The 144,179-nt window shown below is 40.3% G+C and overlaps 8 protein-coding genes and 1 pseudogene across 24 annotated transcripts; all 9 read left to right on the top strand.

Annotated features, from left to right (window-relative positions):
• Positions 1 to 7,193: 7,193 nt before the first annotated feature.
• hoxc12aa (homeobox protein HoxC12aa) lies at positions 7,194 to 9,192 on the top strand. The gene is made up of 2 exons (NM_001141907.1): positions 7,194 to 7,881; positions 8,851 to 9,192. Exons 1-2 carry the CDS (start codon positions 7,266 to 7,268, stop codon positions 9,087 to 9,089), a joined length of 855 nt encoding a protein of 284 aa, NP_001135379.1. The 5' UTR covers positions 7,194 to 7,265; the 3' UTR covers positions 9,090 to 9,192.
• Positions 9,193 to 23,482: 14,290 nt separating this feature from the next.
• On the top strand, positions 23,483 to 25,894 carry hoxc11aa (homeobox protein HoxC11aa). Its single transcript, NM_001139525.1, has 2 exons — positions 23,483 to 24,273; positions 25,612 to 25,894. Exons 1-2 carry the CDS (start codon positions 23,583 to 23,585, stop codon positions 25,842 to 25,844), a joined length of 924 nt encoding a protein of 307 aa, NP_001132997.1. The 5' UTR covers positions 23,483 to 23,582; the 3' UTR covers positions 25,845 to 25,894.
• Positions 25,895 to 37,110: 11,216 nt separating this feature from the next.
• Positions 37,111 to 125,248, top strand: hoxc10aa (homeobox protein HoxC10aa). Of its 15 annotated transcripts, none has more exons than XM_014135580.3 (6): positions 37,255 to 38,027; positions 40,184 to 41,576; positions 72,668 to 72,799; positions 89,540 to 89,588; positions 119,712 to 119,857; positions 120,078 to 120,214. In XM_014135580.3, exons 1-2 carry the CDS (start codon positions 37,271 to 37,273, stop codon positions 40,459 to 40,461), a joined length of 1,035 nt encoding a protein of 344 aa, XP_013991055.1. In that variant the 5' UTR covers positions 37,255 to 37,270; the 3' UTR covers positions 40,462 to 41,576; positions 72,668 to 72,799; positions 89,540 to 89,588; positions 119,712 to 119,857; positions 120,078 to 120,214. The 15 variants fall into 15 exon arrangements, with proteins under 15 accessions (NP_001135136.1, XP_013991055.1, XP_013991054.1 ...); XM_045692204.2 differs by lacking the exons at positions 37,255 to 38,027; positions 40,184 to 41,576 and adding exons at positions 112,754 to 112,822; positions 121,870 to 125,248 and having other exon boundaries at positions 72,288 to 72,799; positions 120,035 to 120,399; XM_014135579.3 differs by having other exon boundaries at positions 119,712 to 120,177.
• On the top strand, positions 49,738 to 52,009 carry hoxc9aa (homeobox protein HoxC9aa; the record flags this gene model as incomplete). Its single annotated transcript, NM_001139526.1, is given in 2 exon segments — positions 49,738 to 50,475; positions 51,559 to 52,009. Coding segments are annotated over 2 exon segments (789 nt in total). The 5' UTR covers positions 49,738 to 49,934.
• Positions 56,407 to 60,178, top strand: hoxc8aa (homeobox protein HoxC8aa). Of its 2 annotated transcripts, none has more exons than XM_014135538.3 (2): positions 56,407 to 57,167; positions 58,504 to 60,178. In XM_014135538.3, exons 1-2 carry the CDS (start codon positions 56,738 to 56,740, stop codon positions 58,824 to 58,826), a joined length of 753 nt encoding a protein of 250 aa, XP_013991013.1. In that variant the 5' UTR covers positions 56,407 to 56,737; the 3' UTR covers positions 58,827 to 60,178.
• Positions 79,359 to 80,538, top strand: hoxc6aa (homeobox protein HoxC6aa; the record flags this gene model as incomplete). Its single annotated transcript, NM_001139528.1, is given in 2 exon segments — positions 79,359 to 79,767; positions 80,259 to 80,538. Coding segments are annotated over 2 exon segments (689 nt in total), but the record flags the coding sequence as incomplete, so codon positions are not given.
• hoxc5aa (homeobox protein HoxC5aa) lies at positions 82,485 to 84,287 on the top strand. Its single transcript, NM_001139529.1, has 2 exons — positions 82,485 to 83,058; positions 84,046 to 84,287. Exons 1-2 carry the CDS (start codon positions 82,563 to 82,565, stop codon positions 84,261 to 84,263), a joined length of 714 nt encoding a protein of 237 aa, NP_001133001.1. The 5' UTR covers positions 82,485 to 82,562; the 3' UTR covers positions 84,264 to 84,287.
• On the top strand, positions 94,243 to 96,140 carry hoxc4aa (homeobox protein HoxC4aa). Its single transcript, NM_001139530.1, is given in 2 exon segments — positions 94,243 to 94,754; positions 95,305 to 96,140. Coding segments are annotated over 2 exon segments (810 nt in total). The 5' UTR covers positions 94,243 to 94,312; the 3' UTR covers positions 95,673 to 96,140.
• A 6,805-nt stretch (positions 125,249 to 132,053) lies between the features above and the next one.
• On the top strand, positions 132,054 to 137,246 carry LOC106567302 (homeobox protein Hox-C1a-like; annotated as a pseudogene). Its single transcript, XR_014379940.1, has 3 exons — positions 132,054 to 132,095; positions 132,261 to 132,836; positions 136,102 to 137,246. The product of XR_014379940.1 is annotated as a homeobox protein Hox-C1a-like (transcript).
• The last annotated feature ends 6,933 nt before the right edge of the window (positions 137,247 to 144,179 follow it).

Below are 144,179 nucleotides of genomic sequence, written 5' to 3'. Positions count from 1 at the left end.
GTGTTTTACCAATTTCATATCTATATACTGTATTCTAGTCAAGGCCATCCTATTCAACTGTTGCTGTACATATAGTATTCTATCCACGTATTCTTCAGATATACTACATATTCTATCCACATACTGTCCATAATATCTATACATCCCATCTTCCTAATATTTCTATATTTCTAGTCAAGGCCATCCTATTCAACTATTGCAGTACATATACTATTCTATCCTACATATTCTTCAGATATACTACATATTCTAACCACACACTGTCCATAATGTATATACATCCCATCTTCCTAATATTTCTATATTTCTTAATTCCATTCTTTTACTTTTAGATGTGTGCGTATTGTTAGATATTACTGAGCTGTTGGAGCTAGGAACACAAGCATTACGCTACCACCGCAACAACATCTGCTAAATATGTGTATGCGACCAATAACATTTCAATTGATTTGTTGAAGGACACACACTCACGCAAACACGCACGCAAACACGCACACACACACACACACACAGAATGAGAGAGCGACAGAGACAGGGAGACAGAGAGAGCGAGAGAGAGAGAGAATCTAATTAAAAACACTCGTCCTATTTCTCTGTTATTTGAAACATAACGCGTACGCGCGGGACTACCGTGGCCATATGCATCACTGATCAACCTGATAATGCTTCGAAACTGTATGAAACAAATACAAAACATATAGATTCCCTTTTTTTACTTTTTGGGCTGTGGCTCCTATGGTATTGTAATATACCTGGCCTGGACCTGGCGGTATTCGGACGTCTTTACCCTTGACCGTGACTATGCAGCCAGTCACTTTGACCTTGACATGAGATCAGCGCGTGAATACTGAACAGGGGGCTGGGGGGCGCGTCGCAAGGAAGGCCTGCAGTTTGTTTGCAGGCAAACAAGGTGTTATTTTCCCTGTCTAGACAGCTAGACTTAATGACGTGCCATAAATACGTAAAAAAGGGGAAATGCACCGATATCCTACTGATCCATCTCTGACTGCTGACCAACTGTGAGTGAGCTCTGTCGTTAACATCTGGGTTTCTGTGTCTTCTTTTCTGTTTTTACAGAGCATGCCTTTCTCTCAAAGTGGGTTCGTCTCTCCCCTATCTCGCACTATCAGCCCCCGCTACTCAAAACCAACCACCAATGGTTTCATTCACTCATCATGAGGTGTGTGTGTGTGTGTTTTTTTTTTTGACCACGAAGGACAGGTAGAACGTTGACGTCTCCGAACACCGACACCACCTATCTGACTGCAGCGAGCAGTTCGAGCAGCCATGTTGTGTCCTGAGCTCGAGGCACGGCTCACCTCACACTCAGAGGAAATTATGTGGCGAAAGTGAGACGTCGCCCCACAGTATAATCATTAAAGGTAATGGCCATTTTCCTTAATATATTTATGCATATTTGGTCAAATGACAGCATATTTTAGCCAACTGATGTCTGTTCTTTTATTGTGCTAGAAAGTTCAACTTTGTTTGGTTCAGCTGCTATGGGCCCTTAACAAATATATGGTTTTGAGTTCATGTGTAATAACAATGTCTATTTTGAACAACTTTGGAAATGTAACGCTTAGTAGGCCTATCAAAGCAGAATCTATTTTTGCTTTTGGTAATGACGGGTTTGCATTGTTATGTTCGGAAATTCAGCAGTATTTGAGGGTTTAAGGGTTTTGAACATGAAAATGAATTGGCTCTCTCCGGAAATGTTTTTGGTAAAATAAATGACGATAATACATGAATAGAGTTGATCGTAGGATCATTTAGCAATTGGTCATCTCTAATAAAACATTTACAAAAGATAGTTGTAACCTCATGATTTCGCTCTGCATCCATTATTTGATTACGTGAGAAGTCGTCACGTTTGGACGAGCAAATCACAGGGCTTTATTTAAGCATGTTAATATGAGGCCTTTCTATCCTCCCCTCACATCTTGCAGCTGCACCATATACACTATAAGTAAATGGACAATTGGAATCATGACAAATCCAGAACAATCCTTCAGATGTTCACGTGATTGAATCCAGGATATTATATAAGTCCATTTAATTGTTACTTCACGCTCAAGCTGCAATATCCGAATATAACGTTGATAATTATGAAAACGGAATCATATTTATGATGTTACAAGCTTAGATATTGCGTGTTGGGTTAGACAATTTACTGAAAATATAGCTAATGAAATCATGCAGGAGGGTGTCGACATTCTTGAATCATTCACTCTCAGGCTTAAATTCTTTGATTTACATTTTTATTCACCGGATATTGTGAATCATTTGTGGCATTCTATCTAATTGATCTATCTAATTTCAGTAAATGGTGTTTCATCCAATCAAATCGAAAACACAAGAAAACCTTTCTCCAAAATGAAATGTTATTATTTGTCCATTGAAAATAGCACACACTTCCTTTAGAACATCACCATTAGCCAAACAATTATACTTTGATATTTACAATTTATATTAAATGGTTGACTAATGTTTAAGCCTAGTCTGGTTAAATATTAAATAGGGCTAGAGTGGTTAGCTCTGTCGTTGTTTTCAGGCCCAGGCCCAACCAAATAAAAGGCTCTGGCCCCAACCACCATGTTGCTGAGCAGCGTTCTAGAGGGCAAAGGCAGATCATTGAGAAGGGGGCTGATAACCTCTGGTGGTGGCAAGTTGAAAATATCCGGAAGTAGAAACGGGACCTAGATTTATTTCTGCATTCATCCAGTCAGTCACATACATCTAACGATGCTGCATATTGCATCTTGCAATTATGATTATTATTAGGCTATTAACACTTAATCCAATTACCATCAATATATAGTAATATTACATTCATGCTGCTTTATTATCACAAAAATACTTGTATTTTTATAATTGTTGGTGTGTTTTTGTTGTTATATTTCTTTTATTATTGTTTTATGTTATTATTGTTGGTGATGTTTTAATTGTGTTGTTGTTATCATATATAAATATATCATACACATATAAATATATACGCATATTGGTGTTTCGTTGTGGCGTTGGTAGGCCTATTTGTGTAGCCTGTTAGTAGTAGTTACTCAATGAGATTGTATGAATTTGCTCAGTAGAAATTAATTTTTCTGCTTATGAGTCCAAATGGATTTAAGGTACATTTCTTAAATCCCAACATAACGAAGATGCCCCATAGGGTTTTTGAGAGTTTTAGCGACTTTTCCTCTCACAGCTATTAGAGAATATTTTCTAAATGATTCAGATGCATGGTTTATGTTGTGTTAGTTTTGATATTGCGTTATTGGGTTATTCTTATTTGTATAGCTACGCTATAAATTATGTCGATGGCAGATTTCTTTTAACCTATTTTGTTACTATTTGCTGTTCCAACGGTTTGGGAATAATATATTTGTACAATATGGCTATGCGTTAAATGCCTCAGTTTGTCAAATGATTTAAAATATATAGATTGTGATCGATTTGTTACCACTCAATTTATTGATCAATTCTCTCAGCTGTTTTGAAGTCATTTCATCATTGCTTGGTGGAACCACACACACGCACATACACACATACAAGCCTATCTGTGTCTTGAACAATACCCGTCATTACGTATAGGATTACATTGGCCGAATTGTTCTGTAACTTTATAATTTCGTCCATTCTAATTCACAGGCAACACAAATGTTATATGTCGCCATGATCTTTAGAAAAAAAGAATGTACGCCTGCTTGACGGTCGTTGACGGTCAAGTTCAAAGCGTGTGCGTTAATCCTTAGGCTGCTTTTTAAATTCCGACTATTGTAACACAAGCCGCTTTATTATACCTGTAGCCTACATACCTTTAGAAATATTTATTGATATGAAATCGTAATTATAAATTATGTTTAATAGAACAACATTTTATAACAGAGGCCTATTTTCACAGTAACCTAAGGATTTTGGAGAATTGGATCTTGCATATGAGTTCACAATTTTAGTCCGAATTAAATACACTCAAAAATCTTAAAGTTCTTCCCGCGTTGTTCAAAGGGAGGTCTTCTTAGAGGGAATAAAAAATAAAAAAAAGATTCACTGCAAGGCCATAACCGTGGCAACCTGTCGGTACAAAATCTAAGAGAGAAAAAAAGACCTTTGTTTACCCTATTGCCCTGTCTGGACAGGCCGAGAGATTCCAAGACAGCAATTCCAAATCCGGAGACTCCAGACAGTGCACTAGACAGTGACCTTGAACTGACAAGCACTACTTCCTAACCTCCGTTTTTGTTTTGTAAAATAAGATATCAAAACGACTTATTTTCTCGGAACGACAGTTGAGAGCTGCTCACAGTTGAATGCAGAAATCGTTTGGTAGGCTAGTGTGAATATGATATCGGCTTGTTGGAGAGCTGGTGTGGATCGAAGGCGTGGTGGTATTGGAGGGTCTGGTTTGCAGTCTGCCGTAATGACGCTGCGGCCTCTATTCTCTCTCTGAGGTAAAGTGAAACCATTATATAATGCAGATTATTTTAAAAGATATATAGATATTTAAAGCTATACTTTGCAATTGGTCGTGGACTTATCATGACATTGTTGCTGACGTGTTCTCGTCTTGTAATTTAGGAAGAAACTTTTCCTGGAAGAGATTCATTCCTATCTTATTATTAATAAAGTTGTGAACTTAACCGACACCAAGAGATGTCCAATAACGCCCAGACAGACGTGTGTTTCTCATAACATATAACCTGTATGTGTTCGCGATGTGCACTCGATGTTGTACTGCGTTGCGAGGCTTACTAACTGTTACAGGGGCGCGTAATGATTGGAGATGCAATTCTGAAAGTGCACGAGATGAGATTAAACCTCGAATAGCTCTAGGGAGAGTCTCCAATTCGATATGTATATTTCTCGTTCTATTTCGGATCTGAGGCTCACTGGCTTCAGATTCTCTATGAAATCTGTCACTGCTGACGCTGGATCAAGTAACGTCTGGGTTGCATCAAGTAATGGCTTGAGTGGCAAATTGTGCTGCGGCAATGTAGTATGTAACGCTAATTAGACTAGTATTCTCAGATAACACTCCCTTGGCAGGTTTGTAGCGCATGTCTATGCAGGAAGACTCAACATGCAAGTACAAAATGCCTCACACGTAACATTTAAATCTATTAAATGTTATATAACTACAATGATGTTGTCAATAGGCCTTTGTTTTGTATCATTTAGCCGTAACAATATTGTTATATAGTTAGGCTATGTTATAACGCATAGGCTAATATGAACATAATTTAATGTTCAAATTGATTTAGACAAAGAATGATAGATTCGCGCTATAGCAGACCATTAGTATTACTATTAGTATTATATAGGCTTACAAATAGGATGGCAATATATAAATTCATTTGTTGGTCTTGCCCCGGTGGAAAATAGATAGGTTAAGCATGACGTAACTCTGGAAGAATTGAAATGAGTGTCCGGATAACTAAGATTAGAGGGATTTAAGTAGTCTAAGTAGTATTTCCAGATCACTCCAATGCAATTGATGAACTGATCTATGGACCAGAGGGGAGGAGAAGAAAGAAAGAATATGGTATCACACCATCCATAGGCATATTAGAAAGACGGTATATGCTGAACGATCTGACAGTCTTACCCCCCACCTGAACTTATTGGCTGCATGCCTTATTCATAGGAGGCGGTTTTTTTATGTGATTAGATTGTTTTCTGAGATGGAGCATTTATTTTTCCTGTGGTATTATATAAGAAAGTATTTTCCCCCAAAATATTGCTCTCTAGGCTGTTAATTATATTAACCTTTTACTGCAGTGGGCAAAAATCAGGGTCACAGAGTGTTTTTTGATTGTTTTAAACACATCTACTTTGAAACAAAAGTGTACACCTCACACACATGGTTATGGGCTTATAAAAAATACACCTGTAATGTCAGATATAGAGTTGAAATGAATTCAGTTTTGTGTTAGCATCCTGAAATATGAAGACTGAAATATAAGAAAACTGTTTGACATAGAAACACCGGATTTAGTAATAGTAATAACTTTCCACCCACGAGGCCACTAGGCTACAGGCTATGTTGTGCAACCTGGATTTGGGGGTAGACATAACATAGTAAATGTACATCCGGGATACAATTAGTATGATATCTTATGTTTTGTATGGTATGTATTAATTTGTGGATGTCCATCATCCATTTTGTATGATATGTTACGAATTGCAATTTGTTCAACATGTTAAGAATTTTCAAAACGTATGATATGTTACAAATTCCAATTTGTGTGGCTAACATTAGCTAGGTGGCTAGGGTTAGGGGATAAGGTTAAGGTTAAGGTTAGGGTTAGGTTATAAGTTTGCGTTATACACCCATCCTCCACTCTGACCAACCACCCTACTTTTGTTTTTGTTAAATAGCCTTCTACTATGTTACGTCCAGTATATGAGACCAGGCTGTGTTGTGATGCATAGTAGATACCTACAGAGCATCTTCAGAATCACAAATCAACTAATTAATGGAATATGGTTCATACTCTCCGCTGATTGAATCACTTAAGTGCCCTCTGCTACCTTGTAAAGTTAATATAAAAGAACTGTGAGAGGCATAACAATCCCCATCGAGTCTGCCTGCGAACGTTTATAGGGGGTATCTGTTAAAGTTGTTCATGTGAGAATATTATGTGAAATATATGCTCTTAAAGTAACCTTATTGAATATCGTCTGATTTTAACAGAGCCAATGGTTTCAACCCGCTGACCCCGATACTGTAAATATGAGTAGAGCGCAGCAATGAACATCAGTCTTTTCTTAAAACAAGCTTGTAAAAGAGGGACATCACAGCTTTATATGACATTGAATTCAACCGTAATTTGCTTGAAAACAAGATGTCCTATGCACCCTCTCCTTCTTGGAAAATAAATAGTGTTCATAAGTGATACTATTTGAAAACATTTGCCAGCTAATAAAGATATTAAACGAGACTAGGGACAGTTTCACATATTTGTACAGTATAGCATACAAACTGAGAAGTAGGTTTGGACTCTGCTGGCTTATAGAGAATAAAAAATAGATTCTACATATTTAATAAAATATTTATAGCACTTTAAAAAAAACATATAAACCCACATAATACAGAAGTTAATGTTTTGTTTTGTCTGAGATGGACCAAGTGGGTGGTACCCTGGTGTAGAATAAATTAGCCCTCAGACCACGTGACTTGGGGTTGACCAATCAATTGCACCCCCAGGTTTAACTACGTTAAATGTCAGATTGCAATAAACTAGAAGCTGTTGGTCGGGCCCGCGGAAATGGGCGAGCATAATCTTCTTAATCCCGGGTTTGTGGGACCTTTGGTAAACATCCACACTGGAGACACTTTTTACTTTCCGAATTTCAGAGCCTCGGGGGGACAACTGGCGGGGCTACCGTCTCTCCCCTACCCGAGAAGGGACAATGTTTGCTCCCTCCCGTGGAACCCATCGGAGCCGTGCAATGGATACTCTCAATCCTACTTTAGCAGCCCCGTATCTATTAACCCTTCTTTCAACCGGTCGTGTGAAATTACTCGACCGGAGGAGGGTAAATGTTATTATAGCAACGGCAGCGCAAGCAACAGAGAGAGCTGTTCTGGTGGTGGCGGGAGCAGCCTAAAACGAGAGGATAGGGCGAGGGACATATCATCATCCATAACATCTGATCACGGTATGCACACTGGCATGGGCAGCAACAACAGTGGTGCCTTTTCCAAGTATGATTACGGGACCGAGCAACTCACTCAAGACCCGCAGTCCTGCCTATCTCTGGAATCCGATTCCAACTCCTCGCTTCTAAACGAGGGCAGCAAACCGTCCTCCAGCGACCCTCAGACCCTGGTGTCACCGGGAAACCACACCGTCCACTCGGGCAACATAACTGCTGGCGGAGGTGGGTCCCATTTTCATTCATCCAGACACTGTTATATGATATTAGAAATCCCAAAGAGGCTTGCTTATTATAAAATGACTCGTACTAGTTCAGCATAGCCAGGGATATGTTGTAGACTAGGGATTCGTAATCATGATACTCATCACATTGTTTTGATTTTTGCCTGCAGGCGACTTGATTTGCGTGTTGGACAAACACTTCTAGGGATTAGGGGTTGCCATACAATGTTCCATCATTCTTCAAGTGTTTGTGTACTGTTACTGATAGAACCAACCAGAAGGCTATATATATATATTTAGACTGCAGACCATTTTAGTCCACTGTCTTAGGTCTTACTGTCCTGTCTCAAGAGTCAGAGACCCCCAAAAAATCGGAATAACCTTATCGATGTGAATGTATCAATCCGGGTCTATTTGGATCATACAGCTTGTTAGAACATGTCTATTACGCACAGATTACGCACACAAATGAGTGCAGTGATTTAAAGAGGTAATGCGCTGTGGATGACTGCATCGAATAGAGAGGGCTTTCGTTTTAATGACTCGTAAACTGAATGAATATCTGTCGCTGTGTACAATAAGGAGTCGTTTAATATGCCTGGAAACTGGTAAATAAGTAGGGGTATTTGCAAGGAAAGATTTAGGCCTAATTATCACGTTAATGTAGCTTTAACTGCGTCAGTAAAACTTCATGTGACACAAACTACTGTAAGTTAGTGGTCCCTTTGACTTGATGTATAAACACGACAAGATGGACACAGAGAATTCCAGCTGCTGCTTCTGAGCAAACATGCCCCATGTCATTGAATGAGATTCAGACGTAGACTGCAGACCAAAACAAGTCAAGTGTAACACAACAGGTTGTGTGTATGTGCACAGCACAGGAAGTCACATTGTAAGGAGAGTATAGCCTCCCCTTGGAGGTGACCGTGAGCTTAGTTTGTAGACCTAACTGTTGTGCCCCCTCCAGGTGCCCCGTGGTATCCGATGCACAGCCGGACCCGAAAGAAACGCAAGCCCTACTCCAAGCTCCAACTGGCCGAACTGGAGGGCGAGTTCATGCTGAATGAATTCATCACCAGACAGCGGCGGAGGGAGCTGTCTGACCGCCTCAACCTCAGCGACCAACAGGTTAAAATCTGGTTCCAGAACCGGCGTATGAAGAAGAAGAGACTGATGATGAGGGAGCAAGCTTTGTCCTTCTTTTAGAATTAGCAGAGATGCAGCAGCATACGGAGAATCGATTGATAGGCAGTATTTCTCCTGTCTGCAATTGCTATAAATGCATGCAAGCGCCTAGCCTACTCTCACTCCATCTCTATCACACAGGAGGTACAAAAGGACCAGGAAGGTATTTGAGGTGTAGGCCCCAAAGAAAACGACCAAGTGATACTGCTGCCATAACTTAGAATCTCTGCAGAGTTATGCCAGATAGTATTTCCTGTATAGTGTTATGGTAAATCACTTATACAGACGTTTATAAACTTGTGAGATGATATTCTTGCGTCCCCCGCCGGATAGGCCTAAAGGATGGAATTAGTGCATGGTGTCCTAGACTCTGGTAAGTTCCCAAGCCCTTAAAAATGAATAATTGATTCTGATAAATTACTTACAACCGCATAATACTCCTTATTAGTCATATGGCCAGTGAATATGAATTTGAAAGCTAAATGAACTAAAGGAAAAGCAATGTAGCCTAATAAGCAAATGAAGCCAGAGTGAGAGATTAACCCGTAATTAGGCCAATTCTCCAATGTAGACCAAACTAAATCATCTTTAGGCGCATTCATTGTCACTTACAGTGTAGATTGGTTAAGATGGAGGACATTTCCAGTTGTTTAATATCTCCCAAAGTTCATTTGTAAGCGATGCGAAACACAATACCCTTATCTACTTTTCGTAGTCTCCGCCAAGTGTTTGGGCACGTTCACTGTCACGGGGTCAGACTCCAAGACCCACATCAGAGGATCTTAGAGATAGCTAAAACTCCAAATCCATACCAGCCTCTTTATGAATGCAGCACATTGAACTATTATTTGCCATGAATTCGTTCATGTGCTGACAACTTTTTCTAGATAGTTTAACTTTTTTTTTTATCGCCTTTCTCCTCATCTCCCAAACTGAGCCAACCGCCTCTCATAACTTTGGTGTTCACTCTTAGAAAAAAAGGATCCAAAAGGGTTATTCGGCTGTCCCCCATAGCATAGGGGACTGGAAAAGTCTCAACGGATATGTGGGACGTCCCAACTCTGACGTCACCCCATTGAAGTTGAAATTTAAAACGGTTAAGGTAGTATTTAAGGTTAGGGTTAGGTAAGAGTTATGATTGAGGTAAGGGTAAGGGTTAACCTTTTACTGCAGTGGGCTAACACAGTGTTTCGTGGTAGTCTTAAACAAATCTACTTTGAAACAAAAGTATGCACATGGTTATTTTGTGTTCTTAAAATGTAAACTTAATTTAAACTGGGCAGTTCAGTTAAGAGCTAATTCTTATTTACAATAACGGCCTACACCGGTCAAACCCGGTTGTGATACAGCCTAGATTCGAACCAGGGTGTCTGTAGTAACGCCTCGAGCACTGAGATGCAGTGCCTTAGAGACCGCTGCGCCACTCGGGAGCCCAATGGGCTTACAAAAAATAAGACACGTGTACCATGTCAGATAAAGAGTTGAAATGTATTACATTTTGGGTTTCCTAATATTACACTTTATATAAATCACAGAAGGCTGAAATATAACAAAACCGTTTGACGTAGAAACACCGGATTTTGGGCGTTTTTTTTATGAATAAGGCTAATTAATTATGAACTTATTAAAAATAAGAATAACATTCCACCCATGAGGCTACTCGGTCATTTGACTGCAGGGAAGCTTATGGTTAGGGTTTAGGGTAGGATTCCATGTAGAAGCATCTGTGGAATGAAACCCAGATGGAATTGAAAGTGTTGTACTTGGAACCAAAATGGGGTTTTCAAAGGGTTCTCCTATGGGGACAGGCGAATAACCTTTTTACCTTCTAGACAGCACCTTTTTGCTAAGAGTGTTCGATCAGAACAGACGAGCTTGCTGTTTAAGCGAGGTTTTGTGCTGGCTGCTATCAAAGAAAGATAGTTCTCATAGCTGTGCTGAAAATGATTATTAAATTAGTATTCCACAAGACAGTTGATGGATTTCCTTATGGCAATAACAAACTGAGGTGCATGTGTTCTACGTATAAATGCAAATCCCATATACACTCAATAAGCGTGTTGTACCTGATAACGGTTACTGCTAGAAAAGTGCACATTTGAAATAGGCATAATTGAAAGTAGATATAAACTTGAGTGAAAAATAAGCATTGTGGAAAGAATTATCGTATTATAAACATACATGAGATACACAATCTAAACGCAGTGTGTTCTCCTTTAACATCTGAACAGCACACTGTATTATATTGAATGTATATGGATTAAAACCTACAAATGGCACTGAAAGATACTTGCAGCATGTTAGTGATTATGTGAAATATAACAAATGATTAATAGATAAAAGATTTCTCTGGCCCTATGAACTTTCAAAGTAGAAACGACTGAAAGAGTTAAAGAAATGTCGTTGCATTTTAAGGCAAGTAAGTATGAAACCTTTATTATGAAAGTATTTATGCTTATTATGATTCTATTATTATTATAGTATTGGTCGGAGTTGCTGACTATTATTTGTACTGTGTTTGCTATTCGCTATGTTCTATGTCTCTTACCTCATAACGTGTATCAAATTGTAAAAGTATGGAAATGATGTGATATGATGCTATTTACATCCTATTTGAGGATACCGTATCTCAATGTAATAGTGTCTTATGTTAACGTTCCGTTATTTCGTCCTGTAGAATTCAATCTCGCGTTCCATTTTTTTGCGGTTGTAAGGGCATATGAAATGACGTGGTAATATGAAATGATATGCTATGGTACTATTTACATGCTATTTCAGGATACCCTCTCCTCAGTCTAATAGTGTTTTATGTTGTTGTTCTCTTGTACAATATCGCATTCCCTTATTTGCGCTTGTGAGGGCTGCTTAAAAACCTTTTATTGTATACAAGTAATAATGACATGTATGTATCTATGTATGAGTAAGGTTTCTAATAAACAGAATCTTTAAAAAATATAATTGGTCTTACCATCATCATTATGCTGTGATTTTAAATACTGTATTATGATGTAATGGTACAACAATTGAGTCACATTTGAGCATTACGCACGGATATTGCGTTGAATACACGAAATATGTCTACGATATACCTTTACTTTATTTCCCTTTTTCTTCTAAAAGAAACATTCTGAAGACCAGTAAGTTGAATATAGCTCACTCATCTAAATATTAGGCTATAAACAAACCTTGCAGTACAAAAGCCAGGTTGTCAATGTAGCTGAAACGCTAAACAGTGACTCGAACACACAATTGCCCTTTAAATCAGTCATAGGCTTACATTCCAGTTCTAATATCCTGAAACTAATGCTTGGCTGAGTATTTTGATTGTAGTTAACCTACATGCTGTTTCAACAAACGTACGATTACTGTGGTCCGCAAAACCATTATTTAGGTCAAATTCATGGGGTATGGACAAGTGGCCTAAATAGCCCTCTTACTTGGGATTTTAAAACAATACGAGCACTCGCTATATGGAAAAGACAGCTAAAAAGAAAAAATGGAGTTCGCATTGTAAATATCAACCAAATAACTCTCAAACATTATCTTTGCAAATAAAAACCTATTGGGAATTAAGGCCTTGTCACATTAAATTGTCGGCTTGTGTTTTTTCTGAGTTGAGATCAGTTGTTGGCATTTCAGTGAACTGTAGCAGACCGGCTCCAGCGACCGACTCGTGGCACCAGCCAAGCGGTCTGAGTTAGTCCCTGTATGATCAAAACACATCCATCATACGCTGCTGCCACTTATGCCTTTTTCCAATAGCTTACTAGCCTGTGTTGAACTAAGTATTTCACCAATAACTTGTGCGTAAACATGCATTCGTTGAGAATTTGGAAGACCGCACATTTGAATCATCATCACAATGATGTGTTACTAGAAAACGTCGCCATATTCACTATCCCTTTCAGCTTCATTTCTTTTTTCTGTCATACTCTTCTTGTGATTTTGCCCTTTCAACTAACCTACTATCCAATGTGTGTATTTATAGTTTCTGCGGTCAAGATATTGAGAGGTGCGTTAAGTCATCAATGGAGAGATGCATTGCAACATAATGCCTTTACCACACGCTCCAGCACCAGTGGCGGTTCTAGACCATTTCAACTGGGGGGGCCAAGCTGGGGCCAGTTGTACTGTTACAGGGGCCAGTTACATTAGACGTTATTGTTGACATATCTTTTTCTTCACTGCATTGCAGGCATTAGCAGGCAAAAGACCATGTTCATAATCATCATCGTTGCCACTGACTAATAACGGATGTAAAAAAAAGAACGATAGCAAAAATCAGTTATGTAAAAATTATTTCATACTCCACATTTAGGGGGGCCACAAGGGGGTCCAAAATTGTTGTCACAGGGGCACTGGTCACAGCCCCCCCCCCCCCCCCCCCCCCCCCCACCAGAACCGCTAGTGTCCAGCACCAGCCTCTGGACTTGCTTATAGATAAAGTGAAAAAAGGAAAAGAGAGAGAGAGAGAGAGAGAGAGAAAGAGAGCATATATTGGGTAATACTGTCGCAACTAGCAATCATCTGAATAATTGTTCAGATTATACAAGTTTTCTAATATTTAATACAAAATAACGTAAGTTTAAATGTATTCAACCTAATACATTATGGAGAAGGCATGGTGGAAATATATGCATTTTCATGCACAAGGCAAAGCAATACAGTGCTCCTGATTTGTGGTTGCACATGCAGTCTATAATAATCGAAACATTTTAGATTATAGAAGTGAATGCATGCACATTTATGAAATGTCTTATCGATTCGGGTTACATTTTGTGTTTGTACTCATTGGAGTTCAATATCAAGCGCCTTTGCGCAGAGATCACGCAGATAATATTCATACAGTTTCAATGTTGAACACTTCTTTGATGTGTTACAATATATAATATATTGTATTACTAATAATATTAGTAGTGTTACTGGACCAATATTAGCCTAGTACTGCATAGCATTTTTAATACGAATGATATAAGTATTTTGTATGTTATGTAATATATACATATTGTCAGGATATTGTGTAGAATATGCCCTCATTTCAAAACAATTGTTAGATATTTGTATCTTAGCAAATAGAGTTCATAATCAATCAATCACATCAGACCTCAGCCTTTTATTTTCTCTCCGTGTTATTTTCCCTTTTCCACAACACATATTCGACGTTGGGTTAGGTTATAGGCCCTCTAGTACATTGCGTAATGGCTACTTCTAGTGTTATAAACGTGCTTTTACGCATATGCCTTCACATGCAATGAAAGCCAAGAAAGGTTTATTGTGCCGAGCCAAGTAAGCGTTGCGATGAAAAAGAGGCACTCTTGAGGATTATAGAGCCTTCAAAATATTATGGTTATGTCACCGAAGGACCAATTTCTAAAAGCACATTTAGTAGTTCTTCGTGTGGGCCTACTTTAGATATGTTGGCTGCATGCGCAGCGATCTTAACAATGGCCTTGTTTAATGCTCCTGGGCGCTTTTGACTTTGAGACTGTCTAAATCTGTTTATGGTGGCTTGACTCCCTTCCCGGCCCGTCTCAAAGGTCAGTGAGCTGCACCCGTGCATGCCCTTCACAGAGAACTTCACCACAGATAACCATGTGGTCTAGTAGTCCCCCGGCCCGTCCACCTTTCTCTCAGTCTCTCTCATACCGTTTATGGCACCGAGCTTGTTAGAGAGATGGAAATGTGGGAGAAATGGGCACTAGTATTTCCATGCACCCAACTGTGTGTGTGTGTGTGTGTGTGTGTGTGCGCGCGCATGAGTGTACTAAAACTAAAAGTATATGTTACGTTGTTGATTGGTGAAAAGAGACGGCTCCGTCAGTGTGTATAACGACCATAGTAGTGTGAACATCTTTATCCTAATTCTAATTCTAATTATAGCCTAATAGTAATGAACTAATAAGAATAGCCTAATACTTATGCTACCAATGCAAATATGCCACTACTAGGCCTGCTAATAATCATACTAATAATAGTAACATCATTTATAGAAGTAATTGTCACAAAATAAAAACATTTCAGGACGAATCCGAGGACGTAGGCCAATTTGTTATTTGTCTAAAAATACGCAGGCACAACCTTTTTAGAGGCCTATGCACAGTTGTGGGCAGTGTTCTTTAGCTTCTCAGCCCCTCTCCCCTCACTGATACGTGTGGGCGAGAGCAGTGCACACATTGAAGGTCAAGTTAGCATGCACCTTATATGGATCCCTAGAGCACTAACAGACTGACTGACTGACTTACTGGGTGCAATAGAAAACTGTGAATTGTCTCAGACTGGGAAGACAACAAAAACAACCGTCTAGCTAGTTTCCTGTCTTGTCTTTTGTTGTACTTGCCATTGGTAAAATGCATTGAACACCATGGACAATTTGCTTACTTCGAGCTCTTCTGAACTTCTTTCAGATATTCCCTGTTAGCCTTGTAGTTGTGCAGCAGAAATTGATACAGAATGATTCAGTGCTTAATTTGTGACTCTGGTATATACAGACGATGCGTTGTCTTATATGTGAGACGATAAAGTAATGAAATAGGACTTACACTACACTACTTCAGTGAAAATACAGTATAGGCCTACTTTACAAAATAATCTTAAACCTTTCATTCGAGCACCAGGCATATGTTGCTTGAATGTTATTTAAGTGTTATTTAAGTCAATATGCCTAGGTATGCACTTTAGTGCTGCAAGCCTAGCTCATATCTGCGTTGTGCGTTGTTCAGTGCTCAGTGTTTAGAGTTCAATGCTCCGTTGCCTTTTGTTTCTAAAGAAAGGCGGGGCTTGGATACCCGGGCACAGACCTAGTTAGCTCATTGATCAACAGCCGCGACCTCCTTCATTTGCTAAATTAAATAATTTAGCATGCCAAAGTTACATTTGATATATGCGTCGCACAACATAAAGATAAACACATATATTGAAATCTTCGATCTTTGCCATTGTGTCTGAACTCTTACTGCATGGGAAATGACGTTGATGAAACTAGTTTTGACTTGAAAGGTTTAGGTGAAAAACTCGGAAAGGGAAAGCCATATGGCAAATGAGATCCATCGTTATTAACAAATACATAATAAAAGAGGTTTGCTATGCTAATTCATCGTTTGAAACAATAGCACAACAATAAAGTAAAAAAATCAAAGTAGGCCTAAAAGACCTAAGTCAAATGTAATTATAGCAAGAAGTTGATGGAAAAACAGGCCTACACTGGCTACATGAAATAGTTTCATTTGAATGCGTTTTAGTATCGATTAGACCTGCAGAAATGAACCTCTTTGGTTGCTGTTGTTTCTTTGCTGTAATGTATTTCATTTCAGACATACATCTAAGGTTATTTAGACCTGTTTGTTTGGTGAACATTGATGTTCTTGTGCAATATACACTATATATACAAAAAGTACGAAGAGCTCATTGACTTTCAACGTGGCACGGCCATAGGATACCACCTTTCCAACAAGTCAATTCGTCATATTTCTGCCCTGCTAGAGCTGCCCCGGTCAACTGTAAGTGATGTTATTGTGAAGTGGAAACGTCAGGAACTGCTAAGCCTTGAAGTGGTAGGTCACACAAGCTCACAGAATGGGACCACCAAGTGTTCAAGTGCGTAGCGTGTAAAATAGTCTGTCCTCGGTTGCAACACTCACTACCGAGATCCAAACTGCCTCTGGAAGCAACGTCAGCACAATAACTGTTCGTTGGGAGCTTCATGAAATGGGTTTCCATGGCTGAGCAGCCGCACACAAGCCTAAGATCACCATGCTCAATGCCAAGCTTTGGCTGGAGAGGTGTAAAGCTTGCCGCCATTGGACTCTGGAGCAGTGGAGACGCGTTATCTGGAGTGATGAATCACCTTTCACCATCTGGCAGTACAACGGGCAAATTTAGGTTCTGCGGATGCCAGGAGAATTCTACCTGCCCGAATGCATAGTGCCAACTGTAAGTTTGGTGGAGGAGAAATAATGGTGTTGGGGCTGTTCAGGCTAGGGATATCTTACCTCTACAGCATACAAAGACATTCTAGACGATTCTGTTTCAGCATGACAATACCCCCATGCACAAAGCAAAGTCCATACTGAAATGGTTTGTCGAGATTGGTGTGGAAGAACTTAACTGGCCTGCACAGAGCTCTGACCTCAACTCCGTCGAACACCTTTGGGATGAATTGGAACCTCGACTGCGAGCCATGCCTAATAGCCCAACATCAGTGCCCGACCTCAGCAATGCACGTGTAGCTGAATCGAAGCAACTCCCAGCAGCAATTTTCCAACATCTAGTGGAAAGCCTTCCCAGAAGAGTGGAGGCTGTTATAGCAGCAAAGGGGGGACCAACTCCATATTAATGCCCATGATTTTGGAATGAAATATTCGACGAGCAGGTGCCTACATACTTTTGGTCATGTACTGTATTAATCGGTACACATTTTGCAATAAGATTTTATTATTTATCCATAATTAAGCCTCAATCTTAAGATTTATGCAAAATAAAGCCTCAATCACAGGATACTTGTTGTTTATAATATAGCCTACAAACTAGTCAAAATGTTTATTTCAGTGTGAATGATTTATGTATTTAGAACTTCTGAAAAATACTGATTTTAAAAACATGCTAAATTAAAAAAACACCTTTCGACAAAGCCGTTTGTGGGAAGGAATGATTTGTTTAAATGTAGGTGTAAAATAATAGGTGAAGGTTTTATAACAGTTTACAAACAGTTATAAAACAGTTTCTAAGTATAGTCTGTTATTTGGTTTCATAATGAACAATAGTATAGTTAGCCCTGCTATTGTTGCTTTTTTTATTGAATTTTAATGAATGTTCAAAAATAGTCCAAACCTTAGTTGGTTTTGTTTTGGGGGTTGCCGACTGCACTGTGCCGCGCTGCAGTAAAAACAAGTTCACCATAATATTTACCATGAGCAGAAAAATACATCACTGGATAAAGGATGGCCACCTGTGGTCACAAAATAACCAGCCAATATGTGTGAAATAATTTGACACTTTCACAGAATTGATTAAGATATTTTATTGAGCCCACTAATGTAAAATACTTTTGTCAAACCCACCAAAATGATTGTGCGTAAAATATTACTTTGTGCGAAAAAATAATGCAAAGCTATTTAAATATCCAAGCAAAGGAAATAATTTAACTTACATTTATAAATTCTATCTTTGTGATGAGAGGACTAATCAACGGCCTATTGTTTATCAATCTTTGTGCTCCTAAATTCCAGAAATAGACTCTGGGGAGTCCGTTTAACAGCGTTTATATCATCTGATCTTGTAACCTATACTGGTTCTCGGTGCAGATGCTTTCACGCTAGGTACGTTCACTGAGACCTCAGTAAAAACAAGGGCCTTTCTTGTTGTGCTTGAAACTGTTAGCAGCTTATACAACCACGTTTAACAGCCCGACTTACATCCAATTAAATGTATCTAGGCCATTGGGGGACAGTAACATGATTACACACGCTTCGAACATTTAGCCCTGGTTCAGACCGTTTTAATATGAGGCGGGCCAGGCAGGCCGCGCGCGCCTCTCAACAGGAAAACGTTGCCTTCCTTCCGTCTTGGTGCTTAGTGACAAGACAATGTCTGCGTCTGGGAGACGGTGCATCTGTTTTTTTTTCTTCTTCCGTTTGAAATAACACAGGAGCAAAAATATGGATGATGAAAATATTCACAGCATTGTCTGTCCCCGAATAGCAAAGGAATAGGGTTGTTTTTGAATTACTGTGGCATTTGGACCTGGCATTTTGGAAATAAATCGACTTAATTTTTCTAGATTTTTATTTGTTTAAATGTATTTGGGTAGGCCTACATATTCCAACTCAGTCTCACAATTCTAAATCAACTAACATGGTAGCTTAATTACATTTGAAACTATTTGTACCATTAAGATAACATTGTGCCCTAAGAGTAGTAACACCAATGATGGTACCACCGGTGAGACATTTTATGTACATTTGGATTTTTTGAAATGGAGGCCACAAATTCTCAAATCTAAGGTACTCAGCCCTTTAAAAATAATTTACTACAGTGGTATGATTAATAATTTTGCTCACAAAGTTATTTCCTTTCATTCAAATTGACTAACACCAACTGAGACTTTGGATTTAGACACAAAATGATCAATGGAATCGCCAAATGTATAACATATTAAAAGGGCGTGATTAGCTACTAATTATATAAAGTAGGCCACTCCCCGATAACAGTTGGCCACTGGAGAGAATGCTCAAGGTCCGTGTATATCTTTCCTTGTATATCTTATCTTATATCAGTGATGTTCTAACTGAGTAACACATTATAGGTCTACTGGTTTTATTGATCTATATAATATATGAAATACTTTTGTTCAATGTCTAGCATTCAAAATAATATATAGATATCGCTAAATCTCTAAAAACATGTCACTACACCTCTACACATCACCAGCGGGACTGGCTAATTTGCTAGCCCCCAGTACTTTCTACAATGCATACAAATACATGCTTTGCAGTAGAAAGGAGTTGTTATTAAATAACAGTTCAATAAAACGGAACATGTATTAATTGTCACGTTTTTGTGCTTTTAAAGGGTTTTTACATGGTGCCAAAGTCAAGGTACAGCATTTACCACCGCAATTCAAGAATGACTCAATAGGAATAGCCCATAATGCTATACGCTTCAAGCCCAACCAAACAACAGCCATGCTATTGATTTAGGCTAAACAAACACGACTTGCGAATACAGCAACTTTATTTTTGTGAAGATAGTTCTCGCTCTTCTAAGCAACAGGCTGCACTTGTATTTAGACAATACATTGTAATTACTGTGCGAGGTAGCAATACATTGCTTAGATTCCTCAGACACAGTCGTAAAGCATGTGCTCTCCTGACAGTGATGTTTAAGCAGAGAATGGCACATATTTACAACACCTCTTTCTTCCAGGAAACTCGCAGGACTCGAAAAGGTCTGCGTGGCTATTACAGTAAAGGCTCTAGCAGTATTTTTGAACATTTTGTAATCGTACTCGCAGCATAGTAGACATACTCGGCAGGGGCTTTGGTTAGTCAAAAACATTTATGAAGGAACCCCTTCTTATTTAGAGAAATGGCGCACCAGCCATCCGACTCCAGGGTCCTACTGCGGGTGGTATTTTATAGGCTAACTGTGACTTGAACTTAAATCCAAGAAGAATAAACACATGGTAAACCTTATCCCCTGAATTATGGCCTTAGACCGCCATAAGACATGACTAGGATAGTTTGAGGCCTTTGAAGGAGGATTACGCACGACTTTATTGCTCCTTGCAAGCTTGTGTCCAGATTTGAAAACGGAAGTGTTGTGCGTATGTCCTTTATGTAATACCCCAGGCAACGTTTTGGCATCTCCTTTTGTGATTGCACACCACTGGTATATACCTGATCCTGCGATTGGGCCCTTCAGTACAAGCCTAACTTGAACAATTCTCAGAATCCTCCTTGCATTCCAGCGCAGAAACATGCTCTCTGCGCTGGAGAACGTCTGACAAGGTTATGGATAATTAGCCTAGGTTATTATGTAACCTACGTTGGTTGTTGTTGTCTTGCTGCAGATGATCATGCATTCTATAAAGGAACAAATACTTTGTTGTGTGTTAAGGCTTCGTTTACAGTAAATGTTATTGCCTTTGGAGAATCGGCGCCATTTGGAAGCCATTCTCGAAATTACTCAACAGTAGGCCTACAACAGCAGTACAGTTTCTGCAACCAGTGAATACGAAGAGTTTATTATTACATTTCGGAATGGTTTACTTTCTGGAATGCGAAACCCCTTGAGCAAAAACGTTCACCATTTTCTATTACAATGTAAGGCACTGAGCCCAAACCTGTGGGAGACGACGACACACTGCGCAGTATAGCCTGACTAACTTATGGTAGCTAACATTTTTCCAGCATCAGCTATTTTGTAAAATAATGTTAACTTATTTTACCTGTCCCTTGTGCTGTGACGTGGAATTCTCCATTTGTGTTTTCATAATTCAAAACCACAGTCGGCCTATGTCTGCATGGTTACATGCGTGGGTAGAACTTATCAGAGTGTATACTAATTTGAAACTCCTTTTTCCATCTTACTTTAATGTGTTCTGTAGAACAAAGGGATTTAGCTTTTTCTTACAGCCATTCTGCGTTTTATGGTTAGACGCGTAGAGGATTTTAGTGGTCAAATTCAAGTGCTGTGTCTTGGCAGCTGTCTGCTTTCTTTGTACTTGGATGCGGGCATCGTGTACGTCAACTTTGTATCCGCTGAAAGGGGACTGTAAACAAACGAATTCCATTGCCATATACCTCTCTCCAAAATACATACATCTACTCATGATAGTCCTCTTTTTAGATGATTTACCCCCAAACAATTGTGCTTTTAGGCGACAAAGTGGGCCGTCAAGTTAACATACAGAATTCCATAATCTTAATACCATGATAATCTTAAACGTTTAAACTATTGGAACCATAGCGTTTGTGTTATGCAATTCTGTAATTTGCATACGGGTTAAACTTCAGAAGAAGAAAAAATATTTTGGAACATAGGAAGCTATTGATAGTCTCATGAGATTTATCAATACAATGATCCTGCTTTGTGTTGACGATTGGCGACTGTAGTTCACGTGATTCTGTATACGACTGTGAAAGTTCACCACATAAGAGGAAGAGCGCACAAGGGTATTTTAAATGTGTGTATATATCAATTTATTACAGGATTGAAATATCATTCCTCTAGTTGATCACATGGCCTAATCTACTTTAGAGCTTTGTGATGAGGACTTCAGCCGTGAGATATATTTGTTCAACTGAAATGTCGTTGAAATTCCTTGAATGAAGGCGATAACTAATCTAGCCTATCTTGCCTGGGAGCACTCAGGCATATTAAAACAAATCAATAATGGTAGCCCAGAGTTGTCTTTTTCTTTCGTAAAGCAATGTGTATTTAATCGGGCAACTAGTCCTAAAGATAGACTGTAGTCCTAAAGACAGAGATATAGTACCGGATTTCTTATTGCTATACAGCTGTCAGTGAAGGTATTCTATGACAAATCGATTAATTTGCGGCCCAGTGAGACAGTAGAGACTAAGCAGAAATAGCCCCTCTTGTACTTCAAAACAAAACAAATGGCCTCCCAGAGACGATTTGGGCGCGTTAAGCTTTAATATAGCCACTCTCGTGAAGACTATCTCGATTCAAAATTACGATGACTTGATATGTTATAGTTTGCAGTTGGTGGATTAGAGTTGTTTTGACAGCCTTCGTCGTCAAAGGTTAAACTTAGCTGGTTTTCTTCTCTCCTCCATGTTCAGCCTGGACACTTGGTCTTGACTTTCTCGGCTGTTCTCTTCAGGCCCTATCATGATCCAAGAGAAATGGATTGAATTAAGAAAATGAGTGATTTGGTCAAACTAACGGAGTAGGCTCCCTCCCCTAAACGTTGTGCTCTGCATCCTTGTTCATTCTCATTTAGTTCACAGTGATGTTGAAACTATAGGCAAAACATGTAGGCTTCCGTTAAGGCCATGCCTTGATCAAATAAAATCCGAGATAGAACTTAAATAGAAAAATGTCCCTGAAACACGGGAATGTAGCCAAATAACCTATGTATTCAAAAAAGCTTATTTTGAATAGTTACTTTTTGTGGGGTTTGTCATTAGAGGGAAATGTTAGTCTGTTGGTGGCTGTTTCAACATGTAAACGTAGGCTATTACAGTGGTTTAGATTAAAAATGCCCAGGTTTCAAAATTGTAACATCTCAAGCAAGGCAACATCTAGTCATTGATTCACGACGGACATTTAGACTACCTACAAATAGCATAAAGCCTGCTAGACTGTATGAGAGTGAAAACACACTTTTCAAAACAGCAGCGCTTCGAGTGTGGTCTTGAAATCTTGGTCTCATTATAAAGCATAGATCTGCCTTAACCTCGCAGTGATTGCGGTTCACTTTGTCAGTAAGGCTGGTAGTGGTTAGTCATACATTACAATGTGTGAGAGTAAAGTGTCTATATTCTGCTGTATACCAGTATAGGCTATTGTACAATATGCTAATGTATTAATGTAGTAGCTATACTATAGTGGTAGTTATAATAATACTAATCATCATAATCATAGTAGGCCTAATAGTGAAGTCTTACCTGTAGAATTCAACAGCATGTTTAGTCTGCTATATCAAATACTAAACCTGTGCTAGCCTAGCCCACTCCCATACATAAATAGCCTCCTAAAGATTATCTTTATAATTGCCATAACCTATGTAAACAAACTGGAATCTGTTACTGGTTTTCTTACTGCTCCTGCGGTGTTTTGAAAATGAATAGTTTGAACCTCCTAGATCGTGCCTAAGTGAACCACTCCTACACATCCAACTGTTCCACGTTGATATATGACAATATCTACTTTCGATCACGTGTCTCCGGGCGACTTAGACGGATTGCGCGTCATCTCGCCTTCCTAAATTTCCCACTTCTACAGCTCGAATCCAAAACATCTATCTATCGTACGGAGTACGGGGGAAAGATGTTTAACTCGGTGAATCTGGGAAACTTCTGCTCCCAGACGCGCAAAGACCGGACATCCGAGTTTGGGGACAGAACGGGCTGCGCCTCGAACATCTACCTCCCCAGCTGCACCTACTACGTTCCCGAATTTTCTGCCGTCTCTTCGTTTCTTCCACAGGCCTCGTCGCGGCAGATAACCTACCCATATTCCACAAATCTGTCTCAAGTGCAGCCGGTACGGGAAGTTTCCTATGGATTGGACCCTTCTAGTAAATGGCACCATAGAAGCAATTATGCATCATGCTACTCTGGAGAGGATCTGGTGCACAGGGACTGTCTTCCGCAATCCACCATGACAGAAATGCTTATGAAAACGAACGAGAATGTGTACAGCCACCATAACCACCATCCCAGCTCCAACCATCCCTCCACAGGGTTCTACCCCGGAGTGGGGAAAAACAGCGTCCTCCCTCAAGGTTTCGACCGCTTTTTTGAGACCGCATACTGCGGCACGGACAATCAGTCAGCAGATACTTGTTTACAAAAGATCGAGGCTAGAAAGCTGGAAACAAAGTTCCAGCAGCCAGCGGCTCTACCGGCCGTCCCAGACCAAGACAAGGACACAGAGGATGAGGAGGAACATACAAATTCGGGCTCGTGTTCTTCTTCAGCCACCAAGGACCGCAGCGCCAGCAAGAACAGCCACTCGAGTAGGTACCGAAGCTGTAAATGGGGAAAGGGACTAGCCCGGTGTTTTTTGTCGGTCAGATTTTATGTGGAGTTTTATAAGCATTCAAAGGATTTTATTATAACCTACAAAGCTCTTTCTTCCAATGAGAAGACTTTTTACGATGGGAAAGTGCTTTGAAAAAAAAGGATGTTATACACAGACGCTTCTATCGTGGAGTCTGTGAAATTTTAAGAGCGCGCTATTGTGACAAAAGCTAACTTTGATCATGAACTTGCATTGGGCATTTTAAGGGATTTTCGCGTTGGGCTGTCGTGAGTAAAAACCAATTGGGCAGAACATTGCTTTTGGCGTCCTGTGAATTTTATTTTAGCAGCTTGCACGCAAACTATAACACTAAAGGACATGCTGTGAGATTATTAGCCTTGTACACTTAGAGGCAGGCTCCATAAGTATCCATATATCTGTATTTATCTGGGCAAATGTCGAAGATAGCAATAGCATTGTGTTGTGGTGTGGTGGTTTCCTTGCAACGAAAGAGAAAAGGATACAAGTGTAATCAGTCGTAGAGACTCCAGTGTGAGTTTGTGTCCATGTCTGGATTCAAGCATTGAACTGCAGTATTGAACCAAACACATTCTGTCCAAGTGAGACACATTTCCATTCGGTTAGCCCTGGGATATTTATGCCTGAATCCGCAGTGATTGATACACACACACACACACACACACACACACACACACACAATCTCTAACTCACACACACAGGCCCACTGGCGTCTCTTTGTGTAGCCAAATGTAGCCCAATCAGGAAATAACTGCAGAGATGTTTTTTTGTCGTTGTACTTTATCTTTTTCAAGAGGTTTTGACCACCACTGTGATGTAGTGTGTCTCAGATCCGAAAGACATTTTAGCTTTACGAGAGGACTCGATTATAAACATATGCATTTCACACAGCTAAGAAGGAGTGTGGGAATTGATAGCTAAGTTCCATGGGAATGTAACGCAAACTGTAGCCGTATACATTTTGTTATTGTATATGTGTGTGAGACAAACACATACTTGGAGGCTGTAAATTGATATGAGTTGCTCTTCAAGCGCTTGTGATAATGTAACAGTCTTTATGGCGGATGTCTCTGATGTGTTAGGTGCAGTGTTGGATGTTGACAGAATTGGTATAATCAAATTGATGCTTCTCGAAATTCCTGAATAGTGTATTCACATAGAGAGGCTATATACTTTGTGTTGATGTGAATATGTGTGAGCGGCTACTTTAACTTCATGTGAATATCTGTGCGTAAATGGAAAACAATCCCATTGAACTTTCACTGATCATGTCCTTTCTGATTGATTTCCCCAGGTACACCTCGCACAAGGAAGAAGAGGTGTCCATACTCCAAATTTCAGATCCGAGAATTGGAGCGGGAGTTCTTCTTTAACGTTTACATCAACAAAGAGAAACGGATGCAGCTTTCCCGGATGCTGAACCTCACCGACCGACAGGTTAAAATCTGGTTTCAGAATAGAAGAATGAAAGAAAAGAAATTAAGCAGAGATCGTTTGCAATACTTTTCTGGAAACCCCCTGTTGTGAGCATGTGGAGTGTAAAAGCATAACGATTATAGTCAAAGGTCAATGATACACTTTTCTCAGTGAATTCTTATCACCAGTAATAAACAAATTTCAAGTTACTTCAAAAAGACAGATCAGCAGCAATGTTGAGCAACTAAATGTTACGATGAGGTTATTTCAATTTCTAACATTTGGGGTTGCTGTATGTATGCGTAATAAGGCACCATTTTCCTGTAGCCTTCGTTCGCAGGATACTTTCTAGTTCATATATACAGGTGATTATATAGACTGATCATTTATATGCTGCTGTCGAGTTCATATGGTTTCCGTGTATTTACCACGAATCATAATTGTGTTTATTCCATTGTGCATTTCACAATTATTATTTGTTGAATAGTATTAAATGTTACAACACAATTCGGAAGCCATGATAGGCCTATATTGGACATTTAAACTTTCCCTTTCCTCTGGTCGGTGTATTTGTAGCCTACCATGATTCTGTTTTCGACCAGAATATTCGACACAAAATAATACATTTACAGGTGTCAATTTTGCCATCGAGAACTGTGACGTGTACAATCTGTAATAATGTTTTCCTTGTACAGACTATGCAACTATGTGCATTCGTGACTGTAAATATGATTTTGTTTTTAATTTCGCTCCCCCTTTCCCTGCTGCTATTTTCTTTACACCGCCCAAGCTGTGTACTTTCAAAGCTTTAATGTTAACAATCCTTTAAATTATTTGCTTTATGCTTGGTGCTTCTTTATGAAAGAGGAGGAAAATATGGCGTTGGGCCTGTGTATCATTAATATAAAGGTACCTATGAAATAAACAGGCGTATAGACTAAACTAACAGACTGGTGGATTTTTGTCATAGATGTTATTATTGACCATGGTTATGCCTCTATGAATGTCGTTTTCAAGCCGATTGATTGAGAGTGGTAGGCAATGATTAAAAAATATTGGCAAAATAATCCAACTGCATTTTTGCCTTAGATTTTCTTTTGGACCATTGTTCGGTCTTTCTGATGGTTATTTTCAAGGGATTTGAGTGGGGTTGGCAGCCTAAATGTTTGTGTTACTGTTTTGATAAAACCAAGTTCGAAGCATGTGGAGAGATTGCGAGTCATGCGTTATTAGTTGGGTATTTATGGATAGTAATTGCATCCAATGCCAACTTAGTTTTAAGCCACACTATTTTAATGTAGGAACAGGCCTTCTCTTTTACGCAAACACATTTTCAGACGAAAACATTGTTGAGGGAGTGTGTGTGTGTGGGCTGTTGAGCGGTACATTTATACAACGCTTACATGCTTAGTGGATATAACTCTAGGAGTGCATATTTAGCTTTTGCAAGCACAAACAGAAGTACACGGAAACGACAACACAGAAACTATGCTACACCTCAGAATCACAGAGAAAGAAAGAGGAACGGGATCCTTCTTTAGTGCCCACTAAATGGAATCGCCACTCTTGCAGTCCAGACAGTGTCATAAAGACAGAGGCACTAAATGGCTATTTTTTTCTCTTAATTGCACCGTCTGTTCGGAGGGAATGGCGTTCACTTCCGAAGTAAATACTAAACAAGTAAGACTGGCTGTCCAAACAAAAAAAACTTAGCAACTAGACTGTTCAACGTGAACTCGGGCCGGTGCTGTGCACAACGTCAATCCCCCTACAACTGCACAACACACACACCACACACACACACACACACACACACACCACACACACACACACACACACACACACACACACACACACACACACACACACACACCACACACCCACACACACACACACACCCCCCCCCCCCATTTCTGAGAAAAACGGACCCCTAAAATTAGATCGTGGAACTCTAGGTCAGTCAAGTTATCCATTGACATTACCTAAACTATGTCTTTACTAATTGTTGACTACATTGGCCAGGTGGTAGGTGTGTGTGCACATCTATAAATATAGAGAACATTACTGGGGTGTGTCTGTTGGACAGATTTTACCGAGTGAGTGTATGAGTGTGTGGGTAGCCTACGTGCGTGCGCCCGCGTGCACACAGAGCATATGTGCATGGAATATTGCACGTGTGTGTATTAACTACAATTTATAATTAAAAGTAGTCTTTGAACTTCAATAATGTCAAGGCCTTCACCTTTAACCCGCTGCAATAAAGTGGAATCAAGGAGCCCCTTTTGCCCGGAAATGTGTGCAGGAGAGGAATCGACCAATGAGGAGTGAGTGGGAACAGAAAAAGGAATGTGTAGAGTCCAACTTTGACCCCTCCCATTAAACTACAGCAGGTAACTTTGCCAGCTTTAGTGCGCCCAGTAAATACACTTTATTATCCCAGTAAAATGTATACATTTTCACGCATGATACGTTTTATAACATGTTGGCATGAGCTTTAACATGTACTTATATTTTCACAGTTTCTTGTGGAAATGAATGTAGATAATGCCTTTGGGTTACATTCTTTAAAAAGGATGCAGAATTATATTATATTCTGTTATGTTCTATTCGATTCTCTCTCTATTTGTGTGTGTGCGCGTGTGTGTGTGTGTGTGTGTTTATTCTCTGCTACTCACTACAATCCCTTTAGACCGAAGCTGAAGGCGGAAGAGGGGGGTGTTAGTTGTGACAGGGGGGAGGAGGAGGAGGGAGATGCTCGCAGGCAGAGATCAAGGCTGGATTACTTTTCCTGTCACACCCACCAACCTTGGCCCTGGGACGATGACGTAGATCATTTGTTGGATATCTCTGCCACACCTCGTCACCAATCTCTGAGGCTCGAGGCTCCTCAAACTCCTGCCTGTCAACCACAGGGGGCCAGGATTCACCCCGGGTTGTGCCGTCGGAGGGCAATGTTTTGTTTCCTTTCCCTTCAATAGGCTTTATAAAATTATAGGACAATGCATGGAAACATCATGTTCTTCTTTTAATGGATGATTTTATTCATTTGTCACTACAGTGTAGATGTGGTGTTCGAGATTGAATGACATTTTATTTTGTTTTGGTTGTGTTATAGTTGTAATATGGTAGTCTTGATTTATCCTGAGAGATGAGAGAGGATACAATGCAGCCGGCGGTTGGTTCAGTCGAGCTGATCCCATTGCGCACTTGGCTGTTGGGAAGGAAAATGGCGGGTGTCACAGGCGAATGCAATCGGACGGCCTGAAGAATAACATTTCGTGATAGCCGATGCATGGCGATTCATTAAGGTTGAAAAGGAACTAACACAAAGCCTAGCGAGCTCTTTGTTTAACCTTTTCAATGTGATAAGAAATGTAGCTAGCGCTTATTTCAATTGATAGTACGGCAGCGCTAAAATAATTATTCTGTAGGCCTGTGTATTTTGACTCCATGTATATGCTCTAACTTGATGTTGTTGTTATGGTTTGTGTGTTTGGTGAGTACCGAGGCCTATTTCATTTCGTTGATGTTTTGAGCATTCCTGTATTTTGTCCTAGCATGTTTTCGGTTGGGATATTGTGAAGGATACATTGGGAAAAGTGTCTAAATTACGCGTCGTTGTAATTCAAGATGTATTGCTTGAAATGACGTTTGTGCTTAACACTTTGATCACACCGACCTACATCTACATTACTCAGGAGCCTTGTCTTGATGGTTACTTTATGTATGATGCTGTTGTTTCCCACAGTAGATTATTATATACATGTGTTCGTGGTTGATAATAGGATCAGAATTTGAAAGCTCAAGCCCGCGCTACCAAGTTCATTTTGAATAGAGATTAGCCTGTTACTATAGGCCTCGTTCTTGAGAATAATTCTGCAGTGAGTTTTTAGGTGAAGGGGGAAAACGAGCAATTATCCTCTGGCATAAACAAATGAAAGGGTGGTTGCAATCAGAAATAGATCACATCAAAAATGAAATAATGCCAGCACTAATTTGGATAGAAATGGCATCTTAAGCTTTGTTTTGCAATGAGTTCTTGCCATAATGATTTCCAATGTATGCGCATTGTACAGGTGGCTTACCCTAGATGTGATGAAAGCTGAAAGCTGTCGATATACTTCGACGAAACTAACCTGCGGTCCTTTGTGTGGTCGTCACCAATTTAATACCTATGTGTGCTTTCAGATTACCACTTCTCTGATTTATATTTGTCTTTAAGACGCGACATGCCTCAGCCATAAATTCCCACTTGCACAGGGGGTGGACATCTGCTTGCAAGGAGCTCAACCTCGTTACATCAAATTGGGAAGCTATTTCATGGTGGCCTGCAATAGACAAACTAGTTTTGGCTTCCCTCCGTCTCCGTAAACGCAACATGACAAGAGGATGGGCGGCATACGCGTAATGTCTATCTTGTCTATGTTATCGCTACTCCGCACGATGGTAAATATATTCGATTTGAAGCAAAAAACTGTATGGTAGACTGAATAAAGTTTAAAGACGTAAAGCATACATGTGTCTGTGCTTATTTCACACTAAACACAAATCAACAGCTATTTAGGCAATAAAACGAATGGAAAGGACTTAAGGAATATTTTATTTTACCCATGAGCAAATAAAACCTTTCCTATTCGCGCGCGTAAAACATCAGTATGTGCACAAAAGAACATTCAAAAGAACAAAATACACTAAAGAACATTCACACCTGGGCATTAATCGTTGTTGAACAAATATTCCCGTTTATTTCACTGACAAATACACATAATAGGCACACCAATCGACACACATCAGCCCCCCAAACACACATAGCCCTCCCATTAAAAACAAGGGCAAATACACAGGTGTAGTGATTCACATGTAGTAAACAATATTTAGATCATGATAATTATTCAGGTCACGTGTTATTATTGGGCTTATCGCCTTTTAAATGGAGGTAAACTGAACAAAGACATTGTTTACTGGCCAATTACTATTTTGTGAGAAATTGTACTTGAAGTCGGCCTACCGTTCCCATTATTATGATATGCAATGACCCATGTTGAAGACGAGTTAGGTTATAACGGGTTATAACTTATCTATTGAAACCACGAATGACCCGTCAAAGGTATCTGTGTCTCCGGGAACGGTGTAATGGGTTTTGTCTTCAGTATAGGTCAATACCACAATTACTCCTTATTTACATTTAGATACTATCAACCATTCATAAGCGGGCGAACATACACACACACACACACACACACACACACACACAGAGAGAGAGATAGATAAAGATAATGTGCACACACACGCAGTCTGCATTTTCACTCAAGGTTATGACATGGGTATTAGCATACACATTATCTGAAGATCTCGAATTCAGGATGCTGGTTTAATTTGCCAACTTAATAGCCTTCTAAAGGTATCGTTACAGCAGCATTTAACTTTATCTCTATCACAAAACACAACCCATTGGAGAATACTTTTTCATTTTCTAAAATATAAGTGAATGCCATAACCCAGGTTCCATAATATAATAAATGCCATTTATCAAACGCGAAAGCTATTTTTTTAAGTATAGGTAGTTGCAAACGCCGTGCTCTACCAACTGAGCAACAACAACTTCCATGTTTGTCAGTCTGAAAACAGGAATACATTTCATAATAGAAATGGTAAAATACTAAACATTATATCCCTTTTATTGCATCCATGGTTGGTACAATTAACCTATCAAGTCTCCGCACTGAATTTACTCTACACATTTAATATTGCTCTGTAGTAGGTTGCGTATGTGTGGGTGAAGTACCGAACGACATCAACCCACAAAAAATCTAACTTGAGCAAGCGTTTGTTAGATAATGTTAACATATTCTGAGACATAATGAATAGGTAGGTATAGGTTTAACAAATGTGTCCTCAAATTGATTGATTAGCTTTAGAATGAAAGACTGGATTATATTTCTAACAGGAGGATGAAATGATGGACAGGCGAGGAAACCAATCAAAACAGTCATTACATTACCCCTGCTTTTAGTGGTTGGAAGAAAAATCACTGCATTCTCCAAAGCCAATGTAGCCTAATGTACCTACTTGAAATAAGCTACAGCATTTAGCAAAAATTCAATAATTTAAGTGAAAATGGCCTTGACCTCACACCATTCAATATGCATCAACATTAATCATTTCAATGAATTGCTCTTAGGCTCTTAGCTAGACTATTTGCTCAGAAATGAATCAAAGGGTCTCCGTCTAATTGTCAATTGTCTAATTGTCAATATGCAAAACCTTTTTGTTTTTTACCTTTTGCTTACACTGTTAAAAAAAATTATTGATAGAACCAAAAATGTTCTTCCTAATATTGAGAATATTCAGCCAATTCACCCTCTGAATGGCACACAAACAAGATCCATGTTTCAATGTTTCAATTCTTTAACCTGTCTCCTCCCCTTCATCTACACTTATTGAAGTGGATTTAACAAGTGACATCAATAAGGGATCATAGTTTCATCTGTATTCACCTGGTCAGTCTGCCATGGAAAGAGCAGGTGTTCTTAATGTTTTGTACACTCAGTGTAGAACCAAAATTGGTTCCATGTAGAACCTGATTTTGGTTCAGTGAAGAAGAACCCCTGGGGTTCTGGTCAAGGAACCCTACAAAATGGTTATATATAGAACCTTTATGTGTGCCATATATAAAGCAAGGAATATAACCAATTTTGGTTCTATCCAGAACCTTTTTTTCTAAGAGTGTATGCAACTCAAATTGCTCTGATATTGTTTGAATTCGACTCAAGGAACAGAATGTGTAGGTACCTGTGATTGTTTTCAATTCAAATTGTCAAAAATAAACAAAAATAGCTTCTATCAAAGAGCAATTTCTCAAGCAAGAATTTTGCTTCAACTGTCTGGCAGTGGTCTGAGTTGGGAGGGGAAAAGTGAAGAAAAAATAAAAGTGAAAACTCTCTTTCTTATTGGTTTATTGACTAATTACCGCCTGGTGATGTCACCTGGCATGCCGAAACTCCATCCCACCAAAACAGGCAGAAATTTCCAGCGGTATTTTCAAACAGCTCTTACACTTAAAGGGCATGTCACACTCTAAAAATTCTGGATTGTTTGGATGACCCATTTGCCGGGTTGAAGGCATTTAGTCACTTAGCTGGGTTCTTTTCTTTATTAAGAGCAACGTTGGGTTGTTGATACTGGGTTATTGAGGTTGGGTTTTTGAGATATGACCCAGTGAGTGGGTTAAATTCTCCCACCAAAACCAGAAGATAAAGTGTTCCCGGCAAGCTTGTGAATGAGGACTGTTGCATCTGTAACAAGTCTACTGTTGCAGCCGGCACTGAGTGGAATTACTTTTCTATGGACAAAAGGAGCAAGCTGTTGTGGCTGACCGAAAAATGTTAGTAAAAAGCTAACATTAGTAATTATCCATTCAGGTTAAATAGACCTAGCTATCATAATTACATTCTGTATTATCTCAGTCATTGACACTTTTAGATAATGTTAGCTAGCAAACAACCCCATGCATGCTAGCCCGAGCCCACTAACAAGCTATTTTCCTGTACTCTGTGCGGAAGCAAATGTAAGGTTTTTATTTAAGTTTGGCTAGCTATGTCAGTGCCTGTAGAACGCTTGTCTTCTGTAGGCCTACTGTGTGGTGCATTGTTCCACGTCAGGTAGTTAGCTAGCTTAAACTAGGTTTCTCTCTCTGTTTGGCTAGCTAGAACAGCTAGCTATATATTTTACTTAGCTAGGCCTATTCCGTGTTGCTGAGTTAATTTAACATGGTTGGTAGCTAGTTGGCAAGCTTATAACTCGTGCTTTTATGGTGGTTCAGTTAGGCTTTTTTTGTATGGCTTTTAGCCTAAGTCTTTCTATGAGTTAGCTTGCTGGTTTCAGTCTGGACGCACACAGTTATTTTAGGTAGCTATACCTAGCTAGCTACATATTGAAATGAAAAGAGTGTCTCAATTGTTCATCGAAGTTTAGTCTATCCATTTTGACTCTCCACTTAAATGTTGGTATGTCTTTGTCCAACCGATAGGCTACTAAAGGCCTTGAGAGTGCTTCTCCCACCATCAGTGTACCCAGTGCAGGTAGCTAGCTACATACTGAAATGAAATGTTCCTCCACCTTTAACCATTTTGACTGTCCCCTAAAACCTTGTTATGTGTTTGTTCCCCAGCTACTACAGAAGACATGGTCCTAAATGGGTTTCTCCCAACACCAATGTCAAAAGATAGAAAGAAGACTGCCTGCACAAGCACTGATGAGGCCCGAAACTCATATTGTAAGTATGTGGAATGTGGAATATTGAATACTATTTAATATGTAAACCACGCACAAAGTTTCTGGACTGGACTCAATGCAGATGAACCTCCTGCACACAGCAATAGACTGTAAATGAGTATAGCATGTTCTGAATAATAGGAAGGGCCACCATCTGTGTGTATTTGTGTGTGTGTGTGTGTGTGTGTTGGCTTGTGCAAAGTGTCATGTGTGTCTTATTCTTCAACATTTTATAATCATGTTCTCTAATCTCCCGGTTGGAACCAATATGACTGAATATCTCCACCAGGCGACCAAAAGAACAAGCGACCCGAACCCTTTGTTCTGAGTCACGGGGACAATCGCCTCTACTCCCTGGCATTCACCATCATGAATGGGGCAGGTTCTGGATCAGAAGACATTATGTTTCCTTGTTGTTGTTTTACAAAAATTCCCTTGAAAATGTATACCTTGGGGGAGTAGAGGGTAAAGTTGTTACTTTTCTTCAGGCCCATTCCTCCGCTTAAATTGGAAGGGCTGCTGTGATTTTCAAATGATGGATTGTGCTTCTAAAATGTTGGTTTATTTGTGTGTTCCTTATTTGTTGTTTATCTTTTGCATGACTTCATTTTGTAGCTGAAATGAATAGGTGAGAATACAGATGTTGTATTCTATCTACGACTTGTCATGACTGGCCCTATGTCATTTTAACAATTATAATTAGAGGTATTCATACTTTTAGAAAATGAGCTGATTCTGTAATAGAGAGAAGGTAGAAAAATAATCTAGAAATAAAGTAAGAATTAATCCACTGCTTGGTAAAAATACATGAAAAACGATAACCCAGCAAAAGACTAAAAAGCAGCCCACTGCTGGGTCAAAATAACAACATTTTTGTCAAGTAACCCTAATGTGTTGGGTCATTCACATAACCCAACAGTGCTGGGTCAGAATAACCCAGTGCTATAGTGACCCAGTGCTGGGTTACAGCATTTTTTTAGAGTGCATGATTTTCACAACGTCACAGTATTATTTCAACCTCATAGTGTGAAAATATATGTAAAACACAGAATCACGTTTTTGACTCCACTGGACCTTTAAACAACCTCAAAGTTCATGGAAATGTGTCCTTCTCTGTCCAAATTCAAGTGAGCTAGTAACCACTCGTACATTTTTGCATCCGTTTGAAATAGACCTACAAGTCGTGCAAGTCTGAGAATAATGATTTGTCATGTCTCGTGGTGAAATTGTATAAATAAAGAGGCTGGATTGCCCCTTTGATTTTAAAGCAGCATAGCCAAAACACTGAAATAACAACACGCGCCATGAGGGGCCCTGCTTTGTTTTGGCACTAGGCCCTAGTTTCTCAACCTGGTAGACTACTGGTTGTAGATGAACTTGTATTACCTTAGTAATTGTAATATCAAACGTGTTGACCACATAAATATTCGAGTAGAAAAATAATACACCTACGCCTTATTGATAGCCATTTTCATAGGACTTCCGCAGGAAAAACTATGCGCGTCTTTTGATATTGTGGTGTTGACTCAAAATATGGAAACAGAATAATGTAGCAACATGTTAAACCCTCTTGCATCCATACCTTTTTTTGACTCGTGGCTCTTACATTTTAACCTCAAAACAAGATGCGAATAGGCCTGCAAAAAAATATGAATTGAAAAAAGAAATGTTCTGTTTTTTTGGACTATCAATCTCAGAAAGTGTGCTGGAAAACAAGATCATCATTATGCAACGATTTACATGCTAGAATGTTATTGTCATGGGGAAACTATAACAAAATATATTTTTGCAAGGGTTTTAAAAATGTCTTACTCAATGCTTCAATTAGTAAGAATGTAAATACGCACACAGAAATGTCTGCTTCATTTGTTAGTGACATGGAATTATCTACATTGAATTACACACGATATTTGTCAGAAAATTGGGAATAATTGTATCTTCAATAACAACTTACACGAGGCGTAGGCCCCTGTATATTATTCTCCCTCAAGTTGAAGTCACGCCTGCATTGATATGAATGAAATAACATATTACGCACGAATTACGCACCAGTTGGAATGGGAAAAAAGGTCCCAATCCTTCTTATAATTTTGAACGTAAAGAGAAAGGTATGTTTTTCACCAACCATTCTGTATTGGCCCATGATAACAAAAAAAAAGTATGATATTGAATGAAATTGTATGAAATGTATGCATTCACTACTGTAAGTCGCTCTGGATAAGAGCGTCTGCTAAATGACGTAAATGTAAATGTAAAGTTGTAGATGCATCTTAGAAACCCTATTCAATTTAATCTTTTAACTTTTGGTGATTGTTTTTTGTAACTAGGTCTAATATATATATATATATATATATATATATATATATTTATATATCCTGAAACGATCTGCTCACATCAACACTGGTGGAACTTAAAAACATAACACTGAGTAGCCTATAGGCCTTTATACAGTAAAACATATCAAATTAACTATATACTGTGTTACTAGAATATACATAAAATGCGTAAAATGCTCTAGAAAAACAAATAATTGAAGTAAAACACACTTTGGCATACTCAAATTGGTTAACCATTTAAATAGATTTTAGTCAAGCAAATGTTCTTATGCAACTGCTGGTGCCACAACAGCTACAGTGATTTGACAGAGGCCTGTAGGTTGGTCTAAGGCAAATAGTCTAAAGTTTGACCTTTTATGAAAATCAGTTTGAAAACAAACGTGGCCTAACCGAGAGTGGTGCTGATATATTCTATGCGTCCATTGGTTTATTCCTGAATCTATTGACGAATACCTAGAAGTGGCTTTCCAAGTGGCATCGAGCGAGTTCCAGAAAGAATCATATTTATCGAACTATTTGCGCTGTCTTTTTTTAATGTTAGCCTGTCTTAACAATGATTTTTTTTTAACTAGATTTCATTTCGGTTACTCAAGTAACTGATTGTAAAATATTTATATACCCCTTTGTTCACTCCTCCCATGGCTGTCTTTACACAAAGCTCTCCGCTAGAGAGCGCCCTTGCACCGTCTAAAAGCCCCTTTGCTTACCAACTTGACCACGCTGACGTCACCTCAGCCTGGCGCCTCAAGGCCACTTCCACACCGCTATTGGTCTGAAAATCACATGACATGGAGCTCCAAGAATCCATAATTATGTTGCTGATATTTTTGGCCCCCAAAATATGTCAGCTTCCAACTGTTCTTATTCTCCTCCAGAAAACCTTTACTACAGCAACAGAAACTGAAAAAAAAAACAACAATACAAATAATGTCATGCCAGGATAACATGGCTGCCGGTCATTTCCTTATGGATTCTTTGATGGGAGGATCATCTTCCTATAGAGGCGAAGGCTACTCCAACAGCAACCCTGGAATGTACATCCACCCGGCTGCATCTGAGTATGGATGCTCAATGATGAGACATTTTGGAGTAGTTGGATCGTCCCTCTCCAAAAAAGACGAGGTTCCTCTGAGCAGCCACCCTCTCGGCTCCTACCAAGATGCGCCTTACCTGTCATCCCAACTGGGCACATGGACCTCGGCTTCCAAAACGAACAGGGACGAGCAACCTGTTGCCCAATCCAGTTTACAACCATGTTCGTTTCCAACCGATAACGTCAAAGAGGAGGCGTTCTGTTGTCTGTATCAGGGTGACAGTAGCAGCAGGGCTAATAAGGAGACTACAGAGTCGGCTACTTACATCCGGCTTGGGAACAATAGTAGCAGCCAGACCGACCAAACCGCTGCCTCGGCGGCGTCCGAATGTTATGGAGGAGAGAAACAGGTATACCCCAGAGTGAGCAGGGGACAGCGAGAAGAGCAGGTCGGGACAGGCTTTGCTTCTTTGGACCAGGTGACGACATCTGTTGAATCACCCAGAGAATCAACGGTTAAAATGAGCAAATCTACCCAGGAGAGAGTCAGCGAGGAAATGCGCAACGAAGAGGCAAAACAGGGAAACAGCATGAAAGAGGAAAGTGCAAAGACTGACAGTTGTTCTGATAACTCCGACAGCGAATTGAAAGGTAACCCAAAAAGCCCCCCCCCTTCTTCTCTCCTGTCTCTCTCTCGCTCACACACACACACACACACACACACACACATACTTAAAAACGTACCATAAAACAGTTGTGAGATACAATGTGGCAATTCTAAAAATGGTGTACTAAAAATGGTCTCCTCTGCATGCATGAGCTAAGCTTCAGTGGGCGTTTTGATATTCTGCAATTGTGTATGCTATATCTACTGTACACTATTAGAAAGAAAGGTTCTGGATAAAAAAAGGGTTTTATGCTTGTTTCATATATGGCACCCCTTAAGGTTCTATATAGAACCGTAATTGGTTCCATATAGAACCCTATATCGAACCCAAGGAATCTATATGGAACCAATTTTGATTCAGTGAAGAAGAACCCCTGGGGTTCTGATCAAAGCACCCTACAAAAGGGTTCTATACAGAACCTTAAGGGGTGCCATATATGAAGCAAGCAATAGAATCCTTTTTGGTTCCACCCAGAACATTTGGAGACATTCTGAACAAGCATTTAATGGTGTAGCCTAGCTAGGATTACTGTGGCGTCGGCATTTCTCACCTTTCTATTAATGTGAGAATGTGAGATGAGCCATTATCATGGAAATAAACACGTTCACACACACTCATAACGCATAACGCGCGTGCAGATCAAACAGATTGACCAGACAAACACACACACACACACACACACACACACAGACACTACATAGGACATTTCAAATGTATAAAGAAGGCCTAACCGTTTGCAACAACTTAATTTGACTCACCTAAACGGTGTAATTATATACGTTAGGCTATATCAAGCAGAATACAGTTTAGGCTATACATCACGTCTTAATTTCGATAATGCCAGTGTTCTGGTAAAACAGTGTACGATAGACGCAGTCTGAAATAGCGTCCACCGGAACTGTCTTTCCTTGAATATTAAACTATTATATCTCGTTTTATTTACATGAAAATCATCTTGCATATAAAATATATTTTCTTAATTATACTAACAATGGGGTTTGGCTAGCTTAAACGTCCTGCTAGTTATTATGCTGCCGTTTGATTTTTCTTGTAATAGAGGATAACGGGTGGATAACCCACCGTTTTTCCCCGGGACAATGTTGTGTGTGTAACCGATGTGAAATGGCTAGTGAAATGGCTATCCAAAATGATTAAAAGGAAAGGTAAAGGGTGAATACATATATTATTAACGAATCATCAACGTGATATTGTTGTGAATATTATTATTGTTATTATTATTAATACTACTAATAATACATTGCTTGGTTACGTTGTGTATTTGTATTAGCTATGGAATTCAGTTTAGTGGAGTTCAAGTTTGCCAAAAAATGTATTTCTATTTGGGCCAACGTGCATGAAAGGTATGTTTTATTTATGCTGCTGCAAAATGTTAAACTATCCCTCGTTTGTCTTATAAAACCGTTAGTCAGTCCAGTCTCGGCTACATATTTTGGGGTAGAGCTATATTTGTATGCGTCACACAAAATACTACTTTCAACCGCCACAATGTAGCCGCCTAACATTTCATATTTGGCCAGCCTTTGGGAAGAAAATAAAACCACCGAAAATCGAGAGATGACACTATTATATTCTGCTCAATGTTGAATTCATCAATCGTTTCAAAATGTTGGGAAATATTTACGCCTAAGAAAATCGAAGCTGGGAACTAACCATGCATGTTATCCGTGTACCCTTGAATATACGTAATCAAGTACGGGCTATGCAGCTATTTCCAATCTCTCTCCAGTTTCCATGTAGGGTAGCCTCAAACCACGATAAGGCTATAATGGCTGTGTTTGGTGCTATAGGACTGTAATACAAGTGGGTCGGATGTAGAATTGCTGCCAAACGAATAGGCCTATACACTATGTTTCATCATTCATCAAGTCTTTTTTTTGTTGCATCTTCGTTCAAAGCGTTCGAAGAAAGTCGACAAAGATAGATGATTTTTGAACCCATGTATTTATAGAGCGCGTGGACATTTGATTCAAGATCAGGAACTTGAATGTCCAGACATTGCGGTGCGGCAGTGCAGAGCTGACGCAGACCAATTGCAACGCAAAAGGCCTGATATAGACTGCCTTGAACATGGAAGTAGTCCTTCAGTATGCTCACCTTTTCCATGTTTTATGTCTACAGATGATTTTACACTGGAAAATGCTCCAGGAAACTGGTTAAAAGCCAAAAGTGGACGGAAGAAGAGATGCCCGTACACAAAGCATCAGACGCTCGAGCTGGAAAAGGAATTCTTGTATAACATGTACCTGTCTCGCGAGCGCCGCCTGGAGATCAGTAAGAGTATCGATCTGACCGATAGACAGGTCAAGATCTGGTTCCAGAACCGAAGGATGAAACTCAAGAAACTCAATAAGGAATGTCGTGGCCGGGATCATATGGCAGTCCACAACTTCACTTAAAATTATATTATCTATAAAACCATTCCATATACACCCAAACACACACACACACACACACACACACACACACACACACACACACACACACACACACACACACACACACACACACACACACACACACACACACACACACACACACACACACACACACACACACACACACATACACACACACACGGAGTGTGCCTTCATACAAGGACAATACTTCAACGATGCCCAAGAGTACATTACTTTATCAAGGAGGGACTTGGTTTCGGGTCAGCAGTTGAGTTTGCCTTTCAACACATGCACATTGAATAGAGGTGCCGTTGCCCTGCCATATAGAGCAACATATAACTGCTGGAACTGCTGGAATGAAAACAGACTTTGTTTGTTTTGGAATGTTCCCTCATTCCGTTGCTTCATCTTGTTGTCTTTAGTTTAGTTGTTTTTGCTATGTAGGCTATGATAGGCTATTCGCACTGTTTGCATGCACATTGTTGCTTGCGTCATATAAGACCCATTGACGATTCCTAAAGGAAAACCTGTCCGATAGAATAAAGGAGGGGATTTGAAATGAAATATATAACATATAGCTTGTCCTTCCCCTTATTATCATGTTAGCACTCTGAGAAAGGAAAAGACAGAGGGAAAGAGAGATAGAGAGAGGCTGCAGATGAGAGTGAGAAGATCATGGCCGTTTTAATAGAAGAGATTGGTTTAAATATTATCCAGGTGACCACAGTAAGTCAAGGTCATAAAATTATTATGTCAGGACCGTCTCGTGGTAGAAGCATGAGCTCGGGGTGGATTTTATGATCTGCAAATCTAATGTGCTAGCTGGCTGCTGCAGTAAAGATGCATCGTTTAAACGCGTGTGGAGGATAGGGCTAGGCTAGTCTACACAGTGGAGAGTGTCTGCTATGTACTGGATTCACCAACGCGCTCGACGGGCTCCCTCTGCTATGTAGCCTGCCGCCTACTTATTTGACAATACAAGGACTGTTATCTCGTCAAGAAACGAAAGGGATCGATGATAAACAACAATAACAGAAACATCAAGGACAGCGTGAATAAATAAGGACCACCACGACAGAGTGTCTCCGGGGAAATTCAAGGTAGGACACAAATAGGTACGTATTATTAACTCAGCTGTGATTTTGAGATGTCACGCCTGTCTGCCGGTTGGTCTGCCAGTGGAGCTTGTTTGACAGCGCTCTCGAGCATGCGAGATGGGACGGGGTTGTCTTGATTAAACCCATTGTTTTGACGTTCTTCTTTTGGTAAAATTTCGAGCATTTTTAACCAGACATTGGTTTTGTTATTGCTGTGTTGATATCGATGATGTATACTATGTCTAAATAGTTTTCCCTTTATTAGTTGGGCATTTTCAGACACCGTTTGTTATTATTTTGCGGTTTAACAGTAAGCTATTTCAATGTCCTAATTTGCTGTTGATTCTCAATGTTGTACACAATTAGCCTATTTAGGATAACAGTGACAATAATATAATACATTCGGATGAACGGTTCCTATTTGTTTCATTATGCTGGTAATATAGCTATGTTATGGTTGACAGACAATAAAATCCTTACCTGGCTTTGAGTGTTTTGCTGTTTGTTTGTCTCCCTTCCCGATGGAACACCCCATCTTGCGCAGCTGAAGCGTGGTTTAGGTAGTTTCATGTTGTTGGGATTCGCTTCCTGGCTCCGCAACAAGAAACTGCCTTGATTACGTCAGTTCGTCTTCATCAAGGGCGACACTTTCCGTTCAATTACACCCTAGACTCTGACTGAAGTCCTCGCAAATGGCATTGTAAATGAACTGGAGCTGTAATAGCCGGGACGGAGACTTTTTCTCCCCGGCTCTCATGTTTGTGACGGGCTGTAAAACGTACTTTAGATTCTCATAGAGAGAATGGGTTGTAAACAACATGGGGTAGACGTTAGACCTCTTTCGTTGTCTTTTCATTTTCTTACTGGTTTCTTCTTAGGTTTCCCTGATGATGGTTTTGTTTGGGTTTAATTTTTTTCCATCATAATATGATGAGCATATCCTTTACATATGAAGAGTGAATCGAGCTGTAGGCCAGTTATAGCAACATTGCCACATATTAATTGAATGTATATCCCCTCAAATGTGTACAATGTTATTGGCCTTATAGTCGATATAAAATGTGGAAATAATGTATTTTGTCGTCATGTAGGCTATTCAACCCTCTTCTGTATAGAAGTTGAACACAGACCAGTATTTCTCGGATTGTGGCACGTGTGCGATTGGGCTCACTGAACGGACCTTGAATATCCCTCTAGTTTTGCTGACCTATAATGCATTTGCAACCTCTTCGGACCAAGGGGAAATGACTCCATCGTCAAATTATATTTCAGATGACACTTTTGATTGTTTGCGTTTCCTTAACTTTCTCAAATTATAACTATCTGATCCATGAAACTAGGTCAACCTCGGTCCACATGACCCAAATGACAAGACGTGGCCGAGGAAAATCTTATAATATTTATAATACACGACACAATTCTTTCACGTTTGGTCAACAACGTTTTTTAATATGGCACAGTCAAAGTCCCCTCTCTTCCATTGGAGGGCATGTGTTTATATTTACTCGCCATTTTGCCCTGTTGTTATATCAACCCCCTCCTCACAACACTCAGTGCATCGAACAGAGACAGTCTGGAATCCAAAGTCATTTTCATTCAGTTCAGTGAATAGATGTCTCGCTCTGGAATGCACCACTGACAAATAATTTACAGCACTCGAATTGACACCCAGAGGAAACACTCATTGCTTGCACGCTGAGACTGTGCGAATTCGTACTAGTGCACAATTACGCACAGCAATTACGCACGAACACGTAAACAGGTATTTTTAATAAAGGTTCACATTACTTGGATAATTTTGCCTCTTTTGTAGACAGGTTATTATTTATTGTGTTATCTAATAGGAATTGTCATTGCAAATGGTATGTTGTCATAAAGTGAAGAATTGCATTTGAACAACGGAATTTGACCATCTTAAAACAGATGAAGAAAAAAAGAAGGGAATGGTTAAGCTATTGGATGAATTTGTCACTATAACGCAAGGCTTCACAGTCCAGTATCTGTATGTCTGAAGTGTAACTGAGCGGCTTTATTATCTTCATAAAGGCGAACTCATTGTCACCAACATCCGGGTGTTTAAGTATATGTATAATGCAGGCTAATATAAATAAGGCTGGTTCATCATGAAACTGTGTCGCGAGACCGCGCGTAGACTACACCCATGTTCCATCCCTGGCTAGCGTTGATTACTGTGTCATGGTGAAACAAAATGTGTGCATGATTACTGCTGTATCTAAACAGGCCTTCCCGGAGGTATCTGATACCGGATGCGAGCATTTGCAGAGGGCCTATATTATGACACAAAAAATCAAATAAAATGTTATTGGTCGAGTCCACATATTTTACAGATATTATCCCAGGTGCAGCAAAAGGATAGTTTCTAGCTCCAACAGCGCAGTAATACATAACAATAGAAAACAACACACACACAAATCCCCTCAAAATGTAAAGAAAGAAATGAAGAAATATCAGAACGAGCAATGTCAGAGTCCGGAATATATATATAGATACACTATATGAATAGAAAAGGTGTGTACAGCAATAGTTATATAAGATGAGCCTTGACTAGAATACAGGGTATACATATGAAGTGGGTAAAACAGTATATCAACATAAATGGTGCAGCACAGTTGCAAGTATACTAGTTGTGCCATTGGCAGTTATTCATTTTCTGAATTGTCGTAAAGCATCAGCGTTATGAGGAGTTAATACACTATATAGGCACTCTAGATCTTCATTAGGCCTACGCTGTAACGAAAACGGTCATTTGTATTATCAACAGTAAAAAAAATATATATATTTACTGTAGCATACTCTAAATGACGGTGCATTGTGGGAAAATTGCTGTATTTCATATGGTACTGTAATTCTAGCCCACAGAATACAGGACCATACCATATCGTTGCAGCGCAAAAAACTTTTTGACCACTAGTTGGTGCATGGTGTTGTTGTTTCTGGATCATTAACATATTTTGAGGCGTGCCTTGTAAGACGCTAGCTATATTTGTTAAAACCCTTAGTGAGAATGCGGTATCAATTTAACTCCTATGTGGTTGTAGTGTCCCATTATTTTAAATGTATAGGGGACAGATTGGAGAGGCAGCTAGTGTTAAATCTTAAATGGTCAGCCAACCTGCTTACACCAATCCCTTGTAATTACAGTAAAATACTGTGAATTTCAATTAATTTCATCCATTCATTCATTTATTCATTCAGATTATGGAAGCATTTACTTTTTTAAGGTATAATACATTACATTATAGGGTATTGTACTGTGTGTCATTACAGAGTACTTGATTTGATACCGTATTTATATTACAGTAGGTGTACTGTAATATTAAATATATAATTTACAGCCACCAAGCTGCCTGTAAATTACGTTCAGATTCATGGTAACCCCTCTACAGGTATGGCAGTATCAAAAGAGGTGTTTCATTTGAATATGCATGAATCGAAACCCCTTCCATAAACTACAAACAGGCACATTTGATTACTTCAGAAAAAATTATATTCATAATATATCGAACATCACAAAAATCTATAATAATGAACTCCACAATGCTTGTCTTTAAAATGCATTTCAAAAGAAGCTATCTAGACCCATAAGCAACCAGTAGCCTATACATACCTCTCCATGTATTAGTTTGTTCTTTTTGTATTTTTTTAGCATTTAGTCTATTTTTATGTGATCTGACACAGAGAGGGAAATTTGCCCAACGAAGCACTTGGCTGTTCTACAAGTGGTCTGGGTTTCTCGTTAATTAATGATTGAAGTGCTGCGCTGTAACGCTTTATAAACCTTTAGTCATATAAACGGTTTCAGTAAAAGCTCCTAAACTCACTACGGATCATATGATGGACTTAACGAGCATACTGCTACGAAGCTTTTGGGGAGCTCATAGGCCTACCTCATCCTTAATTTGCCTACATTAGCTGTTGCCTGAACCATATAGATAGCTACCTACTAGCGATTTTTTTTTTTAAAGATTTGCGTTTCTGTTATTTAGCAGAATACCAATATATTGTTCCCTGAATAGTTTCCAAATTTGCATCGATTTTAACCTGGACTGTATAGGCTAATTAATTTGACGATTCAAATTAGGATTGGACTGTACAACAGAAAAAATATCCCTTGTTCAAATATGCATCATATATCAAAACAAGTATTTACTTGAAGTTCCTTCATGTAGGAGTGCACCTAAATACACTGATCACTAGTTTGTAATGCGATATTTGCATAATTCGTTCGGGAATAATGTTAATTGTTATGGGAGGTGAGTGCAACTTTAAGTTAAAACGTCCGTCTATCTAGAATTGACATGTTGAATGTAAATATTATGATTTAATATTAAAATTCTAGCTTGCACGTTTACTATTCTCCGGATATGTATATTATTTTAACTCCACACATTTGCACCATAGTTTCCAACAATGACCTTGATCCATATAATCTTACATAAGATGTTTAAAAATGGACGAATTATTTAGGAGTATATCGAATTCGATTTCAAATTAAACATGCTTCTGCTACGTTTGGCTTCGGATTATTTTGATAAACATTCATACATCAGTACTCAATGTTAGGCCTACAGCGAGTCTTCCACTAACATTGCTGACATCTACTTTTTTTTTGCTATTTCCCTTGGTATTTATTTGAAACTATATCATGAAGTTACGATCTTTATTATGTAGTATAGCTAGTATGTTTTTGGGCATACTAACCTATGTTTTGGACATACATGTTTAAACATTACCTTCGGACAAGATATTGATTGTCTGAAACAAGCATGTGCAAATCTGCATTTCTAATATCCAGCTCTTGTAGCCTTTCTGAATGAAGAATTGAATCTCACTGCTAACAATATATTGCAGTCTGACCCCTCCACTGAGAGGAGAGAATCTTCGGACGCCATTGTTGTCTACAGTGACAGTCTGCGCCCTTTCATCTCCTGCAGTCTTCTCCTTATAACCATGTTTGGTCAGTGAATTCCTCTGCCATTGCTCTAGCGAGACAAATATCAAACCAGCAGTTGACAATCAGTGTGTAAATGCACCATCTTAGAGCATTTCCTTATATTGCATCCCAATACCGAGAGACATTATTAAAACGACTGGAATTTGATAGAATAACGTTGTTAGAGACATTTTACGTCTAACCCCACCCTAAAGTAGGATAGACATGACATTTTCAGAAAATGCGTCAAATCAGTTAGACTCTCTTGTGATTGTCGTCCGTGCACAGGTTGAATTAAACGTTTTACCAAACCTAAGAACCAGATCAAATGATAATCAAACGAATGAGTGACAATGATCAAGGTTCATGGTGAAGGGCGGAAGAGTGCATTTGGGTTGCACAACATACTCACAATAAAAGCACTGTGGTAAAATATACAGTAGAAACGTAATCATTTAAATGGATCAACATTATAGGCTCTTTAAATAGGAGTTAGGTTAGACTATGTCAGTAGGTCTACCTAATACATAGGCTACACATGGTGTCATAACAATAGCTTTCGTGATATGGCTAACACGCCAACATACTACTGAAATGTTCAGAGGTTTGGAATCACGGTCAGGAGCAAAAACGTAAATAACCAACCACAAGTTAATATGAGAAACCAGGATACATAAATGTGATATTTCCTTTTTTATTATCAATAATCAACAGCACAATAAATAAATCCAAAGAATACAGCAGAATAATAACAAAATAGGAGTTTAAACATGCACACATTAGTCAACAATTACATAATAGTGATATTTGTCTCCTGATGTAAACACATTTGTTATTAAATAATGCATTTCCGTTCAATCAGCAATACCAGTAGTAATATTTGTAGATGAATTTCATATCTGTGGGGGAAACAATACTAAACAAGACTCAAGCTACTCTGTCTTAGACATAAGTGCATATATTAATTACATTCATGTAATTTCTACTAATGAAATTGTGAAGGACTAAACAATAGCCTATACCTTTTTCCTATATTTTGACCATAATAAAGGCTATACATGAGGAAGACGTTTGGTCAAAACGCGTTGCAGTATGCTGAGCTGCTCCTACCTGTGTATATGTTTGTCCATATTATTGTGAATAGTTCCCTATAGTTTCTCTGCATCATACTGGCCTGCCTTTTTTACTTTTCTGGTCACTTATAAAGTCGCCATATTGCCGCATGGGTAAAGTTATAAAGCGTGTATTACGCATTGGTTTGAAATACAGTATTACAGATAGATATGTGTGTGTCTGACTTTTAATGACAGATCACGTTGTCTATAATAGTTATATTTAGTATTTAATTGGTTTGATATCAAGGGAAACCCCTAGGGGTAAAATAGGCTGGTGCCCTCATTGGGTCTGAACTGTAACTGCGTATCTATGGGAAAATAGCCAACGTTCGCGAGCACAAGGTTTATCCTATTTTATTGGAGAAAAATACATTCTATTTGACTGTCTTGATATTCAGTTGCATCGTATTGATAAGAATATATGGATAACAGTTTTGATTAATCTTAACAATATTTTAAACATTAGTTATAACACAACCTTAAAATGCTTTTGCCCAACTTTGCAAGTCAAACAACGCCCTTCGTCCCCACCATCCATAGTTATCTTTTACTACACAATCACTATAATTTAAACCTGCTACAAGTTCCAGACTTATTAGGTGTTTACACTACCGTATAAGGCCATGTTTTCATTGCAGGAAGTTCAAGTAATGCAATGAAATTAGATAAAGAAATGATATGTCTAAGTTTCCGTTCCATGATTCAGTTTAACGCAAAAACGAATGACCTCCCTTGATATTTTAGGTCACCAACGCAATGACTTCGAGACACCACACTACCAGCACTTAAATTACAAAACAAGACACGGTCGAAGATGCCACCTTTAACTATTCAATAATAAGATTTGAGATAATAGGCTATGTCTATTTTTATTTCTGACAACAACATTGTGGATTAGCGGCCTGTCTTCAATTCGTATTGGACAATAAAAGCTCAAATGTAATATTTTGAATATGAAAGTATGTGATCTTCCCATAGCATGCACTCGACGAACCATCGTCGTTAAATGTGCTTGTGGGGTCAATAATTGCAGCAAATCTGAATCAGCCTTATATAGAGACATACAGATAGGCCTGGCTGAGATGAGAAGTACACGTTCTGAAATGCACATTTTGTAGGCTATTGTTAGCCGCAGAATATACACAGACTTCTGCTCTATAGGCATACATGACAACAAAAGGCTTATGCTGGGATCAGAGATCAGCTAATACCATATTAGTCTTACAAAAGAAGAACGTTTATTCGTCTTGCTTCACGCCTTCATCTCTAGCCTGATTATTCCTTGAACCAATGCCTCCTCTCCTCTGCAGCATATAGTCCCCCAGTCCAGGTCGTTGCTGTCCGTCCTCAACGGTCCAGTTTGATGGGACTTGTCCCACATGGACAGTGTTGCTTTTATGTTAAGATAGGAACTCGACTGCAGTTTTATTAACGACAAGTTTATGAACAATCAAATGGTCCTCGTAAAAATTTATTGAAGGACATAAAAACATGCACGGCCGGCCACTTGCCGAATATACCGCTGTAGTGTGCAAAGTTTCAACCATCGTAGTAGTTTCAAGCATCCTCCTTATATCTAAAGCATACGAACTCAATTTTGGGAAAACATATCCCCATAATGCCAATTTGTAGTCCGTGCAAACTGTTTTCTTGTTCATATATAACATGGCCTAAATTACAAAATCGTAGACTATCCAATATTATCCACGCGGTTCATTGGAATATAAAAAAAGTAGAGTAACTATCTTTTCCCGATAAAAAAAGGAATACCGTTATACAATGAACAACGCAAAAGAATAAAACGCCTTATGTGTTAGAGAGCGAGTTTAATGATCTATTTTACTACTTAATTATGTCTATACGCGCATAAAACTGGACTACAGAGATTACGCACACTAGACAGAGATTGATTACATCAACAAATAGTGCCTGCGATTTCAAACCTAGCCAACCTTTGTCTGTTTTACGATATATTTGACTATTTTTACTGATATTTTATCAACGTCAGGATAGAATACTGTTGAATTTACCTCTAATGCATCCAGGGGAAAACAATATGATATGATATGAGGAATATGATTCTATAAGACAATATATTGTGTAATGCTATGATAACTCGCGCATTGATCCACTGTGCAATTTTTGTGTGGCAAAATATAATCACGTGTTGCTAAGGCAGCCAATTGCAGCTGGGGAAGCTTTGAGAAATAATTACCTGCGTTGATTGTTCTATGGGTAGATAAAAAAAAAAGTACACACACTCCATATAATAATCGGATGCATGTACAAGAGAACGGAACCATCGACATGTCGACCACGGGTCCCATAAGTAATTATTATGTGGATTCCTTGATACACCATGAAAGCGATGATGTTCTTGCGGCTCGATTCTCGGCTCCTGTTTCGCACTCCACCGGCCCTCGTCCAACGTCCCTTATACCGGAGTGTGGTGACTATCCGTCCTGCAGCTTTTCCCCGAAACCACCCGTGTTTACTACCTCTTGGGCCCCTGTTCACTCCCAGTCCTCAGTGGTTTACCACCCATACAGCCACCAACCTCATTTAGGAACGGACTCAAGGTATGTGCGGTCATGGCTAGAGCCGATCTCGGGGACTATGTCCTTCCCTGGCTACCCAGCCAACGGCAGACACTATGGGCTGAAGCCCGACGCCTTCCAGGAGCATCGAGCCGGTGACTGCCTCGCCTCCAACGGACGCAACTACACGGATTATCTCTACTGCACCTCCGCTGACATTCGAGAAAAGAACCAAACGAACATCCCTTCTCCCGAGACCGAGCTTTTGGCTTCCGGAAAGCATAAAGACGAGAAGCCAGAATTAGACCCAAGTAAGTTCAAGCCCCTTGTTTTACAACCGGGAATGGGGGGAGGGGGGGGGGGGGGGGGTGTTTGGATGAGATTCTGTCTGTGTTAATTGCATTTGGTTTAGAGCTGGTCTATATTGTCTCTTTCCCATAATATGCTCTTTCATTCATCTTTTCTTTCCTCGACTGAATCTTCTCTACTATGGAGCTACGTTGAGGAATTATAAAGAGACAAACGCTAGTAGGATTGGGCTATAAAACGACGAGCAGGTTATAAAATGGGTCTCAAAAAACAAGTCTGATACAGCCAATGTGGACGTTGTGAATTTATAGGGACACTGAATGTAAAATGCTCGCGTCTAAAGCAAATAGGTAACCTATTTTATGTGCCAAGTACTTCAACTTTGATCATAATTTTAATCTATTTTGGTGGTCACCATGGTTTATGCTAGTATTTTATGTTATGCTAGTATAAATCTCCATAAATTAAAAAAATACACTAACTTGAATTAACTTTTAATGATAATCTCAATGGGATATTATGTTGCTATATCAAGCGTCAAGTATATCCAGTAAAAGTGGATATTCTCAGAAGAAACACCAAAGAGAAACCATGATAAATAACTATCATTGCAACACGGGAACAAGTGGTGTAGCCTATGTGTTGGCTTTATGTTGTCTGTTGTCATAGGCTAAACGTTTTCCAGTTCAAGCCAAATTCAGGTATAACGCCAAAACAACTTGAGGAATGTTAGCAACATATTCGAGGGACTTTCACTACTGACTTGTAAAGGCTTGAACCACAGGCCGTTTTATGGGCCTATAAAGTGAATAAGCCCATTGAGTATTTTACGACGGCATTTCTCAGAAGTCCAAGAAAGGGAAAAGCTGGAAGAGCATCACTAAATGTTGTAGATAGGCCTAAATTTGACGTTTGTTGCCAACAGCATTACATTTGCTGATACATACAACTACTTTATCTGGAGATACACTCGTTTTGTACTGGAGACCCACAGGACAAGGCTATAGTCTAGGGCCATTGTATGATTGTTGTTTCCTTTGTCATTGCTTCAAGTTTATTGCTGACTGATAATGTGTTATTTGCAGATAACCCAGTGGCAAATTGGATTCACGCGCGTTCTACAAGGAAGAAGAGGTGCCCTTATTCAAAATACCAGACTCTCGAACTTGAAAAGGAGTTTTTGTTCAATATGTACCTTACCAGAGACCGTCGATACGAGGTGGCAAGAGTCCTCAACCTCACTGAGAGGCAGGTCAAAATATGGTTCCAGAATCGGCGGATGAAGATGAAGAAAATGAACAAGGAAAAAACCGACGCCAACAAAGAGCCATAATAAAGGAATGGTTACAAAAACGGCAATATACAAAAACAAGCATCAAACAACAGTAAAATAACCACTATTGCCATGGACAACAACAAAGATAAACCAAAATACATTATGCTCACTTCTTAATGTTGGATTTTGGGTTGGATTTAGTTTTTGCATTAACCCCACCTTCCATGTTTGTTGCTAAATATTTTTTGTTTTATACCTTCTCCTTTCTTTGTCCAGTTTTAAACGAACCCCATTCTATGAAAATAAAACATTCTGCACTTACTTTGAAGATACATGTATGTGTTTCTTTGTATACGGGACATTTTAATTCATGATATTTTGGACAAATTAAAAACTGCCCCGAAGTAGGCCTATAAGAAAGAGAATACTTGAATAATTTTAATTTCTTCACTCCATAATTTATGATGTCCCTGTGAATGTTTCTTGCTATGGGTGTACTAGCACATTTTATACAGAAAGAGAACATTTGCCGTCTTAACAAAATGTCTGTCTTGCGTCTATGTGGTAACGTAACCGTTTGGTCTACCTATTTGTGCATTTCATATTCAGTTGATTGTATAGGCACGTTTCATTCATTACATATGTGAAGATATAGGCCTACTCAAATATAAACATTATCACGAGGCTCTTGTGTTTTCCGTGTTTCTTTTCAGACCTGTCTCCAAGTAAAACAAACGTAACTATGCATGCGATCTTACTACCAATTTAGATCCATATGTAGAACAACATATTGGAACTTAAAGCGCACATTTGTGGCGCGTCAAATGGCCAATGCATCGACTAATGATGTCAACACAAAGGCAACACAAACCGTATTTGTGTTAATCAGGAGAGAAATACCTGTCAGAAATGAACCAGCCCAATTTCCCTGCACGTTGGGTGGAATATTGGAAGCAGATGGAACGTTTCCTAAAGCTCTTTCTAGTATTTGCAAGCAAATCAGAATCTTTAGACTACCACTCTTTAGTGTGGGTTCTTTATTCTCTCTCGAATAGATTGGTGTAAGTTCGCCGACACGTCAAAGTTGTTACTAAATATGATTTCACAAAACGTTTGTTTTATATTGTGTTGTTTTGATACAAATTATATTTGAACGCATCAATTTAAGGTTACCACTTGGTATGCACAGGCCACCACATCTGTCCACAAAGTACCACAGCGAGTTCGCATTGCACTGCGTAAACATCAAAGACACAGCCTATAAATCAAAATGTAGTAGTAAAATGTGTTATAGAACAAATAGGAAACAGTCATTACTCATATTTTGGAAAAGAAATAGACATTTATTTCGTGACAAAAACCGCAGAAGACAACTTAATATAAAAAATTGGCCAATGTGCCTGTGTCGTCACTGTCCTAGCCATATGTGTCACGTGTAATCATTTATTTTCCTAAGCAAAAATACTAGCAGCTGCTTATGAAGATATTATTATATTTCGAACCTTTAACCATGCTTTGAGGCTCATTTGCGTGTGCGTGAAGCTAAGGAAAAAGTAGTTAGGCTAGCAGGAATTCTGAATAAATCTTGTAGCAAACGCTATAGGCATAGTTTAAACCAACTTCCTCATTAGCGAGAGAGTAATTATAATTAATGAATTGTAAGAAACATATTTCGATCCATTCGTCTTGTTTGAAAGGTAACGAAATTAAAGTTTCCTAATGTAAAAATAAATTCACGTCTGGCATTTGTTTCCTGGGTTATTGGCCTAAATTGCCTTTTTGTGATGTTGAACAATATGGACAGGATGTTGTAATTTCAAAGCCCAATCCAGTGTATTTCCGCACAGGACAAAAACGCTGAGTTTACAGCCCAGTTGGAGCTCGGTTGTTTGTCTCAAATGCAGACGAACAAAGCAAACCCGACTAACTGGCTAGACGTCTGGGCTAAATTACTTTATGGTTTTAATGGTGGGACTGTGGGTGATGGTGGACTCGTTCAAAGGGGACTTGCTACAGCTAGTTTGACTGTTGGGCCCACCGCAAACAAGCCTGCTGCCTTCCCCCTGGGCAGGTCTCTCTGAGCACGGGAGAGTGGGCTATATGACCGCAAGAAGACAGAAAAGCCTGTTCGTTATCTTAAAACAATCAATATGAAGAGAATGTGAAAAAGTATTCTGAGTGTGTCTACTTAAAAGCAAACGCAAAAATATTGTAGGCCCTACAAGGATATAGTTTATTTGACAGATCGTAAAATACATTTTCAACACATATTTGTGCTCCTATGTTGATTATGTATACGACTGCATATATTTCTCCCTCATGTAAGATACGTCGATTTGATGATAGCATGCGTGGTGTAGATGAATGTTGGTGATCGAACTCAACACTAGATGACACTGTTGACCGACTGTACTGCTTTGTGCTGCTGTGCAGTGGCCTTGCATGGTGCAAAAAAACAGGGAGTAGGCTAGGCCTATGTCTATAGGTCTACTGATGAAATAAATGCAGCTTTCGTCATTCATCACGTTTTTTAATAAAAAGGGTTGAACGATGTGATATAATTGACTGTCTCACTTGTGTAGGGATGGGTACAGAAGGCATAGATTATGATTTCGTTTAACCTTTTATGCGCTTGTGGGGAGCCTATTGTACGCTATTTGTAGGATGGGTCAAACCAAAAATAACCCACATTTCCTATTCACACATGTTATGACCTTTAACATTAGTAGAACATACAAGCCTGATATTTGTAGTTGACTAGAGTTGGTTTGTATACATGTTAATGAAATATCATTCATTATGCGTGGTTATAAACTCATCAAGCTTTATGAATAGGAGCTAACATTAGCCTAATCGATTAGGTTGGTTCTGCATATTTGCATCAACATTGAAGGCCAATTAACATTTGGACAAACATTTCAAAAACATAACATTTTTCACCTTAAGCGCAATTGAAATCACTTCCTAGGCACGGTTTTTATGGCGGTTGTGTAGTCTAGTTTTTCTCTGGAGAGGCGTGGACCTTGTATCAGCCACCACATACTTAAGAGAATAGCAGACATTTCCGTATAAAAACAATGTAGGCCTATCAGAAAACATCTTCAAACAAGTCAAATGAACAAACGGAGAAAGGATTTACTTCTACAATTGATTGACAAATAACACTAAAGGTTTGAATAAGCATTACCCCTAATAGTGATCTAACACTAATACCAGATCCTAATAAAAACGTATGATAATAATAATATGCTAATAGTTATTATGATAATAATGTTGTTAACAGTATTTATAGGCCTACATCAGAAGCATAGTATTATAGTCTAATAGTAGCCTGTCAAAGTGATGTTTTTTAGTCCCTTTCAGTGCTTTTGTTGTTGAAACAGCAATCAGCATATTTATAGACTGTTACAAGTCTGTAAATGTTCTCTGTGGGCCTTTCATATTTTACGATGACGTGTAAAAATCGTCAGTAACACCACAAAACCAACACGAGCGCGCATTCAGGGAGAGGCCCCCATGCTACAACGAAGCTATACACAACTGAAAGAAACACCGAGCCATCGATATCTCCGCTGAAATAATGAGACATCTAATGTAGTCTAATGTAACATTTTATTAACTGAACGTGGCAGATGTACTACTTTTGCTCATAGGTTAACAGGGTCAGTCGAGTGAATCGGGTATACAGGCCTCGTTTACGTTTGCTCATGCCGGGGTTTCATGGCCTTCTACAGTTTAAGTGCGCAAGGGACTGGTAAAGCGCTTATAGTTAGTAGGCTGCATAGCTCAAGTATGATAAACTAAGCGCTAATGTTGAGCGACAAGGGTTAGACATTTGAATGGGTTTGGGATTTTGTTAAAGATGCCATTATCATTATTAGTTCCATGATCATTATTAAAGCCTTACACATGCGTAGTTATATGTGCTAGGCCTGGCCTACTCGTTTATAGTTATATAGGCCTTTATTTTTTGTTACCCTGTCATAAATAGCAGGCAGTATAGGGGGATCTCAAGCAGTGCTATTGTGTATTTATGGTAGGCTAAGCTAACAGCTAACAGCATCCCTTTTAAACCATTATTTGATATAAGGAATGGTTCTCAAACTATATACACGAGGTTACATATGAGGACTTTAAGAACAAAGCCTTTTTTAATGTATTTGTCATATAGCTTTACAGGGGTGGACTGGACCAAATTTCGGCCCTAGCATTTCTATCAAACCGGCCCATTTCTATCAAATCACGTTGAAGCCCATGTCCTATTTTTTTCTACCAGGCCCCCACACTGGCCATATTATTTTCCTTGAGGCCCCCATTATTAGCCAGATAATACAAAAAAATCCAAGTTAGACAGGCCCACTGGGCAAAATATGGTCCAGCCCATCTGGCATTTGCCTGAAATGCCAGATGGCCTCTCCGCTCCAGTAGCTCTATGTGTCATAGTAATTTGGCCACAAAGATAACTTGAGAGTTTTCACATGGTGATCATAGGCATCATATTGAGCTCCTTTTTCTTGTTGTAGTAGAATCTATCATGGTGTATGTACACGCTGACCGCTTGGGTAAAAGATGAGTTGGGGGGGGGGGGGGGGGGGTTGTTGGGAGGGAGGATTAGGGTGGGGGTGGTTGGGTGGGTGGGGAGCTAAAAAAAAAAAAAAAAAGGAAAAAAAAGAGAAGCGCTTGTGACTGTGTCGGCGGAGCAAGCCAGCTATAACCTTAACACATTTCCAAAGCACACGCCATGAGCCGGATTTGAGGCTGAAAAAAGGAAAACTACTGAAGATAGTGAGAAAAACTCGATGAGAAGAGTGTTGGAGCGCGAGAGAGCTGCCTGAGACTGTCTGTCCAAACGGGCAGCGTTTCTCCATCTAGTTCCGGTTTGTCTGTGTTCTGTGTGCGACTGGGAACCTAAACAAAAGGCTGCCACAATCCAAAACGGGGATATTCTACAACGAAGAAACCTTGCCTTGTTTAATGCAAACTAAACAATGAGCTCATATTTTGTTAACCCTCTTTTCTCCAAATACAAAGGAGGCGAATCACTGGAGCCAACTTACTACGACTGCAGATTCCCACAAAGCGTTGCCCGCAGCCACACGCTGGTCTACGGACCCGGGGCAGCTGCATCGGGCTTTCAGCACCCTTCCCATCATGACTTTTTTCACCATGGGACCACGGGGATCTCCAATCCTGGATACCAACAGAACCCCTGCGCGCTGGCTTGCCATGGAGACGCAACGAAATTTTATGGATATGAAGCTCTTCCGAGGCAACCGCTTTATGGTACCCAGCAAGAGGCAAGCCTCGCGCAATACCCAGACTCTAAATCCTCTAACGGCTCTAACCCCGGAGAAGGACAAGGCCACTTAAATCAGAACTCGTCTCCTAGTATTATGTTTCCTTGGATGAGACCTCACGGTTAGAATTATTTTGTGTACTTTATTTCCCATATATGCGAGTAACTATGTGTGTTTGTGCGCAGTGTGTGTTTGTGTGCGTGCTTGTGCGTGTGCCTGCGTGCGTAAAAGCAAAAGAAATAATAAGGAATGGAGAATGTAGCCCTTTATTTATTGCGTTTTAGTGCAGCAGAATATACAGGTCAATTGACTACATAGCCATCGCGAGTATATACTATAAACATTGGTTTTGCAATCTCATATCTTATATAAGGTAGCCTGTAATATTAACGTATAAGCTTCTAACAAACAACTATAGTTATCATGTAATAATAACCCCCCCCCCCCCCCCCCCCCAAAAAAAAAAAAAAGTTGTCTCACTTGACAGAGGTATTGGTGATAAAGATAATGTTTTTTCTGGAGAATATCTGTAATGACAAAAAGACAGAAATCCGGCTGAATAAAACAGTTATTTGAAGAACCTGAAGTACAACTTGTCCCCATCCCCTGCCATCCTAAATTAAATAGAAACCTACTAAACGGAGTGCCCAAACATTGTATGACCAAATTGTTACTGTAACAATAAACGATTTGTAATGCAAATATCCTACTTTGCTTCTAAACGTCACTATTCATCATGCTATTCATCTCTTCACATGTCCTTGCCCTAAACCAAGCTAAAAAGATAATGTAGGGTGTGATAGAATTGATCATTTAACACTTCATGGACTATCGTTTCAAATGTTTTTAGTGTTATCTTAGACAAATATTTTAGGCCTAAAGATACTTCCTCCGCAATCTGCAGAAGAACGTGTATCTATTGTGTGTCTGTGTGTGTGTGTGTGTGTGTGTGTGTGTGTGTGCGTGTGTGTGTGCGTGCGCGAAAGACAGTGTGTGTGTGTGTGTGCGAAAGAGAGAGAGAGAGTGTGTGTGTGTGTGTGTGTGTGTGTGTGTGTGTGTGTGTGTGTGTGTGTGTGTGTGTGTGTGTGTGTGTGTGTGTGTGTGTGTGTGTGTGTGTGTGTGTGTGTGTGTGTGTGTGTGGTTGTGAGTGTGTGAATGTGTGTGGTTGTGTGAGTGTGTGTAGTGCAGTTACCAGTTACATAATGAAAAAGTAAACGTTACTAAACAGATAATATTTCATTTATACTATAAAATAGTAGACATATGGGAATATACTACATTTAGTTGTTTTTCCATTGATTTTAAAATATTAATGCCGCCATCAAATTAACTCAGGAAAGTCCAGTCTGTGTTTTTCATTCAGATGATCAAATTACTGTAGTCCCAGTATTAATATGTTAAAGACAATATCTAAGACATATGAGCTAACCTTGCTTACTATTTCATTTAAGCACCAGGGAGGCGGAATGGAAGGCAAACCTACAGTCGTTACCAAACTCTGGAACTGGAGAAGGAGTTTCTCTTCAATCCGTACCTGACACGCAAGCGGCGGATCGAGGTGTCCCATGCCCTGAGTCTCACCGAGAGGCAGGTCAAGATATGGTTTCAAAATCGGCGAATGAAGTGGAAAAAAGAAAACAACAAAGACAAGTTTCCGGGCCAGAGAGGAGAGGCCGATGCCGAGGCTGAGGCTGAGGAGGAGGGCAACGAGGACGGTGAAGGGGAAGAGGGGGAAGAGAAAGAAGCGGAAGAGAAAGAGAAAGAGGAGACCAAGGAGTGATTTTATGGTCTTTTTATGGTTATATGGCAGAAAATGGGAAAAAAGAGGAACCATATAGACGATGAAAGGAGAGAAGGAGGCAGAGAGCGTCAACTTTATGGCCACTGTTTTATTAGTCAACAAGGGAAAGGGAAAAAAGATCCCACAGATATTGCTGACATACTTATGTATGTATTTCTCCCTGTTCACGATGCGTTATATGGATGCAAATTAGTTATTTTGTCGTTTTTTACTTTTCCTTACAACATTTACATTCGGAAAAATTGCATTTAGAATTTATACGTGATCTCTGTATGGGTTAAGTTTAAATGCATGTTTAATGGAGTAGGCTATAGGCCACTTTAGATAAAATCTGATTTTTTTTATCAAATACATTATGTAATCTCCTAACAAAAGCATAGCCAAACAAATACACATAGGCAGACAGGGCAAGGTCCAACAAAACTTAACCAATGCCAACTAATCCTGTAAATAGAATTCAAATTCACAATGCACAAATAGTTGCCATTTAAAATCGTAATCAAAATGTAACTAAACAATATGTTTAATGTTCAATGTCATGGCAGCAGTGTGACTTCCGAGGAAATAACATTGACTTGCAGGCCCATATGTAAAACACGTTTTATTGATCGTTTCATTTTTTTTGTATTATACTTCATTGTCATTTGTGGTGAATAGCCAAGACAAGGATATTTAGCTCTTACTTCAGATATGATTTTGGTAGGATTACCAGGGACATGCAATCGTTTTAAATCCTTAATGAAGATGCTACCTAAACCTGGGGAAATTGCAATAGAGATTTCTAAATAGAGATTTCATATGATATTGTTTTTATAGTGTTATATTAACGTTATATTATTAAGTTATGTATTATTTACCCAATATATACCTATGCTTGTTTAAGACAATTTGTGAGTCTTAGGAAGACAAAGTTAGCTCAAAGCCAAGTAACCGATTTGGCAAGATTGTACCAGGGCACTACCTACTAAAACAGAACTTTGCCTTTTACTGAATTTGCATTCCATAATAACGGCACTGCTATGTTTAGACTAAAACCTATATTTCCCCCAACAACTAAAACTGCCTATAGAAAACGGACATGACTGTGTATGATAATAATACCTGCTACAATTAGCCTACAAGGATTTTAAAAAGTAAGGAGTGTTATTTTAATGTGCTGGTGATATTAGCGTAGTTTTTTTGCACTGAATATAACTTAATGTACGTCTTGTTATATTATTGATGTGAACAGTATGCTCGTTTGCTGGTGTTTCTCACGCGAAAGACGGAATTGTGTATCTCCGCCATTGTTGTTAACGTAAAAATACGAATAAACAAGATGGCTCACCATCGTTCCTTTTCTTTTATGGAAGTAAGAACTTGTTAACTGAATGACTGAATGACTGAGCATGTCTAGGCTACTGTTTCTATGCTGTATGTCTACGCTACAGGGAGCTACCCACCATGTACATACGGTATCTATGCCCTACAAAAGCATTTTAGATAAATGACACACGATCGATTGTTAGAGTGCCGATAGCCATTAGACGTTAGATCTGATGCAACTATTGACAGTCATGGTAACATTTGACTTGAAGTTGCACTTGCAGCCTCGAATATTATTCCATCGTGTGCCTCGTCGATGACCAGAAGCTTCTCGGTGTCACAGGGCGACTGCAGAAGTTAGGCTATATGGAATGCAATAGGATACCACGCGTAACTTCTTTCACAGTGTAATGGTGGAAACAGACAAGTCTGCACCCCATTAGTCACTGATATAATTACAACGTTGTTACATATAGTTACAATGTTATCACCACAGCAATTGAAATGATCAGTTACTATGCCGTTTGTGGCTACTCAATGTGACCCAAGTAGTACAATGGTTTGATAGATTCTCAAAATGATTTAGAAATATGTCACTCATATTACAAATTGTTTTGAGAGATAGTTCTCCAGTACCATGTACAATCAGATGTGTTGTTTTATAGGTCTGTTGGAAACAGTCAACAATCTCAAACAATTGTCTAATGTTATTGATATCAGTTGAAGCTGTATCAATGAGTATCTATGTCCTGTTCAAAAGCAATCATACTATCTAATGACAAGTTGACATTTAGTCTTTGACGTGACCTTATATAAAGTACATCCCTGAAATTAATTATGAGGCACAATACTAGCTTTTTTTAGGATAAGGAGAGCCTCACGTATGATTTATATTAATTATAGTATTGAGTAAATGGTGAAGTTGGCTTCAGGGGGGGATTATAATGGACAAAGGTATGGGCCTGTTTCCCTGCACACCCTCTCTTCCCAGCCATGTTGCAGCTGCAGCAGAACATGTCATATAGTGGTTGACCATTAGGCGGTGCAAGCCAGTAGTTTGGCCAATGATGCCTATTTGTCTATGTTAATACATAACTTAAAAGAAAAGAAGAACACTTATGCTCACTGCACTTACTGAGGTTAAATATCATCTACGGCCTCAAAGCCTTCATCAGAGCTTTCAAATAGATAAACATTAGATACATTTACACATTCCTACATACACTATGTATACAAAAGTATGTGGACACCCCTTCAAATTAGCGGATTCGACTATTTCAGCCACACATGTTGCTGACAGGTGCCTAAAATCGAGTGCACCGCCATGCAATCTCCATAGACAAACATTGGCAGTAGAATGGCCTTACTGAAGAGCTCAGTGACTTTCAACATGGCCCTGTCATAGGATGCCACCTTTCCAACAAGTCAGTTCGTCAAATTCCTGCCCTACTAGAGCTGTCCGGGTCAACTGTAAGTGCAGTTATTGTGAAGTGGAAACGTCTAGCAGCAACAACAGCTCAGCCGCGAAGTGGTAGGCCACACAAGCTCACGGAACGGGACCACCGAGTGCTGAAACGCGTAGCTCGTAAAAATCGTCTGTTCTTGTTTGCAACACTCACTACCGAGTTCCAAACTGCCTCTGGAAGCAACGTCAGTACAAGAACTGTTAGTCAGGAGCTTCACGAAATGGGTTTCCATGGCCGAGCAGCTGCACACAAGCCTAAGATCACCATGTGCAATGCCAAGCATCGGCAGTAGTGGTGTAAAGCTCGCCACCATTAGACTCTGGAGCAGTGGAAACGTGTTCTCTGGAGTGATGAATCCAGTGGCGGTCGGTGCCATTTAAGATGAGGGAGGACATTTTTTTTTCATGAGCATGGCTGTATTTCTATTATAGCATATTGGATGACCTTCATTCATATTGCATTCACCCAGTTCAATGTTACATAGATAGATTTAGGCTACTACATAATACATATGTTTTCCATATTCCCATCATGAGGTTGCTACAACCTAGCCTATGATTGAAAGTTTACAGCACAGGTCGAGAGAAACATTTGAGGTGACACATGGACAGACAGTGACACATTTTTCAACAGAATCGGCGGAATTAATACTCCCCTGATCATTCGTAGATGCAGTTGACTTTCATAGCAGCCACGTTGTATTCCTTCTCGCATCTATGCACTCTCACCTTCTCACCTTTTCCCTTTGCTTGTGGAATTTCATTCACAACACATCAGCTGTATGTAACCAGGTGAATAAACTTTTCCAATCCAAACCATATCATAACCGCTACACACAGCCTATATCGTTGTCAACATATTAGCTGAAGTAACGTCATAGTCAACATAGCTAATAGAACTAACATTCAGAAATGTTACAGTGTATAGTCAGTAAGCAGTTTAGCAGTTACACCAGTGGCACTGGTGGCAATAAATTAGAAAACCAAAAGCTTAACTTGAAGAGTTTTGTGTGTTGTGTTGGATTGTCATAGCCAGCTAGCTAACATAGATCCCTCTGTTTGAGCAGGGTGTTTGAGTAGGCTAAAGTAGCTAGCTGCATTTGCTAGCTAAGTAAGTGAAACTGAAATTGAAAATATTAACAAAATCTCTTGCTTCTCCTTCATTTTTGAAGAAATTAATTTGTTCAAAACTGATAAACTATTTTCTTTCTCTCTCTTTGAGACAACTACTCACCACATTTAATGCACTGCAGTTCTAGCTACCTTTGATTTGGTGGGGAACATGTCAGTTCATGCTGCAAGATCTCTGATAGGTTGGAGGACATCCTCCAGAAGTTGTCATAATTACTGTGTAAGTCTATGGAAGGGGGTGAGAACCATGAGCCTACTAGTTTTGGTATTAAAGTCAATGTATCCAGAGGAGGACGGAAGCCAGCTGTCCTTCGGCTACACCATGGTGCTACCCTACAGAGTGCTTTTGAGGCTGAAGTAGACCTTAGTTGCAAAACAGTGTGTTTTAATCAATTATTTGGTGAATATATTTACTATTTGTTATTTAGTATTATCATGTGAATATATTTAGTATTTGTTTTATCTAAAAAGGATAACCTTTTAAATGTTGACAATTTTATAAAAAAATCACTGAGGAGTCACACTTCACTCACAAATCTGGGTTTGGCGGATGCCAGGAGAATGCTTCCTGCCCCAATGCATAGTGCCAACTGTAAAGTTTGGTGGAGGAGGAAAAATGGTCTGGGGCTGTTTTTCATGGTTCGGACTAGGCCCCTTAGTTCCAGTGAAGGTAAACGTTATACGCTACAGCATACCATGACATTCTAGATGATTCTGTACTTTCAACTTTGTGGCAACAGTTTGGGGAAGGCCCTTTCATGTTTCAGCATGACAATGCCCCCGTGCACAAAGCGATGTCCATACAGAAATTGTTTGTTGAGATCGGTGTGGAAAAACTTGACTGGCCTGTACAGAGCCTTGACCTCAACCCCATCAAACACCTTTGGGATGAATTGGAACACCAACTGGGAGTCAGGACTTATCGCCCAGCATCAGTGCCCGATCTCACTAATGCTCTTGTGGCTGAATGAAAGCAAGTCCATGCAGCAATGTTCCAATATCTAGTGGAAATTCTTCCCAGAAGAGTGGAGGCTGTAATAGCAGCAAAGGAGGGACCAATTCCATATCGGAATGAAATGTTCTACGAGCAGGTGTCCACGTACTTTAGTCATGTAGTGTAAATACATTCAGAAACAGGTTTTTAGACATTTTTGCTCATTTATAAAAAATACAAAAACTGAAATATCATATTTACATAAGTATTCAGACCCTTTACTCAGTACTTTGTTGAAGCACCTTTGGCAGCCTCGAGTTTATAGTCTCGAGTTTATAGTCTCTTGCTTGGCACAACTGTATTTTGGGAGTTTCTCCCATTGTTCTCTGCAGACCCTCTCAAGCTCTGTCAGGTTGGATGGGAGCGTTGCTGCACAGCTATTTTCAGGTCTCTCCAGAGATGTTTGATCGGGTTCAAGTCCAGGCTCTAGCTGGGCTACTCAAGGACATTCAGAGACTTGTCCTGAAGCCACTCCTGCACTGTCTTGGCTGTGTGCTTAGGGTCATTGTCCTGTTGGAAGTTGAACATTTCCCCCATAGTCTGAGGTACTGAGCGCTCTGGAGCAGGTTTTCATCAAGGATCTCTCTGTACTTTGCTCCGTTCATCTTTCCCTTGAGCACTGTCAGAGTGACCATTGGGTTCTTGGTCACCTCCCTGACCAAGACTAAGCTAAGGACCCTGGGACTAAACACCTCCCTATGCAACTGGATCCTGGACTTCCTGAAGGGCCGCCCCCTGGTGGTAAGGGTAGGTAACAACACATTCACCACACTGATCCTCAAAACGGGGCCCCTCAGGGGTGCGTGCTCAGTCCCCTCCTGTACTCCCTGTTCACTCATGATTGCATAGCTAGGCACGTCTTCAACATCATCATTAAGTTTTCTGATGACACAACAGTGGTAGGCCTGATCACCGACAATGATGAGACAGCCTATATTGAGGAGGTCAAAGACCTGGCCGTGTGGTGCCAGGACAACAACCTCTCCCTCAATGTGATCAAGACAAAGGAGATGATTGTGGACTACAGGAAAAGGAGGACCGAGCACGCCCCCATTCTCATCGACGTGGCTGTAGTGGAGCAGGTTGTGAGCTACAAGTTCCATGGTGTCCACATCAACAACAAACTATCATGGTTCAAGCACACCAAGACAATTGTGAAGAGGGCACAACAAAACCTATTACCCCTCAGGAGACTGAAAAGATTTGGCATGGGTCCTCAGATCTTCAAAAAGTTCTACAGCTGCTCCATCGAGAGCATCCGGACTGGATGCATCACTGTCTCTCAAACATCTCAAGGATGATCAATGGAAACAAGATGCACCTGAGCTCAATTTCGAGTGGCATAGCAAAGGGTCTGAATACTTATGTAAATGTGATATTTCATGTTAAATACATTTGCAAAAATGTCTAAAAACCTGTTTTTGCTTTTTCATTATGGTGTATTGTGTGCAGATTGCTGAGGAATTGTTTTAATTTAATCAACTTTAGAATATGGTAGTAATGTAACAAAATGTGGAAAAAGGAATGTGGTCTGAATACTTTCCGAAGGCACTGTACATAAACAAACAATCGAGTTGCAGGAGATGTATCGCCACTCACTACCTTCAGAAGAGGTCAGGTTTACAGACTGCTTCTCACCTTATGGTTATACAGACTGGTTTCGTAGAGACAGCAGTGACTTACTTCAGATTTATGTGTGACCACGTGTGGAACATTGGAATTTAGATGTTAACTCCATAACTTGAATATGGAGTTCAGCCAAACCACAGTCTTCTGCGTTTGGACCATTGGGTTATGGACAGGGGTGAACTGGCCTTCTGGCATTTCAGGCAAATGCCATATGGGCTGGTCCATTTTTAGCCCAGTGGGCCTGTCAAACTTTATTTGCTCTGTTCCCATCCCCCCTCAGACACAGACACAAGCACACTACAAATTGGGAAGAGCACATGGTCAGCCGCAGTGTAGCATGCCAGGAGCTAGGTAGGCCCAGGACTCAAACCTTTGGGCTACCAGCATTGTGTATGCATGGGGTGAATGGGTCGTATAACCTCAGCAAAAAAAGAAACGTCCTCTCACTGTCAACTGCGTTTATTTTCAGCAAACTTAACATGTGTAAATATTTGTATGAACATAACAAGATTCAACAACTGAGACATAAACTGAACAAGTTCCACAGACATGTGACTAACAGAAATGGAATAATGTGTCCCTAAACAACGGGGGGTCAAAATCAAAAGTAACAGTCAGTATCTGGTGTGGCCAGCTGCATTAAGTACTGCAGTGCATCTCCTCCTCATGGACTGCACCAGATTTGCCAGTTCTTGTTGTGAGATGTTACCCCACTCTTTCACCAAGGCACCTGCAAGTTCCCGGACATTTCTGGGGGAATGGCCCTAGCCCTCACCCTCTGATCCAACAGGTCCCAGACATGCTCAATGGGATTGAGATCCGGGCTCTTCGCTGGCCATGGCAGAACACTGACATTCCTGTCTTGCAGGAAATCATGCACAGAACGAGCAGTATGGCTGGTGGCATTGTAATGCTGGAAGGTCATGTCAGGATGAGCCTGCAGGAAGGGTACCACATGAGGGAGGATGTCTTCCCTGTAATGCACAACGTTGAGACTGCCTGCAATGACAACAAGCTCAGTCCGATGATGTTGTGTCACACTGCCCCAGACCATGACGGACCCTCCACCTCCAAATCGATCCCACTCCAGAGTACAGGCCTCGGTGTAACGCGCATTCCTTCGACGATAAACGCGAATCCGACCATCACCCCTGGTGAGACAAAACCACGACTTGTCAGTGAAGAACACTTTTTGCCAGTCCTGTCTGGTCCAGCGACGGTGGGTTTGTGCCCGTAGGCGACGTTGTTGCCTGTGATGTCTGGTGAGGACCTGCCTTACAACAGGCCTACAACCCCTCAGTCCAGCCTCTCTCAGCCTATTGCAGACAGTCTGAGCACTGATGGAGGGATTGTGCGTTCCTGGTGTAACTCGGGCAGTTGTTGTTGCCATCCTGTACCTGTCCTGCAGGTGTGATGTTCGGATGTATCGCTCCTGTGCAGATGTTGTTACACGTGGTCTGCCACTGCAAGGACGATCAGCTGTCCGTCCCGTCTCCCTGTAGCGCTGTCTTAGGCGTCTCACAGTACGGACATTGCAATTTATTGCCCTGGCCACATCTGCAGTCCTCATGCCTCCTTGCAGCATGCCTAAGGCACGTTCACGCAGATGAGCAGGGACCCTGGGCATCTTTCTTTTGGTGTTTTTCAGAGTCAGTAGAAAGGCCTCTTTAATGTCCTAAGTTTTCATAACTGTGACCTTAATTGCCTACCGTCTGTAATCTGTTAGTGTCTTAACGACCGTTCCTCAGGTGCGTGTGAATTAATTGTTTATGGTTCATTGAACAAGCATGCGAAACAGTGTTTAAACCCATTACAATGAAGATCTGTGAAGTTATTTGGATTTTTACGAATTATCTTTGAAAGACAGGGTCCTGAAAAAGGGACGTTTCTTTTTTTGCTGAGTTTAATACTGCAGTGTTGGAGACAACAACAACAACAGGAGAAGTCTGTTTCTCCCATATCTTGAAGAGAGATTTGATAAATATCATTTTTGTTTACTATGAGCAACTCCGGTAAGGTGTCTAATATCTTTGCTATCGTACACTGTTGTTCACCTGCCTTAATCTAATTTTCTAAAAGAAAGATAAAATCACTTTAGCAGAGCTAGGTTATCAATTTTCTTAGCAATCTCCCCAGGCAAACTATCGTAGGGCGGTGGGGCTAGAACATACATATACATACACATACACACACACATACACACACACACACACACTCACACACACACACACACACACACACACACACACACACACACACACACACACACACACACACACACACACACACACACACACACCCCCCCCCCCCCCCCCTAGTGGAGGCTCCTCAGAGAAGGAAGGGGAGGACCATCCTACTCAGTCAATTGCAGAAAAAAATTATGAAACATTAACAAAGTTATCCTTTTAGGATAAAACTTTATTATATATATTCACGCCACCAAATAACTGATTAAAACACACTGTTTTGCAATGAAGGTCTACAGTAGCCTCAACAGCACCATGGTGTAGCCAGAGGACAACTATTTCACATCTTCCTCTGGATATATGAACTTCAATACAAAACATAGGAGGCTTGTGATTCTCAACCCCTTCCATAGACTTACAGATTAATTATGACAACTTCCGGAGGACGTCCTCCAACCTTTCAGAGCTCTTGCGGTATGAACTAACATCTTGTCCATCTAGTACTGAAAGCATAAGCTACAGCTAGCTAGCACTGCATTGCATAAAGCAGTGTTTCCCAAACTCTGTCCTGGGGACCCCAAGGGGTGCACTTTTTTGGTTTTTGCCCTAGCACTACACAGCTGATTCAAATGATCAAAGCTTAATGTTGAGTTGATTATTTGAATCATCTGTGTAGTGCTAGGGCAAAAAACAAACCGAGTTTGGGAAACACTGGCATAAAATGTGTTGAATAGTTGACTCAAAGAGAGAAAGACAATAGTTGAACAAATTTGAACAAAATAATTTGTTCTGAAATAAAGGAGAAGCAGAGAGAGAGAGCTAAAGAACGAGAGAGAGAAAGAGCTAGCTATATTTTTTTGTATTTTTATCTTTCTTAGTTTACCTTTCAATTACTTAACTAAAACAGCTCATTTAGCCTACGAAACAGCCTGATTCAAACAGAGGAATGTTATTTATGTTAGCTAGCTTTCTAAGGCTAACCAACCCGCCAACTCTTCCAAGTCAGGGTAAGCTTTCAATTTTATTAATGTATTGACATCGGGGCCCGCCGTTGTAACTGCTAAATTGCTTGCTGCACACTTTACTACGTGATTGTACACATGGATTGGATTGTGGGCTTACTAACACAAGAGATGTGCAGTATTCCTGTTACATGTATTTGAAATACATATTTTAATTACTTCAGAGTATTTTTATGTTGTATTACACTGGGCTAAACTACACTCCACTGTATTTTGTAACAATATACTTTCGAAAGCTGTAATTTGTAAATTCGATATACAAATTCTTTATAACATTTCACAGTTTTGTGGCCCCCTTTCACCCTACGTTGGTCTCAAAAATCTGATGGCACTATGGTGTGATAAGAGCTTCTACTAAATGAACTAAATGCAAATGTACATGTAAAAATGAACAATTGCAAAGCATGCTGAGTATTACTCCAAGGAGCTCTGCCCCGAAACAAGGGCAATGACAATACCCAGTGTGCTTTGCAATTGTTCATTTTCACATACATTTACATTTTGGTAATTTAACAGACACTCTTATCCAGACTGACAGTGTATTCAACTAAGGTAGATAAACAACAACATATACCAGTCAACGCAAGACGTTTCTGTAACCGTTCATGAGAATGTTGTTGCTGTTTGCAGGCCATTTGCAAATGTATTATTTGTGTTTTAAAATGCAAATGACATGCATTTGAATTAAAAACAATACTTTGCAAAAGCATTTTAGATTTTATTTTTGGTATTCTTTAGGGTATTTTGTAGTTCTATTTTGGAATTGTAATTTGTAATCTATGCCCATCCCTGACTAAAGCGATAGTTCTAGTTCGTTGGCTGTAAAGTTAATATGGTCACAACGATGTAGGTTGTGTAGTGGTTAGCGGTTATGGTATGAAGGTTTGGCTTGGAGAGGTTTATGCGCCTGGTCACAGACAGCTAGTCTGTTGTGCACATAAGTCCACAAGCGAAGGGAAAAGGTGAGAGGAGGAGAGCACTGCAGCTTTGGTACTGTCTGCGAGGAATAGGAACCGCCCCTTTCACCAAAATGTGTTTAAGGCTTACTTTTCATAACAGAAGTACTGTTATAAGAGGTATTTGGTCATATCCTGTGAACGAGAAACCTGGCTATCTTGAACTATATGTTACATGTGGTATTTAGTTAGTCACTGTGAAGTCAAAGTAGCTTTTTATTGGGACTGGAACGCTTGGTATTGGAGCAGAATACAGCCCATGAAGTCGGCATTTCACATTGATGTAAACAAACCCCTTACACACTACACCACAGTAAATATGCAATGTGAGTCATTGGATCTATAAAATGATACAATTTATGACTTGTTTGACATGGTTTGGAGACAATGAATTGCTTATTCCAATTAGCCATACATTCAAAATATTCGGCTCAGGTTTTTCGTTAGGGGTCAAGAAGCATGCCACATTCCTCAAAATCTATGACAGGATTTTGTCGATTTGAAATGAGGAAGTAAACCACAACCTCGATGATAACTATTGAATCACATAAGATGACATTTTGTTTACCTTAATTAATCGCATGTATATGCGTCAGCTCAAGAAATATCGGGTCTGAAACAGACAAAAAAACAACTGTCCAAAACCCACATTTTGTTCTAAAAGTTTTTCAGTCATTCAAAATGATTTTTAAACATTGCAAACTGATACTTTACGATGTATTTTCTGTGTTGCTGTTTCTGTAAATCGAAATGAACTGAAGATGGGGGATTATATTTTAAAGTGGGCCTATAGAGTAGACTACTCTTTAAAGAAGATGTTTACAAAGCTGTTGCATTTCTTTCTAAGATCAAATAAAATTATCGAATGAAACAGCTATTGATTAAACTTACCCACATTTGAATTTTGAATCTATTCTATCAAATCAGTGTCAAATCTGCTGCATAGTCCATTCCAAAAATGTCACAAAAATATAGGCCTATTGGTGTCTGAATTTTTCGTATCCTACTGCCTAAATGGCTAGTCCTTAAGTTAAGTTATTTTTAAACTATTATTGCCTCCTTGTAGCCTATTAAAAATACCGAAAGTTTCCGTGCAATTAACAATTATCCGAAAGCGTTGACTGACCGTGGGGCTTTTGTGGATACTTTTAACAGAGGGTTGACATTCTCGTTTAGGTTTAGTGTACCTGCTGTAAACTTTATTGGTGGTATAAACGGGGCTAGCCGTTTCCGGAAACACAGTGTTTCTCTTTTTATAGTGTGCAATGTCGACTCATCCTGCTACACGGGTACACCCAGCCCAAACGGCTACACCCAGTATGCATGGACAAGATGCAACTTGCCTCGGTGTATGTATATATTTTATTTATATCTTAATCACAGCTGTGGAATTCAAAATATGATCTATCTTTATCATATTTCATAGAGAGACTAAATGATTGCCTACTTTGTCTATGCTCAAAGACAGGGTTCGACCTATTTGGAATGACAACAGGAGGACTGTACATTTGGGCATGAACTAGGCTATTACAACAGAAACATGGAAAATGTCGTAGGGCTAAAACATTGAATCAAATATATTTCGTTTTCAAAAGGAATAGGCGTAGTAGACCTACAAAACAAACATGTTTTTCTCCGATATCAAGGCGTATTCTTTTGAATAGCGCTAGTAATTTAATTGAAATGTCACAATGTCTTCCCTCGTCGCTCATCTTAATTGTAAACTTTTTTGAAATGACAGTATCCTAATAAAAGAGGTTTGACGACACTTCTTTTGCTGAAATATATCTAGCCCTGTCGGATTTGCAGTTGTGCAACGTTCTGTCTAACTTTTTCTGTCAAACTTTTTTAATTCATCTTTAAAGCTTTACCAATCATATATTACGTGTGTTGTTGGTGGGTGAAAGGCTTAAATCAAACTCTTGGTGGGGGAAATCTGTAACATTTAGCCTGCTTTAAGTATTCGTGAGAATATTAAAAACGACAGGCTATTGTTTTCACACTACATAGGTCGTTGTCGAATAGCGTGGTTTCTTTCGAGGTATGAGGCCTGTCGTTTCTCAACGTTGCTGACAATAACTGAAGGTGAACTGTATCTATAACCACATATTTTCTATACGGTTTTTTGTTGTTCAACCAAACTCTAATAGAAATGTCTGCATGGCATGAATTATAGTGTCGTCACAGTGTCCTTTCTGTAAATTAGAAGTATTGTAGGCCTGCTCATATCTTTGAAAACATAGAGGAATCGAAAGAATTGTACCTGAGCATACACATTCATTCTAGTAGGTCTATATTCTTAATATATTGAAGATGATGATGATTGAGGGGCAAATGGACTCAAATGATTTCTAATCACCTAATATGGGATGTGTGTGTGTGTGTGTGTGTGTGTGTGTGTGTGTGTGTGTGTGTGTGTGTGTGTGTGTGTGTGTGTGTGTGTGTGTGTGTGTGTGTGTGTGTGTGTGTGTGTGTGTGTGTTATTCATGGACAACAGTCATATTGGTGGATCAATTGAGATATTGATGGATAAAGTAACAATGCTGTCATATCATTGCTTTCGTTTTGTTCTTTATAAAAACCGATATTTAGGCCTAGAGAATTGTATCCTCAAGAAGGAGAGAGAGAAATTCTAGGGTGTGCAACACATTCCTAGTTGTTTAGGGGAGAAATTTACAGCTGAGTAATAAAGGTTTACGACTCAATCCATTCAGGGATTGGTTGCAGCGAGCCACGTGGCACACCCGCTCTGTGAACATGAACTTTATGCCTTTGTCTATTCCTCGGACCTCACGTAATATCAGCAGCTCTCTCAGCAGGGGTATAGAAATGATTTCGTCAATAGCGTATTTTCCTTCGGTATAGATGATACAATAGTTTAGCTTTTTGATATGGAACGCGTTTCGTCTAGGCTCCATCCCCTTCCTGACGTGCTCCTGCATGCCTCGCGGTCAGAAATGGCTTCACCACAGTCACCGCCTCTACCAGCCCCTGTCTAGAGTATACCCCAGAGGAAGAATAACCCAACGGTTGCAGAAAGAGAGATAGAGAAAGAGAAAGCAGCGGACAGTAAATGACGCGGTGTTTACCTAATTGTTAAATTCAGCTTTTTGCTTTTCCATCCATTGGCAGATTTGGGGACGTTTGCTACGCCCGGTGTAGCGGTGTAGAGGTCTATTCGTCAGCATCACCCCCATACCTTTCCGATGGGCCAGCGAGCATGCGTCACCGTCACTATAGACAACCGGGAGAACGCAGACGCGGGTAAGAAAGCGGTTCCTTCCGTGATCCTTCCTCACTGGCTTGACTGTTAATGAACGGAACCGTATCTGTGAGAAGGGGATTTGAGACGTTATGCCATACATGTTATATGGTATCAGATATCCTAAGTGAGGGCAAAGACATTGAATCTGAATGCTATTGATCAAATCAAAGTTTATTTGTCACGTGTAGAACAGGTGTAGACCTTACAGTGAAATGCTTGATTTTGTGTAGTTTGGGTGTTCGTGACCTGACCTGTAGGCTACTGTAACCTCCGTTATTTCCATAGGCCTATAGTAGGCTACCTCCAAACTTTGATAGTGCGCTGTTCAGAAAATCACTGACACAACATTTAGAATTAGATTTAATCATACATTTTCTAAGGTGTGGTTTGTTTATCGAAGGTAGCTTGCCTTTAGTGGCTTAATAATGTGAGATTATCCACCGGGAGGGCCGGGTTGGTTTGTACTAAACCGTTTTAATCTTTATTTTCCATTCTTCCAGATTATTTATATATTACATTGAACCGTGTTTTGGGCCCTTCCCATTAGTCTAAGTGACCTTTCTTCTATTAGCTATTCTAATTGTTGACTGCATATGTTAATTATCTATAGACAACATTAGTTGCAAAGAAAGATGGGTGAGAGTATATATATTTAATCAATGTGAAAAGTCAATGTTAGATCTTGTAGTATTGTACTATGTTACATGCACACGCGCACACACACACACACACACACACACACACACACACACACACACACACACACACACACACACACACACACACACACACACACCACACACACACACACACACACACACACACACACACACACACACACACACACACACACAAACAAACACACAATACTGTTCACTGATACTAACAGTGCCCCCTTGTGCCCACCTCTTCCACAGCGGAGGTGAGAGGTTGTATAGGGGGAGTGATGGGGTTGGTAGTTATGCAGGCTATATGCCACGTTAGTGCGGATACAGTTTAATACGCAGCATTCTAAGGCACTGCCAGAGGCGTCACTACAGACCCTGGTTCGATTCCAGGCTGTATCACACCCGGCCGTGATTGGGAGTCCGCATAGGGCGGCACACAGTTGGCCCAGCGTCGTCCGGGTTAGGGTTTGGCCGGGGTAGGCGGTAATTGTAAATAATAATTTGTTCTTAACTGGCTTCCGTAGTTAAATAAAAATAAAAGTCGTCAGGCACGAAGCTTGGTACATCGTCTGAAGTATTTCACCCTTCACGTGTGGCATGGGAACCATTTTGAATTGATGTCTGTATTGTGAGACGGCTTAAACCTGTTATTTTCTTATACAATAATGAAAACAGCTGTACACAACAAATGTAAAAAATTGAATTATATTTATTGAAGGAACACCAGCAACAGCAAACATGGTCAAAATCATAATATTAAGATAACAATAAATCATAATCACAATAATCATCATGATCATATTTCACAACAACAATAATTTGCACACATAGGGCAGAATCCTTACTTCAGAAATCCATGCCAAACTAGCCTAGAACTTGCGCGTCGATCGGATTTTTAAGGTTAACCCACGAGCTTTGTTACGCTTTATACACGATCTTTTACGCATGAACATCATCACTGTTGGATTCGCCAATAGTGTATACTGTGGTCAATGGGACGTAGGCCCTTTCCTGTGCATATTTTGTTAAATATGGCAAACACTTGTACATTCATTTACACAAAATGAACATTGAATGCATGTGTAGTGATGGCAAAGCTGTGAAAGTGTGTGTCTGTCTGTGGGGGCGGGGGGGGGGGGTCCATATTGTGTATTTAACTACTTTTTTCACTATAAGTTAGGCTATAGTCTAAAGTAAAAACATTAGCTGGCAAAAATGCATATTTGATTTTTCCAAATCATTTCAGATATTGTGTGAGGCTAATTGAAATGAGACAAAGTGAATAGGCCTGTCGCAGGTGCGTTTGAGTCGTACTAGCACCTCAATGAGATTTTGCTGCAGGTCATTGTGCGGGAACCTTTTCCCAATGGTTTCTTTTTGCACTTTGTCGTGTGGGTTACACCTTTTGCAGCTCTTCGGGTTATCCTTGAATGAGAGAGAGAGAAAGAGATCATTAAAATGAAACACAGAAGTCATGTACTGCCAATGTGCGAAATATGTTTCCCCAATCCATCGTAACTAACGTTGCACTTCAAAACCTTCTTACAATAACGAGTGACCCAACTCAATCGTAAAAATGCTACGAATTTAGGATTTTCCAGGTGTAAGTTTGCAGATACATAGGCCTCTACATACACGCAAATTAAGAAGGAAATAAATGATGATTTTTATGCTATATTGATACACAAGAAAACAATGGGCATACCAAATGCCCGCGGTGTATTGTTTCCTGGGGTTTTTTGAAACTTGCAATAGGGCCAAGCGCTGTTCATTCAAACTTTTTAATGACTAGTAAACATTGTTATTGAATCATAAATCAATTTTACAAGAAGATATTTGGTTATTAACATGATTTACGATGTGTTATTTTTTTTGTTTGTTGGTCTCCTTAAATAGCCTAGTCTCTGATTAGCGTAGTGCGTAACATGCATGAAGCATAGCGCCTAGACCTAATTTGTAAATTGACCGGAAAAGGTCACCGTCATCTTATAGAAGTTTGTTCAGAGCCAGCAATGAGTATTACTTCCTCATGGTCAAGTAAGAGAAAGCTGACACGAAAACATTGCTTCCCGACCCACATGATCAACACATGTTCATCTCTGCTTCAAATTGTTAAACGTGGCAAACTGAACACTGTAGGCTAATGTAGCCTAGATATTATGTGTTATCCTGTGTTGTTACAGCTTCAGATATATACAAATTATAATTCAACCCAGTGCCGTGAGGGGTTAGGCTACCATTATTAGGCCTAATTGGATTGTTCTGGAATTGCTACAACTCCTGATAATAATAATAATAATATAGTGTTTGGTCAAAAATAGTATTATTGTTAGTAGTAGTATCAGTAGTAGTAGGCCTAGTAGTAGTATTCTAGTAAGCTACACGCATAGGGGTAGTCATAAAGTGCAACAGTGCAGATGTTCGTCTTCAAAGAAATGAAATAAATACGGGCCAAACGGGCTCTTTCCTCTCTGCTTCAAAAGCTGAGATGAGCCCACGTCATTTGTCTTGAGGGCTGCCAAAACACTTATGCCTACGCCTCTTTCTCCCCAGCTCACATCACTATACCGCATACCAACAGCTCTTGTTAATTATGCAATGGAACTACCACAAACTCCACGATATGAAAGTACAAATAATCACAGTGGCTTTATAAACAACCATGTCGAATAAGGGATAAAACTAAGATGTTGTAGCCTACAGAGATACCAAAGAGAGCGTATAGCGTATAGTCATATAGTCACTGTGGTTCGCTCTCAGTCATCTCATCCGTCACAGTTGACAACACGTTGAAGTACGTGATGGTGATACGTTATGAATATTGCTGATTTCAGAAGCGCGCTCGGCTATATGGTTCTCATCAAGTGCTAGAAACCCATAGCTATGTTTGGCTTAGTTGAGTGTCGGAGGAGAATCGTAATTCTGTTCGCAGAATGGGGACACAATTTATGTAGGCTGGTGAAATGCAATGTTGGTGAGCATAAGGAAAGCATCTTCACTACCTAGAACATTTCAAGTGAAGGATATAGGCATGGGCCTATATACCTAGTTTCTGAGAGTTATGACGCACTTTCAACTGACTTCAATGTTGTCAAATGGTTAACACCATAACACACATGTAATAATGTTTACAATTAGGCCTACAGATTTTTAAGAAATATTCCTTCTTTGTTTTCCTATTTGTGTCCTTTTTGTCAGTCTGCGGATGTCACATATGGTGGCTAATCCAGAGGGAAACATTTATTGCACAAAAGACGTCCTGGTCTTTCTTTCCGTCCTTGCTTTTATTGCCCGTTTTAGGACCCACAACAGAAGCCCAGCAAAATAGACCTACTTTAAAGATTCGTTTTATTGTAGGCTGTATTGGCCTACGCGTAGATATCCCCTTGTCAAATACATACGTATGTCCTACATTTGTGGTTTCAATAATGTGAATTATGTAATTGTTTTCAATACTATACGTTATAATACTATAGATTATTGAGAAAAAAAATGTGATCTTTAGCTAATATCGTTCTCTAAACAACCAGTGGCGGTTCTAGACCATTTCAACTGGGGGGGGGGCCAAGCTGGGGCCAGTTGTACTGTTTGAGGGGCCAGTTACATTAGACGTTATTGTTGTCATATCGTTTTCTTCACTGCATTGCAGGCATTAGCAGGCAAAAGACCATGTTCATAATCATTAGTGTTCCGCGTTGCCACTGTCTAATAACGGATGTAAAAAAAGAACGATAGCAAAAATTTGTTGTAAGTAAAAATTATTTCATACTCCACATTTAGGGGGAACAAAGGGGTGTCCAAAATTGTTGTCACAGGGGTACATAATCATTAGTGTTCCGCGTTGCCACTGTCTAATAACGGATGTAAAAAAAGAACGATAGCAAAAATTTGTTGTAAGTAAAAATGATTTCATACTCCACATTTAGGGGGAACAAAGGGGTGTCCAAAATTGTTGTCACAGGGGTACTGCCCCCCCCCCCCCAGAACCGCTAGTGTAACCAACGTGTTATCGAATAGCTTGAAGGTTGTTTGAACAATTAAATTAATCAATCTGAATTGATTTACATGCACACAGTGACTATAGTGGAAAAGGGTTTGCAGTAGGCTATTGTTGACTGAGTTCTTCCACACATGGCGAACAAAAGGATTCAATGTGGAATATTCATTTTTGGAATAACAGTTTTGTCGAGTTTGTACCTCAACTTGAGTAGCCTACCTTATAGAAAGGAGCCCACTTTTTTATCCAGGTTGTCAGTCATTTTAGACAATACGATACCTAACATTTCCACAGCTGACTCACGCACGAGCATATGTCACAGGCCTGCATAACACACAATTCTAGATCTATAGCTAAAGCACTAGGCTATTTCAAATTATCCACCTCTGTGTACGATGTACAGCATACCGTCGACACTAAAATTCCATCACTGCCATTCATCGACGTAATCATTTCGTGAAGCCAACTCACATAACTTCTATTTTACGCAATTTGGCACTGATATTAAAAGTATTAGGTGAGAGAGTATTGTGGTCAGGTAAACAAATACCTAACTCTACATTTCTAAGATGTGATTGTATCCGTAAAGGTATCGCCTACCATCTCAATAATAGTGCTTTGTGGATACATATCCTCTGACGTAGCCTGATCAATTCTCTACTCACGGTTGATTGCTGGATTTTCAGGAAAAGTGTTGTAAACGATTACCACTTAGGCTAGTAACTTCAAATACAATTAAACACTATTCTCTTATTTTTTTCTTCTTCTTGCGTTTATAATCCAACGCATTCGTTTCAGAGGCTCGGGATTTGTCGTTATGTAGGCTATACACAGAGTTATTTGTTGGTGAGCTGAGAAACTTCACTTGGTTTTATTGCCCTTCACAGAAGAGACCCTAAACGCATTCTTATCACCACCACCCTTCCCCCTAGCAGTCGGAATTACCCGTTAAGAGCCGAGGCACGATAATTACCTCCAAGTCATGTAATGCTAATTCATACACGATGTAAAACATGGAAAGAATGTGAAAAATTCTTGCCCAGCAAAAACACAAGAACCAACAGAGCGCGAGCTTTATGAGAGCGCTACCAATACATAAACATGTGATTTGGATACAACCTACACTGAATATGTACATAGCGTTGAGGACAAACGATACATTATCTTACGTATTACATTGTACTCTTTATTGGCATTCACAATATTCAAATATGTGCGTGCGAACTACATTGTCCTTGTGTGTAAATGTGTTATATATTTACACACACACACACACACCAAGCCACATAAACAGGTAAAACAGATGTAGAGGTATCAATTGATTTATCCCATTTATAAACTTACATTAAAAAACTAAAATGCCAATTCAGTGAGAGGATTATTCTGGTTCTGGACACCGGTTTGATATTGCTGACATATACACGTCGCTTATATATTTATAGCGTCTTGTTTTCTTGCTCAGTATGGTATGTCCAACTAACTTAATGCATGCGTTGCTATGCCCCACTAACTTAATGCATTCGTTCTCTGGCTGCATTTTTAGAGCTATAGCTGGTTAGCTAAAAGCTACAGTTTCCTTGCTCTCAATTGGTGGAGAAGGGTCAGCTGACATTGTCATATTGCCTCTCTCTAGAGCTAAGCGATCAGCTATAACACTCGGGTTTGTGAGTCTTACCGGAGATTGGAAATTAATAATATTGAAACCTCAAGCAGCAGTCTATTTATACAAGCAGCGAAAGGGTAAAAGGAAGGTTTTGCAAAGGTGTGTGTGCAGCCAGCAACATATCCAGAATAAGGGAGAGGGAAAGGGGGAGCTACTGAGAGGGGAAAGTGGAGAAAAAAAGACTGATAAAGAAGTGCGGAGAGTTGAAGAAGAAGGGTTACAGGCAAGGTATGAATTCGTATTTCGCAAACCCGTCACTCTCCTGCCATTTATCCGGTGGTCAAGATGTTTTGCCAAGCGTGCCACTAAATTCCACCACTTATGACACAGTGAGACATTTTTCGTCGTATGGGGCTGCTGTGACTCAGAATCGGATATACGCAAATCCTTTCTATTCTCCCCAAGACAATGTTGTTTTTGGGCCGAGTCGGGCATCCTATGAGTATCATGGATCTAATGTGTTTCTTCAAGACAAGGATGGGGGTCTTGCCAGTTGCAGACAAACAACAAGCATGGGACTGAATGCACAAAACCACATTGCTCAGGAGTACAGTTTGGATCAAGCCAGAGGTGCATCGCAGGAGCAGAAAGCTAACGTCCAGATATACCCGTGGATGCAGCGAATGAACTCTCACAGCGGTGAGTTTTACTACAACAAATAAATTAAGTAAATGAGCCAGTTTTACGATATATCTTAGCAACAGAGCATCTTTGTTTTTATGGCCCCATAAAACATCATTGTATCGTCTCGCCCTATAGAAGGCCTCTTTTCTGAGTGTGCGTAACTGTTCCAACAGTTTCCCAAAATAACTATTATATATTTAACTATTATATATTTAGTTTAAACAATTTGCATAGGTATATTTTACAAACAGATATTGGACATGCAGATTAAGTCTCATGCATGGTTTGGAGAATCGTGTTTATTTTACTGCATGCCATATGCGTTTCTACCCTGACCAGAGATAGGCTATTTTCTACATGAATTGCTCCCATCACATTTTCAGTACCTTTGTCATGATGTCTAATCTAGATTATGGTAATTGCATCAATTTATGTCAGAAGAATTCACATAATGGCTTTATATAGAAATGTAATCCAATACGTTATGATTTCTTTTCTCTGCGCAGGAGTTGGGTATGGGTCAGACAGACGCAGAGGCCGCCAGATATACTCCCGTTACCAAACACTGGAACTGGAGAAGGAATTCCATTTCAACCGCTACCTAACCAGACGTAGACGTATCGAAATAGCAAACGCTCTCTGTTTGACGGAGCGTCAGATCAAAATTTGGTTCCAGAATCGTCGTATGAAATGGAAGAAAGAGAGCAATCTGACGTCGACGGTGACGGGAAGTGAATCGACAGGGGCCACGGTGGAGAAGGAACGAGACGGCGTGGAAGAGGAGAAAGAGGAGGAAAAGAAAGAGAAAGAATGAAAGACGTTTAAAACTAAATCATGAAACTCCACTAAACTACCTAGCCATTCAAAGACCACAAACTCCCCAGCATGATGTTATTCTGATATTTGTCCCTCTCTCACAAACTTGTAGCCTAAAAACATGCGTAAAAACGTAAAACATGCAATATTCTGCAATTCAGATCATTTTAGGCTGAAAAGCATATAGTTAACTGATAGCTGTTTACTTCTGGTGGCATAATGTCCTTTGTCATAGTCATGCTATTTGTGTTGTGAAATGTGAAACATTCATAATTTCCCTCCAAAATTGTTCCATTTACACTGTAAAATATATCGTTTGGATCACTTCAGTCAATTCACATAGGTCAGTGTTGGGGATGGTTTACAAACACAATAGGGCATAAGCATTCCACATATGAAGGAAATGCTAAGGCATACTTATTTCGTTTGTGTTAATGTACTTGAATCTTTACATTCCCATCGCAATATGACTCCTGCAAATATCCTGAAAGCTCTCACGGGGTGAACTACACTACCTAAATTGTAGATATGCCTGTATATATTCTATGTATTCCCATATATACTCTGTGAGGGCTTTGTGTGCATTATGCTGCTTAAACGGATGTTCTCTTAACGTTGCACTTACCACTGTTTAGCATAATAACCGTTTCTGGTTACCCAAGACTACCTAATGAAAGGGGGGAAATAATACAAGAGAAATCAATCACTTTGTTTAAGGTTGTGAATTTATGTTTTGTGTATCATTGAATAAAATGTTTTCAAAACAGTTCCGTCCTTGTGGTATGTAATCTACAATAGACTAAGTGGACACCTGAGTGACTTTACATTACATCAATATAATCCAGAGAAGACATACGGCCTTTTGCATATTTTGTGTGTTTGATATGTCATTTGTCAAGGTATCTCATGTATCACAGGTAGCCTACATACCATTTACTGAAGGGTTCTTGCCATGTATGAATAACCTGCTACTTGACATATTACTGTTTAAGAAAGCGTCCGTATTGTTTTTAGTCATATAGCCTATCCAATTTCCAAATGAAGTTGCAACTCAAACAAATTTGGCATACCAAAATAAACGTAACCACAAGGCAGGAAAATATGATATTGTGCTATAAAGCTGATAGCCAGTAAAACATGTAGGCTATCGGCTTTGGTGACTGTTTATTCTGCGCAAAACATTTTCATATAGACAATTCGGGCACGTGGACCTATATGGACTCCCGGGATGACTATAAAACTACATTTAAACCAAATTAAGACAAAACTAAATAAAATAATGGCTCCTCGAATAGCACGCAATTGTATTCTTGTTATTATTGTTATTATTATTATTACTATTATAGCCTACAATCGAGCATTTTACGTTTTTTATTGCTTAACAATCACGTTATTGCTCAATCAGTGTTGCTCTTCATAGTGCCTCTATGGGGCACCCCGCACCCACCCTCAACAGAGGCTGGTATGCTATGTGATGCATCAAGGCAAGGGCAGTATGGAGGGGGCATAGATGAGATGACCGCCCTGGCCTGCCCTATATCAGACACCAGATGACGCTCTTGTCTTAGAGTCTCGCCCTTTTCCTCACAAAGACCCCACCAAGGTCCCCAACAGCCCACAGCACAAAGTTTACCGGACACGTTGCTCCTATTCATCAATATACCCCCGGGGTATCAAGCCAATGTATGACTGGCCAACATCAGCACGTGATCCTATTCAGATGCCCCATATTTGGGCAGTGCGCGTCGAATCAAGAAAAAAAATACCATTCCCCCACCTATAAATCGTGCTTATTTTTTTTTTAAGGAAAGATACCCCTTGAACTTCCAAAGAGCTTCATAGGAAAAGCAATAACCAGTAAAAACAACAATACAAGAGCAAAATATATCGCCCAGGCTACTCTCAGATACAATATTTAGGCTATAGGCTATTGCAGTTGTTTACTTCATGAATCTCTTCTGCACCGTTTTTGTGTGTTTTATTTTTCGTATAAGATGAGTTCCTATGTAGCAAACTCAATTTTTAAGCAGCAAACGCACGAGGCATCCTCCTGTAACGTCATGAATAGTTTAGGCAGTTATGGCTCTCTCTCTGACTTCGATCAAGCCAATTATGCCTATAACGGAGGTCTTCATGATTTCAACGGAACATTCACCTCCTCTGATGCCACTGTAAACTCTCTAAAACGAGAAGAGATGAACTCTAGCCTGCGAGGCAATACGGACACTCAATCTCCACCACGACCACAGTCATACTCAGCCTTGAGCTCCCGGAACTCCGTGCAGAACTGCCTCAGTGACGGTATACTGAGCAAAGCGACTGAAATGCAAATGGAGGTGGTCGAAACCCCCAGAACTACGACCGAAGAAAGCGCGATCAAAGTCGAAACTATGCAACCTGTAAAACATCAAATCCACTCGAAGAAGCACCAAGACAGTCAACAGCAGCCGCAGATTTTTCCCTGGATGACAAAACTACACATGATCCACGGTAAACTTATTTGTAAAATGTATATAGCCTACTACTTCCCTCACTCACTCTCTCGCCTGCAATCCTGCTTTTGTCCATTCACAGTTTTTCCTCTTGAGTTTTATTGGCCAAACGCAGGAAATAATAAAACTGGCGGTCATAAATTTTGACAAAGGCATCTATTGCTCGTAAACCTGTTCTGTTACTGTGAAGAGATGATCTGCGGTTAGATTGATGGCTGCATAATTGGATAAGAGAAACAAACAATTGAAGGAAACGATGAACGAGTATTAATGTGAGTTCTGTTGGGCTGAAAGTACTTTTCGTTTCCAAACAGGTTATTTTAGTCTAAAATGAGAGTATAGGCTAGTCTAGTTGAACTCTCGGGGGGAAACCAGTGCCCTGACCTCCGTGTGAACTTTTCACCCTGGAAGGCTCCAGATATAACTGCGGAAAGGCATTCATGTTGCCATGTCCAACATCCACTAGCTGCCCATTGGGATTTAGCCACTACATATTAGCACTGCATTTAGTGCTGTGTTAAAGACTTAAATTATACTTCTGCAAGTGTTCTTGTAACAATGATCTGGATTTCCCTCAACTAGGACAACTATTTATTTTGCATAGAGGTATTTGAAATGAACAAGTGCCAGAATATAAACGTTTTTGCTTTCAATTAAAAATAATTAGAAGAAAATGGGTTCTCATCCCAGAGATGTTATCCCTTGATTTCAATTCCATTATTTCGTTAAAAAAAAACGAATTTAACTTGAATTTAAAACGTTTCACTTTTGGGGGTTTAGTCACAAGGCCATTTTACCATTTGTTCATTATTTCAATAATTGTGCATTCTGTAAATCACAGGAGTCTTCATTCTCAGGTCATCCAAACCGTTTGACCTCAGGCCATTTTTTTTTTAAAGTATAAGATGTATATAATGTTCGACAACTCTGGATTTTTTTCTTCAAATGTAGGCTAACACCTATTTTTTTTCTAATGCCACTTCAGAATCATCTGACGGTAAACGCTCTCGAACCAGTTACACCCGCTACCAGACTCTGGAGTTGGAGAAAGAGTTCCATTTCAACCGTTACCTCGCCCGTCGCAGGCGCATTGAGATCGCCAATACCCTCTGTCTGAACGAGAGGCAAATTAAAATTTGGTTCCAGAATCGACGTATGAAGTGGAAGAAGGATTCCAAACTGAAATCAAAGGATTCGATATAAACATGGAGTTGATGACTGATCTGGAGACGAACTGCTAAAAGAAGTAGGGCCTAAGCCTACCCTAAATAGAGAGAGAGACCATGATTTGAAACGTGAAGGCCGTGTTCAGAATCAGACCCTATTATGTGTTATGGACTATTACATTATTTGCATATTTCGTGTTTGGCACTTTATATGTGGACTTGTATTCTTTGCTTAATGGTTGTACAACATTTAAGATTAAAACAAATATATAATAATAAAGTAATGTGTTGTCTTAGTGTAAAGATTGTGTAAGGACCTTTGGAAGAATTAGGGAGAGCTGTGGACTATAGCCACTCCCTCTTTCATGTTAAATTCAGAAATGGAATAGATACCAAATAAACACTCTATAACCTATACCCTTAGCATTGAGATAATAATTATGATCATTTAAATGACTAATAAGCCTACTGAGGGGTACCAATGAGAACGAGGAGACTTTATCACGAAAATATTAGATTTTTCTAAATGTTTTAAAATTCCTAGTTGGCCAGAGTATTACACACGAAGAAGAAAAACAGACGATGTAAACAGACAGTTGACTTGTTTCAATAGCAAATAGACTGGCTAGACGTATAGACCAGCAGGCTCAGGAATCTGATTGTATTATGTCCAACCAAATATTTAAGAGTTTCGTGATGGTATTTGAGGACAGCACCCATACCAATAGGCCTAAGATTTCCATGTCCATACCCTTCAACTGAAGAACCATCGATATGTATTTCGCAATTTCAGATGCTTACTGATTTTGTATCTTATTGTTCACTGTAATGTCCAGAGTTGTCAACAGACATGGAAATGTATTGTACATGTTGTCTATGTATAGTCTCTATGTAATATCAAGACTTTGGATGATTCTATAGAACTTTAGAACTACAAATATACCCTAACACTAATATTTTCCAAAACGGAGATATCAACAGTGTAGGCTACATACTGGATTATCCGCCATATTTAGGTGCACAATAACTACAAGACCGATTGTATAATGAATTGTCTGTTAAAGCTTGTGATTCAATCAAAACGCTTACAGGTGTTGAGAGACCTTTTGAATAAACTTCCCATATCATATACCAGCACATTCGTGTCGCTTTTTTTTATTTTATATCATTACATGTGTAGGCACACTTGGTATTGAAAACAGATTCGAGTCCCGCACCGTCTATTTAAATCATTTACAGTATCCCTGTCAGACAAACGCATGCACATAAAAGTTTAAAGGCCCCAATAAAACGTTATTACTAGGTTTCCACCTTTCCACCACAGATAGAAAAACGGTCCCTGTTTTAACAGGGTATAGAGGCACATAGCCAGCTGCTACTAAATTCTTATGGGTTGAAATGCAGACTAACTTTCTTCTCTGTAGAGGCTGGCGACCTACATACTTTTGATGTTTCTATGGCCTTCTGGATCAAATGTAAAAGCTATGGTTATGAAATGTAGGATCTTCATTTGAGCCAGTTTGCTACCGCATGAAAATAGTCCTGCAGCAAACAGGAAATGTGAATTATTACGTGGATTGTAATGAATGGACATTTTCGTTCAAAGTGGAAAAATAATAAACGATTGACTTAATGTCTTTATCTCTTGTGCTTTGAGTAGATATTCATTTGATCACGTGGGTCAATATTGTAAGCTATATTGGAGCTGCAGGCTGTGTATATAGACAAAACCATACATTGAATTAAAACTATGCGTTGACCTGAATTTGACCCACTGCTGGTCTAGTGACACGTGGAACTATCATTTTAACAATAGTTTAACTAAATGTCTTAACCAAAACAATCAGGTTAACAGGGACAACAATTGTTCAGATGCCATGACCTGTCGCAAATATCGTCTCAAATGAAAAAAAAAAGATAATTTTCACTCACCTCGCAGACAGGTAGCCTTTTTTACTGCTAGGTCTATATATGCAACAGAGCATGAACTGCTTTCTCAATGGCACTGTCGGGCCTAACCGTGCTACGTTAGCCTATGTAGGGCTATCAAATTCCCCTTTATGGTATCTCTTTCTTTTAGTATTTTAAAGTTTGGAAGGTTATTTATGCCAATTGCCTCTAGCGGGGCCTGTGAATGGTGCACACGGAGCACGTGGTGCCATTAAAGTGGGTTTTATGGCCTGGAAGAGCTGACAAACCCTCGATATATACACATCATATATAATCTTAACTGTCCGGAATCGCAGCTGCTGGCTCCTCTTATCCGAGGAAGAAAGGGCTGTGTGGCAGTTAGTGTGGATTACCTTGGCCCGGACTAGTCTGCCTGTAATGGTGGTGCTGGGCTCTCTCAGTCACAAATGGATCCTTAAACGCTCCAGTAAGTTTACAATATTTTTACTTTCCAGCATGTTGTGTCAATCTATAGCGTTTCGTTTGTATTTGGTGCTGTGGTTGTTTTTGCTTGATGTTTCCGACGCAACAGGATTTGTTTCAAAATGGTTGTGGTATTCATCCCTTATATTTTCTATACCCAATCGTTATTTTACATATCTGACTCTGCTTGCTGTTTGTTGGTCCTTAGAGGCTAAATGTATTCCAATAGATTACAAACTTGTGTCATCCATGCATGTTCCCCTTACCACTGGCAAAATGAAGTTATGAGAGTAGAGTTAGGAAAGAGAGGTCTGTTCCAGCTTCACTTGAGTGTGTTCTACTTATGCTTGTTCATTAGGCATACATCTTTATACAGAACGGAGTATATATTTCTTTGGATAAAGGCCTACTTCACTTTGCTGCACAATGGTCAAATGCTTTATTCTATAATATGTTACATAGTTGTGTGTGTGTGTGTGTGTGTGTGTGTGTGTGTGTGTGTGTGTGTGTGTGTGTGTGTGTGTGTGTGTGTGTGTGTGTGTGTGTGTGTGTGTGTGTGTGTGTGTGTGTGTGTGTGTGTGTGTGTGTGTGTGTGTTGATGTCAACAGCTGCTATCCAAACCATTGCAGTCAGGTTCCAGAGCTTGGTCATGTGCATAAATGACTAGTTTCTACTTGAATAAACATAACAAGCTGTCTCGGTTGGGACCAGGAAGGAGGTACTGCTGAAGCAATCATACTGATGACTCAGAGACTGAAGAGTGTGTGATCGTAGTCCCTGCTCAATGCTTCATCTGTCTTTAATATCTTTGCAGGGCAGCCCAGTTGATGCCTGTGACGGTAGAAGGCCGGTTGATAAACGTCATCCATCCCTTAATCAATGCATGGTTGTGATTTTATGTTTGTTTTTGTAGTTGAGGAATGGATTAGGTGTGGAAGGCGTGGAAGGTGTTTCTGCAGCCAAACTGGATGTAGAAGAGCAACAAGTTTAGTCCCAATTGTAATATTGTATCCATCACTATTTACGTGGGAAAGTTGTGTGGTTGATATTGATATTGGTAAGATCCTCTGCTGCCTTGAGTTTTCCATGTTCGTGTGACCTGCCAATGAACTCTGGGCCCTATGTTGTAGCTTGTAATTAGGGCCCAGTATTTCCTGGTCAGTTCACAGAAGGGTCAAGGAGGAACTCCGGGCCCTGATGATGCAGTGAGTTGATGGGTTCATGTTGAGTATTAACCCCAAAACTTCCTGTTAGATGAAGAGATGGGAAGCCAATAGGGGGTGCTATTTAACATGCTCCACCTCCATATAGCGAATAAGGATGTTAAAGAGGGGATTCACCTGCATAATATGCATTGGAATGGAGTTAAGTTCTTCACTGTTCTTAAGCTCAGTTATTCTTTACTGTTCCGGTTGACTGTATTCCATCTATGGTATCACAGTGATTGGCAAGTACTCATCCAATAAGAAAACCATTGCCTAGTTTAGATCATGTAAGAGTTATGAGGCATTGAGAACGTTGCCTCGTTTTTTTTGTTAGAGGAACCCACCTCCAGAAGCCAACAAATATTTCTCGATGAACAGAAAACTATATCATTATTTTGTATTTGTTTGCATACTTGACTTAATGGTTTGTTATTTTGTAATATTTTCAGATTATATTAATCTCACTTCATGAAATGAATTTGTTTCATTATGAGATTGAATTAAACACAGTTGAGCATGCAGGCCTATGACATTAATTGGATTTCTTAGTGTGTTCATTTCAGTGCCAAAAACTGCCAGTGTAAGACAGATGCAAAAAAAAAAAAACTGTATTTTTTCAACAAAGGGTCCGAATTCCAGTTATAGAGATTGCAAGTGTTATGATGTACAATCAAAATCGTTTACGCTTCAGGCTTGAATATACCCAATGCGGTGACAAAATCTTCATTTTGACAATTGAACATTATTCAGCATGGTCTGAATCGAAGTCGAGGGATTTCTATAAATATAACTTTTGCCCAAGGAAATGCCAAACGTATAATTCCAGTTTAACGACCCCAAACCGACCTGTCCTTAATATCTCTCCTCGGCCCCAATTCTAGAAGATCACTTGTTATAGCTTTTTCTGGGACACCTCACCTCAATTAGAAATGAACTGGAAGGAGGGGGATGAGAGACAAGGGGTTGGGAGGATAAAGTGGCAATGAAAATATAAAATGATACAACAAACAATGCAAAGTCAAGAACACTAACGTTGTTGTTATTAATGGGGAAGGTTATAGCCCATGCGTATGTGGCTATTTCTAAATATATATATATATATTGGACATTTCAGGGAGATTTCAGAGAGAAGAGAAATTGTCGTTAGAAATGTATGACATATGACTTAATTCGTATCGATTGCTTTTCGATGACAAAAAAGATTGTATTTCACAGTATTTTAGCCTTTTCAAACCTGCTAATATATTAGATAATTCCCTGTATTTTTATTGCGACAAAGATCATTTCTAAACGAAAATGTCCATTGTGTTTTTTAGTTATGAAATTTGAAAATACTGAAGGCTATCCTGACCGTCCAATGACATTACCTTCTGTTGTTTTTCAGGACATCATAGGCTACACTTTTTTTAGGGCTGTTATTAAAACCATTCCGAATAATTTGGGATGAAAAAATATATATACTTTTGCAGGTTTTTTATTTAGCTAGGCAAGCCAGTTTAAGACCAAATTCTTATTTACGATGACGGCCTACCGCGGCCAAACCCTAACGACGCGCTGCACAATGGGACTCCCCATCACGGCCGGTTGTGACACAGCCTGGAATCGAACCAGGGTCTGTAGTGACGCCTCTAGCACTGAAATGCAGTGCCTTAGACCACCGCGCCAATCGGGAGTTTGAACTCTAGTATCTTATCCTGCTCATCATCTTGTTTCTTATTGTTATTTTATTTTGCAGACAACGAAATGAGGACCGATACAGAATGAAGGGGAGATGTACAGTATCGGTAAGTTGTTTATTATTTTTGCACAAACAATAGGCTACCTGCCCCATTCGGTCCCTTCCTGCAGAGCCAACAGAGAGGGCAGTGTTCCCTGATAATAGCAAAGCCAGTGAAATGCACTGGGCGCGGTGATATTAGCAAAAAGATGCTATTTGCTTTCATGCTAAGAAGTTCGTTTTAACTAGACCTAGGCCTATGGACGCAAATTCCATTGTACAACAATTACTCTTTATTGCACTATATAAACATCATTAAGATTATTTCACACATGTTGGGTTCTAATTTTCTGAAAGATATCTATTTAAAACAATCATTCAGTGAAAGAACAACGAATCTTGTGTTATCCTCCTATCAATGTTGTAGCCTACAGATTTGTGTTGCATGCATATCGTGTGTTACAGATATGCACTGTAAAAGGGTTATTATGAATTTGACAGTAGTTTACAGGCATCTAAGTGGCAAGTACAATTCTGTATTTAATATTACAGTACACCTACTATAATATAAACAAAGTATCAAAGCAAGTACTGTGTAATGCCACACAGTACATTACCGTACATGTACTGTATTATACTGTAAAAAAAGAAAATGCTACCATAATCGAAATGAATGAGTGAATGAATGAATGAATGAATGAATGAATGAATGAGTGAGTGAATGGATGAATGAAATTAATTGAGGGGAGATTGTATTCCATAGTATTTTACTGTAATTACAAGGGATTGGTACAAGCAGGTTGGCTGCTAAGTGTTTACACATTACAGTATAGTAATTAATATTTGGGTTTTTATATTACATACACTTCTAGAGGCCTTAACAACGGTTTCTAAACTGGCAGCAACTACATGGAAAAACAGATCAAAATGACATGGGAAAATGCTCAAACATTTAAGGTTTAAGACTGACTGCCTCTGGGGCCCTATAACCACATTGGAGTTAAATTGGTACCGCATTCTAACTCGTGGGTGCAACAAATATAGCCTCTTACAAGGCACGCCTCAAAATATGTAAATGAGACAGAAGCTACATTACCATGCAACCACACTAGTGGTCAAAAGGTTTTTAGTGCTCCAAAGATACGGTATGGTACTGTATTCTGTGGGGTGGAATTACAGTGCCATTCGAAATACAGCAATTCTTTCCCCACCGTCAACATTTTCCCACAATGCACCATAATTGACAGTATGCTGCAGTAAAACGTTTCAGAATATATTACTGTTGATAACACCCACAATTACAGTATCATTTACAGTTTTCTGTTACAGTGTGCAGCCTATGTTTGTGAAGGAGAACATTCCGCAAGGTGTTCTGTGAAGAAAAAGAAAGGTTCACCATTTTTCCCATGAACAAATGAAACATCAAATGAGTTTGCCTAAGGGCCTCATCTTCCTGTAGTTCTACATTATAACTAGTTATTGAACTAGGGGAGAGATCTGAAATCCATTTGTGGATAGAAAGAATTCATTGCTTTTCGCCCATCAATAATCCTTGGCAGTGAACTATTGGAAGTCAAACGTGAGGGGTGAAACGCAGGTCAGGCTGTCTAACGAATATTAAAAAGCGTCCAGAACACTGGCGCTGGGGTGAGATGGGACTTGGGGGCGTGCACGGGCCTGTGAAGGCGGGGGCGAGTGCTAGGGGGAGTGCGAAAATTCTAATTATAAACTGAATGGTTCGAACCCTGAATGCTGATTGGCTGAAAGCTGGTATTTCAGACCGTATACCATGAGTATGACAAAACATGTATTTTTACTGCTCTAATTGTGTTGGTAAGCAGTTTATAATAGCAACAAGGCTCTTCGGGGGTTTGTGATATGTGTCAAAGCACTCTGCGTTGCGTCGTGAGTTGGATGAATTGGCCATATACCACACCCCCTCGGGCCTTATTGCTTAATCATATGCCGAGATTTGCAGATGCTAATGTTAGATGAGCAAGAAAGTGTGTATGTGTTCTTCTTCTCTTGTCTATCCTATATGGTTACCAAGGTGATTGACGTCTTTGTAGGCCTACCTGCACCTATTCTATTCCAATCCATTCAATTTATGATATTATATTATATCTATAACATTATCTTGTTCACAAGTCATCTGAACATGTTCATCTTTTAATTGTGCATCAATAAAAACGTGAAGATTAAATTGGCGTTTTCCAGGCTATTCGGTTGAATATACCTATTCACCATTTTAGTAGACTATTAGATTGTTGAAACAGGTCACTCTCACACCATGCACGATACATTTTTCATCTCCGTCTTCTCATTAACTTCTAGGATGGCAGCCAGAGAGGTTACCGAGCGGTCAGTATGGTAATAGCGAGGCAGGCGAGCACAAGAAATCGTTGGGGACAATAGAAACTTATTTTTCATCTGTGCTGTCATGCCGGCGCTTTGCAGGCTACCCACCACCGTGCACCGTGTTCGTGGCTGAATATTCATAGTTTAGAGGAGCGACTAACCTCAAAGGCAGGCTACTTTTTTCGTGTGTGTGTGTGTGTGTGTGTGTGTGTGTGTGTGTGTGTGTGTGTGTGTGTGTGTGAGAGAGAGAGAGGGAGAGAGAGAGAGAGAGAGAGAATAGCTACTGCAGATATTTTATTGACAGATTTTCAACAGAATTCTGACAGTTCGATATTTTCTTTTCAGGCTACAATGGAAAATACTCATTAGTTGTCTATATGTACCCTGTAGAACCGAATTTGTGTTAATATATTACAATCGCAAGTACGTCTCTACAGGAATACATGGGCTACTGAAATCCCACGTCTGTCAAGATAATCGTCTGCTTCAACTGTCGCTTCTATTCAGTAGGTTATAGCTGCGTTGTATCACGTGTTAGCATGAATAATAGGGCACGAATAGCCATAAATCTCAGAAGAAGTCTGTGCAAAATATGTGTCTAACCTACAAACAATCTACATTGTCTAGAAGAAGCCCAGGCCTAGGCATTGTAAGGACGTTCAAAGGCATATATTTTGTACAGTAGGCTATCTGGAAGCAAAGGTATACTACTACTAGTCTGCCTGTACTAGTAAAACATGTAAGCAACCAGCGATCGTTTAAAGCGGACTGATTTAGGCCTACTGTGTTCTATAGCCCTATAAAACGCCTCAAACATCGCTGCCAAAAGTAATAAAAATGGCGGGCGCGCTCTACACATAAACAAACCATAAACATCTGCCCTGCTATGTTATTTTCACCAGATCATGTTGACAAATGACTAAAAGAAGACCACCACCTCGAATTTAGACGCTGATTTGCAAGCAGGTGATTGACCTCGTGTTCTGATCCTTATGTTCTTATAATCCATCCCTGTCGTAGTAGGCTAGATTTATTCTACATTTATTAAAAATTATTATTATAATTAGTTATTAGTCTATTAAGCGATAAAGTTCACAGACTGATTATACGTAGGCCTACAGTCCTGTGATTTGTGGTCTCGTGCATAATTTAAAGGATGGAATAAAAAACACGAATACATTTGGCCAACAGTTAATTACAGTATAATTGCGCCTGTAACGCATCTGTGGCAAGTGATACCACTCAAAATTGACAGCTTTATCTGCAATGATTTACTTTTCTGAACACAACAGTGTGGGGGGGTTTGTAATGGATGACGTTATTTGCTCCGCATGCTAGAACGGATGTCAAATGAATAACCTATACACGTGCCCTTAGACAGCCACTTGTGTTGAAGAAGATGAAGCCACGATGGACAAACACGTCCCTGAGACTCATTTCAGAGTAACGTAATACTGATTTGTTTACTAGTTGGATCACCATTTCATACTTATGTAGTTTCTTGTTCAAATGTATAGACCTCTATCCAGAGAGAGAAAGAGAATGCGACGGAGAAAGGTATAAAGTCATACTGCGATATTCAACCATAATGCCAGTGATATTGCAGTATCATTGGCATCTACATAATACTATTTTAAAGCAGTGAAATGTGTTTGACCGTTTTTGAAAGTATTCAAATGCAAAGTATTACATTTTTACTTGTACTTCAGTATACTTCGTGATGTTGTAGTTACCTAAAAAGCTAATGTATACTGGTATAGTAATGGTGTACCTCTGGTGTCCTCTGTCTTCTGATATGGGTCCAGTTCTCATTTCAAAAACTCTCGCTTAGTTGGAACTGGAACGTATGCATAACACGTACGATTTACGCGAACGTTCATGGACTGTTTGAAGGCAGCATCCGGATATTCTTAGACAGGGTTGCCTTTATTTTTGGGAATAAGGTAATCCTGCCGCTGTTTTACTTGCAGTAAGCAGCCCAGTTGTTATTGAGATTTTGCGTGCGATTATCCATTCACATATGTCTCTCTACCTCCATTTCTATTTCTGAATACTAATGATGATGATGATGATGATGATGATGATAATAGAACTATAATGAAAGGGTACACTTCACATAATAAGTGTTTGTTTTGATTGTATTGGTAATACAAATGGCGTGAGAGAGAGACAGAGAGAGAGAGAGAGAGAGAGAGAGAGAGAGAGAGAGAGAGAGAGAGAGAGAGAGAGAGAGAGAGAGATTATGCCCACAATGGCGACCGAAGGTATGTTCGAAAACCTTTGGTTCCTTATCCGGGGACTACCTCTCACTCTGCTATTGGGCCGTGGGGTCACGTGGTAAAAGTAACTTTACAGGGCTGCTCGCAAGTAGGAGGGCTTTATGGAGCAGAAAAACGACAAAGCTAGAAAAATTATTTTCCACTCCAGAAATTAATGATCATGAGCTCGTATTTGATGGACTCTACCTACATTGATCCGAAATTTCCTCCATGCGAGGAATATTCACAAAACAGCTACATCCCCGACCACAGCCCCGAATATTACAGCCGCGCAAGGGACCCTGGCTCTGGCTTCCAGCATCACCATCAGGAGTTATACCCTCCGCGGGCGAGCTACCAAGAGCGCCAATATAACTGTGCAAGCATCCCTGAACCTGACACGCAAAGGGGACATGGACTACCCCATACTGCGCACCTGCTTGCAGGGAAAGGGCAGCCAGCCTCATGTGAGACCCCACAGCTACCCATGTCCCCCACCACCCCACCGGCTGCGTCCTCCGCCTGCAACCAAGCTACACCGGAGCACCCAAATAGCTCAGCCTCCTCCAAGCAGCCCGTGGTATACCCATGGATGAAGAAAATTCACATCAGCACTGGTAGGCAACTTGTCTCTGTGTTTGTCTTTTCTCTCTCTCCACTCTCTACTCCTCTCTCTCCTCCTTTCCCTCCCTTTATCAGTGCCTCTAACTCCCATCTCCTTCCCAGCCCCTGCTACGATAGGGGAGAAGCTTTTGAAATGGCACAATTGAGGCGGATTTACGACTCAGCGTCGGTAATTACACCCACCATAAATTTTATAGCCGAGGTATACTCTTGGCAGCCGTATCACCATGTGGCTTCTGCTGTTATGTAGTCTATGTGCGCGATGGAGAGAAGAGGGGGAGAGATTAAACGAAAGAAAAAAGACTGCGCTTTGTAATCTTGCATTAATTATTTAGCGCATACTTGGATGTGAGTGTCCCCTAATTACAGAGAGATAGACAAGTTCTTAACTTCCCATTTAGATTCTTTCTCACACCAGAACTACCATATCTAGCCATTTATTCTGCCCATTCCCATCATATATCTCAGTTGAGGACACTCTTGTTTACCCCCTCCTTCCCTGCTTTTCTTTCTTTCTTTCTATTTACTTCTCCCCTTTTCCAGCGAACCCGAATTACAATGGAGCGGATTCCAAGCGGTCTAGGACAGCCTACACTCGACAGCAGGTCTTAGAATTGGAGAAGGAATTCCACTATAACCGCTATTTAACTCGGCGGAGGCGCATTGAGATAGCTCACACATTGGTTCTCTCCGAACGACAAATCAAAATTTGGTTTCAGAACCGCAGGATGAAGTGGAAAAAAGACCATAGGCTTCCTAACACCAAAGTGAGATCCTCCACCACGGGCGTATCCTCCGGGTCCAACACAACCTCATCAACCGGCGCTGTCGCCACTTCCGTGGCCACTGGTGCCATTATTCCAAATGAACTTTCCGGAGGAGAGGATGGCGAGGATATTACAACGTTATAAGGCGAACAAAACAACAACAAAAAACACTTCAAGGGAGATAGAGAAATGACTGATTATTTATAGAATAAAATAATCAGTCATATAGAATATATTTTGTTTTCGTAGCTATTTGTGTGGTTTCATTTAAGTCCAAAGTTATATAAAATGCATGTTATATAGCATGGATTTATGCGAATACCGATGGGTTCTTTTTACGCGACACAGGGTTTAAGTTATTTAATGCTGAATCAAAATGATGTTTTTATGAGAAAATGTTTTGAATGAAGGAAAAAAAAAATGTAGGCCTACATTGTATCTAAATGTTATTGTGGGCCATTCGTTTGCCCTGCTGCCCAAGGTGAAATGCACAATTTATTTATTTCAAGCGCAACACTGGAAGAATATCATTATCATCATAGTTATTTTTGGTAAAAATGCTGGAACATACCGACGGGAACATCGATCTTGCAAGGTGAATTACCTCGCGTATTTCAAAAACAGGATTTTGAATGACAATTTAGTTTGTGGTGTTGACGTTGTGTTTAGCAGGTTATTGTAAAATGCAATAAACAGAGTTTAGTGTATTTGTGATAATCATATTGGTCAATAAAACAGTGAGTGTTCTACTCGTTTTCTTTCATGTTTGTATGGATTTCATTCATGACCAATCGAGATCAAGTATAATTTATTTTGATAACAGAAGCTCTTTCCATGATGTGGTGAACGTTATTTCAATATTTTATGAAAGTCACAATTGACCAAGTACTGTATTTACTTTATAGTTCAGCCTAACAAAGCATTATACATTTGTTTGGAAAAGTTGTCCGGTTGCAACGTTCTCGAGGTTGGCATGTGTATCAGATTCACCATTCATATTCCCCCTTAATTCCTAATAATCCACAATAGACCTATTCCATAATCCAATAATAATCAATGACTCTATTCCAAATAAAAGATGCTATAGCCTGGCTGCATGCGTCCTATCCTACATGCTAGCTCATTAGTCTCAAGGACATTCAATTAACATGGCAAGCCATTCAACCAGGCCCTCAACCAGACTCCCTCTGTAGAATAGGCTTCTGCCTGACTTTCTGGATCCCTGTTTCCTGCTCATTACTGAACCTATAGCTGCACATAACTCTGCAAATCAGTGTCGTATTGCCAAAATAGGACCAATAATAATTTGTGTTAATTCCCGTTTTGCCCCAATTACAGGTTGTTTTTCTTGTCTTCTAATAAAGTAACTTGAAGTCAGATTATGGGGCCTTATCGTGGACAATAAATTATACTATAGCTTACACAATATTGCACTAGGATCATATCTACGAGCATTGCCTCAGATTATCCTAGAATATCTTGTAAAAAAAAAAACATTCATTTGATAATAGTTTTTTATATGCATGCACATGGGCCTTCTCAATATGCAATCATTTCTACAGATATAAAATGGAATGTTAGTTTTCTGAGATTGTCATTCTAAAAATAGCCCATGTCTGTTGGGCCCTGAGACCTCCCCTGTCAAAGTGAAGAGTGTGCTTTTAAAAAGTGGCGCTGGAGCAACGTCATCGTCACCTCTGCGCTTGGTAAGTAGTCTACACTGCAAAGGTATCGTGGCGGGATTTTCCATAGGCCTATATGGCAGTGTTGTGGATTTATTGTCACCATGCAACTGTAATAATACATAGGCTACTCATATTGTGCAATTGCTCTCCTGTTACCATGTCTTGCACGATGAAAAAGACCGTTCAGTTAACAGTTCTCCAAAAATCATTTCATTTGAGGAATAACTTTTTCTTATCCAGCTCAAAATGTGGTGTAAAAACATGCCACGTTTGAAAAGAGCGTAAGCATTTGATAGATTATTAAAATGTGTGACTTGAATAGAAATGATAAAACGGCTAGATGGGGGGCAGAAGATCACAAAGGGGAGAGGTAGTCTATTCTGAACCATCAATCTTAACGCCGCAGAGTCAAATTATTTGGGACTGAATATATTAATTTGGCAACAGCCTCTCTCACAAAGAAATAAACCCAACTCACTAACTAGCAACTTTACGAAATAAAACTATCAGGGACAAAAATGAAACGTAACACCATGCCGAATTCCAGGAGCCTTTATGTAGCTGCCAGGGCCCGTTTTCCCAAAAGCATCTTAAGGATAATGATGAACTTAGCCTTAAGATGTTTTGGGAAACGGGGCCCTTGACAGTTGAGAGAATGTGTAGCTACTCCACAGTCTCAGCATCCCTCCAATCTCTTTCTAAAACCTGTCGCCTCCATGTCGCGAGGCTGAAAAGGTACTTTATTGAAGTTTGGGACGAACCGCGAGAAGGCCGAGTTCAGTCGGAGGGCACATTTTCTGTCCCATTAGGTCCGTTTCAGTCGGGATGGCCGACCTTTGCAACCCCTGTGACCTGACTGGCTCTCTATACGTGTACCTTCTGTGTGTGCCCTCGTAGGTGGTACCCCGTCCTTACGTGGCTTCGTCAGTGCGCTGGCCTTTGTGGGTTTTTCTGCTCGGGGCCTATTGAGGGGCCGGTGGAAGGGCACCTCTGAATGTGTTGCTCTTTTGTTGCTCTCAGTGGTGACCCGAGAGTGCGGTGAACTGTCGGCTACTTCTCTTCCATTGTGTAAGACCTAGCCCTCTTGGACATCTTACACATTTGAGGGACTTCCAAGTGGTGACTTTGGAGCTTCTGATCCGTATGCATGTGAGTGTTAGGCCTACTCATGTCGAATGCATTATTACAATTTATAGGATTCTGCATAGGAAAACGTGTTATATTTGTGAAAATGGATCCATCTTGGTGCATAACAGCTTCAATATCATTACGGGTAAACGTTACTTTTGGAATAAATATTATATAGAAAAATATATAGGCTACGTTTATGTGGACATTTGCTCTTGCATTGTAGGCCTAAATGGACCATTTCATGTATTTCAATCCAAGTCATCTATTTGATTCATGCTCCCAAAAATAAAAAACGTTCCTAAGTCAGTAAATCACAAAATTAAATACATATGTTAATAGTGTGAAGCTATGAACAACCACGAACGAAAGCATTGATTTACAAAACTGATTCTGCAAGAGATCAGACCAGACATCTAGCCTAATTTGAGCCTATATTATTTCATATACATTTTAACACCAACCTTGATAAGTTCAAATAATGACAATATTATACAAAAATGCACGTCTTCAACTTGTGGGCCTTCATGGAGACAATGATAGGATGCTCCAGCAGGATAGGACTGAAATCCCCTAATATATACGATGGACGGACGGTCTGAAGTGAATGGGCTCGTAGTGCACTGTGCAGGTATGTAAAGTTATACAGGCATATGGTGCATTTTATTAGAAGCTTTTGTACCTCATGTACCTCCCTTTACAGTTCACTGATTTACTACGTACTGGTCTGTTACGATCTATTGTCGAAGTGGGCCTATACGAATACATTAATTAAACCCTCTCACACCACAACAGCATGCATCACACTCGGTAGAGATTCTCCAACCTGTGCTGGTTAGATGTGATATGTGTGTGAATGGGGTTAGGTGTAGATGTGTAGATATGAACGAGAGTGGTGACTTGTAATTACACCATTTGTAACAATATTTAGATAATTGAGGTTCTGTCGGAACCTCTTAGAATGAATAATTCGACACTGAAACAGTTTTATCATGACTTGTGATCATAACATATAATTAACGATTTTAGATGTAGGCCTATGCCTTGATTTGCCCCTAAAACATATATCAAACCTATGCAGTTATTGTTGTCCATGGCACAAATATGTTGTAGCAAACAGGAAGTTTACACACAACAGTTCTGTAAGCGATGAACAGCTTCCACGTGCTATAGAACAGTAATTGTACCATTTATCAGCATCTACGTATAGCCACCTCACCTGACATTTTGTGCCCTGAAGATATTTGAGAATAGGGGTTGCACAGAGGTTATGTGTGACAATACGTTTATTTTCACATTGTTCAATATTATTTGAGTAAACACAAGCAGCAAAAAAAAAAAACGTATATCTGATTGTAATTTCCATGAATCGGACATAGCCCATTGGGTACTCCAATAGGCCTAGGACGTAAACATGTACAAAACACGGTCATTGAAAGGAAATGTTATTGATACAGCACAGAAATGATGGAGGAAATGAACTTTTTCAAGTTATTTTCTTGTGACTTAAACAATCGAGGTTGGCCCTTCGCAGACCTTAGCTGCAACCTAATGTATTTTCAACTTGATTTGAAAGCTTACTTACGAGTTGCAGCTTTCAATCAAATCTACATGTTTATGTAATTACGGAGAATGCTAGTTTGAAAGTAGATTATGTAGCCAGATACTGATAATATAAATAATTCTGAAAGTAGATTATACACTATGGGTTTAAATGTAAAGCAATTACGCATTAGTTCAAATGTAATGTTTTATTTGTAGCTACAGGCTAAGACCTGTCTTTTCAGAATTATTTTGTATTTGTTTAATTGTTTAGCTTCGTGTATTTCAACTGGTGTGATGAATTCCCAAAAAGTAAATAAAGAATATGCTGCATTTTGTACAAATGTAGCCTATATTTTTGGAGTGTATGCCTAATTATTTGGTAACATTCCTGCAAAAGCTAAGACATTGTGAATCTTGTCTCTTCAAAGTCTTTAGAGAATATTGAGAATGTTTCTCTCCATATGATTCCGGGGAATGCAGGCGAACATTCCACTTTACAACATTGATTTATGGCAGGCCTCTGGCAAGACATCTTTCTCTCTCACACTCTCTTGGCGGACGGAACCATGAAAATAAACTTGTTAAAAGAAGTGGAAATCATATATCCGAAATCCCAAACAACCAAAAAAAAAGCAGTTATGATGATCATTGTTGTAATATTTGTAGATTTATATTTGTATATTATGGCTACAAAAACGTCTCTCCCTTGTTCAAGATTAATTTATTTTTTAACGAAAGGTCTGACTCCAGACTAGTGTGATGGGGATGGTGTAGTCTGCAGAGCCGTAAAGTATTTAAGTAAAAAATACTTTAAAGTACTACTTAAGTCGTTTTTTTAGTATCTGTACTTTACTATTTATATTTTTTGACAACTTTTACTTTTACTTCACTACATTCCTAAAGAAAATAATGTTCTTTTTACGCCATATATTCTCCCTGACACCCAAAAGTACTCTTTACATTTTGAATGCTTAGCAGGACAGAAAATGGTCCAATTCGCACACTTATCAAGAGAACATCCCTAGTCATCCCCTGCCTCTGATCTGGCGGACTCACGAATAACAAATGCTTTGTTTTTAATTGATGTTTTGTTGTTGGAGTGTGAAAATTGTGCATCTGGTTTGCTTAATATAATGCATTTTTACTTATTCCTACTTTTACTTTTACTTTTGATACTTAAGTATATTTTAGCAACTACATTTACTTTTGATACTTAAGTATATTTAAAACCAAATACTTTCAGATTTTTACTCAAGTAGTGTTTTACTGTGTGACTTTCACTTTTACTTGAGTCATTTTCTATTAAGGTCTTTTTACTTCTACTCAAGTATGAAAACGGAGTACTTTTTCCACCACTGGTAGTCTGTTTTTACAGCAGTCATGGCAGCTGCATAAAGGCGCAGAGTTGAAACAGGGGTCAAATCTCATGCTCCAGGGATAGGGGAAATAAGGCTGCTCACTCTCACATTGACCAGACTTAAGGAGGGTGTGTCATAAATCCGTAAATCTAGTCGGTCCGTTCACCCCCAGAGGGGCAGATGCACCACGTCTGGCCTGTGTGCTTGTGTGTGTGTGTGTGTGTGTGTGTGTGTGTGTGTGTGTGTGTGTGTGTGTGTGTGTGTGTGTGTGTGTGTGTGTGTGTGTGTGTGTGTGTGTGTGTGTGTGTGTGTGTGGTGAATTGATTCTCGAATCTATTATTAATGAATTATTTACAAGTAGAAAAGTTGCCATCCAAGGCTCAATATTTAAAAAGTATAGGCACTTAAAAGTTGTCAATACAATTATGGTTATTCCTTTATAAACGTCATAACATATGCTGCATTTAACAGTTGTAATTAGGCCTACTGCAGTTACTTATAAAGAAAGCATTTATAGATATTAGTGTAACGTAATATAGCATTTTACCTAAGTTTCAGTCCCTGGTAGGCAAGTGTCCAAGTATTGGTCTATTTGAGACATGGATTAAAGTCAGAGCTGGACTGAATGCACTGGACTGCCGCCTAAATGATAAGGGGAGTGTGATTAGTTGCAATAGCGTCAGTAAGTGAGCTACTCATAACTTCTTGTCTTCACTAGTATACCCAACAGACGTTTAATATGAATTTGATTACATTTATTTCTCTGGACAAGTAACATACATTTCCAAGGTATTGTATAATTCTCAGCAGCCATCTGTTCTTGTCACCTCTCCAAGTCTATGCAGGTCCATTAAATCAGGTGAGAGTGTCACGTCCTGACCCTTGTAAGAGGTCATTTGCCATAGTAGGGTGGTCAGGGCGTGGCAGGGGGGGTTTGTTTTGTAGGTATTTTGGGTTTTCTGTTTCTATGTGGGTTTGTTGTAGTTATCATTTTCTATGTGTTGGTTTTCATGTTCGGCCGGGTATGGTTTCCAATCAGAGGCAGGTGTCTTTCGTTGTCTCTGATTGGAAGCCATACTTAGGCAGCCTGTTTTTCCTTTGGGGTTGTGGGTAGTTGTTTTCCGTTTTGTCTGAGTACCTTACGGAACTGTTGGCTGTCGTTCTGTTATTTTGTTTAAGTGTTCTCGTGAAATAAAGTAAGAATGAGCACTCTACACGCTGCGCCTTGGTCCCCTTTCATATGACCCTTGTGACATTGAGGCTTTGGATAGGGTTAAAACATTCAATTCAGGCATTTATTACGAATGGTTAAGTTAAAGGTTAAGGTTTGATATGATTGTCTACCACTGGGATTGGACACACGACCATCTGATCTGAAGTCATGGGATTATGCCCATCCACCACGCCTGTCCATAACACCAAGCCTATGGTAATAGCGCTCCGTGTTGCCCCTAGTGGCCGGTTTAGAAGGCATTTACCGAAGTCTTCAGGACAAGTCAATCTTGAACAATCTGCCTGGGTGGACTACAAGGTTGCATTTGCTGAGTGTAGGCTAAAATGTATTTCTGTAGGATCAAAACTATGGCATTATTGCAGAACTTGATGGGTCCAATCGCATTGTTGCAGATACAGGAATCATGAAAATATTCCATAACAAATGTAGTCATTATTGATGCACAGTATATTGCCCCACCTGGACATTTTAGGAAATAATGAGATTGTGATGCTCAGAAGCAAAATTGTAACAGTTCACTGCAGTGTACTGTGTAGGTATCATGTGTTTTGAGAAATGGAACATAACAGTTTTAGAAGTTATATTAGCCTACTGTTGGAACTTATTGACAGAGAATCAATCCAAAAATACTATGTAAAATAGAACTTCCATCCGTGCTAGAGATTGGAGGTCATTTGGCCATGGCCCATATCCAAGTGCAGGGTGTTACTGTAACAATATTTCACTCCCAGAAGCACTCTTCTGAAAGAACTGGTTGTTCAGTTTATGGTATAGGCCCTAGAGAGGGAGATACAACTGAAAAGTAGTGTTTTATGTCTATATTGGACACAAACCAACAAGTTAATTTACTCAAATGTTCAAAGAAATGTATGTCCAGAAACTGAGGATATATGTTGGCCAAGAAAGACAAAGTAGCTAGTTTCACTTTTAATCTGTCATTTTAATGGGTTATTATTGTTAGGAGTTGAAGCCAATAGCTATGGTTCAGCCTACAGTCTTAGAAAAAGCTTTATTTGGGGTACTATATAGAACCTTTTGGACAAGATAAAAGAACCCTTTACGAAAAAAGGTTCTACAATGCCTTACGGTAAAAGGTTCTACAGTGCCTTCAGAAAGTATTCAAACCCCTTGACTTATTCTACATTTTGTTGTGTTACACAATGAATAAAACATTTATTCAATTTCTTTTTTCCTCCCCACTCTACAAACAATACCCCATAATGAGAAAGTGAAAACATGTAAAAAAATATATATATTCATTTACATAAGTATTCACACCCCTGAGTCAATGCATGTTAGAATCACCTTTGGCAGGAATTACAGCTGTAGGTCTTTCTGGGTAAGTCTATAAGATCTTTGCACATTATTATTTTTATAATTCTTCAAGCTCTCCCTCGCCCTACATTTGACAAATCTGACCATAATTCTATCCTCCTGATTCCTGCTTACAAGCAAAAATGAAAGGAGGAAGCACCAGTGATTCGGTCAATAAAAAAGTGGTCAGATGAAGCAGATGCTAAGCTACAGGACTGTTTTACTAGCACAGACTGGAATATGTTCCGGGATTCTTCCGATGGCATTGAGGAGTACACCTTGTCAGTCACTGGCTTCATCAATAAGTGCATCGATGACATCGTCCCCACAGTGACTGTACGTACATACCCCAACCAGAAGCCATGGATTACAGGCAACATCTGCGCTGAGCTAAAGGGTAGAGCTGCCACTTTCAAGGAGTGGGACTCTAACCCGGAAGCTTATAAGAAATCCCGCTATGCCCTCCGACGAACCATCAAACAGGCAAAGTGTCAATACAGGACTAAGATTGAATCGTACTACACTGGCTCTGATGCTCGTTGGATGTGGCAGGGCTTACAAACTATTACAAACTACAAAGGGAAGCGCAGCCAAGAGCTGCACAGTGACATGAGCCTACCAGACAAGCTAAATTACTTCTATGCTTGCTTCGAGTCAAGTAACACTGAAACATGCACGAGAGCATCAGCTGTTCCGGACGACTGTGTGATCACACTCTCCGCAGCCGATGTGAATAAGACCTTTAAACAGGTCAACATTCACAAGGCCGAAGGGCCAGACAGATTAGCAGGACGTGTACTCCGAGCATGCACTGACCAACTGGCAAGTGTCTTCACCGACATTTTTAACCTCTCCCTGTCTGAGTCTGTAATACCAACATGTCTCAAGCAGACCACCATAGTCCCTGTGCCCAATAACACTAAAGTACAGTGGCTTACGAAAGTATTCACCCTTCTTGGTATTTTTCCTATTTTGTTGCCTTACAACCTGGAATTAAAATTGATTTTTGGGGGTTTGTATCATTTGATTTACACAACATGCCTACCACTTTGAAGATGCAAAATGTATTTAATTGTGAAACAAACAAGAAATAAGACAAAAAACAGAAAACTTGAGCGTGCATAACTATTTACCCCCCCAAAATCAATACTTTGTAGAGCTATCTTTCTCAGCAATTACAGCTGCAAGTCTCTTGGGGTATGTCTCTATAAGCTTGGCACATCTAGCCACTGGGATTTTTTTCCCATTCGTCAAGGCAAAACTGCTCCAGCTCCTTCAAGTTGAATGGGTTCCGCTGGTGTACAGCAATCTTTAAGTCATACCACAGATTCTCAATTGGATTGAGGTCTGGGCTTTGACTAGGCCATTCCAAGACATTTAAATGTTTCCCCTTAAACCACTCAAGTGTTGCTTTAGCAGTATGCTTAGGGTCATTGTCCTGCTGGAAGGTGAACTTCCATCCCAGTCTCAAATCTCTGGGAGACTGAAATAGGTTCCCCTCATGGTTTTCCCTGTATTTAGCGCCACCCATAATTTCTTCAAATCTGACCAGTTTCCCAGTCCCTGCTGATGGAAATGATGCTGCCACCACCATGCTTCACTGTGGGGATGGTGTTCTCAGGGTGATGAGAGGTGTTGGGTTTGTGCCAGACATAGTGTTTTCCTTGATGGCCAAAAAGCTCAATTTTAGTCTCATCTGACCAGAGTACCTTCTTTCATATGTTTTGGGAGTCTCCCACATGCCTTTTGGCAAACACCAAACATGTTTGCTAATTTTTTTCTTTAAGCAATGGCTTTTTTCTGGCCACTCTTCCGTAAAGCCCAGCTCTGTGGAGTGTACGGCTTAAAGTGGTCCTATGGACAGATATTCCAATCTCTGCTGTTGAGCTTTACAGCTCCTTAAGGGTTGTCTTTGGCCTCTTTGTTGCCTCTCTGATTAATGCCCTCCTTGCCTGGTCCGTGAGTTTTGGTGGGAGGCCTTCTCTTGGCAGGTTTGTTGTGGTGCCAGATACTTTACATTTTTTTATAATGGATTTAATGGTGCTCCGTGGGATGTTTAAAGTTTCGGATATTTTCCCCGGCCTGTTTGGAGAGCTCCTTGGTCTTCATGGTGTCGCTTGCTTGGTGTTGTCGCTTGCTTGGTGTTGTCCCTTGCTTAATGGTGTTGCAGACTCTGGGGCCTTTCAGAACAGGTATATATATATATATATATATATATATATATATTGAGATCATGTGACACTTAGATTGCACACAGGTGGACTTTACTTAAGTAATTATGTGACTTATGAAGGTAATTGATACCAGATCTTATTTAGGGGCTTCATAGCAAAGGAGGTGAATACAATTGCACACACCACTTTTCCGTTTCGAATTTTTTGAAACAAGTTATTTTTTTCATTTCACTTCACCAATTTGGACTATTTTGTGTATGTCCATTACATGAAATCCAAATAAAAATCCATTTAAATGACAGGTTGTAATGCAACAAAATAGGAAAAATAGCCAAGGGGGATGAATACTTTTGCAAGGCACTGTAACCTGCCTAAATGACTGCTGATCCATACACTCATGTCTGTAGGCATGAAGAGCTTTGAAAGGCTGGTCATGGCTTACATCAACACCATTATCACAGAAGCCCGAGACCCACTCAATTTGCATACCGCCCCAACAGATTCACAGATGATGCAATCTCTAGTGCACTCCACACTGCCCTTTCACACCTGGACAAAAGGAACACCTATGTGAGAATGCTATACCATTGACGACAGCTCAGCATTCAACAACATAGTGCCCTCAAAGCTCATCACTAAGCTAAGGACCCTTGGACTAAGCACCTCCCTCTGCAACTGGATCCTGGACTTCCTGACGGGCCGCCCCCAGGTGGTAAGGGTAGGTAACAACACATCCGCCACGCTGATCCTCAACATGTGGGCCCCTCAGGAGTGCGTGCTCAGTCCCCTCCTGTACTCCCTGTTCACTCGCGAATGCACAACCAGGCATGACTCCAACACCATCATTAAGTTTGCCGATGACACAACAGTGGTAGGCCTGGTCATCAACAACGACGAGACAGCATATAGGGAGGAGGACAGAGACCTGACCGTGTGGTGCCAGGACAAAAACCTCTCCCTCAACGTGATTAAGACTAAGGTGATGATTGTGGACTACAGGAAAAGGAGGACCGAGCATGACCCCATTCTCATCGACAGGGCTGTAGTGGAGAAGGTTGAGAGCTTCAAGTTCCTTGGTGTCCACATCACCAAGACAGTCGTGAAGAGGCCACGACAAATCCCCTCAGAAGACTGAAAAGATTTGGCATGGGTCCTCAGATCCTCAAAAGGTTCTACAGCTGCACCATTGAGGGCATCCAGACTGGTTGCATCACTGCCTGGTATGGCAACTGCTCGGCCTCCGACTGCAAGGCACTACATCACTGGGGCCAAGCTTCCTGCCATCCAGGACCTCTATACCAGGCGGTGTCAGAGGAAGGCCCTAAAACTTGTCAAAGACTCCAGCCACCCTAGTCATAGACTTTTCTCTCTGCTACCGCACGGCAAGCGGTACCGGAGCGTCACGTCTAGGTCCAAGAGGCTTCTAAACAGCTTCTACCCCCAAGCCATAAGACTACTGAACTTCTAATCAAATGGCTATCCAGACTATTTGCATGGCCTCCCACCCTCTTTTACTCTGCTGCTACTCTCTGTTATTATCTATGCTTAAGTAACTTTAATAACTCTACCTACATGTACAGTATATAGAGTTGAACTCGGAAGTTTACATACACCTTAGCCAAATACATTTAAACTCAGTTTTTCACAAATCCTGACATTTAATCCTAGTAAAAATTCCCTGTCTTAGGTCAGTTAGGATCACCACTTTATTTTAAGAATGTCAAATGTCAGAATAATAGTAGAGAGAATGATTTATTTCAGCTTTTATTTCTTTCATCACATTCCCAGTGGGTCAGAAGTTTACATACACGGAAATAGTATGTGGTAGCATTGCCTTCATATTGTTTAACTTGGGTCAAACATTTTGGGTAGCCTTCCACAAGCTTCCCACAATAATTTGGGTGAATTTTGGCCCATTCCTCCTGACAAAGCTGGTGTAACTGAATCAGGTTTGTAGGCCTCCTTGCTCGCACTCACTTTTTCAGTTCTGCCCACAAATTTTCAATAGGATTGAGGTCAGGGCTTTGTGATGGCCACTTCAATACCTTGTCTTTGTTGTCCTTAAGCCATTTTGCCACAACTTTGGAAATATGCTTGGGGTCATTGTCCATTTGGAAGACCCATTTGCTACCAAGCTTTAACTTCCTGACTGATGACTTGAGATGTTGCTTCAATATATCCACATAATTTTCCTTCCTCATGATTTTCCTTCCTCAAAGCCTCCCCCTTTTTCCTCCAAATATAACGATGGTCATTATGGCCAAACAGTTCTATTTTTGTTTCATCAGATCAGAGGAAATGTCTCCAAAAAAGTGCAATCTTTGTCCCCATGTGCATTTGCAAACCGTAGTCTGGCTTTTTTATGGCGGTTTTGGAGCAGTGGCTTCTTTCTTGCTGAGCAGCCTTTCAGGTTATGTTGATATAGGACTCGTTTTACTGTGGATATAGATACTTTTGTACCTGTTTCCTACAGCATCTTCACAAGGTCCTTTGCTGTTGTTCTGGGATTGATTTGCACTTTTCACCCCATAGTACGTTCATCTCTAGGAGACAGAATGCGTCTCCTTCCTGAGCGGTATGACAGCTGCATGGTCCCATGGTGTTTATACTTGCGTACTATTGTTTGTACAGATGAACGTGGTACCTTCAGGCATTTGGAAATTTCTCCCAAGGATAAACCAGACTTGTGGAGGTCTACACATTTTTTTCTGAGGTCTTGGCAGATTTCTTTTGATTTTCCCATGATGTCAAGCAAAGAGGCACTGAGTTTCAAGGTAGGTCTTGCAATACATCCACAGGTGATGTGTTCCTGTGGATGTTGACTCAGATGATGTCAATTAGCCTATCAGAAGCTTCTAAAGCCATGACATCATTTTCTGTAATTTTCCAAGCTGTTTAAAGGCACAGTCAACTTAGTGTATGTAAACTTCTGACCCACTGGAATTGTGATACACTGAATTATAAGTGAAATAATCTGTCTGTAAACAATTGTTGGAAAAATTACTTGTGTCATGCACAAAGTAGATGTCCTAACCGACTTGCCAAAACTATCGTTTGTTAACAAGACATTTGTGGAGCGGTTGAAAAACGAGTTTTAATGCCTCCAACCTAAGTGTATGTAAACTTCCGACTTCAACTGTACTACCTCAATAACCTCGACTAACCGGTGCCCCCGCACATTGACTCTGTACCGGTACCCCCTGTATATAGCCTCGCTATTGTTATTTTACTGCTGCTCTTTAATTATTTGTTACATTTATTTCTTATTTTTCTTTAGGTATTATTCTTAAAACTGCATTGTTGGTTAAGGGCTTGTAGGTAAGCATTTCACTGTAAGGTCTACACCTGTTGTTTTCTGTGCATGTGACATATAACATTTAATTTGATATTGTGGAGTAACTACAACGTTGTTGATCCATCCTCAGTTTTCTCCTATCACAGCCATTCAATTCTGTAACTGTGTGTAAGTCACCATTGGCCTCATGTTGAAATCCCTGAGAAGTTTCTTTACTCTCTGGCAACTGAGTTAGGAAAGACGCCTGTATCTTTGTAGTGACTGGGTGTGTTAATACACCATCCACAGTGTAATTAATAACTTTACCATGCTCAAAAGGATATTCAATGTCTGTTTTCTTTTCTTTTTTTACCCATTTACTAATTGGTGCCCTTCTTTGTGAGGCATTGGAAAACCTCCCTGGTCTTTGTGGTTGAATCTGTGTTTGATACTCACTGCTCGACTGAAGATAATTCTATGTGTGGGGTACAGAGATGAGGTAGTCATGAAAATCATGTTCAACAAAATTTTTGCACAGAGTGAGTCCATGCAACTTATTATGTGACTTGTTACGCAAACGTTTAGTCCTGACAAATGGGTTGACTACTTATTGACTCAAGACATTTCAGCTTTTCATTTTTAATTAATTTGTAAACATTTCTAAAAACATTATTCTACTTTGACATTATGGGATATTGCACGTGGGCCAGTGACCCATACATTTACATTTAATCAATTTTAAATTCAGCCTGTGACACAACATAATGTGGAAAAGGTCAAGGGGTGTGAATACTTTGTGAAGCCGCTGGTGAAGGCAGGAATCTCGAGTGTTCTATCCCTACCCTAGAGTGTAATGGGGAGTTTTAGAAATGAACAGCTAACAAAAGCTAATCCAGTCACATCAAACTCTGAAATGATAGCCTGCATTCCCTTTTAATTAGTTTTCCATTTGGCATTTATATCCATATTAATGATGCAGCTGCATGACTTCACCTGGTCAGAAAAATAGCTCGCTGACGTCTGACATGCTTGCTCTCTATCTATGGCAAGGGGAAGATAATCTATTTCATTCCTTGCAACATTGTTGCCGAGGTCTGAGTGGCTAACAGCAAGGTTCATACAGCCCTGTGCTGTTGCAAAATAAATGCTAGATAGAAAACAAGAGGAAATAATGTGTTTAATAAAAGCAAAGTTACAAACGCACAAATATCATAGCCTACCCTGTTATTGTAATGGTGAGAAGTTAGAATGACTTGGGGTATGATATTTGTGCATTTGTAACTTTCTCACTCATCTTTATTCACGATTAATTCAGGACTATCCATAATTATGGTGTCATCCACATTAATGTAGAAGTGTTTAGAAACATATTATATTCTTATTTACAATAAAAGTGACTCCAAAATAACATGAAGGGATAATCAACAAGAGGCTATACGTTCTTTTTACAATGGTTGGGTCTAATCCAGAATGCTGATTGGTTAAAACCGCATTCCAGCGGGTGTCTATTCCACAAGTTACCTTCGGCTAAATCTATGACATTAAAATGCTTTCTCATCAGCCCAGTCAAGCAATTTATAAACTTGATCTCCATTATAAAAAGCATTTAGAGACATTATCTCACATTTCTTTTTGACTAACATTTAGTTTTCAACAGCGGAGATTTGCATAAACCTTGCTGTTAGTCTCTCCGACATTTGCAACATTGTTTCAATATTCAAATTCATCTCCAGCTGTCCCACAGTAATGAAGGTTTCAGGAGTCGGGATGACACAGTTCCCTGTGGCTCAGTTGGTAGAGCCTGGTGTTTGCAATGCCAGCATGATGTGTGCAACGCCAGGGTTGTGTGTTCGATTCCCACGGGGGGCCAGTACAAAAAAAAAATAATGAAATGTATGTGTTCACTACTGTAAGTCGCTCTGGATAAGAGTGTCTGCTAAATGACTTAAATGTAAAAAATGAGACAGGCAGTGTTTCTCCGCCAGTCAAAATCAGCTGGCATCATTTTTATGGATATATACTAAGAAATGTAAATTGAAAAAAGGTAAAACAAAGTACAGCTAGTTTGCAGTCTTTCCAGCTTCAGTTTGAGGGGATTGTGTTAGCTGTGTTGTTGGCTAGTTCCTCTGAACAACAGTGTCCTGATTAAGTGAGCACATTTTCTATGCCAGGTGAAATCGTGCCTCATTAGCTCATTGTTATGGACGTATCCAAATAAATGTAACTAGAAAACAGCTGAAACAAATGCTAATGTGGCTACTTTGCTGTTATTCTGGCTGCACTTTTTGACGTGACTGTACGTTAGCCGTAGTTGGCTAGCTAGCAAGCAAGGGATAAGAACGTTGCCAGCCAGTATGGCAGTAGAACATTTAGAACGAACGACTGGGTCGCATCCATAGATACCGAACAAAAAGACTTAACGACTGGGTCGCGTCTCTGGCAACCAAACCGATAGAATGACCAGTCAGCTTGGGTAGCAACTCTAGATTTGTGTCGGGACTATATTTTGTAGAAGGATGAAAAAGTATGAATACATTCCTCAAAATAACGTTTTTTAATGAAAATATGTCAATCGTTATTTGAATGTCTTGGGCCTTTACTTATTAATCATTCATTTCGTTTGGGCACAAAATAATGTGAAACACAACCAAAACAAAACACAATTGCGTGCTAGGAATACGGGACCAAATACTAAACTTTTGACTACTTTAATACCTGTATGGGGGGACTATGAACAGAAAGTGCTGTAATTTCGAAACAATTCACCTGATATGGTTGAAAATACCATCAAATGAAAGCTGGCAGTCTGCACTTTAACCTCAGTCATTGTAAAATCCAAAGTGCTGGTACAGAGCCAAAACAACAACAAAAAATTGCATTGTCCCTATTGTCCCCTTGCATTGTCCCTAGTCATATGATAAACTATAGTCTATAGTTTTATTAGAATTTGAGCACGTTTATAAGCTAGCTAGCTAACTAACAGAAAAAAACTAAGCTACTTGAATTAGTCCCTTTACAAGCTAGCCAGCTAACTCTTTCAAATAAAATACATTTTCGTATGCCAAATAGAGCTACGGACCCAGCCTGACATTAGCAATTAGCTAAATGTTTCTTTTAGTTCAGTATTTCCGTGTGGAGTCAATTGAAGGGGCTAGCCTGTGTTTCATGAAGCCATTAGAAAGACTGTTGCTGACTGAGAGGAGGCATGTATAAATTATTTATAATATATTATGTATAATAAGTCCTGCTGATTCAATCGCCTCGTTAATCATTACATTACTTTTAACACACCTTCCCCACCTTCCCCACACCTAGCCTTCCCTGTAGCTCAGTTGGTAGAGCATGGTGTTTGCAACACCAGGGTTGTGGGTTTGATTCCCACGGGGGGGCCAGCACAGAAAAAAAAAAAATGTATGAAATGTATGCATTCACTACTGTAAGTCGCTCTGGATAAGAGCGTCTGCTAAATGACTAAAATGTAAAATGTAAACACACTATCTATGTTTTGCTCAGTCTGGCAGTAACCCAGAACTGTCAGAGACAGAGGATCTCTCTTTTGGCTGCTGCTGACAACAACTGCAGGTAAGTTGTTCTTCCATAGCATCAAAATAATTATACAATTATACAGTACCAATTATACACCTACTCATTCAAGGGTTTTTCTTTATTTTTACTATTTTCTACGTTGTAAACTATGAAATAACACATATGGAATCATGTAGTAACCAAAAAAGTGTTAAACAAATAAAAATATATTTTATATTTGAGATTGTTCAAAGTAGCCACCCTTTGCCATGATTGCAGCTTTGCACACTCTTGGAATTCTCTCAACCAGCTTCATGAGGTAATCACCTGGAATGCATTTCAATTAACAGGTGTGCCTTGTTAAAAGTTAATTTGTGGAATTTCTTTCCTTCTTAGCGTGTTTGAGCCAATTAGTTGTATGTGACAAGGTCAGGGTGGTATACAGAAGATAGCCCTATTTGGTAAAAGACCAAGTCCATATTATGGAAAGAACAGCTCAAATAAGCAAAGAGAAACGACAGTCCATCATTACTTGAAGACATAAAGGTCAGTCAATCCGAAACATTTCACGAACTTTTAACATTTATTCAAGTTCAAAACCATCAAGCGCTATGCTGAAACTGGCTCTTATGAGAACCGCAACAGGAAAGGAGTTACTGCTGCTGAAGAGGATAAGTTCAGGTAGGTAGCCTAGGTAGCCTAGTGGTTAGATTGTTTGACTTGTAACCAAAAGGTTGCAAGATCAAATCCCTGAGCTGACAAGGTAAAAAAGTCTGTCGTTATGCCCCTGAACAAGGCAGTTAACACACTGTTCTTAGGACGTCATTGAAAATAACAATTTGTTCTTAACTGACTTGCCTAGTTAAATAAAGGTTAAAAAAAAAAAAATTGAGTAACCAGCCTCAGAAATTGTAGCCCAAATAAATACTTCACAGAGTTCAAGTAACAGACACATCTCAACATCAGCTGTTCAGAGGAGTCTGTGTGAATCAGGCATTCATGGTTGAATTTCTGCAAAGAAACCACTACTAAAGGACACCACCAATAAGAAGAAGAGACTTGCTTGGGCCAAGAACCACTAGCAATGGACTTTGGACTGGTGAAAATCTGTCCTTTGGTCTAATGAGTCCAAATTTGAGATTTTTGGTTCCAACCACCGTGCAGAGTAGGTCAACGGATGATCTCTGCATGTGTAGTTACCACCGTGAAGCATGGAGGAGGTGTGATGGTGTGGGGGTGCTTTGCTGGTGACACTGTCTGTGATTTATATAGAATTCAAGGCATACTTAACCAGCATGTGGTTACCACAGCATTCTGCAGCAATACGCCATCCCATCTGGTTTGCGCTTAGTGAGACAGGACAATGACCCAACACACCTCCAGGCTGTGTAAGGGCTATTTTACCAAGAATAAGAGTGATGGAGTGCTGCATCAGATGACCTGGCCTCCACAATTACCCGACCTCAACCCAATTGAGATGGGTTGGGATGAGTTGGACGGAAAGGAAAAGTGTGAAGGAAAAGCAGCCAACAAGTGCTCAGCATATGTGGGAACTTTTTCAAGACTGTTGGAAAAGCATTTAAGGTGAAGCTGGTCGAGAGTATGCCAAAAGTGTGCAAAGCTGTCATCAAGGCAAAGAGTTGCTACCTTGAAGAAGCCAAAATATAAAATATATTCTGGTTTGTTTAACACTTTTTTGGTTCCTACATGATTCCATATGTGTTATTTCATAGTTTGATGTCTTCACTATTATTCTACAATGTAGAAAATTGTCAAATCTAAGAAAAACCTTTGAGTGTGTAGATGTGTCCAAACTTTTGACTGGTACTGTATGTCTGCATAGCATTATGGCTTCATTTTGGCAGATGAACTCATGTTTAGGTCTGAATATGAACTCATGTTTTAGCTCCTTTTTTCTTCTTCTCTGTAATGAGTCACGGAGGTAACCCAGTGGGTAAGGAGTTGGACCTATGGCAGGAGATGGACCTGTGGCCTGAAAGGTGGCCTGTTCAAATCCTGGGCTGGGCGCTGATTTAAAAAACGGCAGAATTTATTTGACAACTGGAGGGCTGCTGGGTTCACATCCTCAAAACAATACCCTACTGTTGTGCCCCACAACATGCTCTCCATCCTGGAGAGCCGCGTAAACCTGTGTTTGTCTCAACTGTACAGTTGAAGTCGGAAGTTTACATACACCTTAGCCAAATACATTTAAACTCAGTTTTTCACAAATCCTGACATGTAATCCTACTAAAAATTCCCTGTCTTTGGTCAGTTAGGATCACCACTTTATTTTAAGAATGTGAAATGTCAGAATAATAGTAGAGAGAATTATTTATTTCAGCTTGTATTTCTTTCATCACATTCCCAGTGGGTCAGAAGTTTATATACACACAATTAGCATGTGGTAGCATTGCCTTTATATTGTTTAACTTGGGTCAAACATTTCGGGGTAGCCTTCCACAAGCTTCCCACAATAAGTTGGGTGAATTTTGGCCCATTCCTCCTGACAGAGCTGGTGTAACTGAGTCAGGTTTGTAGGCCTCCTTGCTCGCACATGCTTTTTCAGTTCTGCCCACAAATTTTCAATAGAATTGAGGTCAGGGCTCTGTGATGGCCACCCCAATACCTTGACTTTGTTGTCCTTAAGCCATTTTGCCACAACTTTAGAAGTATGCTTGGGGTCATTGTCCCAAGACCCATTTGCGACCAAGACTGATGTCTTGAGATGTTGCTTCAATATATCCACATAATTTTCCTTCCTCTTGATGCCATCCATTTTGTGAAGTGCACCAGTCCCTCCTGCAGCAAAGCACCCCACAACATGATGCTGCCACCCCTGTGCCTCACGGTTGGGATGGTGTTCTTCGGCTTGCAAGCCTCCCCCTTTTTCCTCCAAACATAACGATGGTCATTATGGCCAAACAGTTCTATTTTTGTTTCATCAGACCAGAGGACATTTCTCCAAAAAGTACGATCTTTGTCCCCATGTGCAGTTGCAAACCGTAGTCTGGCTTTTTTATGGCAGTTTTGTAGCAGTGGCTTCTTCTTTGCTGAGCAACCTTTCAGGTTATGTCGATATAGGACTCGTTTTACTGTGGATATAGATACTTTTGTACCTGTTTCCGCCAGCCTATCAGAAGCTTCTAAAGCCATGACATCATTTTCTGTAATTTTCCAAGCTGTTTAAAGGCACAGTCAACTTAGTGTATGTAAACTTCTGACCCACTGGAATTGTGATACAATGAATTATAAGTGAAATAATCTGTCTGTAAACAATTGTTGGAAAAATTACTTGTGTCATGCACAAGTAGATGTCCTAACTGCCAAAACTATAGTTTGTTAACAAGACATTTGTGGAGTGGTTGAAAAACGAGTTTTAATGCCTCCAACCAAAGTGTATGTAAGCTTCCGACCTCAGCTGTATGTGTGAGGTTTGGGGGGTTGAGAAGGGAGCAGATGACCCATTTTTGATGTTCACTCTAACTAATGGATATTTTATTGTATTGTATTGTAAAGAAGTCAGCCAGAGTTGACTTAGGCCATCATTCAAACAAAGTGATACCTGCCTGGCCACCAATGCATATTTCCAAACTATGTTTGCTAATAATGACAACAACAACAAAAAACTATGCTGGTATACTTTTGTGCTTTATTTAATTGTTTATTAAATTATATTCTTAGCTCAAAATATTGCTGTTTAATGGTAGTAGCCATAATTCATAAATGGCGCCATGCAGGGTTCTATAAGGAACCGTTTTTCTAAGTGCATTGCATGTAAATGGCCTATTCATATAGGTCAATACATTAACACATGTTTTGGGAAGAAAGGAAAATGACAATGTGTGTCTTTTACCTATTCCTCATGTATGAAGTGTGCAGTGCTCAGCAAAGTCTCCGGTCCTTTCATTTCACTCTGAATTGTTTACAGAAATGTAGGGCACCGGGCCAATAAATCTCCCGCGTGCTCCGCCGAGACAGGTCCATTTGTATGCACCGTTTTAACCGACAACATCCTCTGCCCATTAACGTCCTTCCACGAGCTCTCTGTCTCCTCTTCTCTGCCCGACTCGAGCTCTGTCCGCCGAAAATGCATTATTGGCATGGATGCTTTTTGTTGAGAAGAGCAGTGTAGAGAACAGTGTTTTTGGAACAAAGGGGTTAGGAATTTTGCTGCATGTGCTAGGCCTACATGGTAGCCATGTCAACACGAAAAAGCCCACATTAGTGGAAATGCTATAGGCTGTGAGTTAAGATATATTGTACGTTAAAATCCTCAATCGTTACGAAACTTTTTCAATGTTTCCTCGGCTGTTTGTGTCAGCCACCAAGCCAAGAAAAAGGGGTTGACACCCAGAGGGACTGGCGCGCGCTTTTTTGCAGACAGAGAAAAATGATTTATTGCCACTTGGGCGGTTCAACCAGAGTTCACGGAGAATCGTGGTGTAGGCGCACGGAGGAGCTAAATTATGTTCTTGCTGAGATAGTATATCACAGATTCTATTCTATGTCCAATACAGCCGAGTGTTCAACGATTTGAAACAAAGAAAACAAACGGAATTGAATTCCTTTACCCTCATTTCTCATTTCCAGCTAAAATTAGTGCCAGACGTTACAGGTACACAATATAATGATGGTAATAATAATAATAATAATAATAATAATGTTATCCTTATAATTATCCTAATCCTAATACTATACTGAGTATGTGTAGCCTACATATCGAAATTGATCATGGGTGAGGGAAATGAAAAAGTGGATTAAATGCACATGAAGCTCAAATAGGCCTATTGAGTTCCCTTATTAGTATCTGTATCCCAGGTTGGAATGAATCGTCTCGCATTCACCGCACACCGACCAAGTCATATGTCATGTCGCCTAAATGGCACCAATGCGAACCCTGCTATGTGCACACTGAATACCTCTATCTGACAAGTTCTGTCACAGCAATTCACTGTACTCTAAATAACAAGTCGCTCTTAAAACAAGAAGGATTTAGGAAGAACAATTGGAAAGGTTAAGAGCATGAGGAGGGTCTGCTGAGGCAGCCTATTTTAATGTAGGCCTAATATGGTAAATACATGCGAATATATATCATTTTTTTGTATGTGCACACGTCTGATTGTTAACGTTTTAAGAGATGGTCTTCTTGTTTGTCCCAATCTCCTATATGATTCTGAAAAGGCTCTCATTACTATGAGGCTGTGAACATGACTAGGATATGACTATGACCCATAACTCGATTTAGCTGAAATTCAAGTGGAGTATTTTGTTTATCCTGATTATCACTTGCCTGCTCTCCATGAACATTTGATGTTGCCGGAAATCCTATCTCTACTCGCGTGCTATTCTTGTTGTTCCGTTATTCTAAATGATCCCGTCAAAATGTCCTTTAATCGTTTAAGCCTACAATATTGAGAACATGATATGCTCATGTTTATGTTCAAATAACTTATTGGAGTGAGTGTGTGACGTGCGAATGGAGGATATGAATCAGGGAGTGAGGTTACCCTTGTGGCGAGGCTAGAAGGAGGGTAAACGGAAGAGGGATTAAATCAGAGTGGTGCTGTGAAGATGCTGGGTCGTCCCGGCTAGGCGATCCAGAGTGCATCATCCATCACCGTGCTGCTGGAAGACCTCTATTGAGGATTCTCCTCAACAGATTTGTTGTATTATACTATAGAAATACTAGTGAAAATATATTATTGTAGGCCTAGAATCTAATCAACATTTTGAGATAATATCATCCTTAGTCCACGTACACTTTATAGCCACCAGAGCCCTATCTCTGCACGGCTCTGCTGTAGCCCATGCTTGTTTGTGTAGGGTATTTATAGCTAGCTATATAGTTTATTTTTTATAATACTATTTACGTTGGCCTAAATATTACTGCAACATCACACCTCCAAGTTAAACGACTAACAACTCCCTGAAGTCCATAGGCTATTGCTTTGGTTTTAGCGTTGAGTTCGTATAACGTACAGTAGTAGCCCAGCCAGTCATTTGCCTCCCTCTTTGTCTGTCCGTCCATACACACGGGTTTTCATCAATCGAAAAATACTCTGTAATATGAATGTTGTTTGGCAGAGCAAAACACATCCACGTGGATATTGATTAGTAATCGCAGGTAGCCAGACATTTGAGGGGAAAAAATACTATTATTTTCTATATTCTTTTGCGGTCTTCTCATTCTCTTTGTGTGGCAATGATTGTCAAAACCCTTTGTTTGACCACTCCCATTGACTCTATTCGAATCTATTATATAAGTCCTTTATCTCACTAGATAAGTGCACTACTAACTCGGATAGTTCCCTCACTGAGTGTATTAGCATACAACTACTATGAACTGAATGCATATTCACAAGCAAATAGAATAAAGTAAATAGACAAAAGTAGAGTTTTAAGCCCAAGCTTTGTATATCCAGAGGAATACCATTCACAATGGTTGGTCCTCATTTTTAATATAGTAATAACACTTCAACAAACAGCACACTCATGTTACAATAATACATTCAGGAAAATTACACATTTAGTCAAATGTCATTTTTTTTGTATGTCTTGCGATAGCATTGATATTATCCAAGTAGGCTAACATATTACTTGTTCAATAGTTTCCAACAAGGAGCATTGATATAACCTACCAGGAAAGTTTTAAAAAACGAAGCAACTTTCATTGCGCTGGATTTCCGTTCGAATTCTTCCTGGTACTGGTACTCTGTAAATAAAAAAAAACGAATAGATATTTAGTTCCAAATGATGCGTTCAGTGCGTGCCTCTTTTTCTGTCTTTCTCTCTTACTCACTCACTCACTCACTCTCTTACTCTCTCTCTCTCTAGCTCCCTCTCTCTCCCTCCATCTTCCCCTCTCTCGCGTTCTAAAACTGCATACATACACTGCTAGTCCTCTCATACTTTTCATACACTAATTAATTGTTTTCATCCATAGGTGAAGAAACTCGTGCTTATTGCAATGCTGCCTGAAGAATCGGAGCGGGTTCCTCCAGCGCGATTAAGTTCCTTTCGGACGGTTTGCAACTCCAGCGCGCGACTATTGGAGGACGGCCCCACGTGACTTCACGGTTTACCCCTCTGGTAATATTATTCAATACAGTCATAAAGCTTATTCAAAGTCTTCTGCATAAAGCTTTTACATTTACGTTCGTTGTAAAGCTATATGTTTAACATGCAAAAGTGCATATCTTCCCAACATTCAGGGCGTACCCATAGTTCTATTTATCAGAGTGAATTTGATGAAGTGCACCCTGCTAGGTCTATGGACCAGCACCAGTCCCTTCTCCCATGTCATCTACAGGACGAACACAACACTGCAACCGAACCTGCTGGATACGGCACCGGACACAGTGAAGGAGGCCACGCGCCACAATTCCGAGAGATTCCACTCTTCCAGCGTTCATTCACCTCTTCTGCTTGTATCAGCTGTACGCCGTACCCGACTGACCCGTTATGGGGCACCCCGGACCCGGTGGATACCCGCCATGCCAAGGGCAAAGCAGGCGTCAGAGGCAAGAGGTGCAGTGCATCCACTTACTTCCTCTCTCCGAGGCATCTCTTCCCCTGGATGAGAGAAACTCGGCATGACCTAAACCAGAGTGCATCTGACTCCAACGAATTAGGTAAATATAATATCATATTTTAATATAGTACAGTGACATAATGATGAATGTGCATATGACTGTCCATATTACCCTAGCCTATATCTGCATTTACCTAGTCTTCAAACGTATTTTATCAGAACATTGCACACCTTATAATTTTGGTGCCAAAAGGACATTTGTGAGTAATGACTTGCTCACATATTAACATAGAAAGAATAAGTATTAGGCAGTAGTTCTTGTTTTAACCTTTATTGACGTAATTTAGAGTTTAGATGTTGCCTATAATTCTCTTTTTATTGACCAGAATTATGCTATACCTACACTTTTAGGAGAAAAAAGTGCTTTTTAGAACCTAAAGGGGTTCTTCAGCTGTCACCACAGAAGAACCCTTTGAAGAACCCTTTTTGGTTCCAGAAAGGGTTCTCCCACCCTCCTTTTCTAAGAGTGTATATACACATATATATGTCTGTGTTACATTTGAAGAAATTTGAATAATACGTTTGAACAACTCCTTATGTTAGTTCTCAATTCTATCACAGGATCATTTCCTCCTAAGTAGGTCAGATATCCAGGTGTAAACTGGGACTTTAAACCCTGAATACAATAGTTACTGATAGGATTGTTGTGGTTGTTTCCAGTGGGGGTCCCAAGGCACTCTTTAAGTGATTGAGTTGACAGGTACACTACTGCCGTCTGTAGATTTGATTAATGCGTAAGACGATTCCCTTAAACCAACTTTCTCAAAACACCACCATCTGAGAAAAGCTGTAACTGGTCCCTGTGTTATGTCTCAGACACTTGCAGTACATTATCAGCAAGGTATAGATGTGTTTCTCTCTTAGGCCCATGTGACAGGTCTCTCTTGGGTTAGTCATGAACCCAAAGCAATTGCTGCAATTAAGGAGAGAAGAAAGCTTTGAAAGAAACACATGTTGCCCTTTCCTGCAGTCAATGACCCAAAGTCCCCTCTTTGGCGTCATGAGTGGAATGTTATTAATATTTATCATAATTTCATCATTAATTTAAAAAAAACGTTTTTTTAAACGTAAATCCGGTGGTTTCTATGTCAAATAGTGTTGTTATAATTCAGTCTTCTGTGATGTATATAAAGAGTAATATTGGGATGCAAACTCAAAATGTAATACATTTCAACTCTATATCTGACATGGTCCAGGTGTCTTCTTTTCTTAAGTCCATAACCATGTGTGTGAGGTGTATACTTTTGTTTTAATGTAGATGTGTTTAAGACTACCAAGAAACACTGTGTGACCCTGATTTAGTCCACTGCAGTAAAAGTTTAATTGACTCCAGAAAATACACTTTATCCCAGGACACTTTACAAGATGCCTATTAGGATTCCGAAGTCCCTCAGTTAAGCTTTTCCCTTTTTACGCGAGCTAGGCGGAAGCTCGCCTGGGTGCCCGCTCGCTGACTTTTAATTGACTGCTCATTTACATGTTCCTTTTGTCATTTCCCCACGTGATTCAGTGTGCAGTCGTAACGAGGCTGGTGGTCTCCCAAGTAGAGGAAGAGATGGAGGGCGAGGCGGAGACAGAGACAGAGGTAGAGACAGAGGGAGGCGAGCGAGGACGGCGTTCACCAGTACTCAGCTAGTGGAGCTGGAAAAGGAGTTTCACTTCAGCCCCTACCTTTGTCGACCACGCAGGCTGGAGATGGCTGCGGGCCTGAGGCTCACAGACCGGCAGATCAAGATCTGGTTCCAGAACCGACGCATGAAATACAAGAAGGATCATAAGGAGGACAGAGGGACAGCGACTGAGACACCGTCACCGTCCCTCTCTACCGCTTCACACATGCCATCCCTCAGCCCAAGGTCCTCTGTTGGAGTTGGGTACTCAGGATTCAGAAGTGCTTGTCTGGTGAGAGGGACTCGATCTCCAAACCTTCTCCTGGTTAATTATGATCGTACCCCTGCGTCGGGTTCTCACAGTAAGGCCAACACCAGTGACTGTTTATGTGTTACTCCCATGGACCTTCCCCAGCTCACCACCGGAACTGCGCCTGCCTCTGATAGTCTGCAGTCAGACCTTACGGTTGTAGACAGCGGATGTTTGTGCACAGGTCTCTCCAAACTCGCCCCAGGGCACCTATCCTCTTATGTTGACAGTGACATCAGTGCATATTTCAGGTGTAGAGGATGCCTCTTAGACCTAGAACCCCCTACACTTACTCACCTGTAAGAGCAGGCCTTCGCCACAAACCTAAACGCCTAGACTTTCAGTCATTTGCGTGTGTATCGGTGGTCAATTCAATCAAAGCAGCATTGTGGAGGCTAGCTTTCTTTCAACTTTCTGATCGTGGCTCACTGAAGAATGCAGATGTATTACCTATAGGGTTTCCAGTATCCTTCTAGGTTTCTAGTCCAAAAGCGACCACTACTGCTCCCTCTGTCGATGTTACACCTTGTGGCAAAATGTTCTCTTTTTATCAAAACTGACATGATTTACATAAGCAATAAAATCCTCAAAGACATTCTGCTACTGTTTTGCATGTCAAATGCATGTTTTGAACACATTATCAATCCGTTTTGTATTTTCATGTGTCATGTAATTGGCTTGTGCTTGTCGTCTATTTAAATCAGAGAGGAAGGAATTTTACTTTGCGGTATAGGTATCACGTGTTATGTTATGATCACGTAATGATCCCGACGAAGAAGGTTTGTCTGTCGAAACGTCGGTTATTCAATTATTGCATCTGGCCTCCCAGAGTGTGAGGCTCTCCATTCATTTTTCAAGTGTTCTACTCCTCTAGCCAGCACCTCGCCTAAACAGGTGTTCTACTCCGCTAGCCAGCACCTCGCCTAAACAGGTGTTCTACTCCGCTAGCCAGCACCTCGCCTAAACAGGTGTTCTACTCCGCTAGCCAGCACCTCGCCTAAACAGGTGTTCTACTCCGCTAGCCAGCACGTCGCCTAAACAGGTGTTCTACTCCGCTAGCCAGCACCTCGCCTAAACAGGTGTTCTACTCCTCTAGCCAGCACCTCGCCTAAACAGGTGTTCTACTCCTCTAGCCAGCACCTCGCCTAAACAGGTGTTCTACTCCTCTAGCCAGCACCTCGCCTAAACAGGTGTTCTACTCCGCTAGCCAGCACCTCTCCTAAACAGGTGTTCTACTCCGCTAGCCAGCACCTCGTATAAACAGATGTTCTACTCCGCCAGCCAGCACCTCTCCTAAACAGGTGTTCTACTCCGCTAGCCAGCACCTCTCCTGAACAGGTGTTCTACTCCGCTAGCCAGCACCTCGCCTGAACAGGTGTTCTACTCCGCTAGCCAGTACCTCGCCTGAACAGGTGTTCTACTCCTCTAGCCAGCACCTCGCCTAAACAGGTGTTCTACTCCGCTAGCCAGCACCTCGCCTAAACAGGTGTTCTACTCCGCTAGCCAGCACCTCGCCTAAACAGGTGTTCTACTCCGCTAGCCAGCACCTCGCCTAAACAGGTGTTCTACTCCGCTAGCCAGCACGTCGCCTAAACAGGTGTTCTACTCCGCTAGCCAGCACCTCGCCTAAACAGGTGTTCTACTCCGCTAGCCGGCACCTCGCCTAAACAGGTGTTCTACTCCGCTAGCCAGCACGTCGCCTAAACAGGTGTTCTACTCCGCTAGCCAGCACCTCGCCTAAACAGGTGTTCTACTCCTCTAGTCAGCACCTCTCCTAAACAGGTGTTCTACTCCGCTAGCCAGCACCTCGCCTAAACAGGTGTTCTACTCCGCTAGCCAGCACCTCGCCTGAACAGGTGTTCTACTCCGCTAGCCAGTACCTCGCCTGAACAGGTGTTCTACTCCTCTAGCCAGCACCTCGCCTGAACAGGTGTTCTACTCCTCTAGCCAGCACCTCTCCTAAACAGGTGTTCTACTCCGCTAGCCAGCACCTCGCCTAAACAGGTGTTCTACTCCGCTAGCCAGCACCTCGCCTGAACAGGTGTTCTACTCCGCTAGCCAGTACCTCGCCTCAACAGGTGTTCTACTCCGCTAGCCAGCACCTCGCCTAAACAGGTGTTCTACTCCGCTAGCCAGCACCTCGCCTAAACAGGTGTTCTACTCCGCTAGCCAGCACCTCGCCTAAACAGGTGTTCTACTCCGCTCGCCAGCACCTCGCCTGAACAGGTGTGCGTTTCTTTCGCATCCAGAATAATCCTGTAAGTAGCGTAACGTACTAGCGATCAGTTTTGTTTTTTTCAAGAGCTCCTAATGTGTCGAATAATTGTGGCGGCCATATCTGTACATCAGAGAGAAAGGAATATTACTTCGGCTGTAGGTGACGTTGTGTTAGGCCATGTTTTGTGTTCTTATCATTAAATAGCTGTTCGTTTGTGTGAGTTGTGTAAGAGTGAAAACACAGAAGTATATGTTCATAATGAATTAAGTTCTTTTTTTGTTATATATGTGTTTGTGTTGAAGCTAGAATCCTTCCTTAAAACAATATCAAAATGTCTCCCTGTCCCTGTTTCGCTAAAAAACGCTAAGGGATGGGGCTGGAGAGATGTAACCACTCTCAAATTCATAAACAGCGCTATGGATGCAAGGACGGACCATCCATGATTTCAAATGTATAGTTTTAACCATGTTTTGAGGCTATACAGTGTTTGTTTACATTTACATTGTTGACAAACATTGGATTAAAACAAGCTTATACTTTGTGTTCTGATGGGTTCTGATGGGGTACGACTGTTGAACTAAGCTCATGAGGTTATAAGTTATATTCTTCAAGAATCAACGGGTATATGTCATTAATCTATAAATCAAAACTGGATGCAGAAACTAAGGATCATAGCTTTAAAAAAAAAATACGTATTTGATACTGTTCTTGATTAATGAGATGTTTAATAAATGCATTTGTGGGAAATCAATCTCAGTGGAATCATTATCTTTATTCATTTCTTATTAGAATGACTTCATTCTCCAACAGCATTTTATTGAGATTAAAGAGCGCATTCTACTTCTGGAAAACAAGTTTTGTAATGAAATTAGCCCATACTGTGGAATAGATTCAATAAAAACTCTGTGATATTATGTTTTCATGTTACACAATCTCTAGGCACCACTTTCCCTGGCTCCTGCCTCCTATTTACCCTACATTAATCATGGAGACAAGGCAGTGTTTCCAGCCGTCCAACCACAGGCTCTCAACCCACTAGACATCTTGACAAGAGCTGATGCCGCCTCTCTTTCAGTCTAAACCCTCTGCTTTTCAATTGCTTATTTGAAGCAGGGTTTAGGCCCCTTCATTCTCAGAGGATGTGTTTGTTGCATGGCTCAGCACCCTAGTTTACAGCATCTAGTAGGACTATAAGCCACGCTTTCTACTTGTCGTTACAGACTGAGAGAGAGAGAGAGAGAGAGAGAGAGAGAGACAGAGACAGAGACAGAGACAGAGACAGAGACAGAGAGAGAGACAGACAGAGAGAGAGAGACAGACAGACAGAGAGAGAGAGACCGAGAGACAGACAGAGAGAGAGAGAGACAGACAGAGAGAGAGAGAGACAGAGAGACAGAGACAGAGAGAGACAGACAGACAGAGAGAGAGACAGACAGACAGAGAGAGAGAGACCGAGAGACAGACAGAGAGAGAGAGAGACAGAGAGAGAGAGACAGACAGAGAGAGAGAGAGACAGAGAGACAGAGATTATACAGTAAATGCCAGCAGTGTTATCATCAGATATTTATGACCTGGAACCTTCTGGACTCGACAATGCAGTCTGTCTAAGATCAAAGGTACAGTGTGATGAAAACGATTGAATCAGGACACAAAACAGAAGATGCATACTCAATATAAATCAGAGAGGGAGAGAGAGAGAAAGAGAAAGAAAGACAGAGACAGAGACAGAGAGACAGACGGAGAATAGATTAGAGAGGAGAGAGAAGAGGAGAAAGAAAACCAAGAGACTGAGTGAGAGAGAGAGAGCGAGAGAGAGAGAGGGACTAAATTGCAGGCAGCAGTGTTGGATTCTTTGCATTCTTGTGTGTGCTGTGTGAGCAGACGTGATTTATGGTCGTAATACAGAGCATTAAATGAGGCCTGGCCCGGCATCTGAAGAGCTCTGCTTGTTCTGCTCTGTTCCATCCTAAACAGTCAGCTTTTAGACATTAAAAACCACACGCACCACACTAAGCCATGCCACTACAAACACTCAGTGTCATTGCAGAATATGAAACAGAATCCAGGGTTGAGAATGCATTACATTATACATTCGGGAACTTGAGGTCAGATCCCAGCAGACTAGTAATCCAAACCAGATCATAGTTGATGTTTTTTGACAATTGGTGGTCACATAAACAAAGACAGACTGCCCATAAAACGTTCAATGTGAGATCATTCTTGGTGACCCTCTCTTGTCTGTGTTGTTATATTTTCATTTTGCTTATTTTAGGCCAACAAGTAGGTATTACAGGTATTATAAATGCATTATACTCTATTCCTCCGATGATAAACAAGACACTGAACTTCACAGGTGGCCTTTAGCCAATCAAGTACATTTTACAACCGTTAACCTTATCATCAGCCTTTACACTCTCTCTTTCGCTCTCTCTCTCGCTCTCTCCCTCTCCCCTTCCCTCTCTCCCTTCATCCCCCCCACCCTCAGCAGTACGTCACACCGTTCATGCCCCTTTCCAGCTGCTTTTTTGTTAAGTATCAATTTCCTGTGTCAGCTTTATGGGTTGTATTTATATGTTCGCTCCGTGGTGTGGAACGGAGCGAGGGAGAGCATCACTCAGGTAGATGGATGACAACTCACCTGGTACTGCTCATCCCTCTCAGGAATTTGACTTCCTGGTTAGCTAGACAACTGTTACCGTCATATTAAAGCATGCGGCTATAAAGATCAATGACGTTTGAAATACATCCCAGTTAAGGATGATCGGTGACAATGAAAAGGTAAAGCCACCGATAAAAGTGTGGCAGTCGAGGGAAGGACAGAGCAAACTGAGAGAGAGAGTCACTTACTGTACTTCTGCTGTGGTCCTGTGTGGCTCTGTTGGCACTACAGCAATGTTCAAGTCCTAGAGGAATCGCATGCTGTACAAATTGATTTGGTTAAAAACGTATTCTAACTGGCATTTACAGTATATCTGCCACTAGAACAAATCTGACCGATGAAATGAAATTGTAATCACACCAATCATCATGGCTAAATGCCAACCCGTTGATCGTCATTGATGGTTCAGAAAGGACAGCAGATACGATGGACAGACCCAATGGCTTTATTATACAGCTTCAATGCATTCTACGGTAAAACCTGAAATTAAACACACAGCCTTTTGTGTCACAAAAATTCTTTACCCTTATTCATGTCCACGATAAACGTTTTAAGCTCTAAAAACGTCTAAATGCCATGTGCTGTCTCCTCATTCTCATTCTATTTCCCTGCATTCATTGCAGTGTGAGACTGAAGACAGAGGCATATGGCAATGTGCTGCTATGGTGAACACACACACGACACACTCCCGCTTCGTGTTGAACCCTGCTCATTTCCCGCCAGTAAGAACTCCGGAAGGAAACCGAGAAGTGTGCACAGCAGCTGGCTGTGGAACGGTGATGACGGATGCTTTGTTGTCATGGTGTTTGGCAGACTGCCTGCTGAGCGCCTCGCTGGGCTCCTAGGATTTGTGAAGCATCATACACACATATTCTGGTGGCGCACTAGTATCTATATATTCTTGGGAAGTCTGAGTATGCCAAGCCAGCGCTGTAGGCTGTGATTCGCTCTATTATCCTCTCTGTGGGAATGTGGTTACATACATCTTAGATGAGCCCCTCCCCCTGTCCCTGCAATCTCTCCCTCACTATAACGTGCCTCTGTCCCTTGACCTGGAAAAGACCACAACTCAGGTTATGACTGCTGAGTGACCCCCACTGTACAGATTGCTGAGTGCCTCGCCACGTATATCGCCTAGCTGGCTTTTACTGCTCCTGTTTGTCATCTTGTGGACCCCACTGAGATCCCCGCCACAGTATAGGTCGCCCAGCTTTTACCGCCCAGTCCCACACTGCATTAGCGGCCGACTGTGACCTCAGGTTGGTGGTGACAGTCATCTGTCATCGCACGGTTAATTCCCAGCGCTCCCAGGGTCGAGAGATGACAAATAATGAGTCTATGACGGTGTTCCTGGGTTAGACCAGGGCCTCATCGTGTCAGTGTCAGCACTGACACCACGCTTCAGCCTGCAGCATCATTACCGCCACTGTCAGCAAGGTGTGTGTGTGTGTGTGTGTGTGTGTGTGTGTGTGTGTGTGTGTGTGTGTGTGTGTGTGTGTGTGTGTGTGTGTGTGTGTGTGTGCGTGTGCGTGCGTGCGTGCGTGCGTGTGTGTGTGTGTGTGTGTGTGCGTGTGTGCGTGAGTGAGTGCGTATGTGTGTGTGTGTGTCCGTGTCAACAGGGTGAGGGGTCCATACAAACCTATAGGAGATAATCCCATCCATCCAGGCATGGCCACCATGATCCCTGGGCCTCTGCAGCTCAGCTCCTCTATTGGCGACAGATCAGAAAGATCAGAGACTGGAGCAGAAAACAAATGAGCAGCATCAGTCAATCAATATTCTTTCTACCTGCTGTCTGAGATAGACAACCTCACCAATAGCGTTGTTTACCTCACCTCCAATGACAACTATAGAGACAATAACGCCATCAACAAGAGGATGGAGGTATGTGAAAATGTAATATGCATGTTATAAGGGCACATGGAATGGATTGTACAGGGTACAACAAGGTATTTTAGGTTACGCATCCAGAACAACACGTGGTGTTTGACTTTATCGCCAAATTGCATCTGAGAAGGGTTTTGTAGGAGTGCATAATTTTAATGAGGCATGTGAAGCAAAGTCCAAATCTGACATCCATGCAGGATGTTAAATAATGCAGTGAGTTGGTTAATTTATTTTGCAGAGGGAGAAGAGGTTTAGGATGGTGGTATTGGCTGCTGGTTGGTTTCATTCCAGCTGTAAAAAAAAACAAAAAAAGGAAATGTTCTTTCTCCATTGTTAACATTAGCCCAGATTGTTCAGCATCATCTGTCCTGGTAAATGTGTCTGTTTTGGGGATACAAGCTGTTGAGAGGGAGAAGGAGCCAACACAAGGTTCAGAGGACTTGTTTACTTCCTAAGGTCAGCGTGATAATATCACTCCTGTTGCCAGGATGTTTACAACCAGGAGGGTGTTTAACACACTTATTTTGAAATATATGCTAATCAAACATATGCCACTGACTGAATATATGCATGGCTGCATATTTTTTTATTTTTTTATTTTCGGATTTTTTTATTCGTTGGTAACTGGGTTTATTAACTTTTTTTAATTAAAGAAGTACGTGTATTTCCATAAAGGGAGAGGAAAGATTCTCATGCTAGTTGTTTTTAAAAAATGTTTTTTTATCATACTCCCTTTGCTGAAAGCCATTAGAGAAATACAATTTCTAATACCTCCACACAGGTCTTCGATCGACTGCAAACAAATTTATATTCAGGCGGTAAACAGAACGCTGCGGAGATTTATTTATTGAGTGTAGGGGAGAGAAACAAGCTAGCGCGTGAACCCTGGGTAACCTCGCACGATGACAACAAGATGGATAAGTGTAGCATGCAAATGCACGGAGGGAAGGGATATATCGCACTCACTCATTCAGCACATCGCTGCCAAGAGAATTCCATTAACTCCCCCAGCTGCGACCGGGTTTGTGGGCTGTTGCCTATAGAATGTTGTATGCTTTTATAGGCCTAAATTGTTGATTATATATCATTGTTTTGTAATTACTATTGTGGAGTTGTGGATAAATATTGTGATCACGTTAGTGATATGGTCTTTGATGGAAAATAATGTTAAGGTAATGATAATAATTAAAACAAAAATTCAGATGCAAATAGAGGTTAGTTATTAACAATAAAACATTATTCATATCAATTTCTCTCCCCTACAATAATAATAATAGCAAAAATGATATGCCTAATAAAACTAATTCATATAATAATAATAATAATAACAATAACAATAATAAATGCACGATATTTCCTACAAATAATAATTACACCATTTTAAACGGATTACATTTACGCTTGTGAAAGTAAAATATGTTGTGTATTGTGATGTTGGTGTACCGGTATATGTAATATTACACTCCAATTGTATAGCAGTCAATACTATCCACAAATGTATTTGAAGAAGAACAAAACCAAAGATCTTTGGATTCACCACCCACTTGTCTCACCCACCTCAATATCTGGACTCAACAGACATGCTACTTAATCAATAACGTTGTAATTACCTGTATCTCTAAACACTTGTAATTCCTTCAAATAATTCCTAATAAAACTGCACGCCTACCTGTAAATTATTCTTCTTAAAAAAAAATGTAGGAGCTAATACTAACATTTTTTTCACACGTTGTGTTATTTAGTTTCTTAACATGTAGCCTAATCTGAATAGATAAAACTTTAATGTAGGCAATTAAACAGATTTAGCTCTCCTTAAAGTGTAATAAAATGAGGATGAGCGTATAGGCCTATGCACGTAACTGGGAATTATAGCGGCCGAACAAAATGTAATATAAAGGTTGTTGTTCAATTTGCACTGTCACCATTTCCTATGCCATCTAATTAAAAATGTAAATACATTTTTAATGGAAAGAAGAAGGCCGGCTGTATATATAATATACATGAGATGGAAAGATGTATCGGAAATAACATCGCTGAGCCTGCATTTGCAATATTGACATAGTTTGATAATTCATAGTTCTATTAGTTTATCTTCCCATTTCATAAAGCTAACTGTGAACGTCCATATCCACCTGTCTCTCAAATGCAAAACTTTTGGGGTTTGTCCACGGAGCTATTTTCCTAGTTGTTCGGAGACTAATTACAGATATGCTGCCAGTGAACAGCTCAACAGCCACTGTCACGACCTTTGAACCCATTAAGTGTGCCTTTCACATGACCCTTAGCCCTGCACTGAACGCGGCCACTGCTGCTGAAGAAACCGTCATCGCAGGATAGCTCCATAAGACCCTAACGCCAATGAATAGACTGTATCCACTTATAGTCTATCCAACCTATAGTCTACCTTCCTACTAGTTCTTTTTAGGCGTTTTACATTATGTAGGCCTATTCTAATGAACGTCTTAGGACAATATTGGCAAATATTTCAATCCAGGACCTGCAAACAAGTGTTGTTATTGTATTGGCTTGTACCTTAAAAGCAGTTATTGAAAAACAGCTATAGGCCTAATCGTTTTGGTAAATGATAACAACATATCTGGCATGATGTATACAGAGTCACAAAGTTGGTAGATGGAGAAGGCCTGCAGCACTGTGCGCGTAAAGAGGAACATGCCAATCTGCCGTCATTTTACCTGTGCCTGTTTTAAATATGAGCGGTGACACTTTGATGAATGCCAGACATCAGAAGCGTTGGTCCATCGTCTCAGTGAACTTTCCTTACTGTAGGCCTACTTGTTCCTCCATATTCCAGTCCTCCATATCCCAGTCATAAAGTGCCACTTTATGTGTCCATCTTACACGTAAATATTTAAACGGCCCTGTTTGAGAAAATAAAGTGACCACGAATGATGGTCTGCACTGGCATTGTCTGCTGTACCGGAGTCCATTCATTTGGCCACCCCAAATGAGTCTACAACTTGCTTGGCTTGGCTAATCAGCGGTGTCCCGGATGGATGACAGAGATGTCCAGCTATTGGCCAAGACCAAGAGGGCACGTCATCTCCATCAATCAGAGATCGACTTTCTCCAGGGCATGCCCATCTGACTGTCCATGCATGGTCGCTGTCTTGGTCCATCCATGCGTTGTTGGGTGTTAGCTATAGCTACTTGTCCATGCGTTCTACGACCGTTTGACCGGTCCAACGATTATGTGTAGGTGAATTCATATCAAGAGTTAGCGTGTAATGGGGAGGGTAGCAGGGGGCTACCGACCAGGGGAGGTCAGGATACGGGACTTGGACCAGATAACTTCTCCTGAAGTTAGCGCTGGCAACTAAGGAAAAACTTCAGCAGAGATTGGCAGGGAATATGAATTGCAACACAGTTAACCATCTTTATTCGAAGCCAGTTCTGAAACGGACTGCACGTTAAGTCAGCTCCGGGTCTGCTCAGGCTCAGCCCTCCCTTAACACAGAGTCAGGGCTTTTCCACCACGCCACCGGCTTGCCTCCACTACTCTCGTCTCCCCTCCTACCTCCTGGCTCACGAGCACGACTTCCCGGACTTGGATACTCCTCTTCCACACACAACACTGCGACTGAGGCGCTGGCGCACCCCGAATTCGGGTGTATAAATGCACACATTCAAATCTACACTCATGATGGGCCTAAGATTCACTTTGCTGTTGTGGACAGTGGCTCTCACTCGGACCCCAAGTGTAAGGTACCTTAACTAAGTCACAGGAGCAAAACCTTTGAGTGGATGAAAGTAAAGAGAAGTCAACCTCGGACGGGTAAGTTTTGGACATGTCGTTCACGTTCCCATTTGGAAAGACGACAGCTATCTTATTGACCCAATAATTTGTAAAACTTGATTTGTTCTTGATACGAAAACCAATAGCAAGTCTTTAACGATGTGTGAGTACTGTATCATTAGTTACCAATTAGTTTCTACATCTACATTTAACGTTTGGTAAACCGTTATTGATTACTCGTCATATGTTGAAAAGTAGTCTGCAACAATGTGCCATAGTCTCAAATCGGCTTCTGTATGTAGGACAGTGCTGTGCTGTGAGAAAGTATAAGCTAGGCTACTGTAGGCTACTGTACAACAGGCAAAACAAGTTTGACGTGTTTTTGTGCGTAGCTGAAGTTTCGCAAAGTCGGTCAAAATGATCAACTACAAGACAAGTATTTTATCCGCATTCATGTAGCCTATTGCACCAAATGGCTTCAGAAATAAATACATAATTATGAACTTTTAACCAAAGTTAATAGGCTATAAAATATGAATAGTATAACTGAACACTTAGAATTCCTGAATCAGTCAACCACAATAACCATACAGTAAGTGACATTTTACCTATGCATTCATCAATTCTACCCAGATTGGAAAAATTGGGATGGACTGGGGAAAAGGCAGGGGACGCTGGGCCAGGTGTAGTGGGTCTATACACAGTATAGGCCTGCCTCTCTGTACCTATTGGGGCACAGAACAGGAGGGAGGTATTTCTAGAAAATAATAAAATAGTTTTATTCTATCCACTTTCATTTGCATCACTGTGCTCTGGAAAGGCAGCATGACCTGAGTGTTCAGTGTGCACAGGTAAGTTTAGCCAAGCTCACTCCCAAAAACGTTAGAGCTCTCTGCTCATTGATTATATGTCGGTATAGTAATGAGAGCCTTGTGTATTGATCTCAATGCCAAGCACCTTTACGTGTTCACCTTTTGACCATAATCATAGTCACATATCATCAGTCCACCAACAACACATCGGTCTTTACTGTGCATTCAGCATATACTTTCTGATTTCATAGAAATGAGATCGTACTTACTAAAAACTCCCGTAGAATACTTGCAGTTTCTTGACTTTGCCCATTGAAAGTAATTTATCATGTTTAAAACGACCAATAATCCTTCTGTGTGACCCCGATTTAGCCCACTGCAGTAAATGGTTAATCAAAAATGGCATGCCTTCTTTGTTACCTGTCTCGGAGACATCTACAATACAACAATTTCTCATCCAATATGTCTTGATTTATATTGATTGTTTTTTGTTGCTTTCCAGGACTAGTATCCATGTCCTCTAGACAGCGTTTGTATATTACTGTCTGATGGCTTTAAGCTATCATACAAACAGCTGGGTAGATATAGTATAGACATAGCATCATAAGAATGATTCTCAGGGTTGGAGTATATCTCATTAGTGCTACATTCTTACCAGTAGTATGATTAGTGAAAGCAGCAGCAACGTTTTTTTTTCTGGAGGGTGTATTGTCTTGGCACGAAAACAAAGCATCCCTATATTCTCTCATGCATAAAGGCCTCCGTACAACCCGTCTGTAAGTTGATCTGCTGGTACAGTGTATATACTCCCAGTGCGTCATTCTTCAATTATGCTCTGACAGCACCTGAATTACTGTGGGCAGGATGCCCAGATGGCTGAGGCAATGAGTATTGATCCTTTTCCTCTTGATTCTCTCTCTTTCTCTCTCTCGCTCTCTCTCTCTCTCTCTCTCTCTCTCTCTCTCTCTCTCTCTCTCTCTCTCTGTCTCTCTCTGTCTCTCTCTCTCTCTCTCTCTCTCTCGCTCTCTCTCTCTCTCTCTCTCTCTCTCTCTCTCTCTCTCTCTCTCTCTGTCTCTCTCTGTCTCTCTCTCTCTCTCTCTCTCTCTCTCTCTCTCTTTCTCTCTCTCTCTCTCTCTCTCTCTCTCTCTCTCTCTCTCTCTCTCTCTCTCTCTGTCTCTCTCTGTCTCTCTCTCTCTCTCTGTTTCTGTCTCTCCTTGGCTAGGAAGGAATACTTTCCCTCAACAGCTTGCCCTGTTGGCTGGCTATTTTTAAAGCGTGCAAGTCATTCCTCAAATATTTTCAGTTTGATTCTTTATTCCTCCTGGCCAGCATCAATTCTATTATCTTAGAAGTCATTAATCAGAATGTACATGTGATGTTCTATTCCTGAGAGCCCCTGTGCTTAATTACTTACTGTATTGTTTGGTCTGTGTTGGCCTCTTCATAGTCATCAAAGGCTCTTATTCTAGGTTATAGGTCAGGTAAACGTCTCCTTGACATTCTCCTTTGTCTAAAACATGGATTTCAAGACTTGTTCTATGAGCTGACGTGTTTAAGAAGCCTCTTTCTTTATAGCCTCTTCATTCCTATACATTTCCTATGAATTATGATAGAAGTTATTACATCCAATACCTGGCCTTATTGAGTCCATGGTACAGTACGGATACAGTACCAGTCAATTGACTCAATCATGAAGAAATACAGACAGCCACCTATAATCACCATAGACAGATACCATGATGGGGTTGGTATCTCCATCACTGATGGACAACAATGTGTTATAGTGTTAAATTAGTTCTGAGGAAATTGTAGACATACATTTTTTTCCAAACAATCCAACACCTATAATCAATGTTTCCTAATACTGGTCCCGGAGACCCAAAGCGGGGCACATTTTGTTTTTATTCTAGCTGATTAAAATGATCAACTCATCATTCATATGTTCTGATTTCAAAAAGGTGTGTAGTGCTAAAGGCAACAACAACAAAAAGTGCTCAGCTTTAGGGTTCCTGGACCAGGATGAAGAAACACACCAGGCTTGGGATATATCTGAATGTACAGTTTCATCACACCTACTCTAGTCCCGAGGATTTAGTGAGTCAACTGTTTATCTGGTTTTAGTCCAGTGTTCAGTGTGCGATTAGTGCAAAAGCCACGACGGTTACTTTATCCCTCTCTCTGAACCATAGCTGAATCTTGGACACTGCAACAAAAAATGTAACTATTTAGTGCCACGTTTTTAATTCCTCATTGCCATCCAGTGTATTGATCTCAATACAGATACACATAACCAATTAACTTAATGAATATATTGAATAGATGTTTTATAAGTCATTGTGTAATTACTTTAATCCACCTGAAACCTTCCTTCATCTCTTTCATTAGATAAGATGACTTTATGTTGCAGCCAGCGTGGTCTCCAGGGTCAGTTTCAGAAGCACTTTTATGCTCCTTATAATAATGCTATATTTGTGTTTTAACTGTCTTTTCAGCCAAGATGCGCATGGCCTGTGGATTGAGTATAGTTGCACGGGGGTCAGTATGGACAGAGGAGGTGGAGGTAACCACCGATGGGTACCAAAGACCAACTTCACCACAAAACAGCTCACGGAGCTCGAGAAGGATTTCCACTTCAACAAGTACTTGACGCGGGCCAGAAGAGTGGATATCTCGAGCGCCCTGCAGCTGAGCGAGACGCAGGTGAAGATTTGGTTCCAGAACCGGCTCGTGAAACACAAGAAATGAACGCGCGAGGGCCTTCTTCTCCCCGTGGCCCCTTTGGCGTCCTCGAGATGCTCAGAAAGCTCACGCTCCAACGACTTGGACACCTGACCCGACCTCGTGCTCTCCCAAACAGCAACGAGCAGAGGACCTGTCTCATGCGTTACAAAACAAGGTGTGTAGGCCTAAAAATAGTCACAGTGTCACCAACCTGCAGCTGGTTTGATTCTCCGTTTGGAGGAATTTTAGTTAGCCTAATTGGTTAAATCAGGGTCATGTTGTTTTGCACGTAAACCACAAAAGCAGGGTACGTTTTGTGAACTCAAGAATGATTTATTGTAAATGTTTGACTCGGTGAGTCTTAATTTTAGAGGCGCGCATGTTTATTTTCTGTATTTATTGAACCATTATTTTACTAGGCAATATAAGTCTACCTGAGACTTTTAATTGGAGTAGGCTATTCAAGAAGACATTTGAAATGTTCTCCAGTGTCAGCTGTGGTAGTATAATGATTAAGGCACTTTATGAGTTTATACCAAATAACATGAGTTTAATCAGACATAACTATTATTATAATATGAATTATATGTATTTGTTTATTTATTTATTTGTTGAGTTGTTATTTATTATAAATTAGCCTACATGTCATTAAAGCAGCATTACAATCATTTTGTAGCCAGCTCTTTCTTCGGAAACAGCCCACCTGAAATGTTCTTGACTAAAAAGTATGTACGTTTCTGTCAGGGTTTTCTCTTCTTTTAAAAGGTGAAAGAAAATCGAATTCATCCTTTAAAAAAAAAGCACCATGGCTGAAAACTATTTCCAAAATAATTTACAATATTTTTGTCAATAGCCTATCTACAGTAATAGATCTTGTTGTCACAAATGTGGAATAAATGAACAGTTATTTGAGTTATATTTATTATTCTGTTTAGATTTTTCATGTTCTTGAATATGAATAATTGTTGATTTGATCTTTCCACCTCTATTCAACATTGTTGCTCTCTTCTCTTCATCTTTCTGTATCTCCTGTTTCAATCTTTTTGTTTCTGTCCGTTAATGGTTTGAATTATACCGCGAGCGCCAAGGGATTCATTTCGCAATTGACTGATAGATTTATTGACTAACAGGTTTAGTGTATTGATCAACGTTAATCCGACCATTTGAATCAAACATTTCAACGCATTTCAACGGAACTGTAAATGCAAGTTAATTGTAGAATCCTTTTCCCTTAACGAGTATGCTAATAGCCTCGTCATAAACATACATCAAAAAATAAAAATCCACTTGTGATCACTTCAGTTTCAACATGTGTTCAACAATAAAACGCTATCTAAACTGTGATGTTCCCCTGTAAATCAACCAATACATTGACTGGGCACGACGCCACTATTCCACTGAAATGCGTTCGTTAAATGTTTGTTCACATGCCTCATGAAAACGTTATTGACGGAGTAACAGGTTATCCGTGGTGTTAATACAGGGCCTATAGTTAGTCACGTTTAAAATTAAAACCATGGAAGGGATGAATCCATATTATTTTCGGAAATATCGAATAGCCTAGTTTAGTTGATTAGCTTTTTGCATGCGCGTGTTAGGACTATTTATCACCAATAAAGATGTTGCAAGGCTGAAAATTACAAAACATTTGGAAGCACGGAATTACTTGAGTTACTTATGCTCGGAATTACTGTAATTATTTATTGTAAACTATTGGCCTACTACTGACCGATGCCTTCCTTTGAATTAATTACAAGTGTAGAACATTTGACATATTTTGGGATTTTCCATGCATAGTTTTATATGAATGAATATGCCACTATTGTATAGGGTTATGGAAACATGCACTTAAGCTTGTGCAAGTCGTGCTAATGTTTGCAGTTACTCCAGAGTTCAACTCTGACCCCGTGACCTTTGTCTTGCCTTCTGACGACGGTGACCGGTCAGTTAGTCAAGGAGAGAAAGATGATCCTTCATCTGTGTGACCTTAGACTCACAAGGGCTCTTTGGCTTTTTCAAGCAACTCCGTAACACTTTTGTTCAAAACAATATTTCATCCCGCATTGAAATGGACCGAGAAGAATAGAATTATATAGCCTGATTGAGTAGGCCTACTAATAATTGTACTGTTATTATTGACCTGTTAACAATGCTTATTATAAAATCTAATTGTCTAGGCCTGTATTGCATTTTATTTGTTGTTACATTGTTATGGTCCAATTTCACATCGACATTGTCTTTACTCTGTCTGCTCTTTCATTGCATGTCAACACTTAATCGACAAAATCTTATTGCCTCTGTCTAAAACGTTTGCAAAATTGCTTCCTACAGCCATATCTTTTTTGTTCATTAGTTCATTCGTTTTCACCTACAGGAACGTAAATGAACTATAAAATGCGTGCAGACTTAATTCATTAAAAAATGAAGTACAATGTCCTTCATGGCTTATGGCCCTGAAAAAGATGAGCTTGATTGAATCAAAGGGAGGATAATTGTAAAAGGCAGCGCACTGTACCCAATGTATTTTTATATTTTGCGCTGTCATTTAAAGTCATTTAAATACACACCATTAGTTCTGCTTCCTGCAATAAAACATGATGACCATATTAGGAACGCTTGACAGCGTCTATAAGTGATTTGGTTTTTAGCAAACAATATAACAGGATGTACCCACTACAGTGTGATGGTGATGACGCTTCTGATGTACGCGATAATGATTATGATTGTGATGGACTGATATTTGACTTAATTAGTTGAGTTTAATCTAGTTAAATATGCACCATTATCTCGTGGACACAGAGGCTCAGCTAGCCATATCTGTTCTTAAGCACCTGTACAAATATTTGTTCTAGTTTTCCTCTGACAGGTTCAGTGTTGGGCTGGCTGCCTGTCAATTGATGAGAACACCTTTGCGTTTCTGTCGACACTGACATTTCCATAGTTTGAAACCATTCTTGTCTGATGGATCTGTACTCCCCTTTCCCCGCTTTTCCCAAGATGCACAGCTCCCTCATCACGGTGACACCTCTGTCATGCACTGACACAAGTATTAATACAGGTTCAAAACTATTCAAAACTTGCATTCATAAGGTTGAACCCAATCAAGTGATACTGTAGAGCCTTGAGTTTTTCTGGGAACACAAGGCTATAACAAGAGCCCAGAGTTTATTCTGGTTATAGGAATACGTACAGATATTCTTGTCCTAATGCATCCTATAGAATGAGATGACTGATTGATTCAGATAAATATTTTGCATTACTTTTGCATTGACATGCGTCAGTGTGATTTTACTGGATTCATTGAAATTCATTGTAAGTCAACCTAGTGTTAACGCAATGCATAATGTACATGCAGGTGCACCCTGAAATGAAATCTACTGATCAACTTAAACATTTCAGAACTACTAATGAAGTTAAATACATATGGCGTTGTCCGGGATTACACTCTCTCTTCCTTCTTCCTCTCACTCTCTCTCAGTCGTTCACTCTCGCCTTTACTCTCTCCTGTGCACTTCTTCTTATACCCTCTCTCTCTCTCTGTCACAGGTTTGGCTACCTTGTTTGACAATTCATTACTCAAGTAGCAGCAATGAACGATAAGTGTACAACATGCATAATCGTGCGCACATACGCACACACACACACACACACACACACACACACACACACACACCACACACACACACACACACACACACACACACACACACACACACACACACACACACACACACACACACACACACACACACACACCTCACACTCCTTGCTTCTCCTGTCATCCTCTCCTCCTCTCCTCCAGGGACCAGATGCTTGGGGACAGCTTACAGCCTCAGCGCATTTCAGTGTACAAAGCAAAACAGTAGCACTCAGCATTTCTGGCTGCAGGAACAGAGAAGTTTGCTTTTGGACGGGGGGAGGGGAGCCCTGCGATCGAGTCAACACAAGGTAAAGGGGAGAGTGAGGGAGAGAGAGCGAGTAAGGGAGAGAGAGAAAGAAGGGGTGCACACAAAGGTGAATCTGTGTCAAGGTTGCGTGTTTATTGCATAGGAACTCTATTGTTATTTCCCCATACGAATTTTGAATGGAGACAGGTTTCTGAGACTCTGAGACTAAGCAGCATGCTGCAGGTTCAGAAAGGGTTTCTCCTCTCCTCTGCAGGAACACATGCATCGTCAGTAAAATGAATGCAGGTGGACGCCACGGCAGATTGTGTGGAGCTACTGACCTCTATCCTACAGCTCTGTTTACATTAGCGTTTTGCATTGCCCTTTCAAAAATTGCAGATGAGCATAAAGTGAGGGGGGGGGGGGGGGGGGGGACGACACACACAAAGCAAAACAATAGGCCTCTATAGGGGTTGCTGATGCTGCATTCAAGATGTCAGCCATACTTGAGTCTGGCTATTGCAATGAAGGAGCCCTATACTTATTTTTCAGAATTCATTTGAATAGAGTTTTGAATTGATGGTTATGTAGGTTGCATTACAATATATCATACAAAACGATTTATTCAATTGAGGCAATGACATGTATTACCGTTACCAGTATTTAGTGTACAGACACAATACGGACACACACACACACACGCACGCACACACACAACACGGACACACACACACACACAGACACACACGCACGCACGCACGCACACACACACACACACACACACACACACACACACACACACACACACACACACACACACACACACACACACACACACACACACACACACACACACATTTTGATCTCTTTAGTATCATTTAAAAAAATCATAAATGAGCCCTGCAATGCTTATTTGTCTGATCTAAAGTCGACAACCCCCCCTCCCTTTTCTGCTGCGCTGGGTGAAGTTGCCATGACAACAGGTTCTTAGACATATGGAGAGAAGAGAGGGGAGCACAGGGGAGCAGGGAGGTGGGGTTGGGTGGGGCGGGCGGTGGAGAGATGAGGGGAGGAGAGGGGGAGTCAGGAGGAGAGGAGAAGAGAAGGGGTGGTTCGAGGGCGCTGTCTGTCTTTCAGATGTGTCTTTGTGCCTCATCCCTCAATCATCCGTGCGTGCTGAATAGGAGCCCAGTTCATGAACCTATCTCAATCAGGTCTATGCCAGCCGGCAGCCACCATTTTAATTCATTTAGGGCGGAGAAAAACAAACGGATTACCGTACAATCATGTCCCTGAACCTACGTTTTCCTGAGGAAGCGTAAATAAATAGAATTATGGACCATTTTTTACTCTTGATAATTTTTTGGTAGGTTTTGCATCTAACATCTAACATAGATATTTTTGTTATATATTGTATATATTCAAGGATAACATCCACACAGGTTAGGCAGATAACTGGAACAGAGGTGTGAGACGGACTGCAGGACTGGGCTGGATGCTATAAAAACACACATTGAACAGTCCCTTTATCCAAAGGGGGAACCCCAGGTGATTTTTCATCTTTACCCCTCCCTTTCCTTATTTACCCATCCTTCTCTTGGTGCCGCCCCACTCCCCACTCCTCTCACACCATTCTCTTCTTCTCTGCCATTCATCTTCCCTCTCTCTCTCTCTCTCTCTCTCTCTCTCTCTCTGTTCCTTGCCTCCTGCTATGTTCTCCTCCAGATATGAGCGACTGACCCTCAGGCCTTCGGAGGTCAAGTGATACAAGGTCATTGGCAGGTCATCTCTTCTGATTGGCTGACCTCTAAAAGGACTTCTGGCAGCAGCCAATCACATCCATCTCACTCTCACTCCCCCTGCACACACACACAATCCCAGAAACACAACCCCCCCCCCCCACACACACACACGCACATACCCCCACACTTCCTATACCCCCCCATCCCCCCATCACAGTTCCACAGCTACACACTTCACTCGTGTCACGTGACGAGGGTGAGGTGGGCGTCAGTGAGTGTGAGGATGATGGATGATGCTTTTAGTACCTGTTTAGAATGAAGCTGTCCACACAGCACTGTAATTACCCACTCCCAGGCGGCAGCTGCCCAACATAATTGCTTTTTGTTTGTTGACCTGGTTTAGTGCAGAGAAAGATGGCTTCCTTGGGGTAGTGGGTGAAGAATACAGTGGTGTGTGTACAGTTACAGTTACAGTGGGTAAAGTTAGTTTGTTTATGTTTTGTGGATTTTGGTGAGGATGTGTGTGGGTTGTGGATTTTGGTGAAAGTGTGTGTTGTGGATTTTAGTGAAGGTGTGTGTTTGTGTGCAGTTACATTACATTGTGGGTGAGAATGGGTGTGTGTACAGTATGAAGATGGGTGTATGTCGTGAATTTGGTTGAAGGTGTGTGTGTACTGTATTGGGGGTGTGTATATGTATGTCTGTGTACAGTACAGGTGTTTGGAGGGATCAGATTTATCATAGATTAATTCCTGTTTTTCCTTTAAATTAACACAAGAAAATATAACCAGTCCATAGGATTGCTGTTTCATTGTAGCCACAGCTTTTTTAAGTAAAACCAAACCGAGCACTGAAGTCTGGCTGAGGGAATAGCTGTGGACACTGGCGATAGTCAATAAAAGGATTGAGAAATCATGTATATTTTTCCATGCATTATGTATAACAGCATGTTGCATTTTAAACACTCGTTCTCTGAGCTGCCCTCAGTATCATCTTACGCTAAGGTCAAGAGGTCAATAGAATTCAGTAAGTACAGTATAGATTTGCCTCGTCTTACGCAGATAGGAAATGTAGATTAACAGCCCCTCGTTTGACCTGCGGAAGGAGCATAAATGCCCCATCCATAAATCCTCCATGCAGTAGTGTTTCAGCTCGGTTTGGCCCGGCTCTCCCAGCTCAGCCCCAGCATGGGCTGGCGTGCCTCTCTCTCTACCCAGACACGGAGTGCCGAGCGGCGGGTATCAGCGGTTTGTATGAGCACCTTTCATCCAGAGCCTGGTTCTCACATAACTCAATCTCCAAGCCTTTATCACCGCCTCATAAATAACCAGGCTATTGGCTGATAATGTCCACTTAATGCTTAGTCAATAAACCCCACAGTAAGAGAGGACCTTTTCTCGCCCCTCTCTATCCTCTGTACATAAATATAAACAGTGCTGCCGTTAGATTGATGTGATGGGCAGGCCTTGGCTCCGGCAGGACAAAGAGCGGCGGTGTATGGACCCGTGTGATACTACCGTGTGTGAATGCATGCGCGTTTCAGATTGGCTCGTGCGTGTGTGTGTTTGTGGGCAGCCACTGTATAATACTCCGATCGACGGCTGGGCTGCAGGTGTTAAGGGGAGATAGCAGGGGAAGGTAATGAGGGGATGAAAGGGGGGGGGGTGAGGGGGATGAGGGGCGGTAAGGAGGGGATGACTGGATGGCTTTGACTGATCACCTGAGAGAGACATGTATCACACACTAATGCTCTAATTAGTTAACCTTGGTGCCACACTGCCAGGGCCACCTCCCATCTCTCCTGTCCTGCATGCATGGTCCGCCCCCTCTCTCCTATTTGACCCATTTAGAAAGCCGATAGAGTGTGATGAAAACGTAGGGGCCTCTCAAATAGACTTACTCTTATATTTCATCCACATCTACTCAATCAATGGGCAGATTTGTCAGACGCTTTTACCATGCATTGGTAAAAAGCAAAGAGTTACTGGATAATATCTCATACAGCTCCCAAGTGTCACATCATGGTATGGGAACTATGTCACAGTGTGACAGCGTAAACAAAGACAGAAGTTCTCTCAAAGGTCGTCGGTCCACTCTCAAGCCCACGGAAGCTGTTGTCATGGAGAGGCTGGGATCATTGGGATGGTATCATCTCAACCCTGGAGAGACAGACAGACAGACAGACAAAGACAGACAGAGACAGACAGACAGACAGACAGA

The sequence above is a fragment of the Salmo salar genome, chromosome 13 (assembly GCF_965601325.2).
Source record: "Salmo salar chromosome 13, fSalSal1, whole genome shotgun sequence".
In the NCBI taxonomy this organism is placed as follows: Eukaryota; Metazoa; Chordata; class Actinopteri; order Salmoniformes; family Salmonidae; genus Salmo; species Salmo salar.
This window is presented reverse-complemented; position numbering and strand designations above follow the sequence as displayed.

Bases quoted from the DNA above. Each gene is read 5' to 3' on its own strand.
- hoxc11aa (NM_001139525.1), top strand. From the start codon at position 23,583: ATGTTTAACTCGGTGAATCTGGGAAACTTCTGCTCCCAGACGCGCAAA. The intron at 24,274-25,611 runs GTAGGTACCGAA...TGATTTCCCCAG, and splicing joins CAGCAAGAACAGCCACTCGA to GTACACCTCGCACAAGGAAG.
- hoxc12aa (NM_001141907.1), top strand. From the start codon at position 7,266: ATGGGCGAGCATAATCTTCTTAATCCCGGGTTTGTGGGACCTTTGGTA. The intron at 7,882-8,850 runs GTGGGTCCCATT...TGCCCCCTCCAG, and splicing joins CAACATAACTGCTGGCGGAG to GTGCCCCGTGGTATCCGATG.
- hoxc5aa (NM_001139529.1), top strand. From the start codon at position 82,563: ATGAGTTCCTATGTAGCAAACTCAATTTTTAAGCAGCAAACGCACGAG. The intron at 83,059-84,045 runs GTAAACTTATTT...ATGCCACTTCAG, and splicing joins AAAACTACACATGATCCACG to AATCATCTGACGGTAAACGC.
- hoxc8aa (XM_014135538.3), top strand. From the start codon at position 56,738: ATGAGCTCATATTTTGTTAACCCTCTTTTCTCCAAATACAAAGGAGGC. The intron at 57,168-58,503 runs GTTAGAATTATT...TTTAAGCACCAG, and splicing joins TCCTTGGATGAGACCTCACG to GGAGGCGGAATGGAAGGCAA.
- hoxc10aa (XM_045692202.2), top strand. From the start codon at position 119,940: ATGTTTAACATGCAAAAGTGCATATCTTCCCAACATTCAGGGCGTACC. The intron at 120,400-121,869 runs GTAAATATAATA...CACGTGATTCAG, and splicing joins ATCTGACTCCAACGAATTAG to TGTGCAGTCGTAACGAGGCT.